This window comes from Salmo salar, chromosome ssa18, assembly GCF_905237065.1.
Source record: "Salmo salar chromosome ssa18, Ssal_v3.1, whole genome shotgun sequence".
In the NCBI taxonomy this organism is placed as follows: domain Eukaryota; kingdom Metazoa; phylum Chordata; class Actinopteri; order Salmoniformes; family Salmonidae; genus Salmo; species Salmo salar.
This window is the reverse complement of record NC_059459.1, coordinates 18,716,872-18,861,050: the sequence shown is the minus strand read 5'-3', so window position 1 is coordinate 18,861,050 and position 144,179 is coordinate 18,716,872. Positions and strand designations below refer to the sequence as shown.

The 144,179-nt window shown below is 42.0% G+C and overlaps 2 protein-coding genes across 2 annotated transcripts; one reads left to right on the top strand and one right to left on the bottom strand.

Moving 5' to 3' along the window:
* Positions 1-28,268: 28,268 nt before the first annotated feature.
* Positions 28,269-42,581, top strand: LOC106576999 (filensin). Its single transcript, XM_014154628.2, has 8 exons — positions 28,269-28,858; positions 29,536-29,596; positions 30,345-30,440; positions 37,753-37,845; positions 38,717-38,830; positions 39,883-40,103; positions 40,542-40,633; positions 41,051-42,581. Exons 1-8 carry the CDS (start codon positions 28,488-28,490, stop codon positions 41,851-41,853), a joined length of 1,851 nt encoding a protein of 616 aa, XP_014010103.2. The 5' UTR covers positions 28,269-28,487; the 3' UTR covers positions 41,854-42,581.
* A 1,117-nt stretch (positions 42,582-43,698) lies between these two features.
* On the bottom strand, positions 43,699-127,851 carry pcsk2 (proprotein convertase subtilisin/kexin type 2). The gene is made up of 12 exons (XM_014154627.2): positions 127,398-127,851; positions 123,821-123,925; positions 108,595-108,708; positions 108,054-108,162; positions 104,935-104,972; positions 93,976-94,052; positions 90,066-90,154; positions 87,675-87,850; positions 70,720-70,935; positions 68,949-69,049; positions 66,712-66,939; positions 43,699-44,902 (listed from the first exon to the last, which is right to left on the bottom strand). The coding sequence occupies exons 1-12, from the start codon at positions 127,581-127,583 to the stop codon at positions 44,416-44,418; spliced, it is 1,926 nt and encodes a 641-aa protein (XP_014010102.1). The 5' UTR covers positions 127,584-127,851; the 3' UTR covers positions 43,699-44,415.
* Between the last annotated feature and the right edge of the window lie 16,328 nt (positions 127,852-144,179).

The following is a 144,179-nucleotide window of genomic DNA, read 5'->3' as shown; positions in this document are numbered from 1 at the left end:
ACCAGTGGCACGGTGACCTCCCCTACTTGGCCTGACCCTAGCGGTCGACTATCTAGGGCGTGCACAGGGAAGGGGTGGTCCAGCTGAACCAGGGGAATCCCTAACCTCTTAGCTAACCCACGGTCCATAAAACTCCCAGCTGCACCTGAATCGACTAGCGCCTTATACTGGAAGTGAGGGGAAAAATTAGGAAAACAAACGGAGGTGTACAAGTGGTCGACAGGGGGCTCTGGGTGTGGCTGGTGCGGACTCACCTGGGGGGTCGAAGTAGTGCTCTGCCTGCCCTCCGAACTCCCGGAGGGACCTCTCCAGCACCGGTCCACAGTGTGTCCTCTGCGCCCACATCGGGTGCAGGAGAGACCCCCCTCCGGTCCTCCTCGATGCAGCACCCCCTATCTCCATGGGCTGTGGAGCGGGAGGACTGGGAGGCGGAATGAACAGGCCCCGACTGGAACGTCCCCGGGCAGCCAGCAGGTTGTTCAATCTAATGGACAAATCCACCAGTTGGTCCAGAGTGGAGGTGTTGTCCCTACAAGCCAGCTCCCGGCGGACATCCTCGCGAAGGCTGCTCCTATAGTGGTCTATCAGGGCCCGCTCGTTCCACCCCGATCCAGTGGCGAGAGTCCGGAATTCCAATGCGAAATCCTGAGCGCTCCTCGTCTCCTGTCTCAAATGGAATAGTCGCTCACCTGCCGCCCCTGCCCTCCGGGGATGATCGAAAACCACCCGGAAGCAGCGGGTGAACTCAGGGTAGTCACCCCGGGCCGAGTCTGGACCATCCCAGACCGCATTGGCCCATTCCAGGGCTCGACCCGTGAGACACGAGACGAGGACGCTCACCCTCTCTTCGTCGGAGGGAGGGGGGCGGACGGTCGCCAGGTACAGTTCTAGTTGGAGCAGGAACCCCTTGCACCCAGTGGCCGTCCCATCGAACTCCCTGGGAGGTGAAATCCGGATCCCGCCGGCACCCGCTTCAGTGGGTGTGGGTAGGGGCGCAGGGTGAGGGACCGGAGCTGGTCTGGCTGGGGAGGCACCTCTCTCCCAGCTCTCCAACCGGGCCAACACCTGATCCATGGCCGAGCCTAGGCGGTGGAGGAGGCTGGCATGTTGGGAGACCTGTTCAGCCATGGATGGCGCTTCTGCTCCTGCTGACTCCATAGGTGAAGGTGCGGGATTCTGTCAAGACTGACTTGGACTAGTGTAGAGGCGGAATCAGATGCAGGAGACAGAGGTGCTGGAGGTGAGTGTCTTTTAATAAATCGACACACACAAAAGGCCTTAAGGCACAGGGCGCTACATACAGTCTGCCTGGGAAAAACACATTCCCATAAAACACGAAAAAATATTATCACACGGCACAAAAAGCAAGGGGCGCAGCCCGTTTAATCTTCTAACAAAACTGTCAGTGAAAATGTACAAATCATGTCCCACCGTCCTGAGTGGACAATAAACAATCCTGCACAAAACCCCAACTGTAAACACACACTAAATAAGCCCCCACTAATGACAGACACAAAACAGGTGCGGAACAGACAGACAAAACCAAAAGACACAGAAACAACGATCGGTGGCAGCTAATAGGCCGGCGACGACGACCGCCGAGCGCCGCCCGACCGAGGAGGGGCGCCACTTTCGTTGGATCCTGTAACACATTAAATGTACATCAACCCTCCTTATCGATGTCTTCGACACTGTCACTCATCGTAAGGGTTAGAAAATTAAAGAAACCAAACCATGATAATTCCCTCCTTCCTAGAAAAATAAAATACACTGCTCAAAAAAATAAAGGGAACACTTAAACAACACAATGTAACTCCAAGTCAATCACACTTCTGTGAAATCAAACTGTCCACTTAGGAAGCAACACTGATTGACAATACATTTCACATGCTGTTGTGCAAATGGAATAGACAACAGTTGGAAATTATAGGCAATTAGCAAGACACCCCCAATAAAGGAGTGGTGGGGACCACAGACCACTTCTCTTTTCCTATGCTTCCTGGCTGATGTTTTGGTCACTTTTGAATGCTGGCGGTGCTTTCACTCTAGTGGTAGCATGAGACGGAGTCTACAACCCACACAAGTGGCTCAGGTAGTGCAGCTCATCCAGGATGGCACATCAATGCGAGCTGTGGCAAGAAGGTTTGCTGTGTCTGTCAGCGTAGTGTCCAGAGCATGGAGGCACTACCAGGAGACAGGCCAGTACATCAGGAGACGTGGAGGAGGCCGTAGGAGGGCAACAACCCAGCAGCAGGACCGCTACCTCCGCCTTTGTGCAAGGAGGAGCAGGAGAAGCACTGCCAGAGCCCTGCAAAATGACCTCCAGCAGGCCACAAATGTGCATGTGTCTGCTCAAACGGTCAGAAACAGACTCCATGAGGGTGGTATGAGGGCCCGACGTCCACAGGTGGGGGTTGTGCTTACAGCCCAACACCGTGCAGGACGTTTGGCATTTGCCAGAGAACACCAAGATTGGCAAATTCGCCACTGACGCCCTGGGCTCTTCACAGATGAAAGCAGGTTCACACTGAGCACGTGACAGACGTGACAGAGTCTGGAGACGCTGTGGAGAACGTTCTGCTGCCTGCAACATCCTCCAGCATGACCGGTTTGGCAGTGGGTCAGTCATGGTGTGGGGTGGCATTTCTTTAGGGGGCTGCACAGCCCTCCATGTGCTCGCCAGAGGTAGCCTGACTGCCATTAGGTACCGAGATGAGATCCTCAGACCCCTTGTGAGACCATATGCTGGTGCGGTTGGCCCTGGGTTCCTCCTAATGCAAGACAATGCTAGACCTCATGTGGCTGGAGTGTGTCAGCAGTTCCTGCAAGAGGAAGGCATTGATGCTATGGATTGGCCCGCCCGTTCCCCAGACCTGAATCCAATTGAGCACATCTGGGACATCATGTCTCGCTCCATCCACCAACGCCACGTTGCACCACAGACTGTCCAGGAGTTGGCGGATGCTTTAGTCCAGGTCTGGGAGGAGATCCCTCAGGAGACCATCCGCCACCTCATCAGGAGCATGCCCAGGCGTTGTAGGGAGGTCATACAGGCACGTGGAGGCCACACACACTACTGAGCCTCATTTTGACTTGTTTTAAGGACATTACACCAAAGTTGGATCAGCCTGTAGTGTGGTTTTCCACTTTAATTTTGAGTGTGACTCCATGGGTTGATAAAATGGATTTCCATTGATTATTTTTGTGTGATTTTGTTGTCAGCACATTCAACTATGTAAAGAAAAAAGTATTTAATAAGATTATTTATTTCATTCAGATCTAGGATGTGTTGTTTAAGTGTTCCCTTTATTTTTTTGAGCAGTATATTTGCATGTACTCTACCCTAATAATATTACTCTAGATTTTTATACCGACCTCTGCTGCACACTCATTACATTTCTATTATTTTAAGATGAACCTGTAATGTGCCAAATGTAGAAAATACATCTGCCAATTGTTAATCAATCCAAACAATTCAAATTTGAAATTCCTACTTTCCAATTTACTTACTTTCCTTTGTTACCATCACTAGTCTACATCTCTTCCCTTAAACTCAGAAAGCCCTCTACAATCTCTACTGTACTCCAACTCTGTCAGATTATACCATGTTCCATTAAGTGGAATTGACCCTGTCTAAATAAACAAACCAATAACCCCTTTCTGGTAATCTAATCATTGCAACCTGTTGCATTAATTTAGTCAAAATATAAACCTGTTGTTTAACAAAAGTTGAAGCTTCAAAAAGTTGGTGCTGTCTTATTAGCTTAATTACATCTAACGCTACGTTACCAGGTAAACATTTTTTTTCAATTATAGTCAAAATAAACATAACTTCGGTTCTCAGGGAGGCCACTTTAATTACTCTCTCTTCCTCCCTTTCCTCAATTCAATACATCTATTTTAGAATAAAACAAAATAAACCCCTAGGGTTTTCTTGAGTCGCATTGTTCTCGAAACCCCCAAATATGTTATCTCTTGTTTCGACGTTTGTACTTTACCATATAATACCTTGTGACCCTGCTCTACCACATAGTTTACTAATGTGGTGATGTTTGGTATATGAGTTCCTTTGTCTTTTCACACCAATAACCATAACACAGTCACAAAAAATCCAACCTTACCTTTTATTATCTAACCTCCATCTCAGGTGAAGTGCCAGGAACAACAAAACACTTACAATAACACCTAACAATAGTAACCCAGTGCATACCTGTTTACCTCATATAACAAAACATTTGATCAATTACATACACGTTATAATTTGAACTTCAAGTCAGATGCCCTCGCAAGTACTGAGAAAAACTTTGTCATTTCTTCAAACAATCATCTTTATTTAATATTGATTAACCTCTATGGGCTAGGTGGGACGCTTGCGTCCCACCTACTCAACAGCCAGTTGAATCCTGTGGCGCGTTATTCAAATACCTTAGAAATGCTCTTACTTAAATTTTTCTAAAATATGACTATTTTACACCATTTTAAAGATAAGACTCTCGTTAATCTAACCACACTGTCCGATTTCAAAAAGGCTTTACAACGAAAGCAAAACATTAGATTATGTCAGCAGAGTACCCAGCCAGAAATAATCAGACACCCATTTTTCAAGCTAGCATATAATGTCACATAAACCCAAACCACAGCTAAATGTAGCACTAACCTTTGATGATCTTCATCAGATGACAACCCTAGGACATTATGTTATACAATACCTGCATGTTTTGTTCAATCAAGTTCATATTTATATCAAAAACCAGCTTTTTACATTAGCATGTGACTAGCATGTGACTAGCATTCCCACCGAACACTGCCGGTGAATTTACTAAATTACTCACGATAAACGTTCACAAAAAGCATAACAATTATTTTAAGAATTATAGATACAGAACTCCTCTATGCACTCGATATGTCCGATTTTAAAATAGCTTTTCGGTGAAAGCACATTTTGCAATATTCTCAGTAGATAGCCCGGCATCACAGGGCTAGCTATTTAGACACCCAGCAAGTTTAGCACTCATCAAAGTCAGATTTACTATAAGAAAAATTGTATTACCTTTGTTGTCTTCGTCAGAATGCACTCCCAGGACTTCTACTTCAATAACAAATGTTGGTTTGGTCCAAAATAATCCATCGTTATATCCAAATAGCGGCGTTTTGTTCGTGCGTTCAAGACACTATCCTAAAGGGTAAATAAGTGTGGCGAGCAGGGCGCAATTCGTGACAAAAAAATTCTAAATATTCCATTACCGTACTTCGAAGCATGTCAACCGCTGTTTAAAATCAATTTTTATGCCATTTTTCTCATAAAAAAGCGATAATATTATTCCGACCGGGAATCTGCGTTTAGGTAAACAGACAAAGGAAAAGAAAGCATTCGGTCGACGCGGGCACACGCCTAAGCCCATAGTACTCTGAGTGGCCACTTGCCAAAAGCGATAAAGTGTTTCAGCCAGAGCCTGCCCCGATATCGTTCAGCTTTTTCCCGGGCTCTGAGAGCCTATGGAAGCCGTAGGAAGTGTCACGTTATTGCACAGATCCTGAGTCTTCAATAAAAAGAGCCAAGATGAAACACTACTTCTCAGACAGGCCACTTCCTGCTTGAAATCTTCTCAGGTTTTGGCCTGCCATATGAGTTCTGTTATACTCACATACACCATTCAAACAGTTTTAGAAACATTAGGGTGTTTTCTATCCAAAGCCAATAATTATATGCATATTCTAGTTACTGGGCAGGAGTAGTAACCAGATTAAATCGGGTACGTTTTTTATCCGGCTGTGTCAATACTATATAGCCCTAACAGGTTAATTATTGCAATAATGAGGTTGGTCGATCCCCCACCCTGAGTGTTGGACTGAGTAATCTAACCTTTACACAAATGCAGAGTACTATATATAGCTGACACTAACAATGTTCAGTCATGGTTTGTTCAAGCCCCCTCATGCAGACCAAGGATCATCATAAGCCACTCTGGGTTCATCCTGTCGTTATCTGCACGTAGGTTGTTGTCTTATCCCCACCCTGGCTGAGTTTCCCAGATGCAAGGATGATTTTGAGACAATGAGGGATTGTTCTGCTATCACTACTAAAACACATTCATGTATATGTTATGTAATGCAGTCTTTAACTCATTTGTCAGCTCAAGCCATCTCTGGTGACCATACGCCCAGAATGGCTGTAGGGAACTAGAGTGGAGCACATGAAAACACAGACACTAGTAGGACAGAAATGTCTTACTATTAGTTAAATATTAATTGTTAACCATCAATATCGAATAGATCAGTTAAATATGTCATTTTTCTATCAAACAGCTCATGAAACATGGGACCAACACTTTTAGATGTTGCATTTATATTTTTGTTCAGTAATAGATTACTTCCCTAAGTCCACTTTTTAAGCAAAGCTGTATGTTTCTGATTCCTATTGACAGCAGTGACTAAACGCTTCCATTGTCAGTTGTACAAATGGCACTAGGTTTGGGGATCTTGTCCATTCTATTATGTTGGAAAGAATAATGACATTAACTTTCATAGAGCCATGTCCATAGATTTTGGCACTGAGAATTCTTACCTTCATCTGCTACAAGCAGAATGAGCAGCCTGCTTGGCAAAGCACTTCCAAAGGCAGCCTTGAGAGAACATTTACTGTGTGATAATGTCGTGTTTCCTGTTTACAATGTTCCTTCCGGTTTTTCTCAACATGTCCTCAGCAACACATATCTGAATAGAAAAAACTGTTAACACAAGGTTGTTTCACAATATCTTTTGTATGCATTATTTTGATGACAGGTGTTATGGACCAAATATGGTCCTTCAGTAAGAATACACTTTATATTTTACAATATTACAATAGTTCATAATGTACTAGCTAGATATAGCTACGCTATCCCATGCATGACTTTGCTGTAACTTTTCTGATTCTCTGGAGGCATGGCATTGACCAAGCTGTAGAAAGCCTTAACAGCAATTTTTCTATAGTAATCCATCGTATAGAGCAGATAAACAGATGGACAGATGGCAGCTGTGGGATTTGAAGATCAATCATCATTGTCACTGTCCCCGCTTCGCTCGTCATGCTGTCTCCCTCTCTCAAACGTCAAGAGCTGCAGGCCGGCTTCTAAAATCTTATTCCTTTGGATATATCGACTTTTTAAGCTGAGAGTCAAGGAGGGAAAATAAATGGGTCTCTTTCATGTTTCATTTTAACTATAGAGTAAAGCATTATATGATTCCCTGCTTAGGTGCATCTACCTATTTTGGTCATGTTCTTGTATCGACAAAGACTGTTTTTAAGGCCTGACGCACGAAAAAGTAGCCGCTGGGTTTTTCTGTTCATTTTAACACCCTTAAAATTTACAGCTCCACTAACACAGCCAATGCCTCAGGTCAAGTCTGTTGTTAGAGCTAAGCAAGCCTGACGGGCTGTATAAACACAAGGCTCTCATTTCCACCTCAGACAGCTTTCTAATCTCAGGCAAGGCTCTGGATTTACTACCACTATTATCTAATATATATGAAGGACAAGTGTCCGGGAACCTAATCCCATTCCTCAAATGTGGACACATTATGCAAACAACATAAATTCCTTCTGAAATGAATCCTGCGGATAGTTGGTGTATTTATGGCCACTTTGAGGTTAGACATCAGTAGTGTACACAGATATACAGTATATCCAGTGTAAAAATGGCCAGACTGTGGCTCTGTGTAGCCTGTTGGCTTGGCTTTTGTTTTGTTCTGGGATGCTGATTTTGCAATGCTCTGTTAATAAGAATTTTCATTATTTTGCAATTGGCACATGTTGGGAGTGTATGCAGAGTTTGTGGGTGTGTGCACATTTGTGTGTGTGTGCGCTATGAGTGCGTCTGCAGTAACAGTGATAGTGCATTTAAAGACTATAGTGGATTGTGTGTGAGTGTCCTCTGTGAAGTCCTATTTAGTGGCTGAATGCAGGGTTGCCTGGATGAACTGAACACCTGCAGTGAGGGGAAAAAAGCATCCCCTGCTGATTTTGTATGTTTGCCCACTGACAAAGAAATTAGCAGTCTATAATTTTAATGGTAGGTTTATTTGAACAGTGAGAGACAGAAAAACAACAAAAAAAATCCTGAAAAACACATGTCAAAAATGTTATAAAATGATTTGCATTTTAATGAGGGAAAAAAGTATTTGACCCCTCTGCAAAACATGACTTACTACTTGGTGGCAAAACCCTTGTTGGCAATCACAGGGGTCAGACGTTTCTTGTAGTTGGCCAAAAGGTTTGCACACATCTCAGGAGGGATTTTGTCCCACTCCTCTTTGCAGATCTTCTCCAAGTCATTAAGATTTCGAGGCTGACGTTTGGCAACTCGAACCTTCAGCTCCCTCCACAGATTTTCTATGGGATTAAGGTCTGGAGACTGGCTAGGCCACTCCAGGACCTACATGTGCTTCTTCTTGAGCCACTCCTTTGTTGCCTTGGCCGTGTGTTTTGGGTCATTGTCATGCTGGAATACCCATCCACGACCCATTTTCAATGCCCTGGCTGAAGGAAGGAGGTTCTCACCCAAGATTTGATGGTACATGGCCCCGTCCATCGTCCCTTTGATGCGTTGAAGTTGTCGTGTCCCCTTAGCAGAAAAACACCCCCAAAGCATAATGTTTCCACTTCCATGTTTGACGGTGGGGATGGTGTTCTTGGGGTCATAGGCAGCATTCCTACTCCTCTAAACACGGCGAGTTGAGTTGATGCCAAAGAGCTCCATTTTGGTCTCATCTGACCACAAAACTTTCACCCAGTTGTCCTCTGAATCATTCAGATGTTCATTGGGAAACTTCAGACGGGCATGTATATGCGCTTTCTTGAGCAGGGGGACCTTGCGGGCGCTGCAGGATTTCAGTCCTTCACGGCGTAGTGTGTCACCAATTGTTTTCTTGGTGACTATGGTCCCAGCTGTCTTGAGATCATTGACAAGATCCTCCCGTGTAGTTCTGGGTTGATTCCTCACCGTTCTCATGATCATTGCAACTCCACGAGGTGAGATCTTGCATGGAGCCCCAGGCCGAGGGAGATTGACAGTTCTTTTGTGTTTCTTCCATTTGCGAATAATCGCACAAACTGTTGTCACCTTCTCACCAAGCTGCTTGGCGATGGTCTTGTAGCCCATTCCAGCCTTGTGTAGGTCTACAATCTTGCCCCTGACATCCTTGGAGAGCTCTTTGGTCTTGGCCATGGTGGAGAGTTTGGAATTTGATTGATTGATTGCTTTTGTGGACAGGTGTCTTTTATCCTCTTGACGGTCGCCTAGGATAGGGGCGCCACAGCGCATTTTGAAAAAAATTTGTGCCCATTTTAAACGGCCTACTACTCAAACTCAGAAGCTAGGATATGCATATAATTAATACTTGTGGATAGAAAACACCCTAAAGTTTCTAAAACTGTTTGAATGGTGTCTGTGAGTATAACAGAACTCATATGGCAGTCAAAACCCCGATACAGAACTCAACTTCATCACGTTGCCTATTAATCACACCGTGAGCTATGATTCATGGAGCACTTCCTATTGCTTCCACTAGATGTCCCCAGTCTTTACAAAGTGATTTGAGTCTCCTACTGTGAAAACTGAATGAATGAGACGCTGTGGAACGTGGTCACACGGAGAGGGCCATCACCATTATGACGCCGACGCCCCTGGTTACCCTCCCCTTTCGAAACGTTTTGAAACACAATGCAATCGTCCCCCTCGAATCTTATTGGAGCTCTGGTTAAAAAAGGCCCTAAAGATTTATGTTATACAACGTTTGACATGTTTGAACGAACCTAAATAAGAAAAAAATGCATTTTGTTGAAAGAGTAGCCCCGCGCACGTCGGCACTTTTGGTGCAGCCTTCAGAACGCGCTAACAACAACAAGCTAATGGAACATAAAGGATGAACTTTTTTGAACGAAAATACATTTGTTGTGGACCTGGGATTCCTGGAAGTGCCTAAGTTTGAAGATAATCAAAGATAAGGGATTATTGACAATAGTATACAAGACTAGATTTGATATTCGATTGTTCCAGGTATGCTACTTCCGGTTTGGAGCGAGCAGTCGCACTACGCTTCGCTCCACAGGTAATATTACACTTCACTACATTACAACGGCTTGATTTGTTTGATCTGAGCAATTCTTCTTAGCTAGCTACATAGCCGTCTTTGTATCAAAGATAATCGTGTAGTTTAGAGTAATTAGAGTAATTATCGAGGCTAGCTATCTTCGTCCTCCTAACGTAGTCAACACTGCTAGCTGCTAGCTAGCTAGTCATCACTGCTAGCTAGCCAACTTCTACCGACTAGCAGCACTGCAGAAACTATTACATTACAACGTAACGACTTGATTAGTGTGGTGTTAGTGTTAGTTAGCCAGCTACATAGTTGTCTTTGCTGTCTCTGTATCTAAGATAATTGTGTAGTATGAGTAATTATCGAGGTGAGCTAGCCAGCCGCGACGCGGCGCCAGACTTAGTCAACACACCTAGTCATCATTAACCCACTGCTAGCTAGCCAACCGTTACCGACTAGCAGCGCTGTAGATACTAATACTTTACAACGGAACGATTTGACTAGTTCAGTGTTAGCTAGCTAGCTACTTAGTTGTCTTTGTCATAGCTTGATAATTGTGTAGTTTAGTAATTACCGAGGTTAGCTAGCCAGCCATCGAGGTTAGCTAGCCAGCTATTTCCGTCCCCCGCGACGCCATTTTTCCTAACCCAGCCAACTATTACCGACGAGCAGCATTGTAGAAACTAAATACATTACAAGGAACGTCTTGATTAGTGTTATGTTAGCTAGCTAGCTACAAAGTTGCTTTGTATCATGACAAGGTGTAGTACTGAAACTATCGAGGTTACCTAGCCAGCTACACGTTCAATGTCAACAACGCAGCCACTGCTAGCTAGCCTACTCCACCAGCCAGCAGTACTGTATCATTTTCGTCATTTTAGTCAATAAGATTTTTGCAACGTAAGCTTAACTTTCTGAACATTCGAGACGTGTAGTCCACTTGTCATTCCAATCTCCTTTGCATTAGCGTAGCCTCTTCTGTAGCTTGTCTACTATGTGTCTGTCTATCCCTGTTCTCTCCCCTCTGCACAGGCCATACAAACGCTCCACACCGCGTGGCCGCTGCCACTCTAACCTGGTGGTCCCAGCGCGCACGACCCACGTGGAGTTCCAGGTCTCCGGCAGCCTCTGGAACTGCCGGTCTGCGGCCAACAAGGCTGAGTTCATCTCAGCCTATGCTACCCTCCAGTCCCTAGACTTCCTGGCGCTGACGGAAACATGGATTACCACAGATTACACTGCTACTCCTACTGCTCTCTCCTCGTCTGACTACGTATTCTCGCATACCCCTAGAGCATCGAGCCAGCGGGGTGGTGGCACTGGAATCCTCATCTCTCCCAAGTGGACATTCTCTCTTTCTCTCCTGACCCATCTGTCTATCTCCTCATTTGAATTCCATGCTGTCACAGTTACCAGCCCTTTCAAGCTTAACATCCTTATCATGTATCGCCCTCCAGGTTCCCTTGGAGAGTTCATCAATGAGCTTGACGCCTTGATAAGTTCCTTTCCTGAGGATGGCTCACCTCTCACAGTTCTGGGTGACTTTAACCTCCCCACGTCTACCTTTGACTCATTCCTCTCTGCCTCCTTCTTTCCACTCCTCTCCTCTTTTGACCTCACCCTCTCACCTTCCCCCCCTACTCACAAGGCAGGCAATACGCTTGACCTCATCTTTACTAGATGCTGTTCTTCCCCTAATCTCATTGCAACTCCCCTCCAAGTCTCCGACCACTACCTTGTATCCTTTTCCCTCTCGCTCTCATCTAACACTTCTCACTCTGCCCCTACTCGGATGGTATTGCGCCGTCCCAACCTTCGCTCTCTCTCTCCCGCTACTCTCTCCTCTTCCATCCTATCATCTCTTCCCTCTGCTCAAACCTTCTCCAACCTATCTCCTGATTCTGCCTCCTCAACCCTCCTCTCCTCCCTCTCTGCATCCTTTGATTTCCTCTGTCCCCTATCCTCCAGGCCGGCTCGGTCCTCCCCTCCTGCTCCGTGGCTCGACGACTCACTGCGAGCTCACAGAACAGGGCTCCGGGCAGCCGAGCGGAAATGGAGGAAAACTCGCCTCCCCTGCGGACCTGGCATCCTTTCACTCCCTCCTCTCTACATTTTCCTCTTCTGTCTCTGCTGCTAAAGCCACTTTCTACCACTCTAAACTCCAAGCATCTGCCTCTAACCCTAGGAAGCTCTTTGCTACCTTCTCCTCCCTCCTGAATCCTCCTCCCCCTCCCCCCTCCTCCCTCTCTGCGGATGACTTCGTCAACCATTTTGAAAAGAAGGTTGACGACATCCGATCCTCGTTTGCTAAGTCAAACGACACCGCTGGTCCTGCTCACACTGCCCTACCCTGTGCTTTGACCTCTTTCTCCCCTCTCTCTCCAGATGAAATCTCGTGTCTTGTGACGGCCGGCCGCCCAACAACCTGCCCACTTGACCCTATCCCCTCCTCTCTTCTCCAGACCATTTCCGGAGACCTTCTCCCCTACCTCACCTCGCTCATCAACTCATCCTTGACCGCTGGCTACATCCCTTCCGTCTTCAAGAGAGCGAGAGTTGCACCCCTTCTCAAAAAACCTACACTCGATCCCTCCGATGTCAACAACTACAGACCAGTATCCCTTCTTTCCTTTCTCGCCAAAACTCTTGAACGTGCCGTCCTTGGCCAGCTCTCTTGCTATCTCTCTCAGAATGACCTTCTTGATCCTAATCAGTCAGGTTTAAAGACTGGGCATTCAACTGAGACTGCTCTTCTTTGTGTCACGGAGGCTCTCCGCACTGCTAAAGCTAACTCTCTCTCCTCTGTTCTCATCCTTCTAGACCTATCTGCTGCCTTTGATACCGTGAACCATCAGATCCTCCTCTCCACCCTCTCCGAGCTGGGCATCTCCGGCGTGGCCCACGCTTGGATTGCGTCCTACCTGACAGGTCGCTCCTACCAGGTGGCGTGGCGAGAATCTGTCTCCGCACCACGTGCTCTCACCACTGGTGTCCCCCAGGGCTCTGTTCTAGGCCCACTCCTATTCTCGCTATACACCAAGTCACTTGGCTCTGTCATATCCTCACATGGTCTCTCATATCATTGCTATGCAGATGACACACAATTAATCTTCTCCTTTCCCCCTTCTGACAACCAGGTGGCGAATCGCATCTCTGCATGTCTGGCAGACATATCAGTGTGGATGACGGATCACCACCTCAAGCTGAACCTCGGCAAGACGGAGCTGCTCTTCCTCCCGGGGAAGGACTGCCCGTTCCATGATCTCGCCATCACGGTTGACAACTCCCTTGTGTCCTCCTCCCAGAGTGCTAAGAGCCTCGGCGTGACCCTGGACAACACCCTGTCGTTCTCCACTAACATCAAGGCGGTGACCCGATCCTGTAGGTTCATGCTCTACAACATTCGCAGAGCACGACCCTGCCTCACACAGGAAGCGGCGCAGGTCCTAATCCAGGCACTTGTCATCTCCCGTCTGGATTACTGCAACTCGTTGTTGGCTGGGCTCCCTGCCTGTGCCATTAAACCCCTACAACTCATCCAGAACGCCGCAGCCCGTCTGGTGTTCAACCTTCCCAAGTTCTCTCACGTCACCCCGCTCCTCCGCTCTCTCCACTGGCTTCCAGTCGAAGCTCGCATCCGCTACAAGACCATGGTGCTTGCCTACGGAGCTGTGAGGGGAACGGCACCTCCGTACCTTCAGGCTCTGATCAGGCCCTACACCCAAACAAGGGCACTGCGTTCATCCACCTCTGGCCTGCTCGCCCCCCTACCTCTGAGGAAGCACAGTTCCCGCTCAGCCCAGTCAAAACTGTTTCGCTGCTCTGGCACCCCAATGGTGGAACAAGCTCCCTCACGACGCCAGGACAGCGGAGTCAATCACCACCTTCCGGAGACACCTGAAACCCCACCTCTTTAAGGAATACCTGGGATAGGATAAAGAAATCCTTCTAACCCCCCCTTAAAAGATTTAGATGCACTATTGTAAAGTGGTTGTTCCACTGGATATTATAAGGTGAATGCACCAATTTGTAAGTCGCTCTGGATAAGAGCGTCTGCTAAATGACTTAAATGTAAATGTAAATGTTCCAAGATGGCTAGCCTATTGCTATTGCTAGCCTATTGTTCTGAGTATCGCATCCCCTTTTATCGCAAAGTGTGATTACCCAGTAAAGTTCTTTTTAAATCTGGCATTACAGGTGCTTTCAAGAGATATTCATCTATAAATCTTAGAATGACAATATTACATTTTAAAAATGTTTTCGAATAGTAATTTAGTAAATTGTAGCGCTGTTTCATCGGATGCATTTGAGGGAAAATAGTTAGTCAACGTTACGCACCGATGTAAAATGCTGTTTTTATATATAAATATGAACTTTATCGAACAAAAGAATGCATGTATTGTGTAACATGATGTCCTAGGTGTGTCATCTGATGAAGATTGTCAAAGGTTAGTGCTGCATTTAGCTGTTTTTTGGTTATTTGTGATGCATGTGGTTGGTCGGAAAATGGCTGTGGCTACTTTTACGATATACTCCTCTAACATAATCTAATGTTTTGCTTTTGCTGTAAAGCCTTTTTGAAATCGGACAACGTGGTTCGATTCAGGAGAGGTGTATCTATAAAACGATATAATTTGAAATTTTTTTTTTTTTTTTTTAATTAAATGTTGTTATGCTAATGGCGATAGGATTTTTCGCTTTTTTGCTCAATTTTTCGCTGGAGGCCGCACAGGGGTTAAACAGGTAACAAGCTGAGATTAGGAGCACTCCCTTTAAGAGTGTGCTCCTAATCTCAGCTCGTTACCTGTATAAAAGACACCTGGGAGCCAGAAATCTTTCTGATTGAGAGGGGGTCAAATACTCATTTCCCTCATTAAAATGCAAATCAATTTATAACATTTTTGACATGCGTTTTTCTGGATTTTTTTGTTGTTGTTATTCTGTCTCACTGTTCAAATAAACCTACCATTAAAATTACAGACTGATAATTTCTTTGTCAGTGGGCAAACGTACAAAATCAGCAGGGGATCAAATACTTTTTTCCCTCACTGTATCATCTCCCTCTCTAGCATGTAAGAGGTATAATGTAAGTGAGCATTTCCTTCTGAGTGCTCTGACAGGCTGAAGATGGTGAACAGAGAAGAATGAAACTCTAACAAACAGTGGCTGATGCAGCACAAACTCCAGTGGATTATGTGCTGTGCAGCCATTTTTAGTTTTGTGAAATGATGGCATGGTGTGACATTTTAGTGCCTGTTACCATTTAGTAGACTCGCGACAAGCTAAGGGGTTAGTGATGGGGTTGGGGTTCAACCACGAGCTACGGCTCTGAGCGCTGCGGGTTTAAGCCCAGTGCTAGGCACTCATTTTGAATTTTTGTTTTTCTGTTTTAACCCTATCCTGAACCTTAACCCTAACCGCAACCACCCGGAATGAATGCCTACATTTACCTTTAGCCGTATAACCAAACCTTAGGAATGTATGCCTAAACTTATGTTTCAGTTTCACTTTTGCACAGTTTGACTGACAGCTAACATGGCAATATATGCCATAAATAAAAGGACAATACACACTATATACAGTATCTGTTGCCAGCAGTTTTCTTTGGAGGTTTCGTTTGGCTGTGGAGAATTCTCTTCATAAGGTGGGAAGAGCATAATTTTGGATGACTAACCATTAGGAATGAGTCATACTGTATGCCACCGTCAGTGTTTTGTGTCTGTTATTTCATTTTTAGACAAATTATAATATACTCTTTACTCTTTCCACTTTACTTACCCAATTTAAAAACACTCTGGGAGATTTACATGTGAAAGTAGACACTTGAGAAAATGGTCAACAGCTGAATGAATCAGCACTAAAGAACTTTAGTGCCATTAAAAAACCATTCAAAGGCTAAGTGTGGCACTACAGTAGACGATCAGGTCAGAATTTTAAATGCCACGTAGCAAAAATGTCATTTGAACATTGTTTTCTCTCTTTGGAAGTTGCTGCTCTTTAGAAGGCTGTACTTCATCTTCCCTCTCAGTGCTGTTGGAATAATACTGGTGCTGTTGAGACATTTGCGACCAACTGCATTTGTCCTTGACATATCACTATGACAATAGAATACCTGATTTTTGGTTATAGGAAATTATTTTTTAATAAAAAAAAAATGTAACCAGGAAGGGCTCATTGAGATTTAAAATCTCTTTTTCAAGAGTGTCCTGGCCAAGATAGGCAGCACCAAGTCATCACAAAAATTACAGACAAACACAACATGAAAAACTACAAGTAATCTAGTAAAAACCATAGAATTCACAAGAGTATAACAAAATCAAAAACAGCAAATTGAAAACATTGATAGGTCAGGGAATCAGTCTCAAGATCATTCATCAGTGATTTAAAAATACCAATTGGGACAAGTTCTTCCAGTTTAAAAGTATTTTGTAAGGCGTTCCAAGATGATGGCGCAGAGTACATAAAAGCCTTTTACCAAATTCAGTTCGGACATTTGGAACAGTTAGCAGGATAAGGTCCAGCGAACGAAGAGAGTACCCACCACATTTCTGAACAATAAAAAAGCCCAAATAAAAAGGTAGTAAACCCAAAATGGCTTTTTAAATAAAAGTATACCAGTGACTGAGCCTACGAGTGACTAGAGAAGGCCAGCCAACCCTGGTATACAAAGTGCAGTGGTGCGTAAGGGTTTTGCAGTTTAAAATAAATCTCAAAGTGCCATGGTAAAGGGTGTCTATTGATCTCAAACACTTGAGCGGAAGCATTCATATATAAAATATCCCCATAGTCTAGTCAAGGCATAAATGTAGCTGATACTAGCCTCCTTCTGTCTTCAAAAGAAAAACAGGCCTTATTCCTAAAATAACATCCCAATTACAGCTTAAATTTTTTTGTAAGTTGTTGAATATTTTAAAGAGAGGCCGACATCAATTAAAATTCCAAGATATTTATATGAGGTTACAATCTCAATCTCATTGCCAAGACAGGTAATAATAGGTAAAAAGTTCAGAGGTCTATTTCTTGCTTTAGAAAACACCATTAGTTTAGTTTTGTCAGAATTGAGGATAAGCTTAAATTGACACACAGTATAAAAAGCAGTTTGCAAGTTCTGGAAAGCTTTTGTAAGAGACGAGGCACAACAGTAAATAACAGTATCATCAGCATAAAAATAAAGTTGCGCATTTTGGACATTTTGGTCTATATTATTTATATAAATAGTGAATAAGAGAGGACCAAGTACAGAGCCTTGGAGCCATTACAGACAGACAATTTAACAGACATGAGCCCTTCAAATTGAGTGCACTGAGTTCTATCAGACAGATAGTTAGCAAACCATGCAACTGCATGCTCCGAAAGACCTACACTTGACAATCTCTGACATAGTATAGCATGATCAACTGTATAAAAAGCCTTAGAGAGATCAAGAAAAGTGAGACACAGTGCTGTTTTTAGTCAAGGGCTTCAGTGATATCATTTAAAACCTTAATGGCTGCTGTAATTGTGCTTTGCTTCTTCCTGAAGCCCGATTGGTACATTGATAAAATAGAGTTAGTAAATAAAAACTATTTTAGCTGTTCACTCAGAAGGGTTTCAAGTATTTTCACCAGGGGTGACAGCTTTGAGGTTGGCCTATAATTATTTGAAAGAGTTGGATCTCCCCCTTTTAAAAGTGGGAGGACAAATGCTGATTTCCAGATCTTTGGAATTTCATTACATTCCAGGGTTATATTGAAAAGATATGTAAGTGGTTCAGCTATGAAATCAGCTGCCAGATTTAAAAAGCAGGGATCCAGAAGATCAGGACCTGCAGGCTTTCTCTGATCTAAGGATATCAGGGCTTTATGTACCACCTGCACTGAGAATGGCAAAAAGATAAACGTTTGACGAGCTCTCACTGGTTCAACCACACATAATTAAATTGACTTTTGGTTAAAGGAAATAATTAAATCTCCCATTCACTTTCACCCATTGAAAATAATAAATATGAGAGAGAGTGGATAGTGAGAGTAGGGACCAACAATGTGTTTGTCACGGATCTCCCCGGTATCACCGGCCTTCTAGGCGTCACTGAACTGGATTTATTACCACCAACCCCGGACTGTCTTGTCTCATTATGCACACCTGGTTCCCATTCCCCCTGATTAGTATGTTCGTATATATGTGCCCTCTGTTCCCCATTGTCCTTGTCGGTTATTGTTACCATGTCCGTTGGTCTTGTGAGTACCTGTGTTGTTGTATCGGCTTCCATGCTACATGTTATTGTGCACTTGTTTTACGGGTCTCATCCCGTGTATTATTTAGAGGTTTACTCCTCGCTCTTTTGTTTGGGTGGAGAAAATAAAACCCCCTATTAGGTATTCCTGTATGTGTCTCCTATCATTATACAGCGTGACAGAATAACCGACCTCGCTAAATGGAGACCGCAGGAAACACAGATCTGTCGACCATCGTAGAGACAGTCCAGCATCATGAGGACTGTCTTTCCAGACTCAGCAGCGCCATGGACAGCGTGCTGGCAATTATCCTGCATTTGGAGGGGAATGTGCAGTCTCTCCAGTCTCCAGCACCGATTCCGGCACCAGCCCCCACACCACTACCTGCCTCCGTCCCGTCTGAGCCGGTCCGCGGAATACCCCTGTCCCTCCCAGAGCGCTTTGACGGCGCATCAGTGAGATGCAAGGGATTCCTTCTGCAATGCAATCTGTACCTCGCTTGCTATGCCGATGTTGTCTTCGGGAGAGACAGAGTTGCCATTGTCATCTCGGCACTGACCGGACGGGCCCTGGACTGGGGTTTAGAGGTCTGGGAAACGGGCGGACCCGAGGTCGAGTTCCACGAGCGCTTCACCCTCTTCCGCTCTGTGTTTGTTCATCCTGTGGAGGGCCGAGAGGGGGGTGAGTGCCTACTACGACATCGCCAGCGATCTTGGACTGCCTCGAAGCTCACCCTGGAGTTCCGGACAATCGCGGCCTCCACCGGATGGAACGAGACGGCTCTGGTCACTGTGTTCTGCAGCGGACTGCGGGAGGAGGTACAGATGGAGTTAGCCTGCCATGATGACTACCTGTCACTTGACCAGCTCATCAGCAGTCCCGACAAAGACCTGCACGGAATCCAGAGCCCATAGCTACACCTGCTCCGTGGCCAGAGCCGAAGGAGGTGGGCTTTGCAGGTTTTCCCGAGGCAGAGCGTAGGAGAAGGGGAAATCTGGGCATCTGCTCCTATTGTGGAGAAAGGGGTCATTTCTCCCTACCTGCCCTCTATCCAGTAATAGGCGAGGCGGTGACAAGCCAGGGAATTCTCCTGCTCCAACTCAGGTAGGATGCAAGACCTCTTCTCCTTTTCTGTCAACTCAACCAGTGTTTTCCCATTAAATTGCCTGAATACCCTAGCCACTCACTCCCGTTAGTTCTGATTTGATTCTGGAGCTGCCGGGAATATTTTAGTGCACTGGCCACTGCATTACGCTATCACCACAAATAAATCTACAATAATCGAGAATTTCAATAAGCATTTTTCTACGGCTGGCCATGCTTTCCACCTGGACACCCCTACCCCGGCCAACAGTGCCGCACCCTCCACAGCAACTTGCCCAAGCGTCCCCCACTTCTCCTTCACCAAAATCCAGATAGCTGATGTACTGAAAGAATTGCAAAATCTGGACCCCTATAAATCAACTGGGCGAGACAATCTGGACCCTCTAGTTCTAAAATTATCCGCCGCAATTGTTGCAACCCCTATTGCTAGCCTGTTCAACCTCTCTTTCGTATCGTCTGAGATCCCCAAAGATTGGAAAGTTACCACGGTCAACTCCTCTTCAAAGGGGGAGACACTCTAGACCCAAACTGTTACAGACCTATATCTATCCTACCCTGCCTTTCTAAAGTCTTCGAAAGCCAAGTTAACAAACAGATCACCGACCATTTCGAAACCCACTGTACCTTCTCCGCAATGCAATTTGGTTTCCGAGCTGGTCATGGGTGCACTTTAGCCATGCTCAAGGTTCTAAACAATATCGAAACCGCCATTGATAAAAGACAGTACTGTGCAGCAGACTTCATCAACCTGGCCAAGGCTTTCAACTCTGTCAATCACAGCATTCTTATCGGCAGACTCAACAGCCTTGGTTTCTCAAATGACTGCCTCGCCTGGTTCACCAACTACTTCTCAGATAGAGTTCAGTGTGTCAAATCAGAGGGTCTGTTGTCTGGATCACTGGCAGTCTCTATGGGGGTGCCACAGGATTCAATTCTTGGCCCAACTTTTTTCTCCGTATATATCAATGATGTTGCTCTTGCTGCTGGTGATTCTCTGATCCACCTCTACGCAGACGACACCATTCTGTATACTTTTGGCCCCTCTTTGGACACTGTGTTAACTTCCATGGGCTATCAGGGTGGAAAATTCAAAAACAACAAAATGTCATAATTCAACTTTCTCAAACATACAACTATTTTACACCATTTTAAAGATAAACTTCTTGTTAATCTAACCACATTGTCCAATTTCAAAAAGGCTTTACAGCGAAAGCAAAACATTTGATTATGTTAGGAGAGTACATAGACAAAAATAATCACACAGGCATTTTCCAAGCAAGGACATGTGTCAATAAAACCCAAAACACAGCTAAATGAAGCACTAACCTTTGACGATCTTCATCAGATGACACTCCTAGGACATTATGTTACACAATACATGTATGTTTTGTTCGATAAAGTTCATATTTATATCCAAAAACAGCATTTTACATTGACGCGTGATGTTCAGAAAATGTATTCCCACCAAAACGACCGGTGAATGTGCACATCAATTTACAAAAATACTCATCTTAAACGTTGACAAAATATATTACAATTATTTTAAGAATTATAGATAGACTACCCCTGGATGCAACCGCTGTGTCAGATTTTAAAATAGCTTTACGGAGAAAGCACATTTTTCTATATTCTGAGTACATAACTCAGCCATCACGGCGAGCTATTCAGACACCTGCCAAGTTCGGCGCAACCTAAACTCAGAAATAGTATTAGAAATATTCTCTTACCTTTGCTGATCTTCGTCAGAATGCACTCCCAGGACTGCTACTTCCACAAGAAATGTTGTTTTTGTTCGAAATAATCCATATTTATGTACAAATACCTTCGTTTTGTTCGTGCGTACAGATCACTTATCCAAAGGCATAACGCGCGAGCGCGGAACGAGAGATGAAAAGTCAAAATGTTCCATTACCATATTTAGAAGCATGTCAAATGCTGTTTAAAATCAATCTTTATGGTATTTTAAACATAAAATTGCGATAATATTCCAACCGGACAATAGCATATTCATTCAAGAAGAAAAAGAAGGAGGGGTGCGCTCGCGGGACCGAGCATATCCAATCCCTTTGTTGCCAGGCAGTCCACTCAGAAACTGAGCTCCTATTATCTGCCCAGTGACAGGAAAATGCTCAAACCACTTTCTGAAGGCTTTAGACAGCCAATGGAAGCCTTAGGAAGTGCAACGTCCCCCACAGACACTGTAGTTTTGATAGAGAATCAAAAGAAGAACTACAATTCTCAGACTTTCCACTTCCTGCTTGGAATTTTCTCGCGGTTTTGCCTGCGATATGAGTTCTGTTATACTCACAGACACCATTCAAACAGTTTTAGAAACTTCAGTGTTTTTTATCCAAATCTACTAATAATATGCATATTCTAGTTTCTGGGCCAGAGTAGTAACCTGTTTAAATTGGGTACGTTTTTCATCCGGCCGTGAAAATACTGCCCCCTAGCCCAGACAGGTTAACAAAACTCCAGACGAGCTTCAATGCCATACAACACTCCTTCCGTGGCCTCCAACTGCTCTAAAATGCAAGTAAAACTAAATGCATGCTCTCCAACCGATTGCTGCCCACACCCGCCCGCCCGTCTAGCATCACTACTCTGGATGGTTCTGACTTACAATATGTGGACAACTACAAATACCTAGGTGTCTGGTTAGACTGTAAACTCTCCTTCCAGACTCACATTAAGCATCTCCAATCCAAAATTAACTCTAGAATCGGCTTTCTATTTTGCAACAAAGCCTCCTTCACTTATGCTACTAAACATACCCTCATAAAACTGACTATCCTACTGATCCTCGACTTCAGCGATGTCATATACAAAATAGCCAACAACACTCTACTCAGCAAATTGGATGCAGTCTATCACAGTGCCATCCGTTTTGTCACCAAAGCCCCATATACTACCCACCACAGCAACCTGTATGCTCTCATTGGCTGGCCCTTGCTTCATATTCGTTGCCAAACAGAGTGGCTCCAGGTCATGTATAAGTCTTTGCTAGGTAAAGCCCCGCCTTATCTCAGCTCACTGGTCACCATAGCAACACCCACAAGTAGCACGCACTCCAGCAGGTACAGTTGAAGTCAGAAGTTTATGTACACCTTAGTCAAATACATTTCAACTCAGTTTTTCACAATTCCTGACATTGAATCCTGGTAACAATTTCCTGTCTTACGTCAGTTAGGATCACCACTTTTTTTAAGAATGTGAAATGTCAGAATAATAGTAGAGAGAATGATTTATTTCAGCTTTTATTTCTTTCATCACATTCCCAGTGGGTCAGAAGTTTACATATACTCAATTAGTATTTGGTAGCATTGCCTTTAAATTGTTTAACCTCTCTGGGCTAGGCGGGACGAATTCGTCCCACCTACGCAACAGCCAGTGTAATCCAGTGGCGCGATTTTCAAATACCTTAAAAATCCTATTACTTCAATTTCTCAAACATATGACTATTTTACAGCATTTTAAAGACAAGACTCTCGTTAATCTAACCACACTGTCCGATTTCAAAAAGGCTTTACAACGAAAGCAAAACATTAGATTATGTCAGCAGAGTACCCAGCCAGAAATAATCAGACACCCATTTTTCAAGCTAGCATATAATGTCACAAAAACCCAGAAGACAGCTAAATGCAGCACTAACCTTTGATGATCTTCATCAGATGACAACCCTAGGACATTATGTTATACAATACATGCATGTTTTGTTCAATCAAGTTCATATTTATATCAAAAAACAGCTTTTTACATTAGCATGTGACGTTCAGAACTAGCAGGGAATTTACTAACAATTTACTAAATTACTCACGATAAACGTTCACAAAAAGCATAACAATTATTTGAAGAATTATAGATACAGAACTCCTCTATGCACTCGATATGTACGATTTTAAAATAGCTTTTTGGTGAAAGCACATTTTGCAATATTCTAAGTACATAGCCCAGCCATCACGGGCTAGCTATTTAGACACCCGGCAAGTTTAGCCTTCACCAAAATCAGATTTACTATAACAAAAATGTTATTACCTTTGTTGTCTTCGTCAGAATGCACTCCCAGGACTTCTACTTCAATAACAAATGTTGGTTTGGTCCCAAATAATCCATCGTTATATCCAAATAGCGGCGTTTTGTTTGTGCGTTCCAGACACTATCCGAAATGGTAAAACAGGGTTACGAGCATGGCGCAATTCGTGACAAAAAAATTCTAAATATTCCATTACCGTACTTCGAAGCATGTCAACCGCTGTTTAAAATCAATTTTTATGCAATTTATCTCGTAAAAAAGCGATAATATTCCGACCGGGAATCTCCTTTTCGGTAAACAGAGGAAAAAACAGAAAGACGGGGGCGGCCAGTGCACGTGCCTAAGCCCACTGTCCCTTGATCGGCCACTTGACAAAGGCGATAATGTGTTTCAGCCTGGGGCTGGAATAACGACATTCAGGTTTTTCCCGGGCTCTGAGAGCCTATTGGAGCCGTGGGAAGTGTCACGTTACCGCAGAGATCCTAAGTTTTGGAAAGAGATGTCAAAGAAAGCCAATAAATGGTCAGACAGGCCACTTCCTGTAAAGGAATCTCTCAGGTTTTGACCTGCCATTTGAGTTCTGTTATACTCAGAGACACCATTCAAACAGTTTTAGAAACTTTGGAGTGTTTTCTATCCAAAGCCAATAATTATATGCATATTCTAGTTACTGGGCAGGAGTAGTAACCAGATTAAATCGGGTACGTTTTTTATCCAGCCGTGTCAATACTGCCCCCTACCCCCAACAGGTTAACTTGGGTCAAACATTTCGGGTAGCCTTCCACAAGCTTCCCACAACAAGTTGGGTGAATTTTGGTCCATTCCTCCTGACAGAGCTGGTGTAACTGAGTCAGGATTGTAGGCCTCCTTGCTCGCACACACTTTTTCAGTTTGCCCACACATTTTCTATAGGATTGAGGTCAGGACTTTGTGATGGCCACTCCAATACCTTGACTTTGTTGTCCATAAGCCATTTTGCCTCAACTTTGTAAGTATGCTTGGGGTTATTGTCCATTTGGAAGACCCATTTGCAACCGAGCTTTAACTTTCTGACTGATATCTTGAGATGTTGCTTCAATATATCCACATAACTTTCCATCCTCATGATGCCATCTATTTTGTGAAGTGCACCAGTCCCATCTGCAGCAACGCACCTGTGCTTCATGGTTGGGATGGTGTTCTTCAGCTTGCAAGCCTCCCCCTTTTTCCTCCAAACATAACGATGGTCATTATGGCCAAACAGTTCTATTTTTGTTTCATCAGACCAGAGGACATTTCTCAAAAAATTACGATCTTTGTCCCCATGTGTAGTTGCAAACCGTAGTCTGGCTTTTTCATGGCAGTTTTGGAGCAGTGGCTTCTTCCTTGCTGAGCGGCCTTTCAGGATATGTCGATTTAGGACTCGTTTTACTGTGGATATAGATACTTTTGTACCTGTTTCCTCCAGCATCTTCACAAGGTCCTTTGCTGTTGTTCTGGGATTGATTTGCACTTTTCGCACCAAAGTACGTTCATCTCTAGGAGACAGAACGTGTCTCTTTCCTGAGCAGTATGACGGCTGCGGGGTCCCATGGTGTTTATACGTGCATACTATTGTTTGTACAGATGAACGTGGTACCTTCAGGCGTTTGGAAATTGCTCCAAGGATGAACCAGACTTGTGGAGGTCTACAATTTTTTTCTGAGGTCTTGGCTGATTTTCTTTTGATTTTCCCATGATGTCAAGCAAAGAGGCACTGAGTTTGAAGGTAGACCTTGAAATATATCCACAGGTACACCTCCAATTGACTCCAAGTATGTCAATTAGCCTATCAGAAGCTTCTAAAGCCATGACATAATTATCTGGAATTTTCCAAGCTGTTTGAAGGCACTGTCAACTTAGTGTATGAAAACTTCTGACCCACTGGGGTGAAATAATCTGTCTGTAACAATTGTTTGAAAAATTACTTGTGTCATGCACAAAGTAGATGTCCTAACCGACTTGCCTGTCATGATCGTCATATAAATAATTGGACCAAGGCGCAGTGTGAGTAGAGTTCCACATTTTAATAATAATAAAGATATAACGATGTGAAATACGTAGCGCACATACGCACACATACAAAACAAACAATATCCCACATCGCAGGTGGGAAAAGGAACACACTAGTCACACTCTGACCTATTACACCACAGAGATCCCCGAGGGCTGTCCTCGGTCATGGTGTGACATTGCCAAAACTATAGTTTGCTAACAAGAATTTTATGGAGTGGTTGAACAACAAATTTTAATGACTCCAACCTAAGTGTATGTACATTTCCGACTTCAACTGTATATTTCACTGGTCATCCCCAAAGCCAACTCCTCCTTTGGCCGCCTTTCCTTCCAGTTCTCTGCTGCAAGTGACTGGAACCACTTGAAATATTTTATTTTTTTTGCTCCTTTGCACCCCAGTATCTCTACTTGCTCATCTTCTGCACATCTATCACTCCAGTGTTAATGCTACATTGTAATTATTTCGCCACTATGGACTATTTATTGCCTTACCTCCCTAACCTTACTACATTTGCACACACTATATGTATAGATGTTTCGATTGTGTTATTGACTGCATGTTTGTTTATCCCATGTGTAACTCTGTGTTTGTGTCGCACTGCTTTGCTTTATCTTGGCCAGGTCGCAGTTGTTAATGAGAACTTTTTCTCAACTGGCCTACCTGGTTAAATAAATAACAAAATACCACCAACCCCAGACTGTCTTGTCTCATTACGCACACAGGGTTCCCATTCCCCCTGATTAGTATGTTTGTATATATGTTCCCTCTGCTTCCCATTGTCCTTGTCAGTTATTGTTATTGTGTCCATTGGTCTTGTACCTGTGTTGTATCGGCTTCCATGCTACGTGTTATTGTACACTTGTTTTACAGGTCTCGTCCAGTGTATTATTTAGAGGTTTACTCCTCGCTCTTTTGTTTGGGTGGAGAAAATAAAACCCCCTATTACATATTCCTGTGCTTGTCTCCTATCATTATACAGCGTGACAGTGTTATTGTAAGGTACAACAATAGGGGCCTACAGTGGACTGAACTTGGAAAATCTATAAATAACAAATTAATATATACTGAACAAAAATGTCTAAGCCATGTCTAAGCCCCTGCCCAGTCATGTGAAATACATAGATTAGGGCCTAATGAATTTATTTCAATTTACTGATTTTCTTCTATGAACTGTAACTCAAAATCTTTGAAATTGTTGAATGTTGTGTTTATATTTTTGTTCAGTAATACTAATACTAACATATCTTTTACAGAACTAGGAGCCTATGTCCAGTTCTAGCTGCCTGCACTGCATAACCATTTTTTCCTCTGAACCCCTGGCTTTTCTACGGTCAGAAGTGCTGATGTAATACATTGTGGCATGTGCTCCATTCAGCCATATATGGGCAGACAGCCCCTCTAGATCTGTCAAGTGTGACCACCCACCACACAGGACAATGCCCTAATGCACACACACACCATATTAATAAAATACACATACAATATATAAATACAATATGTGTCAACACACAAACTGACACAGCTGGGTTAGATCTTGAGGTCATGAAGTCATGTAAACGTACATAGCAGAGCACGGCTATCGCCCTGGAACAAGATGAGTCATTTATGCACTCAACCTGTGCTACTCAACCAACACTGGTCTGCTGCAATGTGAAGTGAGGTCACACATGCACACACACACACACACCACCCACCAGACACAGCTTAAATAGCATTGCTTGAGGCACAAGCATTATCAGTGTCCAGAGAGACTCCCTGAAAAAAGCTGCCGTCTGGGTTCTATTTGACATTTTTACAATTTATGTAAACATTCACTGAATTTCTGAGGTATTTCAGGTTGAGAGCTTTCCTCAAAAGGAGCAGCAACACCATCCTCATATAAACTTAGGCGAGAGAGAGAGAGCTCCTTTGGCTTTTGGTGTGTTGTTGTGAGGTGAGGGTGGATGCAACAAAAGCTCATTTGTACAGATACTAGTGTTACTGTGGCTGCTCCTGGCCTTGAATTTGCTAATTCCACAGAGGAATACACATTTTACAGTAACACCAATCCCCTTACATGAAAAAGAAGCAGGCTGTCGATTTGTGTACAGTCAATACATTCAGAATATTCAGTAGACAAGTTGAGAGCTAAACCAAACATTCCAAGATCGTCTGCAGTATCCATAAGACCAAACCCTTTGGTTCCATATGTATTTTTCTCATGCAGTTGATAAAAATGTATTTTTTTACCCCTGGGACAGTCAGTCAATTGTTGTGACTCCCATCAGTGGGATTGTAATTTCGTATAATCTTTGTGCAATTGGAAGATTTTGAATAATGTATGACTGACCAATTTCATTATTTGAGCTGGATCTTGGCCAATGCTTTCTGTGGGTTATTGTGTGTAATAATTTAATGTTTGCGGACATCTATGAATATTCAATTCACTTGTGTGATGAAGGATGTGACAGGGCTTGCCAATTTGTAACAGTTTGTATAATAACCAGTAGGAGAACAAAATAGCTCAAATCTGCTTTAGGGGTTACTAGAGTACTTTTGGCACATTAGTAATTGTCTATAGCCTGTAGCAAAAACCTGCACAGCATGCTATTTCCACTTGGTCATGTGTTAAACCTAGGCCATAGTCCAAAATTCCCTATAAATCAAACCGAGATCTAGAAAAACAGTTCATTGGAAACAATGAGGCTTCTCATAATGGTCCATTTGACACAGCAATATTCCCCCTCGCCTGTCTGCCGTTTGTTTTTGTCTTTTTGCTCGATCATCATTGGCAGAGCTTTTGTAATGTCAGCCACAAAGGCTAACAAACTCTGGAAGGCCCTATGAGCGCGGCTTGCGTGGGATCAGGCCAGCAGGAGATTTGTGGGGGTCTATTTCGCAGCCGGCAGGGGCCGGGCAGTCTTTAGTCTAGCATGAGACAGCCAAGGGTGAGCACCCGAGTTTTCACACACTAAAGGTGCTAAAGGGGAGAACGCACTCCGGGGATAACACCAACCGAGACAGCGGGAGAGCGACAACCACCACCATGCACCAGACCAGTTACAAGCACGAGGTGCGCAAGGAGAAGTATGAACGCTCCGATGTCTTCGAGGAGCCCTATGGCCCTGACGCGTCGGCGGGCGCCTCGGCCATCCAGGGCTGGGAGAGCCTGCAAGAACTCAACAACCGTTTCGCCCGCTACATCAACCGGGCACGCGTGCTGGAGCAGCGCAATGCTGTGTTCCGGAAGCAGCTAGAGACGCTGCAGCGGATGGAGGAGGCTAGTGGGCTCGAGGAGGCCTTTACCGAACAGATCGGCCTGAACCAGCAGCGCATCCGCGAGCTCTCCGCTGACCGTGCCAAGCTTGAGCGAGAGCTGAAGGACTCATGCCGCATGCTGGACGAGTTCACCAACAAGTAAGTGATGTCCGTGAGTTTGAAGGTGTGCGTGCGTGTATTTGTGTGCGTGCGTTAGTAGGACTAGTGTGTTTTTTAAAACTGATGTGTGGGTCAGAGAGAAGGAAAGTGTGGATGGGCCACCGGCTGTGAGTAAGCAGTGCAGGGGTGAGGTGCCCTTCTCAAGACCAGATGCAGAGTAAACTGTTTGTATGCTGGTGAAGGCTTCGTTTTCCCCGATAATCTGACTGTGATACATTGTCCACCTGTTGAAAGTCTGTCTTCAATAAAGGGGTTTATTGACATGGAAATGGCAGGTGCTGTGAGTTCAGTCATGGTAAGTGTCATGGATTTTTACCTTCTAACGCCAAGACAGTACTAAGAGGAATGCTGCACAAGTGGTTGTGTGCTGAAAAAGATAACAAACATCCCTTTCAAGTGTTCTCAAGGGGAGTCAGGTTGAATAAGGAAAATGAATAGTTAATAAAAACGAAAAAAATTGTGTTTTATTGTCACACAGATAGGTGCAGTGAAATGTGTTGTTTTACAGACATTGTAAAGTCAGAAAAGCCCAATAGAGAAAAGTTGATCCTCTCAATGTGCTCAATACACAAACTCATGTAAATGACAGAGCAATACAAGGTAGTCCACACATAATTCTTGAATTTATGTTTTGTGACTGTTTTTGTACTCCAAAGATACAGAAATGAATGTGAGTATCAAGAACAGCTGCGGGGTACATTGGAACAACTCAACAAGGTATGTGTGTGAGTCCTATGACAATTTCCCCCATTTAATTTAATGTAAAAAAAACCGAAATGAAACTTAGTCCCGGACAAAAAATTATTTGATGGACATTCTCCATTGGGCTTGCTTTTTAGTCCAGGACTAAGCCTAATCTGTTTGCGGGAAACCGCCTACTATGTTAAACTGTAATACACATGCTAAACTGTCATGCTGCATTATTAGCGCCCTAACCATAAAACACAATTTATGAGCAAAGTTTTCTGCATAAGCACTTTGCATGAAAGGGGCTTTGCAATGTGGAACAACAGAAAATATGTAATATATAATCTGTCTGGTTAATAATCTACAAGCTTTGTCCAGAGTGGTAGAATCATAATTATGTTGTGTAACTGCAATCCTGATAGGACTTTGGGGCTGAGAGACAAAGCTTATGAGGTCAGGACAATACAGTGAGCTGATGGAACTGAATTAAAATGTCTTATCATATCGCTGTCTTTCTGGGTTAGTGATATCAGAGGCTTTAGACATAATGGAGGAATGTACTAGTGAAGAAAAGGCTTTGTGTGGTGTTCAGATGAATAATAACCGCAGTATAATACTGTGTGAGGCTTTATGAGGAGTGGATATCTACCTATCGACTTGCCTCTCTCTCTCTCGTCTCTTTTGCTCCCATCTTCTTCGCTTCTTTTAATTTTCTCTTCCCTCTTTTATTTTCCTCTCCTCTCCACTTGTCCTTTTCTCCTCTGCTCTCCTCTCCTAGGAGGCTGACTATGCCCTGTTGAGGAACCTGGAGTTTCAGATCCAGTCCCAGTTCCTTCAGGACGACATCAACTCCACCAAAGACAGACACAGGAAGGTAAGAGGTATACAACCTACACATCATCTGCAATCTATTACAAACTTATTCTGCCTTTTATATTGTACAATCATACAATTGGCCCTGGGGGAAGTATTTTAGGTCAGTGGAGTGTACTAATCATAAAAAAAAGACTTATTGCAAAGGAAACCGGTACAGTATTTGTGTGCCTTTCAACCTGCAGATGTAGGAACTTAAATTGACCAGTCTCGCAATAGGAGTAACATAATCCTGCAGCAAAAGGATTTGATTATGAAAAATATTTGTTTTCATAGGCTACAGTAGGCTACAGTAGGCTATTAGGTGTATCTAGTCCCCCCATTTGAAGGTGTCATAACTATTTGGACAAATTCACTTATAGTGTATTAAAGTAGTCAAAAGTGTAGTATTTGGTCCCATAATCCTAGCACGTAATGACTACATCAAGCTTGCGACTCTACAAACTTGTTGGATGCATTCGCAGTTAGATTTGGTTTGGGTTTTGGATTATGTTGTGCCAAATATAAAGGAATGGTAAATAGTGTATTGTGTAATTTTGGACTCACTTTTATTGTAAATAAGAATAGAATATGTTTCTGAACACTTCTACATTCATGTGGATGCTAACATGATTTCAGATAATCATGAATGAATTGTGAATAATGATGAGTGAGAAAGTTACAGAGGTACAAAGACCATTCTGCAAAACCATGCTAGCCTCTCACCATTACCAATAACAGGGGAGGTTAGCATTTTGGGGGGTTATGATATTTATCCCTCTGTGACTTTATCACAAAGTAAAAATCCAAAATGCTGGTGTATAGAGCCAAATTAAACATTTTAGCCTCCCTGTCAAAATATGTGACTAGTTTCAGGAAACTAGGGCATATTTCGCACGTCACAACTTCACAGGAGAGCCTTCTGGAACGTGAACTTTTATGTGCCTTAATAACAAACTTGTATGCTGTAAATACGAATAAAATATCTGTAAATACGAATAAAATTGTTACATGATGAGCCTAGTTGGTTTGGCCACGGAAAAAGTCAACTGAGACAATGAGCGGGCTGGACATTCCGAGAGATGAGTTCGGATTGGTCTGCCGTGTAGCAGGCTTCTGTCTATAACATGAGCTGTTACATGAGCTGTCAGTATGTGTAGGTAATCCTTTCCAACCCATCTTTTTTTAAAGATATCACATAGTAGAACTGCACAAGGGTTGCTCTCCACTTTCTGGAGGACCGAGTTTTGAAATCAGTGGAATTAGAGTATGATAGCTAAGGAGATGGAGGAAATTCTGGTGTTTGATTGCAAATATGCAGACAGAGTCAAAAAGAGAACACACAGAAGGCTGTTGTATAAAACACCTGTTTCCGGATTACATCTTCAAACTAAGGGCAACCATGGCATCCATGACAGAGAGGGAGAAGCGTCCATCAATTTATACGGGTAAGAGAGTCTAGCTAGCTACATTTTCAGATTTTACACGTTTCTAATTTTGTCAAAGTAATTTTAATTTAAAGTTAAAGTGCAGTGTTGGCTAGCTATCTAACGTTAGCTGGCTGGCTCGCTAGCTAACCTTAAGTGTATGATCTGTGTAGTAATATTATTTGTTTCTCAGAGCCATTTGCATTGCTAGTTGTAGCCTAATGTTAGCTAGGCTAGGGGTTAGGGTTTAAGATTAGGGTTAAGGTTAGGAGTTAGGTTAAAAGGTTAGGGGAAGGGTTAGCTAACATGCTAAGTAGATGCAAAGTAGCAAAAAAGTAGTAAGTAGTTACAAATTGGCTAAAGTTGTCCATGATGAGATTCAAACATGCAACCTTTGGGATGCTAGATGTTCGCCACCTCTCCACCCCGACCAACAACCTTACTTTTGTTTTTGCCTTAAGTAACCTTCTGTCATATGTAACCATACCAAACATAACATACTGTGTCATACTAATTTAAGTGTCGTGTTTACATTTACTATGTTATGTCTAGTCTATGAAACCAGGCTGGCATTTCAGGTAAACATTTTTACATTTGAATGTGGCAGTAGTAGGATCTACAGTAGTAGGATTTTTATTCTGACTGGTGCTTTAGCGTTTGAGACAGCAAGAGAGAATGAGAACTGGAGGTTTTCAGTGAATTTAGATAAATCACAAGGATTATTGGATTTTTCTGTGATCAAATTAAGATACCACATCTGTATATTTATATATATATATATATATATATATTTTTTTTTTAACATCCGTAATGCTTTGTTTACATCCGCCAGATGGACCGTACCAATCCAATCAATAAATACTGAAACTAAATCAATGACTAGTGAATTTAACAACCCACCTCAGTGCGTTGGTGTTTACCCGGCAAACACATTTTATTTGCTTAGGCAACATACTTAACGAGGCTATTAAATGTGTAATTGCACACATATTTACTCTTAAATTCTTCCTCAGGTTAGGCCTATACTGATGCAAGTCAGGCAGAACACATCAGAGAGTCAAACAATTAGACACATTTAAAGGCTGTAATGATGAGCCCAGTGGTCTACCAAACTCTTCACACCACTGCCCTCATTTACAGAGGCTACAGAGCTGCTGGTATTGGCTAGGTCATTAACAGCCCCTTGTAAACAGACAATATTGCAACTGCCTCTTTAGCCACATACTGTACCACATTTTGCTCAACCTTTTTCTAATGGAAGTACCTTGTTGAAGTAGGTTACAGATGTCGGATCTTAACTTGATCACTCGTTTGTCACAGATCATTTTCCTGATGCATCAGGAAATTCAAATGAGCCTTGTGATTCTCTGAAAATGAGCAGTTCTTGGGATCAGGACTTGCTTTCAGAATAAGATTCTCTCTCGCTCACTCAAACGCTAGGCCTAGGTCCTATTACTGCAACATTCAAATGTACAAACATTTATCTGAAATGCAGCCATACACATTAACAACCATTGTTTTATATAGCTTAATGACACAAGCTAGATATTGGTCTCCACTAGGCTACGACATACAAATGTCATGTGTAAATTAAGGTTACGATTGAACTGTCAACATTTAGTTCAATAGTGGCCTGGGGTGGTCTAGCGGTTAGGGCTGCTGCCTTCCACGCCCACATATAGGTCTACAGTGTCTGCGTGGGTTTGATTCCGGCCCATGCCCTTCTGACACAAATAACTGATCCTGTGTGGCTCAGTTGGTAGAGCATGGCGCTTGCAATGCCAACGGCTCAGACACTAGAGGAATGTGGCAGGGTCTACAGTCAATCACAGACTACAAAAAGAAAACCAGCCCCGTCGCGGACTCCGATGTCTTGCTCCCAGACAAATGAAACACCTTCTTCTCTCGCTTTGAGGACAATACAGTGCCACCAACACGGCCCGCTACCAAAACCTGCGGACTCTCCTTCACCGCAGCCAACGTGAGTAAAACATTTAAACGTGTTAACCCTCGCAAGGCTGCCTGCCCAGACGGCATCCCTAGCCGCATCCTCAGAGCATGCGCAGACCAGCTGGCTGGGACATATTCAATCAATAACTATCCCAGTCTGCTGTTCCCACATGCTTCAAGAGGGCCACCATTGTTCCTGTTCCCAAGAAAGCTAAGGTAACTGAGCTAAACGACTATCGCCACGTAGCACTCACTTCCGTCATCATGAAGTGCTTTGAGAGACTAGTCAAGGATCATATCACCTCCACCCTACCTGACACCCTAGACCCAGTCCAATTTGCTTAACACCCAAATAGGTCCACAGACGACGCAATCGTAATCACACTGCACACTGCCCTAACCCATCTCGACAAGAGGAATACCTATGTAAGAATGCTGTTCATCGACAACAGCTCAGCATTTAACACCATAGTACCCTTCAAACTCATCATTAAGCTCGAGACCCTGGGTCTCGACCCCGCCCTGTGCAACTAGGTCCTGGACTTTCTGACGTACCGCCCCCATGTGGTGAGGGTAGGAAACAACATCTCCACCCCGCTAATCCTCAACACTGTGGCCCCCAGTGAGGGTAGGAAACAACATCTCCACCCCGCTAATCCTCAACACTGGGGCCCCCAGTGAGGGTAGGAAACAACATCTCCACCCCGCTAATCCTCAACACTGGGGCCCCCAACACAAGGGTGCGTTCTCAGCCCTCTCCTGTACTCCCTGTTCAACCATGAATGCGTGGCCATGCACGCCTCCAACTCAATCATCAAGTTTGCAGACGACACTACAGTGGTAGGCTTGATTACCAACAACAGCGAGACGGCCTACAGGGAGGAGGTGAGGGCCCTCGGAGTGTGGTGTCAGGAAAACAACCTCACACTCAACGTTAACAAAACAAAGGAGAGGGAGCAGCAGAGGGAGCACCCCCCTATCCATATCGACGGGACAGTAGTGGAGAAGGTGGAAAGATTTAAGTTCCTCGGCGTACACATCATGGACAAACTGAAATGGTCCACCCACACAGACAGCGTGGTGAAGAAGGCGCAGCAGCGCCTCTTCAACCTCAGGAGGCTAAAGAAATTTGGCTTGTCACCAAAAACACTCACAAACCTTTACAGATGCACAATCGAAAGCATCCCGTCGGGCTGTATCACCACCTGGTACGGCAACTGCTCCGCCCACAACCGCAAGGCTCTCCAGAGGGTAGTGAGGTCTGCACAACGCATCACCGGGGGCAAACTACCTGCCCTCCAAGACACCTACACCACCCGATGTCACAGAAAGGCCAACAAAAATCATCAAGGACAACAACCACCCAAGCCACTGCCTGTTCACCCCGCTACCATCCAGAAGGCGAGGTCAGTACAGGTGCATCAAAGCTGGGACCGAGAGACTGTTAAACAGCCATCACTAACACATTGAGTGGCTGCTGCCAACATACTGACTCAAATCTCTAGCCACTTTAATAATAAAAAATTGGATGTAATAAATGTATCACTAATCACTTTAAACAATGCCACTTTATATAATGTTTACATACCCTACATTACTCATCTCATATGTATATACTGTACTCTATACCATCTACTGTATCTTGCCTATGCCGTTCGGCCATCGCTCATCCATATGTACATATTCTTCTTCATTCCTTTACACTTGTGTGAATAAGGTAGTTGTTGTGAAATTGTTAGATTACTTGTTAGATATCACTGCATGGTCAGAACTAGAAGCACAAGCATTTCACTACACTTGCATTAACATCTGCTAACCATGTGTATGTGACCAATAAAATGTGATTTGTTTTGGTTGTAGATTTGATTCCCACAGGGGACCAGTATGAAAATGTATGCACTCACTACTGTAAGTCGTCTGCTAAATTATGTTAATGTAAATCCCCCTGATTTACTAGAATTAGTTTCAGATTTCAAAAATGGTAGCTGGGAAGTAAGTTGCCTTGCACAAGCCTTAGCTTGGAACAGCTCATAGGAGCAGGAGCCTGTCTCCTGTTTCTGTAGTGTGAGGCAGCTTGATGTTGTACACCCCCTGGACAGGGAACGCTAGCCTATCACAGGGCCTTACCCCCAATCTATATTAGCTACTTAATGCTGAGTGGTTCCATGTTTACAGTCTTTGGTATTACTTGGCCAGGGATTGAACTCCCAACCATGGCCAGCCCTCCATCAGGCAGGATTAGGCGGCCACTTATGGCGGCAGATTGACGAGGGCGGCATTTTCTGAGCTAAACTGACCAAGACGCACCTCCAACAAGTACAAATAAAGCCTTACAAAATTCTGTTCAAAAACAATTTCAATTTCTCTCATCCAGTGGCATATGGGCTTTTTAGGTGAGCATTGATGCTAACCTGTGATAAGCAGTGCCCACTTTATCAAAGGCAGGGGCAAAAATATTTTGCTTATCCATTCCCAGCGTGCCTCTCCAGTGTGCTGTTCTAGAGACGTAGCGCTGCGGCGTCCACCAACGTTCTGTCAGAAATATAATCTAACATACAGTACCAGTCAAAAGTTTGGATACACCTACTCATTCCAGGGTTTGTCTTTAGTTTTACTATTTTCTACATTGTTGAAACTATGAAATAAAACATATGGAATCATCTAATAACAAAAAAGTGTTAAACAAATCAAAATATGATTCATATTTTAGATTCTTCAAAGTAGCAACCATTTGCCTTGATGACAGCTTTGCACACTCTTGGCATTCTCTCAACCAGCTTCACCTGGAATGTTTTTACAACAGTCTTGAAGGAGTTCACACACTTGTTGGCTGCTTTTCCTTCACTCTGCGGTCCAACTCATCCCAAACCTATCTCAATTGGGTTTAGGTCGGGTGATTGTGGAGGCCAGATCATCTGATGCAGCTCTCCATCACTCTCCTTCTTGGTCAAATAGCCCTTAAACAGCCTGGAGGTGTGTTAGGTCATTGTCCTGTTGAAAAACAAATTATAGTCCGCTAAGTGCAAACTACATAGGATGGCGTATCGCTGCAGAATGCTGTAAGCATGAGCCGACGTCTTGGATGTTTTTTGGGGCCGTTTAACAAATGGTAGGCTTACCACATTGATGGGCATTCATAAAATGCAATTTCAGGCAACCCTGTAGGGTACAGCTCAGTAAGCACGTACCGACGCCAATGCCTTTTGGACGTCTTTTTTTGGTGCAGTCTTGACAGGCCTTGATTTCCACATCCACAGACATTGGTTTTTGATGCGGACCAAATCTGAACCAATCATAGATGTGTATGTTTGGTTCAGATTTTGTCAGGTCTGGACCAACCTTGATTTTGCCCAAACATAGATGTCTATAAATTACTTATTTTCAACTTTCATTCAGAACCCAAAATTTGCCTGATTTCAACATCAGGAAAATACGTACAATACACTATTCGAGTATAGTAGGGGTGACTTTTTTTGGTCTCACCTAGGGCGGCAGAATGGCAAGGACCGGCCCTGCTCCTAACTTTTCAATATCAGGGCGGACTCTAACCACATGGCCACTGAGTTGGTTATGGATATTGTGTACTGTACAGACCCTGGATTCCAAATACACAGTGCACACATAATACTGAGGAAAATAAAGGGATGACATACAGGGTGGGTATATTTCATAAAGTTAGGATTAGAGTACATAGACGTTGTGTACTGTACTCTAATCCCAAATATATTAAATACACCCACCCTGTATGACAGTTCCCTTTATTTTTTATAGTCCAGGATCTAATATTGTCTTGGAGAACGTCTTAAATGCAATGTTTGTGTTTTAAAGGCAACGTTTATTTTTCATTTGATACAGCAGCAGTATGTATACAAGATCATTTCAAGTAAAATATAATGTCAAATTAATCCCCTCTCCCCCCCTCATCTCCTTTATCCCCCTCCCGCCCCCTCCCTGTAGAACCTGGCAGAGATCCAGACCTACGTGAACATCCTGCACCAGATCAACCAGACAATAATCCTGGGGCCCAACGTGGCCGTGGGCATCTCTGAGGTAAGGTCACCAGGCATCTTTCTGTGTCCAGGGGAACCAGCTGAGTCAGACCAGGGGTGTCAGACCAGATAAAAATAGAGCCGTAAGGACCACCAGTGGAATCAGCTATGTGAGCTGAACTTTGTGTCTTTGACTGGAAAATGTGTTGTGATTTGTTCCAATGTGTTAACGTGTACTGACATTTCAGTGATGTCTGACTGCCTTTTATAATAAGCTTCTGTTTATTATTATGACAGTTAATCCCAGCTCTGTGTGTCATGTTGTCCCTTTATAGAAAGTATGTTGATGCTGTCAGTCTGTAAGCTGTTTGCTTGTCTGTCTATGAAGTTGCAAGTAAAGCACTGTAATCTAATGTACACCGAGTATACAAAACATGCTCTTTCCATGACAGACTGACCAGGTGAATCTAGGTGAAAGCTATGATCCCTTATTGATGTCACTTGTTAAATCCACTTCAATCAGTGTAGATGAAGGGGAGGAGACAGCTTAAAGATGTATTTTTAAGCCTAGAGACAATTGCAACTCAATTCTAGTTGAGTTGTTGTTCAATTCTACTTGTTCAGTGTGTATTATAACTGGTCTGTGGTCCCTTTGTGTGATCTCTATGTGTTATAACTGGCCTGTGGTCCCTTTGTGTGATCTCTATGTGTTATAACTGGCCTGTGGTCCCTTTGTGTGATCTCTATGTGTTATAACTGGCCTGTGGTCCCTTTGTGTGATCTCTATGTGTTATAACTGGCCTGTGGTCCCTTTGTGTGATCTCTATGTGCTATAACTGGCCTGTGGTCCTTTTGTGTGATCGCTATGTGTTATAACTGGCCTGTCTTGTCTCTGTGTGATCATTGTGTATTATAACTGTTTCTGTGTGAAGGAGCAAGACAAGCAGCTGGCCCAGAGGAGAGTTCCAGCCCTGCAAAGCCAGCTGGAGGAGTACAAGAGCGCCCTCTGCCAGCTCCAGGCACAGAAGCTGCATCTGCAGACCGAGGTAGGTTCCTGTCTCCATTACTGTGATAACTTAGCAAACATCTCACGCTCAAGTGTTTGAAAGTGTCACATTCCAAATCAACCCCTAGGCCCTACTCCCTATGCATATTAGTGAGGAAGGGAGATGAGGTAGCCACTTGACTTGAGGTAGACAATTTACATGTACCCATGGAGGACAGTACATAAATTGGTTGTAGTTGCACAGGGGCACCAGTAGGTGCCAGTCATCACCTTTAGATTAGTGAGTAAAGATGATACAAGCAACAGAGAAGCAGGAAAATACAGGTCTCTCTCTTAGAAAAAATACTAGTAAAAACTAAAAGACATAGGACAAATAAACAACTCTCAATGTCTACCTCAAACTGATCCAAATGTCCATGTGTATTTTCTCCAAAAGTTGTGAATCTATTGAATAATTTCTTAAATGAGCATCCCTTCATTTTAGTTTTGTTTTGTCCCTACCTCTGCTTTCTTCCCAAATGATGCTTTTCACTTTGTTCATTTTCTGTAGCCTGTACCTCATGACTGTTTGTGTTTCCTAGCAAAACGTTTTCAAATGGCATTCTATAACTCAGACTTTTTTAAATTGTGTGACTATAATTGCAAGAAATCTGAATATCTGAATGAAATAATTATCATTTATTTCTCTAAAAACTCTAAAAGCTCAATTTTCAATCGGAGACAGGTTGCCATGAAGGTTGAATACGTATGTGGGTTGAACACCTGTGTAGTACTACAGTTGTCACCACAACATCGTCAGAGAGTACAGTAGTCATGATGTTCTGATTTATTCTGTCTTTTTATAGTCAGACAGCTGGCATGTTAGCATAGTTCGATGACTAAGCAGGAATGACAACGATCGCTTAAATAATCAGATGGGCAAAAAATTAAGTTGAACTTTTCTATATGACATCTATTCTTGATGGTTTTTGGTTTTTTATATTCTGTTTTTGTAATTTTTTATAAGCAGTGTACAGTAGCATACCATATGATAAAATGTTTCCCACATCTATATTGAAATGATAATCCGATTTATCTCTCTCTCTGTGTCAGACGTCAGTGTTGGAGAATTCCATCAAGAGCACCCAGGAGAGCTATGACGATGAGATCCAGCTGTACAACGAGCAAATTGAGTCTCTGAGAAAGGACATTGAGGAGGCCGAGAGGTCCCTGGAGAAATACACCAACGAGTGCCGCCACCTGGCCATGTACCAGATCTCCCTGGAGAATGAGCTGGAGAGGTACAAGAGGATCATTGAGAATGAGGACAACAGGTAATTACTAACCACAACACACAGTGACCAGTGTCCTGCTACTGGATATAGGAAGCACTTCAATGTGTTGACTCTGCGAAATCTTGTAGTAGAATATTTCAGTCACATGGTGGCAGTGTTGGATATTATATTTGTGTGTTTTCCACCTCAGATTTGTTCAATCATGGTTGAATATCTCTTCAGGAGGGTTATTTATTTTTTATGTAATATTTAATCCCCTTTAATATGGCCTAATCTTTTTTTGTTTACTTTATCAATACATATTTTCTTTACAGCCTCACAATACAAAAATGGGAAAGTAATTAGAAAAAGGACAAAGGAATTTACCTCTTAGAATTACTAATATAATGTTTAGTACTAACACATACAAATACACTATCACATGCTGCTTCTGTGGTGGTGACCTAACTGATGTTTCTTCCTCATTCTCTTCCACAGGTTGAATTCAGCGATAATTGGGACTCCCATTACCTTGTTCACCACCAATTACCGCTTTACCCATACACCCACCGTGTCGAGCAGGGGCAGAGGTGAGGACATGCCACAGCTTCTTCACACTGATAGTCTCCATACATACAGAGCAGACACGTAACAACCCATCGTCATCATAGGCTATAACCACACTAGCTAGAGCCCTAATGAATACAGCTACACAGTGATGTGATTCCCACCCACTTAAAACAACAAACAATGGATCCTCCTGAGGTCTATACATGGATAATGGTGATCATGGTTAGGATGATCCAGGTTCCGCAGGAGTCCTCTCCTCCTTCGATAATGTGTTTTGAATTTTTAAAGTGTGTTTTGTCTTATATAAAGGTTCTATTCATGATCCAGGTTAGGATGATCCAGGTCCCGCGGAAGTCCTTTCCCCTTTCAATAATATTTTTAGAATGTTTAAAGAGTGTTTTGTCTCATATAAGATGTTTATTTTGTTTATCTGCCAGACATCACCCAAGCCATCCAGGACATCAGCAGTGTCAAGCCTCGCCAGAAGAACCTGGCTAAGAAGGTCATGAAGAAGAAGGAGATCAGTCCCAAAGACGTGATGGACAGTGGCCAGGACGAAAGAGTCAGTGGAGCTGAACACATGGAGGATGAGAAGCAAGGGATGGCGGCGGAGGAGGACGAGGTGAATAGGGAGAAGCAGAGTTTGCTGTACACGGGTGTGTCCCCACAGGACGTCCCAGACGGAGCTCAGATCAGCAAGGCCTTTGACACGCTCTGTAACATCGTCAGAGACCGCATGAGGAAGTACAAGAAGCCAGAGCCAATCGCTGACTTCTACACTAAGGGGCGCTATGTGCTGGTGACGGGAGACGGCAGCTACCCCCACCCCCATTTCTACACCTCCAGCCCCTCCGCTGGACACGTCTTTGTCACCATCTGTGACGGCATGGTCTCCCCTTATGACCCCTTCAGCCCATACACCCCCCCCCCCCCTGACCCCCCTCATCCACAGCCCATGCCACCCCCTTGCCCCTGTATCCCCACCCCACCTTCCGACGGAGAGGGTGGCAAGGGTGACGATAAGGGCGGAAAAGGTGGTGGGAAGGGGAAATCTAGGGACGTAGATCCTACTCCCCCCCCACAGCCCAACCCTGTCCCAGCTCCAGGTCCGGACCCCAAAGACCCCAAATTCCCCAGCAATCCCTCCGGACCCAAGGGGGGTAAAGATGACAGTCATCGCAGGGGCCTTCCTCCCATGCCCTCCCCCCGTGGCGCTAGCAGCATGCCCCTGACTCCATGAGCTATGAGAAGGTGGAGATGGTGGAGTCAGTGGAAAAGTTCTCCAAAGACCGCAAGACCAAGGGCTATGAGGAGACGGCCATGGTGGTGGAGACCATGATTGAGAAGACAAGCAAGAAGAAGCACTGAGTCTGAGGAGACTGACCTTGACCAAAAGAGCTGGACAGGCTCCTCACAAGTTCCACCTCACCTTATGCCAGCAAGAACAAACAATGAGACCAATATGAAACTCTGCTAAAGACATTCTAAAAACACTGTTCAACCGTGAATGAGACCAACTGCGAAGAGCCAGTCCTCACATAGGAAACTGCTAAAGACTCCTTCCACATTGCTGATACTGCTCCTCCATCCACTCACGCTCTCTGGCTTTGTGTTCAGCAAGAGTTAGCTGGTTCCATAATGCTGCTGTTGTTGTTTCTACCTACGCCAATACCTTATGCCTTTACTGTCTGAAAACTCAAAGTACCAACATCGAAACAACAGCACAAGCCCCCTCGTCCCCCCCCCCAAAAAAAATAAAGTGAATAAAAACATGACTTTGATGTGTGAAAAAATGGATTACATGCTACTGCCCTCATGGATGTTTGCCACCCTTCCAAATCAAACCTTGCCCCAAACCTCCACCCAAGACTTAATTTGTGCAATTGGATGCCATTGACCGCCCTCAACACAGTCTTGCTGTGTATAAAACTGCTTTAATAATAAAAAAATGATCAAGTTTCAAAAGCACAAAGCTCTACTGTCTTTGTGTTTTAATGTTAAGACCGCTGTTATGACACACTGTTGCTTTACAAACAAACGCCCCCAGTCCTTCTCATCATCTCATGTAATTACAAAAAAGATTAAACGATTCATATTATATTCTTTGAATAATAACAGCTGATGTTTCATATTTGTACTTTCTATGTACTGTATACAGTTTAAGCGCTCTTTACCTACTTTATAAAGATGATTGAAGGGTAGAGGCGATGGATGCCTCGTTTTTATCTGATCACCCTGTTTGACTTAGATACTAGAGGAATATTAATTGCAACAAAGTGAGGACGCTACACTAAGTAAACTAGTGTGATACTAGAGGAATATTAATTGCACCAAAGTGAGGACACCTAAGTAAACTAGTGTGATACTAGAGGAATATTAATTGCAACAAAGTGAGGACACTACACTAGTAAAACTATTAATTGCAAAAGTGAGACGCACACTTACTATGTATACTAGAGGAATATTAATTGCACCAAAGTGAGGACACTACACTAAGTAAGCTAGTGTAGTGTTTAGTAAACATCGGGAGTCACCCAGCCCTGAGTGAAAGGTGTTACATTGAACTCTGCAGCTACTGAAGGAAAGACATAAATGTTTAATTGAGGTGATCTGGAGGAGCAGACAGCGACCTCTGAACTCTGCATAATCCACTCTCCCTTAGAGGGTCAGACAAGAGAGAGAAAAAGAGAACGAGAGAGAGCATGTGTGTGTGTGTGTGTGTGTGCGTGTGACAGAGAAACAAAAGTAAGACAAAAAGGGGAGAGAAACAGAAGCTAATAGTGTTTTATACTATATAGTCTCTTTACACAGTGTGTGATCTAAATGTCCCTGTGCTTTGTGCTCTCAAGTTAACAGATAAGGGCTTCCCATTACCGCATAGGCTTCAGTTGACTGGCAATGACCATTGTAAGGCAAAATGACTTACCTTAAAAAGTGGAATTGGAATACAGAGGCACGTGCGCAGGTTCTGACCTCTATCTCTCTGCTGGTCTTATTTCTCATCCTTATTCAAATTACAAAAGAGACTGAAGACATGTCTGCTACCTGAATGTGCATTGCCGAGTGAGGCAAATCACTCAAGTGCTTTAACAAACAGCTGAATAGATTTATTATAGTATACTTTTTTTAGGTGCACAGGCGTCAAAATTAATCACACGTTCCTTGTCTTGTTTATATAGAAACAGTTGCTTGTCACAAAAATATAAACAGAAAGAAGTATCACTGCTCTGATTGCAAGATATTCAACTTTAAGAATGACACAGAAAATCGTTTACAGTCACAAACTGTACAACAGTTGTTTTACCAGAGATGGAGGGGCGGGTAAAAGCAAGAACACCATATAGTGAATATAGTCTGTTTATATACATTTTAGTAAAGTGTAAAAAACATAGACAGAAAGCAAGATGGGATCTTTTAGTTTTCTCTATAGAATAGATTATTTGAAGGTTACACTTTTATCATAATCGGATTACAAGAAACATCTATCGAAAGTGGAGGGCTAATATAAACACAGAAAAACAAAAAGCAGAGAAAAGGGTGGGAGGGGAGAGAAGGAGAGAAAGACAATGAGAGAGAGGAGAGAAAGGGAGGGAGGAGAGAAAGTGTGAGAGAGGGCAAGAGAGGGGGAGAGGAGAGAAAGTTATTTGGTGAGAGAAAGGGAAAGTGAGAGAAAGATATGAGAGAGGGGGAGTGAGAGAAAGATAGGAGAGATGAGAGAGGGGGAGTGAGAGAAAGAAATAGAGAGAGAGAGAGTGGCCCGGCATGCTGACCTGACCAGACGGTGTTTAGTTAGCTACGTCAGCTAGTTTTTACTCAGCAGGCTCTTCAGGCTCCTTTCCACCGCCTCGTCCAGCTCTTCCTCCAACTCCTCCTTTTTGGACATGGCTAATTTGGACTGGTAGTCACGCACTATCTGGTCTATGTAAGGTGCACTTTGTGTTCCGTGCAGCATGAGGGTCCACTCCTTCAGGACCCCCCTCTGTGGCTCGTTTCCCTGGAAGCCCACCTCCAGGACCCAGGTCCCGCGGGGGTCCTCTCCCCAGGTTTGGGTAGTCATGAAGGGCCACTTGTCGAAGCCAACCTTGGCATCGTCGTCCCGGGGCCGGCGGCTTAGTAGGATGGACTTGGTGCCCATGGGGGAGGTCATGTTGATGTTGAGGTCCCCACGGCGACTGCCATTGACAGTGATCACGGCCTGAACATGCTCCAGGTAGCGGACAAAGTTGTCCTTCCCCTGGCAGGAGTCAGTGGAGATGGCCAGGATCAGTTTGTCACCCGACTGGATCTTACTGCAGGGAGAGAGGGTTGGGGGGAGAGAGGAGAGAGAAGAATTAGGAAGGTGAAGGCAGAAGAAGAGTCAAGAGAGACCCAAAGGGAAATAAGAAAGTGATAAAAGTAGGACAACGATAAGGGGCAACAGAAAGAGAGATGGAAAGAGGGATTAACAAGACTTGTGAAAGGGAGACAGAAGACGAAAGTTCGGAAAGGGAGGGTCAGAGAATGAGAGAAACAGGGAAATGGAGAAAGGAAAAACAGGACAGAAAGAAATAGACAGGAAGATGGAGGTAGCAAAGAAAGAGGCTAATATAAAGCTGTATTAAGGAAGAGAGAGGAGAAAGAGAGAAAAATAGTAACATTATCAGTATTCTGGTCAGCTCCTTGAGAAAGCTGGTGTCCCTGTATCTAATTCAATCTGAGATTTAGCCTGCGGGTGCAGAGTATTTACCATAGCCCAGTCTGTCTAGTTCTGTCTACGCCTCCGCCCTCAAATATCCTGCTATTACCTGACCTACTTAGCATGGACCCAGTAGACCCTGATAGAGCACTGGTGGTGCCTCAAATCCTGCTCCCGCACGGCAACACAACAATGACAGAAACAACGCTTTCTTTGCCATTAAATTATTAGAATAAACCGAAGCGTGCAGGCTTTTTGGTTAGACTTAGACTAATATCTTACCATCCTGTTACCACTATCTTAGCTGGCCATCTTTATTAGAGATTGAGATTCACTTGATCTTTATTAGAGATTGAGATTCACTTGATACATAAAAATAAAGCATTTTAATGTAATTTTGATGTAATTGTATGAACTTAAATACTATAGTTAGTACCTGAAATAACTTGTGCATTTCAAAATGCTTTGAGGATGTTGTCTCAAGGACACATCACTGTTTGTGCCCAAGGCAATACCATCGACAACACCATTACCCTTGCCCAGAGAGACCGGCTGAAAAATACACCTAATATTCTAGCCCTTTTTGAATAAGCAAGAACTGTTATGAAAATGTTAATGACTAGTGTTGAATAATGAATGGAGGAGAATGAGAAAGTGTGTAGCACAGTAGAACTCCATTGAGACGCCCTGAGGCCAGCCACAGGCACTAGGACCACCATAGAAAGAACAATACTATGACATAGCCTGTCTCCTATTGCCTACCATGTAGTTCTAACAGATATTAATAAATGGATGGATAAACAATCTAGGTCCTTTTAAGAAATCTGCCAGTCATCTTCATGATATGTAATTCAGAATAATTTGTCATGTCATGAAAGCTCATGCCATTTATTCTTTCTATGCTATGTAATGTTTAGGATTAAAAAAATACTTCTGATTTATTTTCCTTTCAAATATTGAACTTGCATCCTACTTAATGTTTTTCAAAATGGACTTAGATTATTAAACAAGAAAAGGACAGAATAACATTTACATAAACTAAATGTCACTCTTTTCAACAGTTTTTTTCTCCATCTTGCCCAAAGCAACAGGCTCTACTACACAATCACTCCCACAGCATTTCACTGTTCATCCCTCCAGGATAACAAGGGCCTACAGTAGCTAGCAAGCTAGCCAACGTTAGCTTGGGTGCTTGACTGCCGTTGTAAGGCCAGAACGCTCAAATCAACCCTACTCCTCGGCCCAAATGTCCATTGTGCGCTCCGAGAGCGAAACGGTCTGAATTTACAAACTGACAACACTGAATTTATGAGTGCGCCATATTTCTATTCCATCCTAACGGAAACCCAGAGGGTTTTTCATTTTTTATGGAATAGAAACACCATAATATTAATCAAATTGTAAGTAAGTACCAGTCAAAAGTTTGGACACACCTACTCATTCCAGGATTTTTCTATATTTTTACTATTTTCTACATTGTAGAATAATAGTGAAGACATCACAACTATGAAATAACACTGGTCTCCCGCGTGCCCCGCATTCTGTAGTACAGACATGGCCTGCTCTCCCTTATGTAAGGAATTAGCTACTTTCCCATGTTTACCACAGTATGTATTGTAGACTGCACAATAGCCTAATAAACAAATAAGCACATTTTGTTAATAAAATAATTATTAAAAAAATACTCTTTCAAAATACAGATGTTGATTTAGTTATGGATCCATAACAAATTACTATAGGAATAAATATCACTGATTTAAAGAAATATTGGAACAAAGTTGTCTAATGAAAGAAAACTATTTAGAATCCTAACAATTTAGAATCCAATTTAGAAGCCTACTCCCGACCTTCACATTGTACAGTGCCATATTTTCCATTCCATCCTAACAGAAACCCTGAGGGTTTCATTTTTTGTTTTTCTCTGAATAGAAACATCATAATATTAATCAAATTAATTAAGCCAAATTTCTTAAAATCAATCCCATATACTATGTTATTTCAAAAAAAGGTTTTAAATTCTCTGGTAATACCAATACGCAATACTATCAAATGCTTCTCAAAGATGCCCTCTGGTGGTCAAACTAGCAGTAACAGAAAAAATGGCTGAAAATTAAATGACGTGCCACAGAATGCTGCGGCAGCACGCAAGGTGTGCCGCAGTATGACGCAACTTTTAAAGGAGGAACCACTATAGCAACCCAAAGTCATATTGGACCATCTAAGAATTATATTATCTTCCTTCCTATTCAACTCATGGCAGAGAGCTGGTGCAGGGAGATTGCCTTGTCCAGATTGAGGGTCCCAAGCCAAAGCCTTAGGAGCAGGGATGTTATGTTGCTATTCTCTGGTTCAGAGGCACACACAGGAACCCTGCTGACTCCCTGCTTTGTGGTGAGGCGGTGAGGGTGTTAAGAGCTCACTCGGGCAGGGGTGGACCACTGGGTAGATAGAGAGATGGGGAAGCTGAGCTGAGGAGAGGACGATGGGGGTAAAGTGGACCTAATGGCATTATTAGAGTCAGGGGCCACATCTCTGGCCCATTACAGCTCTCTCAGATTAGCACAGCACACAGAGAGAAAGAAGGAGAGAGGTATGTTCTGGGAAGCACATTGGTAGAATAATATCCTGAGCAGAGAGGTGTGCTGAGGTCTGATGGTGAGGTGGTTAAATTAGTAGTAATTTAGTGGGTCAATGGGATTCAGTACAATACACTGTCATGTGGTTTCATTGAAAACCAGATGGAGTCTGTTACGGCTCTGACCAACAATTAATGAGTTTTAACAGTGAATTAGCTGAGAGCTTTTCTTGTTTTCTGATAATTCATGATAGATTATCAACAATACCTTTAAAACTGTTTTTCATAGATGTTATCATAGATAATAATAAATACATTATATGTGTAGATTCATACATGTTTTGTATTCCAGTATACCTTTACAATAGAAATACAAATTAATTGAAAGTTAATGTTGTATGAACTCATTTAAGGCCACTATGTAATATGTAGATGCTTTGATGTAACTGTATCCTGTAGATCCATTACCCAGAATGCATTTCAGCCAGGTGGCCCAGCTGGAAAGTTAATGAGTCGAACTGTGAACCTGTCACCGGATCACATCACATCCTGAGAAAGGAGGGAAATTGTATTCTGCACTGATATGACAGTATCTATCATTGAAAAGCAGAATGTGTGTATGTGTGTGTCTGTCTGTGCATGTGTGTGCACAAGTACATCATATGTGTTGATCTGTGTGTGTCTGGGCTCATGAATGTGTGCAGAAATCAATTTGTCGCCAAAATGATTTTCCTGAACAGCAGGTGCAGCAATCTCATCAGATAATGTGTGAGAATAACGACTCCCTATGGTCATAAACCCCACCACTAGTTCTTCCCACGCCTCATCACAACAACGTCACACTTCCTCGTTGTCTCTGTGCTGCTGTGCTGTTTGTTGCGTCTTGGCTACCTGCAAACCTTTCGTTTTTTACTTTTAATAACCGTTTAATCCAAACTCTTGCATTTAACACATTTACCAACTTTTAGTTTTTTCCTCATTTCACTTTCTTTATTCAACTTTTTCACCCGAACGCTTTAGTACCTGGATACCAACAATCGATCCAGGCTACCAAGAGCTCAAATCATAAAACGCTCTCTATAGAACTATTTCCAGCATGTGAGTGTGACTACAATTGTTGGCCAGGACATGCTGTAATTGTATGTTTTGTGTCCCCCACGAGTATAGACACTGGGGACATACCCGACACAGCTGTGAGAGAGAGGCTACACCAAACGCTACCACGCAGCCAGACCGGTGCGTAGCAAGGAACAGCCGGCGACCTGCCACTGACAACCGACCTAGCATCACCTGGCCCCCTGCGCTTCTCTCTCGTTCTTCACATTCAAGGAGAGACCGACAACAACATAGTTGTGCGAGGCACAATGAAGCGCTGGTAGGAGACAGGTATTATGGCGAAGCCGGGAAATGTTTGTTCCCTTTGATTGTTGCCGTTCAGCAGTGAAAATTCCTTTGAATCTGCTGGGGACTCGCGTGTTATTAAGTGTATAATCTGCGACATGTTCGTAGTTGTCACGGGGAAAATGTATTGAACTTGAGGCATCTAAAGAAAGGATTATTACTCTTCATGAAAAAATAAAACATTTGACCAAGCGCCTTGAACTGAATAAGGATTCTATGAGACTATCGGCATCTTTAAATGCTTCCAATCAAAACATCCAAGAGGATCATAATGGGATCTTCCTGGACTATGATCAATTTCCACCACTGCACCCCTCTACTAGCTTGAACCAGAAAATGACTGCTCATTGTTCGACTCCAGGTGAGCATGAATGGATGCGTGTCGAAACCAGAAAGAAGTAGAAGAATCGTTCTCGGCGTACCTGCCTTCTTACCCCGCGTCGGGACCCTGTTAGGGCTAGGGGGCAGTATTGACACGGCTGGATAAAAAACATACCCGATTTAATCTGGTTACCACTCCTACCCAGTAACTAGAATATGCATATACTTATTACATATGGTTAGAAAACACCCTAAAGTTTCTAAAACTGTTTGAATGGTGTCTGTGAGTATAACAGAACTCAAATGGCAGGTCAAAACCTGAGAGATTCCTTTACAGGAAGTGGCCTGTCTGACCATTTCTTGAACTTCTTTTCCATCTCTATCTTTTACTAAGGATCTCTGCTCTAACGTGACACTTCCCAAGTCTTCCATAGGCTCTCAGAGCCCGGGAAAAAACAGAATGTCGTCATTCCAGCCCCAGGCTGAAACACATTATCGCCTTTCTCAAGTGGCCGATCAAGGGACTCTGGGCTTATGCGCGTGACCCAACCGCCCCCGCCTTTGTGATTTTTTTTCCTCTGTTTGCCGAAAAGGAGATTCCCTGTCGGAATACTATCGCTTTTCTACGAGAAAAATGGCGTAAAAATTGATTTTAAACAGCGGTTGACATGCTTCGAAAGTACGGTAATGGAATATTTAGAATTTTATTGTCACGAATTGCGCCATGCGCGCGACACTTCTTTACCATTTCGGATAGTGTCTGGAACGCACGAACAAAACGCCGCTATTCGGATATAACGATGGATTATTTTGGACCAAACCAACATTTGTTATTGAAGTAGCAGTCCTGGGTGTGCATTCTGACGAAGACAACAAAAGGTAATCAAACTTTTATAATAGTAAATATGATTATGGTGAGTGCTAAACTTGCCGGGTGTCTAAATAGCGAGCCCGTGATGCCTGGGCTATGTACTTAGAATATTGCAAAATGTGCTTTCACCAAAAAGCTATTTTAAAATCAGACATATCGAGTGCATAGAGGAGGTCTGTATCTATAATTCTTAAAATAATTGTTATGCTTTTTGTGAACGTTTATCGTGAGTAATTTAGTAAAATGTTAGCGAATTCCCCGGAAGTTTGCGGGGGTATGCTAGTTCTGAACGTCACATGCTAATGTAAAAAGCTGGTTTTTGATATAAATATGAACTTGATTGAACAAAACATGCATGTATTGTATAACATAATGTCCTAGGGTTGTCATCTGATGAAGATCATCAAAGGTGAGTGCTGCATTTAGCTGTCTTCTGGGTTTTGGTGACATTATATGCTGGCTTGAAAAATGGGTGTCTGATTATTTCTGGCTTGGTACTCTGCTGACATAATCTAATGTTTTGCTTTCGTTGTAAAGCCTTTTTGAAATCGGACAGTGTGGTTAGATTAACGAGAGTCTTGTCTTTAAATAGCTGTAAAATAGTCATATGTTTGAGAAATTGAAGTAATAGGATTTTTAAGGTTTTGAAAATCGCGCCACAGGCTGCAAGTGGCTGTTACGTAGGTGGGACGAATTCGTCCCGCCTAGCCCAGAGAGGTTAAGACTTTCAAATCGCTTAGAGCCCCTGTACCAGCTGTCTTCTGCCATGGACTTTGATGTTCCCTCCATGGCTGTGGATGCCCCTCTAGCTACCTCTCCCTGTCCTAGTCAATCAATTGTCTCGGCACAGCCTGGTCCACCTCGGCCCCCCTCCGCTAGGTTGTGCTCTCTTGATGCCTTTAGCTGTTATGTCCTGCACGCAGCCGGCGTCTCAGCAGCTCTCTTCTCAGATGAGTTCTGTGGCTCTGGCCTCGCAATCTGCTTCGAGACACGGCAGAGGCCGGATCATTCCAGCGATTGTGATAGAAGTTTGATGGTGAGGCATATATCTGTACCTGGGGCAAATACTTTGCGTTTTCCTTGGGAAAAAGTTCAGGATATCACCAGGTTGCTTCCCGAGGCTGTGCGTCAGTCACCCGGGTCTGATACTGTCATGGTTCATGTGGGGTTGAATGACATTATGAAGGGCAGCTCAGAACAGCTGAAGATGGATTTAAAAGAACTGATTGGGCAGCTCCTTGACACCAACAAGATGACACCGAAAGAGATGGTAGCTTCGCTTCAAGTCCTTAGGAAACTGTGCAGCATTTTGTTTTTTGTATGTATTATTTCTTACATTGTTAGCCCAGAAAACCTTAACTGTTATTACATACAGCCAGGAAGAACTTTTGGATATCAGAGAGACGTCATCTTTGCCAGCACAACCAGTACTACAACCAGGAATACGACTTTCCCAAAGCGGATCCTTTGCCTGCACCTCCCAGGGCATTTGAACTGATTCCAGAGGCCGACCCAAAACAACGCCGTTGAAGGAGGAGAGAGTGCCGGAACGTTCCTCAAGTGAGGCTTCGCATGCGCGCACACCACCCACAGCTTCCGAGTATATTACACGGTAATGTCCAGTCCCTAGTTAACCTGTCTGGGATAGGGGGCAGTATTTTCACGGCCGGATAAAAAAACATACCCGATTTAATCTGGTTACTACTCCTGCCCAGAAACTAGAATATGCATATAATTAGTAGATTTGGATAGAAAACACTCCAACGTTTCTAAAACTGTTTGAATGGTGTCTGTGAGTATAACAGAACTCATATGGCAGGCCAAAACCTGAGAAGATTCCATACAGGAAGTGCCCTGTCTGACAATTTGTTGTCCTTCTGTTGCATCTCTATCGAAAATACAGCATCTGTGCTGTAACGTGACACTTTCTAAGGCTTCCATTGGCTCTCAGAAGGCACCAGAAAGTGGAATGGGGTGTCTGCTGTCTCTGGGCGAAGAACAGCAGGAGAATTTGTTAGTGGTCAGCCTGGGGACAGTGAGACTGAGAGGCGCATTCACGAGAATTCTCCATTTTTTTTCTTTCAGCCTTTGAATGAATACAACGTCGCCCTGTTGGAATATTATCGCTTTTTTACGAGAAAAATAGCATAAAAATTGATTTTAAACAGCGTTTGACATGCTTCGAAATTCGGTAATGGAATATTTTGAAATATTTTGTCACGAAATGCGCTCGCGCGTCACCCTTCGGATAGTGACCTGAACGCACGGACAAAACGGAGCTATTTGAATATAACAATGGATTATTTGGAACCAAAACAGCATTTGTTGTTGAAGTAGAAGAACAGCAAAGGTAATCCAATTTTTCTAATAGTAATTCTGAGTTTAGGTTGTCCCAAACTTGGTGGGTGTCAAAATAGCTAGCCGTGATGGCCGGGCTATGTACTCAGAATATTGAAAAATGTGCTTTCGCCGAAAAGCTATTTTAAAATCTGACACCGCGATTGCATAAAGGAGTTCTGTATCTATAATTCTTAAAATAATTGTTATGTATTTTGGGAACGTTTATCATGAGTCATTTAGTAAATTCACCGGAAGTTTGCGGTGGGTATGCTAGTTCTGAACATCACATGCTAATGTAAAAAGCTGGTTTTTGATATAAATATGAACTTGATTGAACAACACATGCATGTATTGTATAACATAATGTCCTAGGAGTGTCATCTTATGAAGATCATCAAAGGTTAGTGCTGCATTTAGCTGTGGTTTTGGTTTTTTGACATATATGCTTGCTTTGAAAATGGCTGTGTGATTATTTTTGGCAGGGTACTCTCCTGACATAATCCAATGTTTTGCTTTCGCTGTAAAGCCTTTTTGAAATCGGACAGTGTGGTTTGATTAACAGTCTTGTCTTTAAAATGGTGTAAAATAGTCATATGTTTGAGAAATTGAAGTAATAGCATTTCTAAGGTATTTGAATAACGCGCCACGGGATTCCACTGGCTGTTACGTAGGTGGGACGAAATCGTCCCACTGGCCCTAGAGAAGTTAACAAAGCTAATCTGAGAACAAGGCTACCTAAATTCTATCAGCATATCGATTGCAGTACACGAGCGAGTAACACACTCGACCACTGCTACTCCAAATTCCGCGATGCATACAAGACCCTCCCCCTCCCTCATTTTGGCAAATGTGACCATGACTCCATCTTGTTGCTCCCCTCTTATAGGCAGAAACTAAAACAGGAAGCACCCGTACTTAAGTATATCCAATGCTGGTCTGACCAATCGGATTCCACCCTTCAAGATTGCTTCGATCACGTGGACTGGGATATGTTCCAGGTAGCCTCAGACAATAACATTGACATATACGCTGACTCGGTGAGCGAGTTTATAAGGAAGTGTATAGGAGATGTTGTACCCATTGTGACTATTAAAACATTCCCTAACCAGAAAATGTGGATTGATGGCAGCATTTGCGCAAAACTGAAAGCACGTACCACCGCATTTAATCATGACAAGGCGACTGGAAACATGAACGAATACAAACAGTGTAGTTATTCCCTCAATCAAACAAGGAAAGTGTCAGTATAGAGACAAAGTGGAGTCGCAATTCAACGGCTCAAACATGAGACGTATGTGGCAGGGTCTACAGACAATCATGGATTACAAAAAGAAAATCAGCCCCGTTGCGGACATCGACGTCTTGCTCCCAGACAAATGAAACAACTCCTTTGCACATTTTGAGGACAATACAGTGCCACCAACACAGCCCGCTACCAAAGACTGTGGGCTCTCCTCTGTGGCCGACGTGAGTAAAACACTTAAATGTGTTACCCCGCAAGGCTGCCGGCTCAGACGGCATCCCAAGCCACGTCCTCAGAGCATGCACAGACCAGCTGGCTGGTGTGTTTACGGACATATTCAATCAATCCCTATCCCAGTCTGCTGTCCCCACATGCTCAAGATGGCCACCATTGTTCCTGTTCCCAAGAAGTGTGTTGAGGATCAGTGGAGTGGAGATGTTGCAAAGGTAACTGAACTAAATTACCATTGCCCTGTAGCACTCACTTCTGTCATCATGAAGTGCTTTGAAAGGCTAGCTAAGGGTCATCTCACCTCCACCCTACCTGTTACCCTAGACCCACTCCAATTTGCTTACCGCCCCAATAGATCCACAGACGACTCAATCACCATCACACTGCACACTGCCCTAACCCATCTGGACAAGAGGAATACCTATGTAAGAATGCTGTTCATAGACTACAGCTCAGCATTTAACACCATAGTACCCTCCAAACTCAACATTAAGCTTGAGACCCTGGGTCTCAGCCCCGCCCTGTGCAACTGGGTCCTGGACTTCTGGACGGGCCGCCCCCAGGTGGTGAAGGTAGGAAACAACATCTCCACTCCACTGATCCTCAACACTGGAGCCCCATAAGGGTGCGTTCTCAGCATCCTGCATGGCCATTTACACCTCCAACTCAATCATCAAGTTTGCAGACGACACTACAGTGGTAGGTTTGATTACCAACAATGACGAGACAGCCTACAGGGAGGAGGTGAGGGCCCTCGGAGTGTGGTGTCAAGAAAATAACCTCTCACTCAATGTCAGCAAAACAAAAGAGATGATTGTGGACTTCAGGAAACAGCAAAAGGAGCACGCCCCTATCCACATCGACGGGACAGTAGTGGAGAAGGTGGAACGTTTTAAGTTCCTCGGTGTACATATCACCGGCAAACTGATATGGTCCACGCACACAGACAGTGTGGTGAAGAAGGCGCATCAGCTTCTATCTCAAGGCCATCAGATTGTTAAACAGCCACCACTAGCACAGAGAGGTGGCTGCATACCTACAGACTTGATATCATCAGCCACTTTAATAAATGGAACACTAGTCACTTTAATAATGTCACTTTAATAATGTTTACATATCTCACATTACTCATCTCATATGTATACACTGTATAGGTGTTTCCTTCATTATCTATTGCATCTTAGCCGCTCTGTCACTGCTCATCCATATATTTTATACTTATATATTCTCATCCCATTCCTTCACTAGATTGTGTGTATTAGGTTTTGTTGTGGAATTTGTTAGATATTAGGTTTTGTTGTGGAATTGTTAGACATTACCTGTTAGGTACTGCTGCACTGTCGGATCTACAGTAGAAGCAAAGCATTTCGCTACACTCGCAATAACATCTGCTAATCATGTGTATGTGACCAATAAAATTTGATTTGATTTGACAAACGCTCCATAATATCTGTCCCTCTGCCCTCCCTAAATCGTGGCAATGAATGGTTCAAAATGGTTTTAGCCCTCCATAACTGGCTACGAGACTATTGCAGCTCTGTGGGTGTAAAATTTTTGAAAATTTTGATACCTTCTGGAATCAAAGCTTGTATTATAAGGAGGATGGGATCTACCCAGATCATTTGGGTTCCTGGATCTTTTCACAGCATTATAAGGCTGCGTTGAGACAATGACTTATCAATGAAGTCCAGATAATTTAATCCCTACCATTGTGTCGCTGAGTTATCATAATGCTTCAGCAGATGTACATTATCCTAGGGACGTTGGAAGACACAATGTAAGTAACCTAATGTATGTCCCTCTTACTGCCCTGAATGCCTCTGCTGATCCTACAACTATTGTATGCAGTAATCATGTACCTATGAACCAGAGTTATACTGTTAGCACTGAGGTGGTGTGCACTACCAGGAAGTCCACTGTGTGCAGCTCACCCTGCACTAACATAAATAACCTGAGCATGTCTACCTCTGCTAAGCTTCCCAGTAAAGCAAGAAAAACAATCAAGAATCCCAGAAAAGTGTTACAAATAGCGCACATTAACATATGTAGCTTAAGAACAAGGTTCATGAAATCAATAATTTGCTAACAACAGATGACATTCATACTCTGACAGTCTCTGAAACTCACTTAGATAATACCTTTGATGCAACAGTGGTAGCAATACATGTTTATAAGATCTACAGAAAGTATAGAAATGCCAAAAGTGGAGGTGTGGCTGTTTATATTCAGAACCACATTCCTGTAAAGCTAAGAGGGGATATCATGTTAAATATTGTTGAAGTAATATGGCTACAGGTTCATCTGCCTCACCTAAAGCCCATTCTGATGGGAAGCTGCTATAGACCACCAAGTCCTAACAGTCAGTATCTGGATCAAATGTGTGAAATGCTTGATAATGTCTGTGATATTTTCTGAGTGATTTAAATATTGACTGGCTTTCATCAGGCTGCCCCCTCAAGAGAGTTTCAAACTGTAACTAGTGCCTGGAACCTGTTTCAGGTTATCAATCAACCTACCAGGGTAGTTGCAAACAGCACAGGAATTAAATCTTCAACATGTATTGATCACATCTTTACTAATTCTGCAGAAATTTGTTTGAAAGCAGTATCCAAATCCAATTGATGTACTGATCACAATATAGTAGTCATATCTATAGGAAAACCAAAGTTCCAAAGGCTGCACTTAATATAGTGTATAAGAGGTCATACAATAAGTTTTGTAGTGATTTCTATGTTGTTGATGTAAATAATATTTGTTGGTCCGTGGTGTGTAATGAGGTTCAACCAGATGCTGCACTTGAAACATTTAGGAAATTGCTTATCCCAGTTACTAATAAGCATGCACCCATGTCTGGCTGTACAACCGATTGGCAAATGTACTGCAAATTGAGAAATCATGTGAGTAAACTGAATAAAAAGAAGAATAAACTAAACTATGAAAGATAAATGACATAAGAAAGATATATGACATAAAGAATGATCGTAAAATGCTTGGAGCAACTTAAATTACATTTTGGGCAAAAAGTAAATCTCTACGCCACCATTAATTTAATCAATTGGCTCATTCATCACAAAACCCACTGATATTGACAACTACTTTAATGATTTTTTTCATTAGCAAGACTAGCAAATTTAGGCATGACATGCCAGCAAAAAACACTGACACTACATATCCAAGTATATCTGACTAAATTATGAAAGACAAGCATTGTAATTTTAAAAGTAAGTGTGGAAGAGGTGAAAAAGTTATCGTTGTCTATCACCAATGAAAAGCCACCGGTGTCTGACAACTTGGATGGAAAATTACTGAAAATAATAGCGGACGATATTGCCATTCCTATTTGCCATATCTTCAATTTAAGCCTACTAGAAAGTGTGTGCTCTCAGGCCTGGAGGGAAGTAAAAGTTCTTTCTGTACCTAAGAATAGTGAAACCCCTTTTACTGGCTCAAATAGCCAACCAATCAGCCTGTTACCAACCCTTAGTAAACTTTTGGAAAAAATGGTGTTTGACCAGATACAATGCTATTTTACAGTAAACAAGTTGACAACAAACTTTGTTATGGCTTTACACCCCCTGCTATGTTGTGGATAAAGAGTTACCTGTTTAACAGAACACGGAGGGTGTTCTTTAAGGAAATCCTCTCCAACAACATCCAGGTAGAATCAGGAATTCCCCCAGGCAGCTGTCTAGGCCCCTTACTTTTTTCAGTCTATACTAATCTTTGAGTAAAGCCTGTGTTTCTATGTATGCGGATGACTCAACACTATACATGTCAGCTACTACAGCGACTGAAATTACTGAAACACTTAACAAAGAGCTGCAGTTACTTTCAGAATGGGTGGCAAGGAATGAGTTAGTCTTAACCTTTCAAGTGTGAGTTAGAAATATCTCTAAACTATCGCTCCTGCGTGAGTTTTTTCATGCGCGTGATGTTAGAATGCTCTCACTGTTCCAAAGTGATTTTTACGCAATAGGACAGTTACCCGCACTGCCCTCAAACCCAGGCACGCTGCCTGCTAATTATCAATAGGCTATGTTTCAATTAGTCAATTTCAAATTATTTTCTAACAAGTTTTACTTTAGAACAACAGTTTGAATTGAGGTGTGTTCCGCCTCCTCGTTAATTCGCATAAAAAGTAGCCCATTTCACTCTTGCGGACAATTTACATTTGAGGCACTACTGAGCGGACAAACTTCTCTCTTCAATGAGAGCCCAAGCACTTCCCTAGTGTTTCCCCAGATCAAGTATGAAGAAATTGCAGATCTCTAGTCAGAACAGGCCTTGCACAAACATTTTCCCCCAGCACATTTTCTGACTGGTGCCCGCATTGCCTTCATGGTTGTTTGTCTTACAAATAGGACCGCACACGTCCAAAGTCCAATTAAAGTAAGTGGCTTATTTTCTGTATAGCGTGTTGTCATTTCTGCTGTAGCACACCGTATGTATGTATGGATCATAAGGTATTTACTGTTTTATTAACATGTTTTCAAGTACTGAATACAAATCATGCATTCCAATTCTTGAATAGATTGTAATGGACACATATGATGGGTGTAAAATACTTGAATGTTGTACTGATTATGATGAGCTAATGCTAAGCTATTAGCCGGCTATTTTTTGGCACCATGTTTGTTGACATCATGTTTGCTATGAAAGCGTCTGTCAGACCAAAGATGTTATAACAAGGGATAGTTCCCTTTACCTACTTATGGTGCTTTCAAGACAACTGTGAAAACGTAAAAATATTAGGTAAAATCATGACGTCAATGATCTTCAGGTCGAAAATTCGGAGCTTTAGAAAGAGGCCCGAGCTCCCGAGTTGGAATTCCAAGTTGGATGACCATTCAAAACGATTTTTTCTCAGTCGGAGCTCGTTTTTTCCAGAGTTCCCAGTTGTAACTTTGGTACCTCAGGGTTGTCAGCACAGACGTTAATTTTTATTTAGCGTATCAACTTATTGTGTTTGCCCCCCATTTATTGATAAATCCCCCATTATAGTAATATGTTACGGCCGTCATATGAAGGGGACCAAGGCGCAGCGTGTAGAGTGCTCATCATTATATATTTCAATGGAAATGAACACTAGACAAAATAACAAAATGACAGCCAACAGTTTCGTCAGGTTTACTAACTAAACAGAAAGCAACTACCCACAAAAACAAAGGGAAAAACAGGCTGCCTAAATATGGCTTCCAATCAGAGACAACAATAGACAGCTGCCTCTGATTGGAAACCATACCCGGCCAAAACATAGAAAACAAAACATAGAATGCCCACCCACCTATCACACCCTGACCTAACTAAATAGAGAAAACACAGCTCTCCTATGTCAGAGCGTGACAGTACCCCCCCCAAAAGGTGCGGACTCTCGGCCGCAAACCTGAACCTATTGGGGAGGGTCCGGGTGGGCATCTATAATTGGCGGCGGCTCTGGTTCCGGGCGTAGCACCCCCACCACCCACTGATCCCCCCGCTTCTGTGTGCCCGGAGGAACCAGACCCTGGATCATCGCCGGAGGCTTTGGAATGCCAACCGCCGCTGAAGACTCTGGGCTGAAGGCTGCTGAAGACTCTGGGCTGCAGACCGCCGTTGAAGACTCTGGGCTGCAGACCGCCGTTGAAGACTCTGGGCTGCAGACCGCCGTTGAAGACTCTGGGCTGCAGACCGCCGTTGAAGATTCTGGGCTGCAGACCGCCGCTGAAGACTCCGGGCTGCAGACCGTCGCTGGAGGCTCCGGACTGGGGAGCGTCGCTGGAGGCTCCGGACTGGGGAGCATTGCTGGAGGCTCTGGACTGGGGAGCGTCGCTGGAGGCTCCGGACTGGAGACCGTCGCTGGAGGCTCCGGACTGGGGAGCGTCGCTGGAGGCTCCAGACTGGGGAGCATCGCTGGAGGCTCCGGACTGGGGAGCGTCGCTGGAGGCTCCAGACTGGGGAGCGTCGCTGGAGGCTCTGTACTGATGAGCGTCGCTGGAGGCTCCGTACTGATGAGCGTCGCTGGAGGCTCTGGACTGAGGAGCGTCACTGGAGGCTCCTGGCTGAGGAGTGTCGCTGGAGGCTCCGTACTGGGAAGCGTCGCTGGAGGCTCCGGACTGAGGAGCGTCATTGTAGGTTGCGGACTAGGGACAGTTGTTGCAGGCTCCATGCCTTGGATCATCAATACAGGTTCCGTGCCATGGATCATCACTGGAGGCTTCGTGCCATGGATCATCTCTACAGGTGCCGGGCCATGGATTATCCCTACAGGCTCCGGGCCATGGATGATCACTAGAGGCTTCGTGCCATGGATCATCTCTACAGGCTTCGAACCATAGATTATCACTGGAGGCTTTATTCGTGAAGCTGGAACAGGTCTCACCGGACTGGGGAGACGCACTGAAGACCGAGTGCTCAAAGCAGGCACCGGCCGTACTGGGCTATGGAGGCTTACTGGAGGAAGAGTGCGAGGAGCAGGCACAGGACGTACTGGGCTATGGAGGCGCACTGGAGGTCTGGAGCTTAGGGCTGGCACACCCCGTCCTGGCTGGATGGTTATTCTCGCCCAGCAAGGGCGGAGCATTGGTACAGGACAAACTGTGCTGCGCTGGTGAATGGGGGGTACCGTGCGTAAAGCAGGCGCAGGATAACCTGGGCCGAAGAGACGCACTGGAGACCAGATACGCTGAGCCGGCGCACTTCTTCCTGGCTGACGGCCAACTCTAGCACGGCAACCGTGAGGAGCTTGTACCGAGCGCACCGGGCTGTGAGTGTGCATGGACGACACAGTGCATATCACCGCATAACACGGTGCTTGTTCAGTCACTCGCTCCCCACGGTAAGCACGAGGAGTTTGCTCAGGTCTTAAAACTGCCTTAGTCAATCTACCTGTGTGCCCCCCCAAAAAAAATGTGGCCGCTGCCTCTCGGCCTCCTGTTGCCTTCCTAGCCGTTCCTCCCAGTAGCGCCGTTCCGCCTTCGCTGCCTGTATCTCCTCCGGCGGGCGGCGATACTCTCCCGGCCTTGTCCAAGGTCCTGCCCTATCTAGGATCTCTTCCCAGGTCCAGTCAAATCGGCCCACGCTGCTTGGTCCTTTGGTGGTGTGTAGTTCTGTTATGGCCGTCATATGAAGGGGACCAAGGAGCAGCGTGTAGAGTGCTCATCATTATATATTTTAATGGAAATGAACACTAGACAAAATAACAAAATGACAGTCAACAGTTCCGTCAGGTTTACTAACTAAACAGAAAGCAACTACCCACAAAAACAAAGGGAAAAACAGGCTGCCTAAGTATGGCTTCCAATTAGAGACAACGATAGACAGCTGCCTCTGATTGGAAACCATACCCGGCCAAAACATAGAATTCCCACCCACCTATCACACCCTGACCTAACTAAACAGAGAAAACACAGCTCTCCTAGGTCAGAGCGTGACATAATATTTCCTGCATCATATCCCCCCACGATACCTTCCCCCATTTCTACCCCCCACGGACTTGAAACCCCCCCACCAAATTAAATTAACCCCCCCACAAATCACCCTAAAATGGTTTAATCCCTGTTTAGTTTCGTGCTACGGTTAGTCTAGGCAGTACGCTTGTATTTGATGTGATGATATGTGAGGTGAAAATATTGTATTTTCTTTGTGATTTTATAACAAGTACATCAACGATTTGTAATATGCTGAAAAGAGGCTAAAGTAAGTTCATATTTTTCAGGCAATGAGCGCAGCTATCTTTGACTTTGTTTATTTGCTTCTTATAGTGAATGACATTCTGGGATTAGGGAGTTTTCGCTTGTCAAATGTAAACAAACATGGCAGCCATCATAAAGATTTTATCTGCTGTTAGCTTAGCTGACACATATTTATATTGTAAACAACACTATATTAGTATCTTGTGCTCACCAGAGATGTGGTACATTGTAAACTAGTCTAGCTGTTAGGTCGCTAACTTATGTTTAGTTTTTTTGTCAGCACAACCTGTCATTTAGACTGGTTTATGGAATGAGTTTGGCTGTGGATGTGTTCTGTGTGATGCTTGGATAATGAAGTTCGCATTAATCTTTTACAATAAAAGGTCAAATTGAGGAATAAAGTTTAAGACCTTTATTTTCCATCAGTACAAAAAAATATTTAGATGCTGTTCAGACAACAATGGTGTTTAGATGCGTTTGTTGTGTCATATGTTCTGTTGCTACTGTACCAATCAAGTATTTGAGATTGTACACTGCAGGGACCACTCAACAATGATCACAAATACGTGATTGTATGCGTCAAAGGGTTAAATATTTCAAAGACTAAAAGCACTGTATCATTCACTAAACCCTAAACTTCAACTAAATATTGTGATGAATAATGTGGAAATTTAGCAAATTGAGGAGAATAAACTGCTTGGCGTAACCCTGGATTATAAACTGTCATGGTCAAAACATATTGATACAACAGTAGCTAGGATGGGGAGGAGTCTGTCTATAATAAAGCGCTGCTCTGCATTCTTAACAGCACTATCAACAAGGCAGGTTCTACAGGTCCTAGTTTTGTAGCACCTGGACTACTGTTCAGTCGTGTGGTCAGGTGCCACAAAGAGGGACTTAGCACAGCTGGCCCTTGGAGGTACACAGAGAGCTAACATTAATAATATGCATTAATAATATGTCAATATCATCCTGGTTCAAAGTGGATAGAATCCATCACTACTTATTTGTATTTGTGAGAGGTATTGACATGTTGAATGCACCGAGCTGTCTGTTTGAACTACTGGCACACAGCTCGGACACCCATGTATACCCCACAAGACATGCCACCAGAGGTCTCTTCACAGTCCCCAGGTCCCCAGAACAGACTATGGGAGGTGCACAGTAACTACATAGATCCATGACTACATGGAACTTTATTCCACATCAAGTAACACATGCAAGCAGTAAAATTAGATTAAAATAAACAGATACAAATACACCTTATGGAACAGCGGGGACTGTGAAGCAAAACATACGCACTATACACACACGTACACATGGATTTTGTGTCTTAGATATGTGGTAGTAGAGTAGGGGCCTGAGGGCACACACTTAATAAGTTGTGAAATTTGTTATAATGTTTTTAAAATTATATAACTTCCTTAATTTTGGCAGCAGCTAATGGGGATTCATAATCAATACAAATACAAATACACAGAGGAGAGGAGAATAGAGGAGAGATCGTAAAACCCAAACCCAGCCGAGCCGAGGCCACTACAACAGCAGGACTGATAATCAGAAGTTCTGGCCCATGTAGCCGGACCAAAACGCACACAGCAGTCAGTGATGTTAAGCAGTGGTGTGCGTGCGTGCATCTGTGTGTGTGATGTGATACATTCTCCATTAACAGAGGGGCTATCCAGTCCTGATGCTCTGTATAATAATTCATTCACTGTCACAATGGGGACTGCTGCACTTTGATGTAGCACTGGTACTAGATGGAGTCCTGATTGTACTGCGCCGCAGTGCTGATTCAGAAGGGTTGGGTTAAATGCGGAAGACACATTTAAGTTTAATGCATTCAGTTGTACAACTGACTAGGTACCCCCCTTTCCCTTTACCTCATATCAGCCCAAAATAACGTTCTGATCAAAGACCCTCTGCATTTCAAACGATGGCCATGCCACTGTATTTGACTCAGACAACCCACATATGAGCAGAGCACATTTCACCCACATGTCTATTCACTACAGGTGTGTGTGTGTGTGTGTGTGTGTGTGTGTGTGTGTGTGTGTGTGTGTGTGTGTGTGTGTGTGTGTGTGTGTGTGTGTGTGTGTGTGTGTGTGTGTGTGTGTGTGTGTGTGTGTGTGTGTGTGTGTGTGGGCGTGCGTGCGTGCGTGCGTGCGTGTGTGTCTATGTGTGTGAGGGCAGACTCTCTTTGTGTCATCTCTCTGTGCTTATTTAACAAAAGACTCCACTATGCAAGTAACATTTCGGGTGCATACGTAAATTCAGTCATCAATTTTTATACCATAACACAATCCATGTTGTATAGAGCGTTTCGCATGAATTCCGACTCTTTCAACTTGCAACAAAACAATCTATCATATCTAAATGGCTAAACTTTGTTTCACCCAGTCAAGTTCGGTTTCTGTGCAATCCTCAGACACTAGAAGGCAACCAAACTTTGGTTCATCATTTTACATCACGTATTGGCTACACAACACGTCTATTAGCTGACAAAGGACAGCCATCATTATGCACCAATGAGACGGGTTGTGTTCACTTGATTGACAGTCTCTTGGTTCAATGACCACCGATCATTTTGAAACATAGCTAGCTAGATTGCCAATGAGCTGGGCTTTACATGAGTATGTGATGGCCCTTTGTAGGAGTAACAGCCATTGACTTATGCACTCACTTTCTTCTACCAAGTTTTCTCAAAACGTAAAAAGTACAACATGGCTACTAAGAGTATAAACGCTGAATCGAACTTCAAGTATATACATTTGGATGAGATTATTGTAGAAATTGACCGGGAGAGCGACATGAGGAGTCCTGCGCGCAAGAAAGATTGGAAGGAGGGGGTAACCTTACTTTTTTAGATCAGTAAGTAAAATACGTTTTTGCTTGTCGTGCTAATCCATTTTTTTTAAATGGTTTCATATTCATATAAGATATTTGTATATGATTTCTATATATGAGGCATACAATATATTAGTATAGTCTATGCATCTTATTGCCTATTGATCCACATATTTCATTATAGCGATTGTGTTCCCTATACTCTATATATTATATATGTTTATAGATGTGTTGTGTATTTTTTCACCCCCTGCTAAAATAAAAAATTAAGGTTAAATAAAATAAGTAACAGTAAACTTGTGTTCTAACAGATTTTTTCAATAGTGGTAGGGAGTAAGATTACTTGTGGGAGCCAACTTCAAACAACACATTCAAGTCCATCCCCCACTCATTCAAATGTAGGAACTGGCTTCTCCAGTCTGACCCCACTGCTCTCTCTGGCTCCACACCCACCCCACCCGGCCATTTAGAGGTGTGAAGGTAAGTACCTTTTTTGTAGCGAAGCTAATGATCCATCATGTATTACATTCCTGGGAGTGTGTAAACTTAAATGTTTTATTACCATAGCATTTTTGTATGTTCTCTATAGTTATGTACCTGGGATTTTATCAGTTGACCAATTCGGCCACTTGGGTACATTTGGGCAAACTCATGAGGGACACCTGGGAGACTTGATACAAAATATTATGTAGAGCTCTCATTTTTGAATGTATCAATCTGAAACTTTGCACACACACTGCCACCTTCTTCTAGACAACATCTAAAGTAGATTCCTAGGTCAATGTATGGCCTTTCTTTTGCATTACAAAGATTATGCAAAAAACAAACAAAAAACAAGTTTACCAGGTCTAATGTGTTATATACTCCTACATTAATTTCACATTTCCACAAACTTCAAAGTGTTTCCTTTCAAATAGTATCAAGAATATGCATATCCTTGCTTCAGGGCCTGAGCTACAGGCAGTTAGATTTGGGTATGTCCTACTTCAGGAATGCTTTGCAAAAGCAGCCTCTCTACACTTTACTGAATGGCTGTCATTACAGGAGCTTAGATACACACCTTATCGGCACACACACACCAGCGACTGACTCTGCCATGACTGGGCTCCTCTGAGACACACACACACACACACACACACACACTGGTTGCCATGGCCGTCCCAACTGTGGACCACAGATTAGGAAGGAAAATGAGAGGGGTGATATTCTATTGAAAGGTCAGCATAGGAAGACGTGAGCAGTCACACTCACACACATGCACGCACACACACACACACACACACACACACACACACACACACACACACACACACACACACACACACACACACACACACACACACACTGACCTCCCCCCCAGACACACACATAGAATCCACCTTCACACCCACAGACAGCCATGATGTCCCTCCACGCCTGTTACTCGGTCTTATTGATAGGGTTGCTAGGGCAAGCTGTGCCAAGCAATGTGTTGGGGTCTAATTATAGTGTGTGTGTGTGTGTGGGTGCTTGTGAGCCTCACGCAGGGAGACACTGGAGGACATAAGTCCAAAGCTCCGGAAACGGGCTGATGCAGAGGGTACAGTAAATGAGAAAGCGAGAGGGAGGTACGGGGAGACCAAGGGCAGACACGCAGTTGTAACAGGTAGGTATAGATCATATCAATGAGGCTATCACCCCACAGCACGGACCAGATAAACCCACTGTAATCAGCATCAAAGCACTTTGTAACACACAGGCCTATTCTACAGACAGATAGAGCTAACAATTTGGGTCTAACTGCAGACGAACCACACAGTCAGGTACTGGAGCAGAGTTAGCTAAATACAAACAAACCTATCAAAACAAACTAACATCTTAGTACTAATTCTAGTTTCAGCCTGGTCGGTAATTTACTAAGTCTGAAGAGAACCCAGTCACTTACTGGACATCCTGCAATGATCCAGCCACGCAGTGAAAACGCTCAGGGACGGTCTTCCACTCCTTGGCCATCTTGACCATGCCGCCAGCGTCCAGCACACCGTAACCAAACAGGTGGTTGAACTCCAGGCCCACGCCGTTCCTCCGCCACTGGTGCACCTCGTCATGAAGCTGGTTCCTCTTGGAGGTCAGCACAGAGAGGTGCTGCATGTCCCTCCACGTCAGGTTGGGGCTGTGGGGTGAGGAGGGGAGATGGAGGGAGAGGAGAGTTATATGTGTGTACCAGGTGTATCAGGCATTAGGGTTATAATATAAGTGTTCAACACTACAGTACTTCACAGACAGGAGCAGTAGATGATAACATGTTAAAGAATCTATTCTATTCACCTTGACAAGCAAGCAAGCTATCAAAACCACCCATCTACAGCACAGCACAATACAGGAAAGTATCTGATGGAGTAGAGCGGCAGGTAACCTAGTGGTTAGAGCGTTGGACTAGTTACCGAAAGGTTGCAAGATCGAATCCCCGAGCTGACAAGGTAAAAATCTGTCGTTCTGCCTCTGAACAAGGCAGTTAACCCACTGTTCCTAGGCTGTCATTGAAAATAAGAATTTGTTCTTAATTGATTTGCCTAGTTAAATAAAGATAAAATAAATAAAATCCAGCTACATCTACTTCTAGATCACAAAGTAAGAGAAATGATCAACACATCCAATAGAAGAGACTGAATGGATTCTGGTGCATTTTGTCATAAAAGTGATGAATGGAATGAAGATCTCTTGATACACTTTGATGATAACGCCTCAGATGTGTGAACATTAAAGGGTCTGCTTTGAGACGGCTGGCAGCACGTCTCTACTGCTTATCTCTACTGTGGAACAACAGTTTTATTCTGTGGAGACTCACTGAATCCTAAAACCACACAGTCCAAGTGTGTTTGGCCAGTAAAAAGGGTCTCGGCACTCACTAACACACACCAGCTTTATACCTCTAGCCAGTGCTAGCATCCGCTGCCCCTGACACTAACATCATTATTGTGTGTTAAGCAAACAGCTTCTCTTTACACAGTCCTGGTCTGTGCCATTGGCTAATGGCATAGAGAACAAAAACACCAGCCCTTAAAATGACAAAAAGGCTGTCTGAGTTAAGAGGATTGAAAACGATTGGGGGCACTGGGTGAAACCTGTCTAGAAACCCTTGTACTTGCATCTTGTACTTGAGATAGAATGTTCAGAATATACTACTTTTATATCGTTTTTGGGAATTTATCCCAGTCTTCTGGGAGCAGCTGGAGCCTGGCCTAGCTCTGGTCTGAGGCAGGACTCCACCCTACATGCTCCCATAGTATCTAAAGTAACTATCAAGTCAAATCTATTATATTATTCAGATCAAATGTGCCATTTGACTCATTAGCATATGTTTAAAATTTTCGAGACCATAAGGACCAAATTAAGCTAAGTTTTCACATCGGCAGTGAATTCATGATGTATGAAATGAAAGACTTGTAAATGTTGCTGTTGCCACAGTGTAATCTTTGTTGAACATAATAAAACCTCAAAACAGAACGATGCATTATTAATTATGGATTTTATCATCGTCTAAATGGGCTGAGGTATTTGTCCGGTTCACCCAGCAACATCGTGACATACGCGTCCCGGCTGACTATGCTGAGAGAACACTCCACCATCATCTTACATCACCAGCTAGCGCTGAGTCGCTCTGGTTCATGTATATGGGCCATTCGGTAATTTATAAAACATGAACGTGCACTTTGGGCCAAATCTACAATAGAAACCTTGTGTTTCAGCCATGTAACGAGGTATAAAGAACACACGCCGGGCCAAATATGATTTGTATCCCTGGCACGAACACAGAGACTTAGTAATAACTGGGCAAGACAACGAACAACTTTCCCTTTTTTTCATGGAGTAGGTCTGTTGGCCTAATGGTAGCTTTGTTTAATAAGTGATTCTGTGAAGAAGGAAGATATGAAGTGTTCTGGAGAGAAGGATAGAAACGGAGGGGGGAGAGTGAGAGAGAATATGGGAGAGAAAGACAGTGAAGGGAGTAGGTCGTATGTAATGAGAGAGCCAAGGTTTCAGTCAGTGTGGAGCTGAAGTTATGAAACACATCTCATCCATGTTAAGAGAGTTAGAACAGCAGTAGCCATATTCTCCTCTGATTGTAAGACCATCAGACACTGACCAGTAATGTGCTTTTGTGTGTGTGTGTGTACATACTTGGCCTCCAATGCCAAGGCAAACACTCCGGCTGCTTCAGGAGCTGCTGCTGATGTTCCAGAGTGGCGCAGGGTGCAGTTTCCATATAGGTCTGTGGTGGCCTGGTATAACACAACCATGGAAGACTGTAATCATATCAGTGGGATAACAACATTCAATGAGAGGAGTGGAGGGGAAAGTGGAGAAGAGAAGACTTCAAAAATGCAAATTATTCAGTAAACATGTGATTCATAATGTGTAATTTAATTACAGATAATCAGAGATAATATACAATTAGTCAGAGAGAGAGAGAAGCACACGTGGGAATTCCTGTCTCTCTCAACCGTCATTGGCTTCCTGGTGAAAGTCAAAATACCAAATATGGTTCTCATATTGGAGAGAGACATCTCTTGAAAATCAATACACAGAGAGGGGGATTTATTTGTCAGAATATTCTCTATGATTGAGTAGCCTTGACTGAACACGATCAAATCACATTGTATTTATATAGTGCTTTCTTAAAAAGTTGCCTACGAATTACAGAACAACAAAACAATAGGAGAACAAGCTACCGTGGGGCAAAGTGGCAAGAGAAAACTCAAAAGAGTGAGTGAAAGGGATTAGTATGACCATCAAGGTCAGATGGTCTTTTCTCTCTCTCTCTCTCTCTCTCTCTCTCTCTCTCTCTCTCTCTCAGAGCATTTATCTAAGGCACAGATGATTCACACAATGTTCTGTGATAACTCTGCCCGGTGACACAATTCCCCAGATAAATACTGAAATAACAACAAAGCAGACAGTTGTAGCCCATATGTCTCTGCTAAGTCATTGTCCCAATCCTCTACTCTGATGACAGATATGAAACAGTCATAGGGTTGTTGAGCAACTGGCTTGTCTTCTAGACCTACAGATCATTTCAGGGACAGAGTTTGTTCTCGATATATCTTCTATGTATTCTGAAATGAACAATAACCTGAACAAATCCCAGACCACATACAATCTACAAATGGGGAACAATAGTAAAATGTACTGTGTCTAGTCTACATCTTCCTTAAAGTAAAATCCTATTTTAAACTTGTATATCCTGTTTGACAGTAAGCAGAGATGAAAAGGATTTAACAATCTCCCTCCTTCCAGTCCTCTTTTCTATGTTCTTTTATTATCCATGAAAACTAAACCATGAGGAGACATTAATCAGGGACCACTAGATTGTGAGCTGTCTATCTCAGTGCCTGATACTTCGAGGACCCCAGATGTTCTTTGTTACACTGTGTTAGAAAGAGGGATGTATAACTGATCACACATCTGCCCCCTCAATCTCCACCTGATATTTCACACCCCCAGTGAAATCACAGGCTTATAACCTCCCCTGTCTCTTCCCAGAGCTTTTCTTCTGCTGAATGGGCTGACATACATTGAAATAAGGAATAGATTGAATACCGTGTTTCCATCTCTGGGGATTGTTCAAATGAAAGAGAATAGAACAATCCCTCAATCAATCACAGAGAAAGACTGCATACAACTAAGGACAGGTATTCAGTCTTCAGTGAATAGTTAATGTCTCATAACGACACAGAACAATGGAAAGTTGGCTGAAAAGACCATATCATTATGCAACCTTGTCTTTGTAGGGTTGGATTCAGGGATAGAAATCATACAAATCTGAGCGCTAAGTGTACTCAATGTACTCAGACTGAGGATAACAATGAGATGAACTTGGTCAACCACACACACATGCTCTCTTTTTATTTTTCTCTCCCTCTGTCTTTCACACTCTTTCTCCAACACTCACCACGCCAGCTTCAGGGTTCCTCTTGCGCCCATTGCTGAAGGTGGATGCGAGGGTGGAGGAGCAGCTCTCATCGTACAGAGCCGTACGGCCATCGTTGATGGCTGAGTTGATGGAGATGGTCCACATGCTGGAGGCGTAACCGTCACAGTTACAGTCGTCATAGCTACCGCCGTCTCCAGATGCCCACACGTAGATACTGCCTTTCCCTCCTCGGCCCTACAAGACAACACATCAACTGACTTCAGGATGTGTGATAGTGGTAGAAACAGTGGTAGTGGTAGTTCGAAGCAGTACATTAGCAGTAGTGCTGTAGTAGTAAAACTAGTTACATTATTTTACAATGTTCCAACAATTATCATACAAACTGCTAATAATGATGATTACAATCATGCTATACTGAAAAAAGATAGAAACGCAACATGCAACAATTTCTAAGATTTTACTGAGTTACAATTCCTAGAAGGATATCAGTCAATAAAAAGAAATAAATGAGTCCCTAATCTATGGATTTCACATCGCTAGGCAGGGGTACACCCATGGGTGGGTTTGGGAGGACATAGGCCCACCCACTTGGGAGCCAGCCCCAGCCAATCAGAATTAGTTTTTCTCAAAGGGCTTAATTACAGACGGAAATACTCCTCGGCCCCACCTGGTCTGTGGTTGTGAGGCCGGTTGGACGTACTGCCAAATTCTCTAAAACTGACATGGTAGAGAAATTAACATTAAATTATCTGGCAACAGCTCTATTGGACATTCCTGCATTTAGCATGCCAATTGCACGCTCCCTCAAAACTGTGGCATTGGGTTGTGTGACAAAACTGCACATTTTAGAGTGGCCTTTTATTGTCCCCAGCACAAGGTGCACCTGTGAAATGATCATACTGTTTAATCAGCTTCTTGATATGCGACACCTGTCAGGTGAATGGATTATCTTGGCAAAGGAGAAATGCTCACTAACAGGGATGTAAATACATTTGTGCACAAAATTTGAGAGAAATAAACTTTTTGTGCATATGACAAAAAAATTGATATTTTATTTCCACTAATGAAACATGGGACCAACATTTTACATATTGCATTTATATTTTTGTTCAGTATAATTCAACATTGCCTGACTATCCCTACAACTGCTACTATGACTATTACCACTGTTACTATTATCAAATAATACAGCAAAAAATACAGCAAAAAATTGCAATTGCTTATTTGTTTATTTGGATCCTATTAGCTTTTAAACAAGCAGCAGCTACTCTTCCTGTTGTCCACAAAAATCACAATACATGACAAGTAACAAAATACTGACACATTGATAGACAAGAAAAGTCACACAAATTTAAAATAAAACAATATACAAACAATGAAACCAAAAAAAAGTATACAAACAATACAACTAAATCATAGTGTGTGTGTTAGAGTGTGTCTTTGTGTGCGTGTGTTTGTGTGTGTCCCCTCACAGTCCCCTCCATTCCATGAGTTGTTCTTTAATCCATTTTTTAAAGGTTATTTTGCTGTTTGCTTGAGTAATTGGAGATGGAAGGGGGTTCCATGCGATCATGACTCTACATAAAAATGTCAGTTGCTGTGAATACGTTTTGGACTTGGGGACTGTGACGAGACCCCTGGTCGCATGTCTTGTCGTGTTCTGTATGTATGGGTGTCTGGGCTGAATGTTATTTGATTATGCAGACAATCTGGAATTTTCATCACAGTATTATTTCTCATAAAAACTAAAAGAGAAGTTAATCTCTTGTCAACCCTCAACCAGAAAAGACTGGCATGCATGTTGTTGATGTTAGTTCTGTATGTGCAGTGTGAAGGAACATTTTATGTTTGTGCTTTTCTAATAACCAATTCGACTGGGTTCATGCAAGTGACTGATTGATCGTGCCTGGGAGGAATCCTCACTATCAGTATAAGCAATTTGGCAGTACGCCCAGAACGTTGCTTTGACAACGGAAAGGGATATCTCCGTTTTAAGGTCTCAGCTTTGAGAGAAGAAGCCTCGTGAGGTATTGGTCGGTCACATGCATGATCCAAATGTAAATTTTGAATGAATTATGAATAATGAATAATGTAAATCATGCATATATAACTTGTCTGTGTAAGCAGTTTATAAGACAACTAATGGGACTGTCCCGACGGAGCTCCCGACCAACGTGCAATATGGTGCATTAGGTTTGTTGGAAACTCTCCAGCTTGCTGTCAATAAAAAATTATTAATTGAATATTGACTTCAGGTGTGAAGTCCTGGTGGTCATTTCCACGACAGCAGTTAAGGGCAAGGTGTGCTGCTCTGTTTTGAGACAGTTGCAGCTTTGCTATGTCTTTCTTTGCTCTACTTGACCATATTACCGGACAGTAATTCATAGTTGTTTTTTTTCGCTTTGATACTATTTTCACAAGTATGGGGTAAAATTTCCCAACTCTTAGTACAAAACTCAAAACATCAAAAAGGCTGTTTTTTTCTAAACGTTAAGCACCTTTTCCATTGACTAAGTACAACATCACACAGTAACTTTTTTCAGCAAACCTAATCAGTGTTTCATCTAGAAATAACTTTCATATAAAGTAATTGCCTTTCACAATGCAATGCTCACAATACTTTCATATGATTCTCTTCTCATTTGTTTAAATACATTTGACTGTCACTTAATCCAACTGTGCTTAATGGTTAATCACTTAACTGTTTGGTAAACCTATAGATTTTAAACTGGTTTGTCTACTATAAATGGACATTTAGAACTACAGAAATAAAATGTGTGTTTGTAAAGTATAAACATCTAAATGACATGTATGATGTACAGCACTTTGAGATATCAGCTGATGTAAGAAGGGCTATATAAATACATTTGATTTGATTTGATATGCTAGATGATAACCATACATAATGACTACTTGTTATTGCTAATTGATTTAACATTGTGCTAAGCACAGTGGTTCATCATATAAAAGGGTGTGTGTGAACACTTGCAATGTATTTCAACATGGAGCAGGATAGACAGTAAGGGGGAGGAAGAAATCAAAGAGATCGTGGACAAGAGGCACGTCAGAGAGGTGGGCATGGGACCCATCAAACAGGTGGGCATGGGCCCCATTAAAGAGGTCAAAGAGGTGGGCATGGGCCCCATCAAAGAGTTGGGCATTGGACCCGTCAAAGAGGTGGACATCAGAGAGAGGGAGGCAGATGGCAGGGAACTGGCCACCTGGCCATCGTCGTTGACCATGTGGTAAACAAAAGCCTTACCATGGCAGAGGATGCCAGATTAGTGCACCCCAATCTGAAAAGATTAACTGTAAATTCCATCATGAGAACATTTATCCAAGAAAACTGGAAAGTCTGCAGGATATGCACTATGCTTGACCATTACATTTACGGTAAATTACATATTGTAATGCATGAAAAATCACAAAACATGTTACAGTATTCTTACAGTATGATCTATTGACAGTTTTACCCTCAGAATTGACAGAAGACCCCATGGTGGTGGCTGTGAGCTGACTGACCAGCAGGGGTGGGCAGTGGTGGAAATGGTGGGGGCCAGGAATGACATACAACTGTCCAAAATAAAGCAGGCTGCCTTTGCCAATGTGGCATCCCTCAACCTACCAACAATCGCCCACCTTTTGAAGAGTCACCAGATATCTATGAAACACATTTACCTGGTGCCTTTTGAGAGAAATAATGACTGGGTGAAACAACTGCGGGCCAAGTATGTTTAGGTAGATCATCACCGATCCTCCACCAAATTTCACAGTGGGTGCAAGACCTAGAGAGGCCTACAAGCCACAGTGTCTCGTGAAACAGTGTAGGTTCCGTCCCTCTCTTCGCCCCAACCTGGGCTCGAACCAGGGACCCTTGCACACATCAACAACTGACACCCCACGAAGCATCGTTACCCATCGCGCCACAAAAGCCGCGGCCCTTGCAACGCAAGGGGCAACCCTACTTCAAGTCTCAGAGCGAGTGACGTCACCGATTGAAACGCTATTAGCGCGCACCACCGCTAACTAACTAGCCATTTCACATCGGTTACACTCACCCCCCCTTTGACCTCCTCCTTTTCCGCAGCAACCAACGATCCGGGTCAACAGCATCAATGTCACAGTGTAGGTTACACTCGCACCCACTGTGAAATTTGGTGGAGGATCGGTGATGATCTGGGGGTGCTTCAGCACCGCTGGAATGGGGGGACGCATGAATCAAGCCACGTACAAGGTTGTCCTGGAAGAAAACTTGCTTCCTTCTGCTCTGACAATGTTCCCCAACTCTGAGGATTGGTTTTCCAGCAGGACAATGCTCCATGCCACACAGCCAGGTCAATCAAGGTGTGGGTGGAGGACCACCAGATCAAGACCCTGTCATGGCCAGTGCAATCTCCATACCTGAACCCCATTGAAAACCTCTGGAATGTGATCAAGAGGAAGATGGATGGTCACAAGCCATCAAACAAAGCCGAGCTGCTTGAATTTCTGCACCAGGAGTGGCATAAAGTCACCCAACATCAATGTGAAAGACTGGTGGAGAGCATGCCAAGACACATGAAAGCTGTGATTGAAAATCAGGGTTATTCCACCAAATATTGATTTCTGAACTCTTCCTAAGTTAAAACATTAGTATTGTGTTGTTTAAAAATGAATTTGTACTTATTTGATACAAATGAATGCGTGATAAACGTTGTGTTTTATTTTCATTAATTTAATTTCTTACATTTGATTAGCCTGTTGGGGCTACAGGTTAGCAATGAACCCCGAGTCGGGATTGCTAACAAGGCTGGAAATTCAAAACATCAAAAATCTAATAATTTCAATTTCTCAAACAATCAACTATTTTACACAATTTAAAAGAAACATCTCCTTAATCTAACCACATTGTTCGATTTTCACAAAGAGGCTTTACGGCAAAAGCATAAAGTTAGATTATGTTAGGACAGTACATAGCCACAAAAGTACAAACATCCATTTTCAATTCAAGGTCAGGCGTCACCAAAAGCAGAAACCAGCTAGAATTATGCACTAACCTTTGTCAATCTCCATCAGATGACACTCCTAGGACATTATGTTATACAATACATGCATTTTTTGTTCCATCAAGTTCATATTTATATCCAAAAACAGCATTTTACAGTAGCGTGAAATTCAGATTTTTTTCTTCTCTGAAATGCTTCCGGTGAACATAACAAAATTACTATTCGAAAACATTGGTAAATTATAATATTGTCATTCAAAGAATAATATATTATCATCTCGTAATTGCTACCGAATGGCCAGATCTCAAAATAACTTTACTGGGAAATCAAATTTTGCAATAAACGGGGTGCTATGCTAAGAACAATAAGCTATGCTATACAGTTAGCATCATCTAATATCGATAATAACATTGTAAATATCCCCTTACCTTTGATTATCTCCATCAGAAGGCACTGCCAGGAATCCCAGGTCCGGAACAAATGTGGTTTCTTTTGACAAAGTTCATAATTTATGTCCAAATAACACCAAGTAGTTAGCGTTCATTATGCTCCCACAAAACGTGGTGGGGGGGGTTGTAAAATCACGCCGAAAAGCTAAAAAAACCTAGTAAATAATCTATTTACGTTCGTTCAAACATGTCAAACTTTGTTTAGCATTAATCTTTTGGTCCATTTTTAACGTTAAACATCAGTAATATTTTCACACAACCTATCCTATGTCTTGATAAACAATTAATGACAAACTCACGCTTCTCAGATTTATGCGAGGGCGCAAAAAAATGAAATGACGACATGTCAACTTCCTTGCATTCTAATTTGCTCTCTGTTTATCATAGACGCTTCAAACAACTTTATAAAGATCGTTGACATCTAGTGGAAGCCGTAGGTGTTGCGAAATGAATCCTTTCTCACTATGGTATCTATAAAACAATGACACTAAATAGTACAGTCACAAAATTCACATTTTTTTAAATCTATTTTTCACAGGTTTTTGCCTGCAATATGAGTTTTGTTATACTTACAGACACCATTCAAACTGTTTTAGAAAATTCAGAGTGTTTTCTATCCGAATGTGTTAATAATATGCATATCCTAGCTTCTGAGTTGGTGTAGGAGGCAGTTAAAAATGGGCACATATTTTTTTCAAAATTTCTCAATACTGCCCCCGAGCCCCAACAGGCTACAGCACACCTATGTTGCAATTATATCTGAAAAATATATATACAAATTGGCATGAATGATTGTAGAAGATGTCTTCATTGACCACACTTTTGATTACCCATTATATAGATATTATGGAAATTATAGATTTTCTGTCAATTTTGTTGGGTAATGTAAGTGTATTGCCTAATGTGAAAACGGTAAAATGTACAGTACTATAGCATATTACTTTCAACATTTCTCAGGGCAATTTGAAATGTGTATCTTGCATTGTTTGCTATTTGATTAACTGGTAATTAAAACGAGAAAGATATCATTATGTTGCATTTAGATGATTAAGACAAATTTCTCATTACATTTCACAATAAAGGCATATTTTCAATCAATGGTTGTGTGGTGAGAGATGTTTACAATCCAAATGAATGCACAATGACAGGTTTTGAATGAAAGGCTGGCTGCGTTACAAGTATGACCAGTTTAAAATTTTGTAATAAGAGTTGTGAAAATGTATCACATACTTGTGAAAATAGTATCAAAGCGATTTACAAAAAAAACTAAGATGGGAGAAGACCAGAGCCTGAACAACTAGTAGTTGATTTTTGTGTAAAAAATTCAGAATATCTTTTTATGACAGTATCGCTCCCCATCTTCACAACATCTTTGTCAACATCACTTGTCCATGATAATTGACCATCCAATGTTATACCTAGGAGTTTAGCTTCCTCAACTTGCTCACTGGTCACACACTTTATGTACAACTCCAGTTGAGCTTTAGATCTTAATTAAGAGAATGTTTTGAACCAAATGCAATGCTTTTAGTTTTAAATGTATTTAAGACCAGTTTATTATTAATCACCCATTCTGATACTGACTGTAACTCCTTATTTTGAATTTCAGTGGGCTCACTGGCTTTGGGTGCTGACATGTCGAGTGTGGAATCATCTGCACACATAGTCATTCTAGCTTTGTGTAAGACCAATGGAAAATAATTTGTAAAAATAAAGAAGAGTAATGGCCCAAGGAAACTGCCCTGAGGGACACCGCACTGTACATATGTGATGTTAGAGAAACTTCCATTGAAAAACACTCTCTGGGTCCTATTGGATAAATAACTCTCCAACCATGTGATGGCAGGTGATGTAAAGCCATAGCAAGTTAGTTTTTTAATAACAATTTATGATCAATAATATCAAAGGCTGCACTGAAATCTAACAGTACAGCTCCAACTATCATCTTATTATGCATTTCTTTTAAGCAATCATCAGTCATCTAAGTCAGTGCAGTACAAGTTGAGTGACCTCTGTATGCATGCTGAAAGTCAGTAGTTAACTTGTTCTGTGAAAATAGCATTGTATTTTGCCAAACACAATCCTCTTCAGTTTACTAAGAACTGACAGCAAACTGAGTGGGTGGCTTTTAGAACCAGCAAAGGGTGCTTTCCTATTTTTAGGCAGTGGATTTACTTTAGCTTCCTTCCATGCCTGTGGACACACACACTCCTTTAGGCTTCAGTTAAACAAATAGCAAATAGGGGTGGCAAGACAGTCTGCTACCATTCTCAATAGTTTCCCATCAAGGTTGTCTATACCTGGTGGCTTATCATTATTGATGGATAACAATAGTTTTTCCACCTCTTCCATACTAACGTGACCATATTCAAAACAGTAATCCTTCTTTTCATTAGTAGATCTTTTATACAAAAATATGATGATCAATGTTGTCATCTCACTTCTGAGTTTTTCCACTTTATTAGTGAAATAGTGATTGAAATGATTGGCAACATAAATAACCCATCAACTTCAATGAATGATAGAGATGAACTGGGTTTTCTGCAGTTGATATAATTTAAAGTAATCCAAAGTATTTTTTCATTGTGTTTTTTGTAATTTATCTTTGATTGGTAATATAAATAATTTAAATGATTGTTAAGTTTAGTCACAACATTTCTCAATTTACAGTATGTTGAGCAGCCTGACTAGTTTGCCACCTCTTTTGCATTTTTCTTTAAGCAGTTCTCACAGTTAGTGCAGGTGCATGCTTGTCAACAATTGGTATGAATCATTTTACAAATACTTCCAGTGCTAAATTTATATTCACTTCCTCATACACATCATACCAACAAACTTTACATTTTCATCAAAATAAACCTGAGTAAACATTTTGTATGATCTCTTATAAATTACTTTAGGCCCAACCTTTGGCACTTTGGCTTTTCTTGTTATTTCCACAATGTAATGGTCACTACAGCCAATGGAAATGTATTTTGCTTTGGAGCAAAGCGCTGCAGCGTTAGTGAAGATATCAATACAAGTGGATGTCACAGATCCAACACTATTGGTATGCTCTCTAATTGGTTGAGTGATAACCTGGGTCATATTACAGCTTCCTCTTGGGTCACAGTTACAAGCTTCCTGTTGAGAGAACAGCTAGTTGCTAACCAGTCAGTGTTCAGGTCACCCAGGAAATAGACGTCTCTGTTAACATCACACACATTATCAAGCATTGCACACATACAGGTTTATCCAAATACTGACTGTTAGCACTTTGTGGCCTATATCAGCACCCCCCAAAAAAGAGGCTTTAGATGTAAACTTGCGACCACAACACTTCAACAACATTTGACATGAGATCTTCGCTAAGTTCACAGGAATAAGGCTCTGAACATATACAGCAACACCTCCCCCATAGGCATTCCTTTCTGTAGATCTTATATCCTTGTATTGCTACTGCTGTATCATCAAGGGAATGATTTAAGTGAGTTTCAGAGATGGCAAGTTTATTAATGTTGATGTTAACAAGTTAATGCTTTCATTAACATTATTTCTAAGGCTACATATATTAATATGGGCTATTCTTATCCCTTTCCTTGGTAGTTTATCAGCAATAGATATAAATTGGAGACAACATAAATAAATGTCTGTGTGTGATGTTAGGCTGAAACTACTGACCCTGAGGCTCTCTCATTTCTCCCAGGCATTTGGGAGGGAAGGTGGACAATGAGCCTGTCATAGCGGATGTAAGCAATGTTCTCTTGCTCTCTGGCAGCTTTCATAGTTGGGTTAAGTTATTTCCGCCTCTGGATGATCAGATTTGATGGTTTTTATACCAAGACCTGTAGCTACCTTGTCAGAGAGACATCCATAACGGTATCATGTAGAGAAACACCAGTGTCAAGCTTTTCGTTTGTAGTTTATTTTCCTCAAGCTCTAATACCTGAAACATCTTTGTGTTATGATAGCTCTCATCCTCTGTTGCTGACAATCAGTTACATAAAGAACGCGAGAAAGAGGAGGTGGGAGTTTGAAGAGTCGTGCAGAGGAAAGATGTTACAGAGGGAAAAATATGCATGTTGGAGAGTGAAAGAAAGACAGTATTTTATTCACTCCAGCAACAGTACAGATAAAGTGTATTTTAGTGCTAGTGTCACAAACCAACCAAAACAAATCTCAGGTTTAATCAAAGCACTATAATTGTTTACTCATTAGCTCTAGCTGTTGAGCTAATAATGTGGAGAGTTGTGGGAGGGAGCCATTCCTGGTTGTACAAACAAATACCAGAGCTGTATCCCACTGGGCAAAAACTGGTTGAATCAACATTGTTTCAACTTAATTTGTCAACGTATTGTGACGTGGAATTTATGTTGAAATACATTGGATTTGAAAAAAGGGTAGCATTTCTATCACCGGATTATGTCATTATGGTAACCAAATGTCAACATACACAAACCTTAAATAAAATATGTTGCATTTGTTCCTTTAAAACAACGTCAGATCTTCAACATTATATCCACTATCAGAAAAGAAAAAAAAACAATACAGTTGAAGTCGGAAGTTTACATACACCTTAGCCAAATACATTTCAACTCAGTTTCACAATTCCTGACATTTAATCCTCGTAAAAATTCCCTGTCTTAGGTCAGTTAGGATCACCACTTTATTTTAAGAATGTGAAATGTCAGAATAATAGTAGAGAAAATTATTTATTTCAGCTTTTATTGCTTTCATCACATTCCCAGTGGGTCAGAAGTTTACATGCACTCAATTAGTATTTGGTAGCATTGCCTTTAAATTGTTTAACTTGGTCAAACATTTCGGGTAACCTTCCACAAGCTTCCCACAATAAGTTGGGTGAATTTTGGCCCATTCCTCCTGACAGAGCTGGTGTAACTGAGTCAGGTTTGTAGGGTTCCTTGCTCGCGCACACACTTTTTCAGTTCTGCCCACAAATGTTCTATGGGATTGAGGTCAGGGCTTTGTGATGGCCACTCCAATACCTTGACTTTGTTGTCCTTAAGCCATTTTATCACAACTTCGGAAGTATGCTTGGGGTCATTGTTCATTTGGAAGAACCATTTGCGACCAAGCTTTAACTTCCTGACTGATGTGTTGAGATGTTGCTTTAATATATCCACATAATTTTCCTTCCTCCAAAAATATTGATATTTTTGTACCTGTTTCCTCCAGCATGTTCACAAGGTCCTTTGCTGTTGTTCTGGGATTGATTTGCACTTTTCACACCAAAGTACGTTCATCTCTAGGAGACAGAGCGGTATGACGGCTGCGTTTGTCCCATGGTGTTTATACTTGCGTACTATTGTTTGTACAGATGAATGTGGTACCTTCAGGTGTTTAGAAATTGCTCCCAAGGATGAACCAGACTTGTGGAGGTCTACAATTTTCTTTCTGAAGTCTTGGCTGATTTCTTTTGATTTTCCCATGATTCAAGCAAAGAGACACTGAGTTTGAAGGTAGGCCTTGAAATACATGAAATTATGTCAATTAGCCTATCAGAAGCTTCTAAAGCCATGACATCATTCTCTGGAATTTTCCAAGCTGTTTGAAGGTACAGTCAACTTAGTGTATGTAAACTTCTTACCCACTGGAATTGTGATACAGTGAATTATAAGTGAAATAATCTGTCTGTAAACAATTAATGGAAAAATTACTTGTGCCATGCACAAAGTAGATGTCCTAACCGACTTGCCAAAACTAGTTGGTTAACAAGAAATGTGTGGAGTTTTAATGACTCCAACCTAAGTGTATGTAAACTTCCGACTTCAACTGTATATAGGCTGGGCATCACCTCCTACTGGACAATGTGCTATCAATGTGTGTGAGAATAATTGTAGAGTGATCTCCACTTAAAAACGAAATACGTTTACTGTTGCTATCAAAGTCATTCCAAAGGGTAGGTTTAAAAGAGCAAATTACATCTGACCACACCCTATCAGTCATACAGTATATCATCAATGATTTTATTTTAGACTACAGTATATAACATTTGCAAAGTCATCAACAGATATTGTTTCAATTCATCCTGAAAAGCTGAAATGTCTTGAGGCAATAAGTATTCAACCCCTTTGTTATGGCAAACCTAAATAAGTTCAGGAGTAAAAATGGGCTTAACATGTCACATAAGTTGCATGGACTCACTCTGTGTATAATAATACTGTTTAACATGAATTTTGAATGACTACCTCAGCGCTGTATCCCACACATACAATAATCTGTATGGTCCCTCAGTCGAGCAGTGTATTTCAAACACAAATTACCCCGCAAAGACCCGGGAGGTTTTCCAATACCTCGCAAAGATCAGCACCTTTTGGTAGATGGGTAAAAAAAGCAGACATTGAATATTCCTTTGAGCATGGTGAAGTTATTCATTAAACTTTGGATGTTGTATCAATACACACAGTCACTACAAAGATACAGGCGTCCTTCCTAACTCAGTTGCCGGGGAGGAAGGAAATCATCTGGGATTCCACCATGAGGCCAATGGTTACTTTAAAACAGTTACAGAGTTTAATGGCTGTGATAGGAGAAAACTGATGATGGAACAACAACATTGTTATTACTCCACAATACTAACCTAATTGACAGAGTGACGAGAAGGAAGCCAGTACAGAATAAAAATATTCTAAAACAATGCATGCTGTTTGCAAAAAGGCAATAAAGAAATACTGCATAGGTGGCAGGGTCTACAGACAATCATGGGTTACATAGGGCAACCCAGCCACGTCGCGGACACTGACGTCTTGCTCCCAGACAAGCTAAACACCTTCTGTGGGCTCTCATTCTCCGTGGCCGACGTGAGTATGATGTTTACGAGTGTTAACCCTTGCAAGGCTGCAGGCCCAGACGGAATCTCTAGCCATGTTCTCAGAGCATGCACAGACCAGCTGGCTGGAGTGTTTACAGACATATTCTACCTATCCCAGTCTGCTGTCCCCACTTGCTTCAAGATGTCCACCATTGTTCCTGTAGCCAAGAAAGCAAAGGTAACTGAACTAAATTACCATTGCCCTGTAGCACTCACTTCTGTCATCATGAAGTGCTTTGAAAGGCTAGCTAAGGATCATATCACCTCCACCGTACCTGACACCCTTGACCCATTTCAATTTACTTACCGCCCCAATAGATCCAAAGACGATGCAATCGCCATCGCATTGCACACTGCTCTCTCCCATCTGGACAATAGGAATACCTATGTAAGAATGCTGTTACATTTACATTTTACATTTACATTTACATATGCTGTTCATTGACTATAGCTCAGCCTTAAACACCATAGTACCCTCCAAGCTAATCATTAAGCTTGGGGCCCTGGGTCTGAACCCTGCCCTGTGCAACTGGGTCCTGGACTTCCAGACGGGCCGCCCCCAGGTGGTGAAGGTAGGAAACAACACCTCCACCACACACATCCGCAACACAGGGGTCCCACAAGGGTGGTGCTCAGCCCCCCTGTACTCCCTGTTCACCCACGCACGCCTCCAACTCAATCATCAAGTTTCAGACGGAACAGTAGTAGGCCTGACGAGACAGCAACAATGACGAGACAGCATACAGGGAGGAGGCGAGGGCCCTGGCGGAGCGGTGCCAGGAAAATACCCTCTCACTCAAAGTCAACAAAACGAAGGAGCTGATAGTGGACTTGAGGAGACAGCAGAGGGAGCAAGCCCTTATCGACATCGACGGGACTGCATTGGAAAAGGTGAAAAGCTTCAAGTTCCTCTGCGTACATATCACTGATAATCTGAAATTGTCCACAACACAGACAGTGTGGTGAAGAAGGCGCAACAGATGCACAATTAAGAGCATCCTGTCGGGCTGTAGCATTGCCTGGTAAGGCAACTACACCTTCCGCAGCCGCAGAGCTCTCCAGAGGGTAATGCGGTCTGCCCAACTCATCAACGGGGGCACACTGTCTGCCCTCCAGGACACCTACAGCACCCAATGTCACAGGAAGGCCAAAAAGATCATCAAGGACATCAACCACCCGAGCCACTGCCTGTTCACCCCACTATCATCCAGAAGGCGAGGTCAGTGCAGGTGCATCAAAGATGGGACAGAGAGGCTGAAAAACAGCTTCTATCTCAAGGCCATCAGACTGTTAAATAGCCATCACTAGCCGGCTACCACCCGGTTACTCATCCTTGCACCATAGAGTCTGCTGACCTATGTACATAGACATGGAATCACTGGTCACTTTAATAATGGAACACTAGACACTTTAATAAATGTTTACATACTGTTTTATACATTTCATATGTATATACTGTATTCTACTGTATTTTAGTCAAGGCCACGCCGACATTGCTCGTCCTAATATTTATACAGTGTATTTCTTAATTCCATTATTTTACTTTTAGATTTGTGTGTATTGTTGGGAATTGTTAGATACTACTGCACTGTTGGATCTAGGAACACAAGCATTTTGCTACAACCACAATAACATCTGCTAAATATGTGTACTGTATGTGACCAATAGAATTTGACTTGATTTAATGTCATTGATCAACGTCTCAACCAAATATTACCCAATTATCCAGGTTGAAATTATGTGGTGTGCCCAGTCGGATACTATTAGTTCTCTTGATTGCTATCCTTTTCTCCTCTCCTTACATGTATGGCCACTGAGCTCACACGAGTGGATACAGAGAGATAATGTGATGGAAAAGCCACCGAGCTCATAGGAGTTGATACAGAGAGGCAATGTGGCGGAAAAGCCACTGAGCTTGACCCTCAGCATCAAAGCCAGGGTCAGTTCCATTTCCGGTTAATGCAATTGAATATGGAATTTGTCCATGGGTGTAAAATTACAAATCTAATTGAGCCCTGTTGAACCCAATCCCAATCTAATCCGAATTAGCATACTGGTTGGTAATTTCAGTAATGGGTTGAGAAAGGGGCTAAGAAAAGGGAACTTAGTGTTCCAAGAGGGCAATGTCTGTTTTCAATCATAAGGTATTGCATTGTATTATATTGTTCCAAACCATCTTATTTTTTCTCTCTCTCTATTATAGTGACTCTCTTCTCGACCATAACAATCAATCAGATACGATACAGATACACCATGTGAATTGAAGAAGAGCAAACAACATATCCGGATCATAAAACAGTTTTGGGATGACAAACTGGCTTTCACTGGGCACACTATGTCATTTCAACATGGATAATTGGGTAATATTTGGTTGAGACGTTTATCAATGAGATTACAACCTAGACTCACCCACTCAAAAAGACAGCCAAAGTTAGTTGAATTTCCAGTGTGTATCACTATGCTTTCAACCATCTAAATGTACAACCAAATTCCAGATATTTTGTTTATTTGTACAACAGATGAGAATGTTATCACTGTGCTTCATCTAATAGAAGAACCAAATGACCTGGATTGCAGTTGAGATTACATTAAAAGTGCATGGTTCAAATGACCAAGGCTGTTCAAGATTCTGCACATATTATTACAGCAATTGTGAAGATCCACAGACCTGTGACGATCTTTGTATGCTATCCTTATCATGCACGCTTTATATGATTACATAAAAAGAAATGTATTGTTACAGTAACCACTGAGTTAGTCCTCAAAAGAATAGGACTAAATCAAATTAAAATCAAACTTTAAATTCCTTTTAAAATAAAGTTAGATTTGATTTAGTCCTACTCCTTAACTTGGATTTTTGGTTGAGGTGGAGATGTGAATCTAATGATTAATTTTTGACAAACTGGAATTAAAGCCAGGCTAATTATTGGCACAGATGATTAATTTTTGACAAACTGGAATTAAAGCCAGGCTAATTATTGGCACAGATGGAATTTTCTAAGCAGAAGATACAAATCCTTCAAATGTTTATATTTGGTTGCGTTGACAACAACACACAATTCAACATCACTAAATATTATCACATTTTAAATGTAATCCAGAGCTTGAAACCTTAGACCTATTGTATTGTCTATTTTTAGTTGAATTCTGGGTTGAATTGAAGTGATTTCTGTTGATGACTTTACAAACGCTAGAGGACTAAATAGCATCATTGACTTATGAGTGATAAAGTACGGTCACATTTCATTTGCTCTGTTAAACCTACCCTTTGTAATGGCTTCGAAAGCAACAGTGATTCTATTTTTTTTTTTTTTAAGTGGAGATTTCTCAACATTCATTCTCACGATAGTACATTGGTAATAGTCAGTAACAAATATCATAGATAAGCAAGGTTGGGCTTGGTTAAAACCTTGGATGGGAGACCAAAGGGTAGATGTTGATAGATCTAGTAGGAGGTGCTGCCAAGCCTATAGTTTATTTTCTGAATGAGATATAATTTAGAAAATCTGGTTTAAAGGTACAAATTCAACAAATGTTGTAAAAGGTTTGTCTGTGTTGACATTTGGTTACCATAATGACATAATCCTGTGGTTTAAATTTCATCCTCGGAACAACAGTTTACGGTGATTACTTTTTCAAATCCAATGTACAGTATTTCCACTTAGATTCCACATCACAATATGTTGACAAATTACGTTGAAACAATGTTGATTCAACCAGTTTGTGCCCAGTTGGGTGATATGAAACACTTAGTATCCCACTCCAGTTGAAGATTTAGCACCAGAGGTGTCTGCATCTCAAAACCCTTCTGTTTATTTGTGGAGGATCTAGGTTCACCAGAGTTATGTACGTGTCCCTCTCTCCACATCTATTCCTCCCTTTCCATTTACATTGCAAAGTGCTGTTTGAAATACGGTGAGATCACATATGTGCACGGCTTCTGTCTCCGGCGCTCCAACAAGCACTCTCATATATCTAGCGCCGTCCCGGAACATTCCGTGTGATTTGTTTCCATTATCCACGTCAATTTGCAAAACGAAGCCGCCTCGCTCAAGATGCAAACTAAGTGACTCGTTTAGAGTGAAGTGATTGGACCAGGGTGGGGGTGACAAGTGTTCCCTAACTGTTGAAGAGAATTGAGGAAACATGCATGGCTGTTCAATGGAAAAAATGCTAATTGAATGATTCTCATCTTGGGTTGATGGAAAATAAGGTACTTTTTTTGTTGTTTTACAATGTGCACCCTGCCTAACCTACGTAATGGTGTATATATTGTGTGTGTATATATATATATATATATATATATATATATATATATATTAGAAGGCTGAGTGAAATACTGCTTGATTAGTTGTGCTTATCTTAGCCAGGCTTAGAACACATTTTGCACCTATTCAGCAACGCTGCTTGAGATCTGGTCAAAGCAGACCAGACCACCCCTCTGCATGTGGTATTATGATTAATCAAGCAGCTAATTGCCACTGGCACAGGCAGTATGCTAAATAACAGTGTGTTCCAGGGTGTCTCTGAAAGTGTCTAACAGCAAGGCTGTTCTTGTGTAAAGCTGTTCTTTTTCCTATTTTGTGACTTGAGTCTCATGTACTGTGTGCCTCTTCAAAGAACCCAGTTATCTGAGTAAGACAAGTACTCTACAACCCTGCTATCCCCAGTCAGACCAGTGTTTTTGTGTTTGTGTTTGTGTGTGTGTGCATGTGCGTGTGTGAGTACCTTGTTGACTCCGTCAGCCATGGCCTGCAGAGTGAGCTCTCGGGGTCCGTCTACAGTCTTGCCGTCATCGGTGGGCCCCCAACTGGCACTGTAGATGTCAATGACCTGGGGCATGTGGCTGATGGACGATGCCTCGATGATGTCCGTCATGAAGGGTTGGTCTAGCATGCGGATACCTGGGGGAGGAGGAGAACAGAGAGTGTAAGGTACACACTATTACAATTCTAAGCCACTTTTGACTGAATATCCCCAGCTAGCACATTTGGTTCCTGTTTTTGATTTCAAACTGGTTATGGGAACAAACCATACGTTTCCTGACTGGCAAATCTGAATGTTTTTTTAAACGTTCTGAGAATGTTTCTTTTTAGTTTGCTGGGAGGTTCTGAGAATGTTTATTATGGTTCCTTGAAAGTCTTCCTGGGAGGTTTTATTAACACTCTTTGAATGGAAATTATAGGTTATCAACATTGAAATGAAATGTAACCATGTTTGACCTTTTAGGAAACGTAATGAAATATATATTTTTTTTAAATCCAAAAATGTGCTGAAAATGCACCAAAGCCAAGCAACTATCCTGCACCATTCCCACAAAGTTGTTGGAAGGTTGTATGCAATATAACCATATGACAACCACACTCTCATCAAGCTCTAAGTAACATATGCTTCTCAGAAAGTTATGTGCTAGCTGGGAATCTTGTTTATGGCTTGACTATAATAATTATAATAACTAACATAGCTAACATAAATAGCATTCCTCTCTGTTTGAGCCAGGTGTTTGAGTAGGATAAGTTAGCTAGCTGCATTAACTAGCTAAGTAAGTGAAAGTGAAAAAAAATACAACAAACTATAGCTCTCTCTCTGTCTCTGTCTCTCTCTCTGCGGCTTCTCCTACATTTTTTTAAAATAAATACATTTGTTAAAAAATGACCAACTATTGTCTTTCCCTCTCTTTGAGTCAACTACTCCCACATTTTATGCACTGCAGTGCTAGCTAGCTGTAGCTTATGCTTTCAGTACTAGATTCATTCTCTGATCCTTTGATTGAGTGGACAACATGTCAGTTCTGATAGGTTGGCGGACGTCCTCCGGAAGTCGTCATAATTACTGTAAGTCTATGGAAGGGGGAGAGAACCAGGAGCCTCCTAGGTGTTGTATTGCAGATCTATTGCAGATCTTCATTGCAAAACAGTGTGTTTTAATTACATATTTGGTGACGTGAATATATTTAGTATAGTTTTATCTATTTTTATTTTTATGAAATTCACTGAGTAATTCCTCCTCTGAGGAGCCTTCACTGTACAAAACGTATTCAGCCACACTTGATGAATCTATTTGGAGGAAAAGTGATGTTAACATAATGAAATCTCCAAAACAATACATTTTAACATCAAAGCCTTCATAAGGGCGCTTTCCTTTCTCCTTTCAACCTTTATGGAAATGTAGGGATTCAAGGTTAAATTAACAACATATTGATGAAGTTGTCTCTCCACTGGAAATTGTAATTCCACACAAAGCAAAGTGTTGCCAGTTTGTAGATACACTAGACGACAAACTGAACTGATGCCAGGTTTCTGGACAATAGAGGACAAATCAAATCATGAAAAGTTATTTTATTGTACTCTATAGAGCCAAATCATAGGGTGAACTCAATAAGCAGAGGAAGCATGGAATTGTCTCTATCGATGTTGTAGTCATTTTGATTCCGCCTGCAGACATGTATTCCCATTGTTAGAGCAGTAAGTCCAGTATCTTGTCAGTATATACACTGATTGTACAAAACATTAAGGACACCTGCTCTTTCCATGGCATAGACTGACCAGGTGAATCCAGGTGAAAGCTATGATCCCTTATTGATGTCACTTGTTAAATCCACTTCAATCAGTATAGATGAAAATTGAGACATTGATTGTGTATGTGTGCCATTCAGAAGGTGGTATGGTAGTAGGTGCAAGGCTTGACACAACTGTGGGAAGTTAACAGGGGCCAGCATCCCTGTGCAACGCTTTCGACACCTTGTAGAGTCCATGTCCCGACGAATTGAGGCTGTTCTGAGGGCAAAAGGGGAAGGTGCAACTCAATATTAGGAAGGTGTTCCTAATGTTTGGTATCCTCAGTGTAGATAATCTTTGATCACTGTCACCAGCTATCACTAGCTACAAGGGCGGAAAAAATGGCTATGTAGCCAACTTGATTCTTCTTACATCTACTACTAAAGTTAAAAAGCATTGGATAGGTGTGAACGGGAGAAAGTTTCCTTCCACCCTATGTTTTGCACCGGTCTCGGTTATTATGACTGCCACTTTTACAAGTTTTCAAAAATGACTGTGATCACTAGTACTTTTACATCCAAGCCAGCTGTTACTTACCACAGTATTAGAGTAGTCTACATACCTGCCACCTTAGAGTTGTAGGCCACTCCCACTCCACAGATGTTGTTGTTGGCTGCTGCAGACACCTCACCAGCACACCTTGTTCCATGACTACACACAGAAACACAGATAGATTGGGGAACGGGCTAAGGTTGGAAAACATATTGGGAATCAATGTATTAGGTCAATGTAACAGGTCTTTAACCACCTGTTGTAGACTTTGTGACTTCTCTGTGAACCTATTATGTCTATCAGGAATAGGATTACCGGTTGGAAGACGGGCCATGGCATTTTGGGGCACAAATCAATAAGAATTAGAATGAGGAATCAGTCCATTGCGCCACCTGGATAACATTAGCTTCAACAATTCCTACCACATTCATTCGAAAGAAGATTAAGAAATTGGTAGAATCTCAGATTTGCATTAACATCTGATGGTAGGTTGAGGAGATGGCATTTTAAAAGGTCATACGAAGACAAACTTGCGTTGTGTGTGTGCGCACATGCCTATGTGTCTGTGTGTGTGTGTTTGTGTGTGTGGGGGCTTCCCACAGGGTAGCTGCAGTGAGCCCTCTCGGCTTTCCCAGCATGCTTTGCCACAGAAAGTCTGCTATTTATAACAAACAGCTAATTAGCCACTGAGTCCTGCACTGCACTAATTCAGCAGCGGCGACGCTTCACCACACACACACACACACACACATATATGTGTGGCGAAGAGAGGAGAGCAGTGAGGTTGGATGGTGTTCTCTATGTTTAATCGTCTAGTCCTTGAGGTGCCCTCGGCAGCAGTGGGTCATGAAGTCTGAGTTGGTGATGGGAGAAAGATACAGCGCTATCGGACATGAGGTCGCCCCTGTGAGCACTGCAGACAGGAGAGAGTGGACAAATGCCAATCTAGCCACCGTATCTCTGTGTATCTCTCATACCTGTAGAAGATCTCACAGAGTGCATTGTCTAGGTAGATTTACATCACTGGAATGAAAAGCAAGGTTGCCTACTCATCCAAATAAACAGTGCATTTAAACTGTGTCTAAATACTCTACAGATAACAAGCTATCAAACTAAGTTAATCCATCATTTATCAGCCAATCTTCACTTCCACTCATACAGATATGCAGGAATAAATTGCAACAGACAATATCTTCTAACCCACAGTACCTACCTCCCATGATATATCTACTTAATAACTAGTCTGGGTGGAATATGTTGTGGACTACCGTAATGCAGCAGCTATGAGTGCCCAAAGATATTAATGACTAGAGCTACGTGGCGAGATTCTTTTATATATATTTTTTTATTTCACCTTTATTTATCGAGGTAGGCCAGTTGAGAACAAGTTCTCATATCTACTGCGACCTGGCCAAGATAAAGCAAAGCAGTGCGACAAAAATCACAACACAGAGTTACACATGGAATAAACAAACGTACAGTCAATAACACAATAGAAAAATCTGTATACAGTGTGTGCAAATGAAGTAAGGAGGTAAGGCAATAAATAGGCCAATAGTGGCGAAGTAATTACAATTTATTACAATTTACACTGGAGTGATAGATGTGCAGATGAGGATGTGCAAGTACAAAAACTGGTGTGCAAAAGAGCAGAAAAACAACGGATGAGGTGGGTAGTTGGTTGGATGGGCTATTTACAGATGGGCTGTGTACAGCTGCAGCAATCGGTAAGCTGCTCTGACAGCTGACGCTTAAAGTTAGTGAGGGAGATACAAGTCTCCAACTTCAGTGATTTTTGCAATTCGTTCCAGTCATTGGCAGCAGAGAACTGGAATGAAAGGCGGCCAAAGGAGGTGTTGGCTTTGGGGATGACGAGTGGAATATACCTGCTGGAGCGCGTGCTATGGGTGGGTGTTGCTATGGTGACCAGTGAGCTGAGATAAGGCGGAGCTATACCTAGCAAAGACTTATAGATGACCTGGAGCCAGTGGGTTTGGCGACGAATATGTAGCAAGGACCAGCCAACGAGAGCATACAGGTCGCTGTGGTGGGTAGTATATGGGGCTTTGGTGACAAAACGGATGGTACTGTGATAGACTGCATCCAATTTGCTGAGTAGAGTGTTGGAGGCTAATTTGTAAATGACATCGCCGAAGTCAAGGATCGGTAGGATAGTCAGTTTTACGAGGGTAAGTTTGGCAGCAGGAGTTAAGGAGGCTTTGTTGCGAAATAGGAAGCCGATTCTAGATTTAATTTTGGATTGGAGATGCTTAATGTGAGTCTGGAAGGATAGTTTACAGTCTAACTAGACACCTAGGTATTTGTAGTTGTCCACATATTCTAAGTCAGAACTGTCCAGAGTAGTGATGCTAGTCGGGCGGGCGGGTGCAGGCAGCGATCGGTTGAAGAGCATGGATTTAATTTTACTAGCATTTAAGAGCAGTTGGAGGCCACGGTAGGAGTGTTGTATGGCGCTGAAGCTCGTTTGGAGGTTTGTTAACACAGTGTCCAAAGAAGGGCCAGATGTATACAGAATGGTGTCGTCTGCGTAGAGGTGGATCAAAGAATCACCCCGCAGCAAGAGCGACATCATTGATTTATTCAGAGAAAAGAGTCAACCTGAGAATTGAACCCTGTGGCACCCCCATAGAGACTGCCAGAGGTCCGGACAACAGGCCCTCCGATTTGACACACTGAACTTTATCTGAGAAGTAGTTAGTGAACCAGGCGAGGCAGTCATTGGAGAAACCAAGGCTGTTGAGAGTCTGCCGATAAGAATATGGTGATTGACAGAGTCGAAAGCATTGGCCAGGTCGATGAAGTCTGCTGCATAGTACTGTCTTTTATTGATGCCGGTTATGATATCGTTTAGGACCTTGAGTGTGGCTGAGATGCACCCGTGACCAGCTTGGAAACCAGATTGCATAGCGAAGAAGGTACGGTGGAATTCGAAATGGTCGGTGGTCTGTTTCTTCACTTGGCTTTCAAAGACTTTAGAAAGGCAGGGTAGGATGGATATAAGTCTGTAACAGTTTGGGTCTAGAGTGTCTCCCCTTTGAAGAGGGGGATGACCGTGGCCGCTTTCCAATCTTTAGGAATCTCAGACAATACGAAAAAGAGGTTGAACAGACTAGTAATAGGGGTTGCAGCAATGGCGGCGGATAATTTTAGGAAGAGAGGGTCCAGATTGTCTAGCCCAGCTGATTTGTAGGGATCCAGATTTTGCAGCTCTTTCAGAACATCAGATGTCTGGATTTGGGTGAAGGAGAAGCTGGGGGGGGTTTCGACCAGTTGTTGCGGGGTTGCAGAGCTGTTGGCCGGGGTTGGGGTAGCCAGGTAGAAAGCATGGCCAGCCGTAGAGAAATGCTTATTGAAATTCGCGATTATCATGGATTTATCAGTGGTGACAGTGTTTCCTAGTCTCAGTGCAGTGAGCAGCTGGGAGGAGGCACCTTTATTCTCCATGGACTTTACAGTGTCCCAAAACCTTTTGGAATTTGTGCTGCAGGATGCAAATTTCTGTTTGAAAACGCTAGCCTTGCTTTCCTAACTGACTGTGTGTATTGGTTCCTGACTTCCCTGAAAAGTTGCATATCGCGGAGACTATTCGATGCTAGTGCAGTACACCACAGGGTGTTTTTGTGCTGTTTAAGGGCAGCACAAAATCAATACAGACAAGGGGACTTGCTATACCATGGCCAAGCCAAGGAGAACAGAGTTTATAACACACTAAGCTCTGCCTCACTCCTCTGCCTCACACCTCTGCCTCACTCCTCTGCAAACAAACATTCATGCATGCCCACACACGTATACACACACACACACACACACACACACACACACACACACACACACACACACACACACACACACACACACACACACACACACACACACAGTAATAAAACTATAACTGTGTGATGAATTCTTATGGGGCAGATTACTTTAGAGGGGCGAGCGGCTGGCCAGCTGGTTTTTACCTGTTAAACCAGTCGTCAGTGTAGCGGGGGTATGGGTACGGGTCATTGCTGCTGAAGTCATAGCTGGCCTCGGCGTTCTGAAAAGACCGAACACAAAAACTGTTTAATCAGACAGGCTACATGACACAACAGGAAGAAGAGAGAGTGGCAGAAACCAAGAAGGCAACGGTAACACAAAACTACAGAGCGTCCAATAGAGGTGCAGTGACCTTCTCAAATCTAGTCTTGTCTTGTCCAGACCCAACCTAGACTGCTGTGATGTGCCACTTTACTAACAACTCAACTGATGTTCTTGTTGTTGCTGCCTCTGTATATAGGGTGTGGTTCACTGTGTTGTGACGTTTCAGATTCTTCTATTCATTTTCCTCTCAGTTACGCAACATATGTGAGTAAAACGCTTTTCTGGACAACACTGAGTCCAATTGTTCTTAACCTGGCAGAATAATTAAAGGTTGATTGCTTCGAGAATTTTCATGTAGAATGTCCTCATGCAAAAACATGCTATAATGAAGACCTTTCAGTCTGATGGAAGCATGTCACATGGAACAGATTAATACGAAGAAAATATCAAAAACGCGCACTCGCACAAACACACACACACACACACACAGTACTAATATGATGGTAATGCATGGTCACAGCAGGGAACAGTGGCTGAGACACTGACACACCAATTATTCCCGCCATTTAATTCCACGTGGCCAAAAGTAATAGGAGCGGAATTAACAGCGGAAAAGCAGGAGAAAACAGATGCATTAGAAGCACATCTGTCGGAGAGTCATCAATCCATGCTGCATAATCAGCAAATGGCCTGCCCTGCAGCCACACTCACTCACATAGGCACGCACACACAAACAAATCTACAGATCCACCAACCATTACAGGAATCGCTATCCATTATTTATTGTCTCTCTCTCTTTACACCCCCTCCCTCTTTTCTATACCACTTGCTTCCCTCTGAGATTGCCATTTCAGAAGCTATCTTGAAAAGATGTCTCTCTCAAACTTTGTTGCCTGAAAGCCACTCTGTTTTTCATTTTCCTCTTCCTATTTTTCCACTCTTCTCACCCCAAAACAATCAACTAGTCACCTTCAAGTCTCTTCCCACTGGGCAAAAACTGGTTGAATCAATGCTGTTTTCACGTCATTTCAACAACAAAAAATATAAGCTGATCAAAATCAAATAGACAAATGTGTCACATGCCCCAAATACAACTGGTGTCGACTTTACCATGAAATGCTTGCTTATGAGCCCTTCCCAACAAATAGTAAAATAGTAACACTGGGAGTACCAGTACCAGATCAATGTGTGGGGGTACGAGGTATTTGAGGTAGATATGTACATAAAGTCATGGTAAAGTGGCTAGGCATCAGGATAGATAATAATAAGAGTAAGAAGAAAGAACAGAGTAGCAGCAGCATATGATGAGTGTACAATTGTGTGGAGATGTGTGTCGGTTGTGTCGGTATTTGTGTGTGTTATGTGTGTGCTTATGTGCGTATGTACAGTATGTAGGATATGTGAATGTGTGTGGGTTTTGTGTCAGTGTAGTGTGTGTGTGTGTACAGTATATACAGTACTGTATAGTCTTGTGAGTGTGCATAGAGTCAGTGCAAGATATTGTCAATGCAGATAGTCCGTGTAACCATTTAATTAACTATTTAGCAGTCTTATGGCTTGGGGTAGAAGCTGTTTCGAAGCCTGTTCGTCCGAGATCTGATGCTTTGGCGGACGGTAGCAGATTTAACTGTCTAGGCTTGGGTGGCTGAAGTCTTCGGCAATTCTTCGGGCCTTCCTCTGACACTGCCTGATAGAGGTCCTGGATGGCAGGGAGCTCGGCCCCAGTGATGTCCTGGGTAACGCTTTGCGGTCGAGGGCAGTGCATTTGCCATACCAATCAGTGATGCAGCCAGTCAAGATTCTCATGATGGTGCAGCTGTAGAACCTTCTGAGGATCCGAGGGCCAATTTCAGCCTGCTGAGGGGGAAAAGGTGCTGCTCTTTACAACTGTGCGGGTGTGTGAGGACCATGTTAAGTCCGTAGTGATGTGGACGCCAAGGAACTTGAAGCTCTTAACCCGTTCCACTACAGCCCCATCGATGTGGATGGGGGCGTTCTCTCCTCTTTTTCCTGTAGTCCACGATCAGCTCCTTGGTCTTACAGACGATGAGGGAGAGGTTGTTGTCATGGAACCACATTGCCAAGTCTCTGACCACCACCCTGTAGGCAAGGGGTTCCCAAACTTTTTTAGTCCACGACCCCATTTTGATATCTGAAAATTCTAGTGACCGCAACCATGTGAAAACCATTATGTAATTAACAACCAATGTTTACTTTTTTAATGTGGGGCTATGACAGTCAATTAAAAATGTGTCTGACATAATGTCTCTGTCGCGTTCAAAACAACTGGAAACTGGGAACTCCGAAATCTCTGACTTCCGACTTCAGTGCGTTCAAGACAACTGGAACTTGGAAAAAAACTAGCTCCGACTGGGAAAAATCGTTTTGAACAGTCATCCAACTCCAAGTCGGGAACTCGGGCCTCTTTCTAAAGCTCAGACTTTCTGACCTGAAGATCACTGATGTCATGATTTTACCTAGTATTTTTCTGAGTTTCCAGTTGTCTTGAAAGCATCATTATCTCACCACCACTAATGAGATGGGTGTGCTTGATGCATGTCACGTCAGAGCTTCTCAAAGTCAGGGGCCGTGATCAACAGTGTGCATCTCATCTCTGCTGTCACATCCAGCCTGGTTTGATATTTGGTTTTAATGCAGACAAGAGCAGTGCTGATTCCAGCTTCACACAGATATGAGCTGGTGAAGGATACAATACGTTTTAATGTTCTGAGGGAGATGGCAGGGTATTATTCCCTTTGAGTCAGGAACCAAAACAGCTCGAAAGGCCCCACTTGACTCGACAGATCGAAAGGCCCCACCGCACCCCTGAAGGTGGCCTACCCTCACCACCTGGGGCCCGCCCGTGAGGAAGTCCAGGATCCAGTTGCAGATAGAGGTGTTCAGTCCCAGGGTCCTGAGCTTGGTAATGAGCTTGGAGGGGACTATGGTGTTGAATGCTGAGCTGTAGTCTATGAACAGCATTCTCACATAGTTATTTCCCCTCTTGTCCAGGTGGGAGAGGGCAGTGTGAAGTGCAATTGCGATGGTGTCATCTGTGGATCTGTGGGGGCGGTATGCAAATTGGAGTGGGTCCAGGGTGTCTAGGAGGATGGTGTTGATGTGTTTCTTGACCAGCCTTTTAAAGCACTTCTTATTACAGATGTGCGTGCTACAGGGCTATAGTAATTTAGGCAGGTTACCTTACCTTGGAGTTCTTGGGAACAGGGACAATGGTGGTCAGCTTGAAACATGTTGGGATTACAGACTAGGACAAGGAGAGATTGATGATGTTAAAGACACCGTGCTTCTACACCTGCATTGCTTGCTGTTTGGGGTTTTAGGCTGGGTTTCTGTACAGCACTTTGAGATATCAGCTGATGTAAGAAGGGCTATATAAATACATTTGATTTGATGATGTTGAATCAACATGGAAAACTGAGTCATCAATGTTAGGGAATTTCATATTTTTTTCATCCAACTTTTAACCTAAATCCAATGACATGGTGACAGATTTTGTTGATTTCCCATTGAATTCACATTAGGTGACAACTCAACCAAATCAAAACTAAATGTTGAAATGATGTTTGTGCCCAGTGGGTTGTCACTGTGTTCCCCTGTTTTTATGTTAGACAGTCTCTCTCTCTCTCTCTCTCTTTCCACTCCTGTCTCTCTCATCTTCCTCTCTCCTTCAGCTCAGTCACATTCAAAATCCCCTGTCGTTCTAATCACCATTTCCCTTAATTTCTCTACTTGTAGCTTGTCTGTCCGAATGGCATTTATGACTCGTGGAGTTTTTACAGAGCAGTGTGCCCGGTCACCAGAGACACGAGGGAGATGGCGGTGAAAGTGTGGTGGTGATCATTAGAAGTATAGAGCTGAACCCATCAGATCATTTACCGGGTGGACTGGCTAGATCAGACCTTAGCAAGATACCAGCTGACATTTCCCAGCGAGGATATAGGGATGACTCAGTGAGGGACAAAGAGATACCAAAACACTGCACCCTGCTGCTCTGCTGTATCAGCAGAGTGGAGCAGGTAACTAGGTGGTAACAAGGTGAAGAGAATTACTTCCAGCACCGTGGCTGTAGTGTGAGTAAGATTGTCTGGAGGGGTTGATACCTCTGTATCAGTGGAGGCTGGTGGGAGGCGCTATAGGAGGAAGGTCTCATTGTAATGGCTGGAATGGAATAAATGGAAACGTTTGGTTTTCATATGTTTGATGTGTTTAATACCGTTCCATTTATTCCATCCCGGCCATTACAAAGAGCCTGTCCTCCTATAGCTTCCTTCCATCAGCCTCCTCTGCTCTGTATACAGAGAGGGTTGTGGCTGAAGGTTGGTGTTAGGACAAAAAGTTACTGATGTTAAATCAAATCAAACTTTGTCACATGCGCTGAATACAACAAGTGTAGACCTTACCGTGAAATGCTTACTTACAAGCCCTTAACCAACAATGCAGTTCAAGAAGAGTTAAGAAAATATTTACCAAGTAGACTAAAGTAAAAAATAATAACAAAAAGTAACACAATAAGAATAACAATATGAGGCAATATACAGGGAGCACCGGTACAGAGTCAGTGTGCGGGGGTACAGGTTAGTTGAGGTAATTTGTACATGTAGGTAGGGGTGAAGTGATTATGCATAGATAATAAACAGTGAGTAGCAGCAGTGTACAAAAGGGAGGGGTGGGGGGGTCAATGTAAATTGTCCGGTGGCGATTTTAATAATTGTTCAGCAGTCTTATGGCTTGGGGGTAGAAGCTGTTGAGGAGCCTTTTGGTCCTAGACTTAGGGCTCCGGTACCAATTGCCGTGCGGTAGCAGAGAAAACAGTCTATAACTTGTGTGACTGGAGTCTCTGTCAATTTTATGGGCTTTCCTCTGACACCGCCTATTATGTAGGTCCTGGATGGCAGGAAGCTTGGCCTCAGTGATGTACAGGGCCATTCACACTACCCTCTGTAGCGCCTTACAGTCAGATGCCGAGCAGTTGCCATACCAGGCAGTGATGCAACCGGTCATTATGCCCTCGATGGTGCAGCTGTAGAACCTTTTGAGGATCTGGGGACCAATGCCAAATCTTTTCCATGCCAAATCTTTTCTCCTTAGGGGGAAAAGGTTTTGTCGTGCCCTCTTCACGACTGTCTTGGTATGTTTGGATCATGATAGTTCGTTGGTGATGTGGACACCATGGAACTTGAAACTCTCGACCTGCAGCCCAGTCAATGTAAATGGGGGCCTGTTCGGCCCGCCTTATCCTGTAGTCCACAATCAGCTCCTTTGTCTTGCTCACATTGAGGGAGAGGTTGTTGTCCTGGCACCACACTGCCAGTTCTCTGACCTCCTCCCTATAGGCCGTCTCATCATTGTCGGTGATCAGGCCTACCACTGTTGTGTCGTCAGCAAACTTAATGATGGTGTTGGAGTCGTGTTTGGCCACGCAGTCATGGGTGAACAGGGAGTACAGGAGGGGACTAAGTACACACCCCTGAGGGGCCCCAGTGTGACGGATCAGCGTGACAGAAGTGTTGTTGCCTACTCTTACCATTTGGGGGCGGCCCGCCAGGAAGTCCAGGATCCAGTTGCAAAGGGAGGTGTTTAGTCCCAGAGTCCTTAGCTTAGTGATGAGCTTCGTGGGCACTATGGTGTTGAACGCTGAGATGTAGTCAATGAACATCATTCTCACATAGGTGTTCCTTTTGAGTATACGTCACCTACAAAATGTACCGATCATTCAATATAATACAAATACTTGGTGGGTGTATTCAAACCACTCACAAAAAGTCCCTACTTAGGACAGGCAGAACTTAATGTGCTCGTGCCGGCTTCCGCTGGATTTCTTAAAACGCTACATACGGGAGATTACATGTGTGTTAAAACTTGATTGCAACCGAAACTTGACTGCAACCACCCACAATAATAAACAAGGAGATCAGTTGATCTCTCGCTGTTACTGTGTCAAGTGATTATGATACTAGACAGCTGCGTCTAGGTTCTCTACTCCTGCCCACAATGAAATATCAACCTATCAGGAGTATTTTAAACTGTAAAAAAAAAGTATACTTATTCGAGTATAAGAATATAGAAGGAGTAGGCCTATATTTCGTTCAAATGTTTCGCCTTAAATGACCAAATAATATGAGTGCTGTTTGAAATAACTTTATTAGACAACATTTTCTTTGTATAAAATAGATGATATAGACCTAACTCATCATGACTGACTTGATTTAACACACATTTCAAATATGGACAGCCCGTTTATACTATTCAACAACAACTTTATTTTTAAAGACAAGATATAATTAATGGATTACATAAATAAGAAAAAATAATTTAATAGGAAAAAAGAAATTATAATAAGAATAGGCAACACCAAAAACTAGTGCAACTGAGATCAGCTGTGTGGGTGATTTTTCCACGTATTGATGGTTTAACGAGAGATTACCTTGTGTTAGTACACTGGCCAATGTTCGTCGCAATAGGCCCCTTATATTATATAAGGTCAAAGCCCTGCTTAGATTTTCAATCCCCTGCTGTATTGAATATTACCACATCCTCAAATTAACGATGCACTAGAAATGCTCTCATGCATCTCTGAGAGTACCACTTATGATATTCTCATTATGAACAAAGGAAGGTTGTTTGATATATTGGCCCAAAGCTTTTGAATATCGAGTGTCCTTATATACCAGTTTGGAAACACATACTGTGAAATTTGTTGTAGATTAATTTACATCAATAGCCTACTAATTGATATTCTAAGTGTGAATAAAAAGAGTTCTCCCTGGTTCCTTATTAAACTCAGACGTCATGAGTATCTTTACCACGCCATCTTCGTCATGAAGTACTTTCCAATAAAAGAGACTCAGAATCCCTTAACAACCTAATAAAATACAGGCACACGCACACTAAAACACACACTGTACGAGATGAACCCTTGTGATTATGTGACATCACCGGGCGTTGGCATGGTAATTTCCCTTGGAGGAAAGAAAGTAATCCTTGAACAATATAAAGACACAACATCCAATAATAACGCAGTAACAACATCCCAATGCAACATCCCAGTGCAGATAGGGGCACTGACAAACCTCCAGCTTGCTAGAGACTTCCCAAAGACCAGATAGGAGCAAAAATTACATTGTCAAAAGTCCTTCAGATGGTAACATTGATAACTGCTTTAAGTTAGTTACATTATCAAGAGTAGGATGTCTGTCTGAACGATGCATAAGAGACGCTAAACAAAACTGTCCCGGCTTTACCTGACATCTGCTACCCTTTGATAATGGCATCATATTATAATGATGACTACGGCACCGTAGAAGAGTCCATACACACACACACACGCACCTACACACACTTGTACATACAGTGCATTCGTAAAGTATTCAGACCACGTTACTTTTTCCACATTATGTTACGTTGCAGCCTTAATTCTAAAACGGCTTAAAAATGTTTCCTCATTTCTCATCAATCTACACACAACATCCCATAATGACAAAGCAAAAACAGGTTTATAGAAATGCTTGCAACTGTACTAAAAATTAAAAACTGAAATATCACATTTACATAAGCATTCAGACCCTTTACTCAGTACTTTGTTGAAGCACCTTTGGCAGTGACTACAGCCTAGAGTCTTCTTGGGAATGATGCTACAAGCTTGGAACACCTGTATATGGGGAGTTTCTCCCATTGTTCTCTGCAGATCCTCTCAAGCTCTGTCAGGTTGGATTGGGAGCATCGCTGCACAGCTATTTTCAGGTCTCTCCAGAGATGTTCGATCGGGTTCAAGTCCGGGCTCTGGCTCTGCCACTCAAGGACATTCAGGGACTTGTCCCGAAGCCACTCCTAGGTTGTTTTGGCTGTGTGCTTAGGGTTGTTGTCCTGTTGGAAGGTGAACCGTTGTCCCAGTCTGAGGTCCTAAGTGCTCTGGAGCAGGTTTTCATTAAGGATCTCACTGTACTTTGCTTCATTCATCTTTACCTCGATCCTGACTAGTCTCCCAGTCCCTGTCACTGAAAAACATCCCCACAGCTGTCCTGCCCTGACCATAGAGAGCCTTTTTATTCTCGATTTTGGTTAGGTCGGGGTGTGAATATGGGGGGGGGGGGGTTCTATGTAGGTGTTTTATTTCTATGTTGGCCTGGTATGGTTCCTAATCAGAGGCAGCTGTTTATCGTTCTCTCTGATTGGGGATTATATTTAGGCAGCCATTTCCCCACTGTGTTTTGTGGGATCTTGTTTTGAGTTAGTGCATGTAGCACCTCTTATGTTATGGTTAGTTGATTGTTTCCTTTTTGTTTTTTGGTAAGTTTCACTAAATAAAATATGTGGAACTCAGAGCGCCTTGGTCAGTCTCTCCACACAACCGTGACAACAGCATGATGCTGCCACCACCATGCTTCAATGTAGGGATGGTGCCAGGATTCCTCCAGATGTGAAGCTTGGCATTCAGGCCAAAGAGTTCAATCTTGGGATCATCAGACCAGAAAATCTTGTTTCTCATGGTCTGAGAGTCCTTTAGGTGCCTTTTGGCAAACTCCAAGTGGGCTGTCATGTGCCTTTTACTGAGGAGTGGCTTCCGTCTGGACAAAGGCCTGATTGGTAGAGTACTGCAGAGATGGTTGTCCTTCTGGAAAGTTCTCCCATTTCCACAGAGGAACTCTGGAGCTCTGTCAGAGTGACCATCGGGTTCTTGGTCACTTCCCTGACCAAGGCCCTTCTCTCCCGATTGCTCAGTTTGGCTGGGTGGCCAGCTCTAGGAAGTGTCTTGGTGGTTCCAAACTTCTTCCATTTAAGAATAATGGTGGACACTGTGTTCTTGGGGACCTTCAATGCAGCAGTATTTTTTCCCCAGATCTGTGCCTCAACACAATCCTGTCTCGGAGCTCTACGGACAATTCCTTATACCTCATGGCTTGGTTTTTGCTCTGACACGCACTGTCAACTGTGGGACCTTATATAGACAGTTGTGTGCCTTTCCAAATCATGTCCAATCAATTGAATTTACCACAGGTGGACTCCAATCAAGTTGTAGACACATGTCAAGGATGATAAATGGAAACAGGATGTACCTGAGCTCAATTTCGAATGTCTTAGCAAAGGGTCCAAATAACCTTTTACTTCTTATTTCTGTTTTAAATTTTGATAAATGTGCAAAAATGTCAAAAAAACTGTTTTTGCTTCATCATTATGGGGCAGTGTGTAGATTGATGAGGGGGAAAAAATATTTGATACATTTTAGAATAAGGCTGTAACATAACAAAATGTGGAAAAAGGGAAGTGGTCTGAATACTTTCCAAATGCACTGTATAATCGTGCGCTCTTGCACATACTAATGCAGACCAATCAATAGTGGCTGATTGCAGTGTTTGTAGTCTTCTGGAAAATAGGAATACATAAACCAACAACAGCTTCGGCCCTGGAAGAGAGTGAAGATGCACTAAATGAGTTTATCAGCCTCCTACACACACACACACACACACACACACACACACACACACCACACACCCACACACCCCCCCCACAGGAAGTGTATAGCACTAAGTCAGTTTTAGATCGTTACACAGCGTGATCCATCAGCCCAGTAGACCATGCATGTCCTGCATCATCCTGACTGCCACGCTCACAACAGGCTATTTTTGGGGTAAGACTCATCCCCGTTAACAGGCAAGAAACATACACACACACACACACACACACACACACACACACACACACACACACACACACACACACACACACACACACACACACACACACACACACACACACACACACACACACACACACACACAGGCATCACGCAGGAACCACAGAGCTTATGTCAAAAAGCTGAACAGAACTGCACACAGTATCAAGTTTCCTTGCCAATCTTAAAATAATTCCCCTTTTTCCAATATCCTCAGACTGAAAGGAAATAGTTTGCATTTAATCATCTCTCTCTCTCCCTCGCTCTCACTCTCTCCCTCTTCTGCCGTCTCATCTTTCACCTTCTCTGAAGCTCTGAAATCTTTCCAAGATGAGAGGAAAGAGAAGAGAGGAGAAGCAGAGATGAAGGGATGGAGGAAAAGCACTGTGTGTATGTGTGTGTGTGTTTGTGTGTGTCTAATTGCATCCCACAGCAGAGATGCAGCATAGCCTTTCAGTACTGTTCATTACTGTGTCTCTATGAGAGAACATATTACTGGATGGTGCTGTGTTACAAAAGACATGACTGGTTTCCTGTATCAGTATTGGGCACCCTGCTGTAAACGCTTCTGTCAGATCCGATAACATTCACAACTCTCACTATCAGTCAAAACAACAGCCATTTCATAATTTTAGCAGTTGGCCATTTCTGTTTAACACTGAACACTGAGCTTATTGAGTACATAGTCTGTAGATGTTCACTAGTACTGCAGTGTTAATAGTTATATAATATATTTTGTAATGTGAGTTCCTTACTTTTACTCCTTAGTATTTTCCCTGTTTCTGGCCAGCATTGAGGTGTTATTATCAGTATTCTGGAGTTGGAATATCACAATATGCGGTGCTAGCTACCCTGGCATTATCTGTACCAGTGACAGATCGGCCTGCCATCCCGCCTGCCACAGTGCTGTACGCATTAACATTAAACAGCTTGGCTGGCCGGATGCCTGTCTCCCCGTCCTCCAAGGATTCAAGGAGACTTGCCAACCATGAAGGAAACTTGGAATACACCTGCCACTGGCACCGCCACTGGCACTCAACAACAAACCTGTGACAAGTGCCATTTCAAGGCCTGATTCATGTCATAACAGCAATACAGGGAATTAAAGGAGAGGATTGTGAAATGAGAACAAAGATTATGCACTTACGTAGTTTGATGCAAGATCTGGGTGGAGATAGTCGATCCCTGAAACATAATTTCAACATAAATTAGTGAGATAATGCTATACATTTTTCCTCAAAGGAATTTAGGTCTTGAGGGGAGATTTTGACCTTTATAAGATCTCAATCAATAAATGGTCACTTATTTTACGTTGTGCTTATTACATTCTAAAGTGGAGCTGGTCGGTACTTGTACATGTCATTTATTCAAAAGGTATTTAGTTCATTAAACATGTGTAGATACCTTGTAGTCATGAACTATAATTAACCACATTAATAAGTGGATGACTAATACCTTTAAATCTGTATTTATAATTGACACATACTGTGTAGTGGCCACCAACTGTTATGAATGGCTACCAACTCTGGTCCTGAATAGTGACAGGCAGTGGTGGAAAAAGTACCCAAATATCATACTTTACAAACACAGTATTTGTGTTTAGTGAGTCCGCCAGATCAGAGGCAGTAGGGATGACAACGCGTTATATTGATAGGTGCGTGAATTGGACCATATTGCTGTCCAGTCAGAGCATGCAAAATGTAAGAAGTACTTTTTGTTGGCAGGGAAATTTACGGAGTAAAATGTACACTGCTCAAAAAAATAAAGGGAACACTTAAACAACACAATGTAACTCCAAGTCAATCACACTTCTGTGAAATCAAACTGTCCACTTAGGAAGCAACACTGATTGACAATAAATTTCACATGCTGTTGTGCAAATGGAATAGACAACAGGTGGAAATTATAGGCAATTAGCAAGACACCCCCAATAAAGGAGTGGTTCTGCAGGTGGAGACCACAGACCACTTCTCAGTTCCTATGCTTCCTGGCTGATGTTTTGGTCACTTTTGAATGCTGGCGGTGCTTTCACTCTAGTGGTAGCATGAGACGGAGTCTACAACCCACACAAGTGGCTCAGGTAGTGCAGCTCATCCAGGATGGCACATCAATGCGAGCTGTGGCAAGAAGGTTTGCTGTGTCTGTCAGCGTAGTGTCCAGAGCATGGAGGCGCTACCAGGAGACAGGCCAGTACATCAGGAGACGTGGAGGAGGCCGTAGGAGGGCAACAACCCAGCAGCAGGACCGCTACCTCCGCCTTTGTGCAAGAAGGAGCAGGAGAAGCACTGCCAGAGCCCTGCAAAATGACCTCCAGCAGGCCACAAATGTGCATGTGTCTGCTCAAACGGTCAGAAACAGACTCCATGAGGGTGGTATGAGGGCCCGACGTCCACAGGTGGGGGTTGTGCTTACAGCCCAACACCGTGCAGGACGTTTGGCATTTGCCAGAGAACACCAAGATTGGCAAATTCACCACTGGCGCCCTGTGCTCTTCACAGATGAAAGCAGGTTCACACTGAGCATGTGACAGACGTGACAGAGTCTGGAGACACCGTGGAGAACGTTCTGCTGCCTGCAACATCCTCCAGCATGACCGGTTTGGCGGTGGGTCAGTCATGGTGTGGGGTGGCATTTCTTTGGGGGGCCACACAGCCCTCCATGTGCTCGCCAGAGGTAGCTTGACTGCCATTAGGTACCGAGATGAGATCCTCAGACCCCTTGTGAGACCATATGCTGGTGCGGTTGGCCCTGGGTTCCTCCTAATGCAAGACAATGCTAGACCTCATGTGGCTGGAGTGTGTCAGCAGTTCCTGCAAGAGGAAGGCATTGATGCTATGGACTGGCCCGCCAGTTCCCCAGACCTGAATCCAATTGAGCACATCTGGGACATCATGTCTCGCTCCATCCACCAACGCCACGTTGCACCACAGACTGTCCAGGAGTTGGCGGATGCTTTAGTCCAGGTCTGGGAGGAGATCCCTCAGGAGACCATCCGCCACGTCATCAGGAGCATGCCCAGGCGTTGTAGGGAGGTCATACAGGCACGTGGAGGCCACACACTACTGAGCCTCATTTTGACTTGTTTTAAGGACATTACATCAAAGTTGGATCAGCCTGTAGTGTGGTTTTCCACTTTAATTTTGAGTGTGACTCCAAATCCAGACCTCCATGCGTTGATAAATTGGATTTCCATTGATTATTTTTGTGTGATTTTGTTGTCAGCACATTCAACTATGTAAAGAAAAAAGTATTTAATAAGATTATTTCTTTCATTCAGATCTAGGATGTGTTGTTTAAGTCTTCCCTTTATTTTTTTGAGCAGTATATTTTGTGACGTAGTGGAGTAAAAGTAAAAGTTTTTAAAAATATAAATAGTTAAATAAGGTACAGATAGATAAAAATTACTTAAGTAGTACTTGAAGGTTTTTTTACTTAGTTCCTTAACACCACTGGCTACAGGGTATAAAGTAGGGGTATCAAACACACAGCCCCTGCAGGTGGTATGACAAAAAAAAGACCTCAATCTACTGTACATTTAAATTATTAAAACCAAATTGAAACTGTGTATAAATAATAGTGGATCTACATTATACAGTCTCTTCACTCTGTCCAGCTTACTAACAGTCACCTGAATGAAAGCTAAACAGTCAGAGAGAATCGAAAAATCCCCCCCAAAAACATGGATAGCTGACTTTTTGTTAATTGCAAATTTTGGCAGTGAGGAAATATAACACATTTTCAGAGTGGCCCTCTGCAAAAATCACTGAAGTTGGAGACTTATATCTCCCTCACTAACTTTAAGCATCAGCTGTCAGAGCAACTTACCAATCTCTGCAACTGTACACAGCCTATCTGTAAATAACCCATCCAACTGCCTACCCCATCCCCATATTTGTTTTTGTTTTTCTGCTCTTTTGCACACCAGTATTTCTACTTACACATCCTCATCTGCACATCTATCACTCCAGTGTTAATTGCAAAATTGTAATTACTTCGCCACTATTGGCCTATTTATTGCCTTACCTCCTTACTTCATTTGCACACACTGTATACAGATTTTTCTATTGTGTTATTGACTGTACGTTTGTTTATCCCATGTGTAACTCTGTGTTGTTGTTTTTGTCGCACTGCTTTGCTTTATCTTGGCCAGGTCGCAGTTGTTAATGAGAACTTGTTCTCAACTGGCCTACCTGGTTAAATAAAGGTGAAATAAAAAAATAAAAAAAATAAAAAAAGATCAACCGTAAGGGCTATACTGGTACCTACCATCGTCCATGATGGCTATGGTGATGCCTCTCCCGGTGTAGCCCAGTCCCCAAGCCTCAGCCACATTGAGGTCCAGTCCGGGGGTCCCATCAGCCTGGCCCGTGTTGATCTAATCAGTCACACAAACAATATGGAGACAGGCCGTGATGCAGGACACCCAGCCGAGCGGCCATTAGATAATTAGTCAACATGGAGGAAGATAGGGGTAAGGAAGGGGGGAGGAAGAGATGAGGTGTGGAGGATGGGAGGGAGGGGGAGTAAATGTCACGGATATGGCACTTAGCTGGGATCCTACTGCGGAGCGTTTAATCTGACAAGTGGAACAAAGGAAGGCACGTTGGCCCCGGCGGAAAGGAAAGTCACGCTTGCCAGTCTAGGGTAAACACTGGGGGAGGAGGCTGACATAAACAGGGAGATGAGATGGTGTGGGCAATATTGACTAATGAGAAGACTTCATCTCCATAGGAGGAGCAGCAGTGAATATGTCTGTGATCAGTGGTCAGTGAGTAAACAAGTATAACAGAGGCTGATGACTACTCACCAGATACCACTGTTTGCTGAATAGGGGGTCGGTAATTTTGACGTCAATTTCGTTGATGCTTCTGTAGCCTCGCTTCTGTCGGCCGAAGCCCTCCTGGTCCAACACATTCTTTACCTGAGAAAGGAAATGCAAATATTACACCATGAGCATTTATATTCAGAGTAATCTGAATCAATATAGTCAAAATGTATAATTACAACGTACTGCATGTGTATATGGTAACTATACAAGAAACCCACTCATAAACACTTTACCTATAAGTAATTTGCATAACTGTGCGAAGTGTACATTGGAGGGAACTACTTTTAATTTGTTTGAACTTAACATCCATTCAAAGGGAATATTAGCTAAGCTGACATATGAAATTGTTTTAAGAAGGTCATACTATAGATTATTTAGCTATTTGATTTTGTATTTTAGGACCCAACAAAATATACAGTACCAGCCAAAGGTTTTGACACACCTACTCATTCAAGGGTTTTTCTTTATTTTTACTATTTTCTACATTGTAGAATAATATTGAAAACATCACAATGATTAAATAACACATATGGAATCATGGAGGAACCAAAACATTGTTAAACAAATCCAAATATATTTTAGATTTTAGATTCTTTAAAGTATCCACCCTTTGCCTTGATGACAGCTTTGCACACGCTTGGCATTATCTCAACCAGTTTCACCTGGAATGCTTTTCCAACAGTTTTGAAGGAGATCTCACATATGCTGAGCAGTTGTTGGCTGCTTTTCCTTCACTCTGCAGTCCAACTAATCACAAACCATCTCAATTGGGTTGAGGTCAGGTGATTGTGGAGGCCAGGTCATCTGATGCAGCACTCCATCACTCTCCTTCCTGAACAAATAGCCCTTACACAGCCTGGAGGAGTGTTGGGTAATTGTCCTGTTGAAAAACAAATTATAGTCCCACTAAGCGCAAGCCAGATTTGATGGCGTATCGCTGCAGAATACTGTGGTAGCCATGCTGTTTAAGTGTGCCTTGAATTCTAAGTAAATCAATGACAGTGTCACCAGCAAAGCAACCCCACACCATCACACCTCCTCCTCCATGCTTCACTGTGGGAACCAGACATCTGGAGATCATCCGTTCATCTAGTCTGCATCTCACAAAGACACAGCGATTGGAACCAAACATCTCAAATTTGGACTCATCAGACCAAAGGACAGATTTGTAATGTTCATTGCTCGTGCTTCTTGTCCCAAGCAAGTCTCTTATTATTATTGGTGTCCTTTAGTAGTGGTTTCTTTGCAGCAATTCGATCATGAAGGCCTGATTCACACAGTCTCCTCTGAACAGTTGATGTTGAGATGTGTCTGTTACTTGAACTCTGTTAAGCATTTATTTGGGCTCAATTTCTGAGGCAGGTAACTCTAATGATCTTATCCTCTGCAGCAGAGGTATCTCTTGGTCTTCCTTTCCTGCGGGGGTCCTCATGAGAGCCAGTTTCATCATAGCGCTTGATGGTTTTTGCGACTGCACTTGAAGAAACTATAAAAGCTCTTGAAATGTTCCAGATTGACTGACCTTCATGTCTTAAAGTAATGATGTTCTGTCGTTTCTCTTGGATTATTTGAGCTGTTCTTGCCAATTAGGGCTATCTGATTAGCTCAAACGCATTAAGAAGGAAAGAAATTACACAAATGAACTTTTAACAAGGCCATCTGTTAATTGAAATGCATTCCAGGTGACTACCTCATGAAGCTGGTTGAGAGAATACCAAGAATGTGTAAAGCTGTCATCAAGGGAAAGGGTGGATACTTTGAAGAATCTCAAATATTAATTTGTTTCACACTTTTCTGGTTGCTACATGATTCCATATGTGTTTGTTCATAGTTTTGATGTCTTCACTATTATTCTACAATGCGCAAAATTGTAAAAATTAAGAAAAACCCTGGAATGAGTAGGTGGGTCCAAACCTTTGACTGGTACAGTATATACAATTTTTTTAATTAAATATAGATTTTGGCCTTTACCACTAAAGCCCATAGAAACGCATTGAATAATACATTCATAAATGGCAAAAAGGACAGTCAAAAAATACATCATAAGGAACAAGGTTTTGAAGTGCCTGTCCTAAATCCAAGAGATATACAGTATATTTTTTAAACATATTTAATTAACCCCTTTGTTTGGGTAGGCACAAAACAAGCTTTATTTTTTTGTTATGTAACTTAGATTGACGCGGTGCAGCAATCGACTCCAGGGGGTTAACATGATTTTTGAATGACTACCTCATCTCTGTACCCCATACATACAATTATCTGTAAGGTCCCTCAGTCGAGCAGTGTATTTCAAACATAGATTAAACCACAAAGATCAGGGAGGTTTTCCAACTGCGTCACTCCAATCAAATCCTCGCAAAGAAGGGCACCTATTGGGAGACACTTAAAAAAAAAATAATAATAATAACCTGACATTGAATATCCCTTTGAGCAAGACAAAGTTAATAATTCGATTTTGGAATGCTGTATCAGTGCACCCCGTTTCTACAAAGATACAGGTGTTCTTTCTAACTCAGTTGCCCGGAGAGCAGAAAACCACTCAGGGATATCACAATGAGGACAATGGTGACTGTAAAACAGCTACAGAGTTTAATGGCTGTGATACGAGAATACTGAGGATGGATCAACAACATTGTAGTTACTCCACAATACTAAAGTAAATGACAGAGTGAAAATGAAGGAAGCCTGTATAGAATTAAAAAAAACATTTAAAAAAATGCATCCTGTTTGCAGTAAGGCACTAAAGTAGAACTGCAAAGAATGTGGTAAAGAAATTAATGTTACAGCATGTCCTGAATACAAAGTGTTATGTTTGGTGCAAATCCAACACAACACATCACTGAGTACCACATATTTTCAACCATAGTGGTGGCTGCATCATGTTATGGGTATGCATATCTTCGGCAAGGACTAGGGAGTTTATTAAGATAAAAAGAAACGGAATATATCTAAGCACAGGCAAAATCCTTGAGGAAAACCTGGTTCAGTCTGCTTTCCAACAGACACTGGGAGACAAATCCACCTTTCAGCAGGACAATACCCTAAAACACAAGGCCAAATATACACTGGAGTTGCTTACCAAGACGACATTGAATGTCCCTGAGTGGCCTTGTTAGAGTGTTGACTTAAATCGGCCTGAAAATCTATGGCAAGACTTGAAAATGGCCATCTAGCAATGATCAATAAACAACTTGACAGAGCTTGAAGAATTGTTAAAAGAATAATGTGCAAATATTGAACAATCCAGGTCTGAAAAGCTCTTAGAGACTTACCCAGAAAGACTCACAGCTGTTACCACTACTAAAGGTGATCTGACATGTATTGATGTGAATACTTATTTAAATGAAATGTTTCAGTATTTACTTTTCAATAGATTAGGAACATTTTCTAAAAACAAGTTTTCACTTTGTCAGTATTGGATATATTTTTGTTTAATCCATTTTGATTTCAGGCTGTAACAGAACAAAGTGTGGAATAAGTCTAGGGGCATGAATACTTTCTGAAGTCACTGTACATTCATAATGCCCTACCCCGTCCACCTGTGTCTCTAGTGTAGGGATGGAGGGCGGCGTCACATAAATCAACAGGCTAATTCTATTTGTCTCAGTCTGAATCATCTGAATCATACATGCCGTGCAGCTGGGTCCCTACAGTACCATACACACACACACACACACACACACACACACACACACACACACACACACACACACACACACACACACACACACACACACACACACACACACACACACACACACACACGGGAATTTGAAAGAGACTGTTTCAGAGGGTGCCCTAGCAGACAAAATAACTCCCCAATTAGCCTGACAAAGTCCTTGTGTTTGTTCCCATCATCAAAGACACTTTGACTAAAGAGCTTATTTACTGCTGCAACAGGGACAATTTTGCAAAAACAGGATCAACAACAGAGGGTGTTTTTCTTCTCATGATTTCATAAAGATTTACAATGGTGTTTCTAAAGGAGTGGTTTGTTAATATCTGGGTTATATGGTCTGATCTAATCAAGATAAACTAACTGTGGGCACAAACGGTATTCAAGATGAAAGGAAGACATTAATGATCCAGTGAGGGGGCAGTGTGTTTCGCTGGAGGCAATGTAACTTAAGCCTATTTAGTATAAAAGCTAGAATCCTTAATTGAAACAATAACAAAGGGCCATCTTGCCTCTGTTTTGGTAAGAAGCTGCGGGATGGGCCTGGAGAACTGTAACCACTCTCAAATTCATAGACAGAGCTATGGATTCAATGACCGACCATCCATGGTATCAAAAGTATAGTTTTAACCATGTTTTGAGGCAATACAGTCAATGTTCAGATTTACATTGTTTACAAACATTGCAGTAAAAAAAGCGTTGTGTTTTGATGGGTACGACAGTTGAACTAAGCTCATGAGGCATTTAGAAGTTATATTCTTCAAGAACCAATGGTATACTAAATTAATTTATACGTCCAAAAATGGATGTAGCAACTAAGGATTCTAGCTTTAAGTCCAAAAATCCCATTAGGAAATAATTGAACAGTCAAGCATAAAAAGCAGGTATCTCCACATTGGCAAATGTATTAAAATCTACATGCTTTGTCTATCAATTACTGTACAGCAAAATGCACAATATAATATAAAGCTCAAGTTAATAAAATGGAGTCTGAAAATATCATAACCAATATTGCTACATGAAATTGTGACCTGGCTGAATATTATATTAGACATCATCTAATGGATCAAAGCCTTGAATCCTCTCACTCTCCCTGTCATTCTGTCATTCGACTCTGAGGCAGTTAAACTAAGGTAAAGGTATAGCAATGAAAGATGACTCAGACAGTGTCCACAGCCAAATCAAGTGCCTGTACAGTAATGCTTTATATTCTCTCTACAGCTGGGGCTACAGCCTCATTTCCAGACTGGAGTAGGGCTCTCTATCTGGAAGTTATTAGGGAGAGTAAAGGACCTTGCTCTACTTGTCACCAGCTGCTCAAGGACACTAATTTAGTTGGAACTCCTTGCTCAGAATGACTGGTAAAGTACACGGTGCTGTCTTAAGATGAGCTCTATAAATGTACCTCTCTCCAGCTAATAGCTCATCCTCAGATGGAATTTACATTATTTTGCATAATGTCAAGGTAAGTTTCCATCACGGCACTACTATTGAATTTCAAAATCTTTCAACTCCCTTTACAGACTTAAAAATATAACAACTTGCAGCTAATCGCTCAATTTGGCCAAATAGCAATTCAACCACAGCTAGGTTACTTATCACACTGATGTTAAGTTCATAATATTGAGTCAATTCAACCACAGCTAGGTTACTTATCACACTGATGTTAAGTTCATAATATTGAGTCAATTCAACCACCGCTAGGTTACTTATCACACAGATGTTAAGTTCATAATATTGAGTCAATTCAACCACTGCTAGGTTACTTATCACACTTATGTTAAAACCTCTCTGGGGTATGTGGGACGCTAGCGTCCCACCCGCGGGACACACTATTCAACAGCCAGTGAAATAGCAGGGCGGCAAATTCAAAACAACAAAAATCTCATAATTCAAATTTCTCAAACATACAACTATTATATCCCATTTTAAAGATACACTTCTCGTTAATCCAACCACATTGTCTGATTTCAAAAAGGCTTTACGGTGAAAGCATAACATTACATTATGTTAGGACAGCGCCGAGACAAGAAAAACCACACAGCCATTTTCCAAGCAAGATATACAGCTAAAATGAATCACTAACCTTTGATGAGCTTCATCAGATGGCACTCATAGGACTTCATGTTACACAATACATGTATGTTTCACTCGATAAAGTTCATATTTATATCCAAAAAACACATTTTACATTGGTGTGTAATGAAATGTGAAATGTTTTGCCTCCCAAAACTTCTGGTGAATGAGCACATCAATTTACAGAAATACTCATCATAAACGTTGATAAAATATTCAACAGTTATTCAAAGAATTATAGATGCCCTTCTCCTTAATACAACCGCTGTGTCAGATTTCAAAAAAGCTTTACGGCGAAAGCAAATTTTGCAATAATCTGAGTACAGCGCTCAGATATCAAAACAAGCCATACAGATACCCGCCATTTTGGAGTCAACAGAAATGACAAAAATGACATTATAAATATTCACTTACCTTTGATGATCTTCATCAGAATGCACTCCAAGGAATACCAGTTCCACAATAAATGTTTGTTTTGTTCGATAAAGTCCATCATTTATGTCTAAATACCTCCTTTTTGTTTGCGCGTTTAGTCCACTACTCCAAATGCAGGAAGTCCGCGCAAAATGTCACGACGAAAAGTCAAAAAAGTTATATTTACGTTCGTAGAAACATGTCAAACAATATATAGCATCAATCTTTAGGATGTTTTTATCATAAATCTTCAGTAATATTACAACCGGACAATTCCAATGTCTTCAAAAAAGAAAAGGAACACAGCTAACTCTCATGTGAGCGTGCACCTCTGAGCTCATGTCATTTTCTCACTCATCTACTTCCAGGAGCTCTTATTCTCTCCCCATTCACAGTAGAAGCATGAAACAACGTTCTAAAGACTGTTGACATCTAGTGGAAGCCTTAGGAAGTGCAAAATGAACCTTAAGTCACTGTATACTGTATAGGCAATCACTTGAAAAACTACAAACCTCAGATTTCCACACTTCCTGGTTGGATTTTTCTCAGGTTTTTGCCTGCCATATGAGTTCTGTTATACTCACAGACATCATTCAAACCGTTTTAGAAACTTCAGAGTGTTTTCCATCCAAATCTACTACTAATATGCATATCCTACCTTCTGAGCCTGAGTAGTAGGCAGTTTAATTTGGGCACGCCTTTCATCCGGACGTCAAAATACTGCCCCCTACCCTAGAGAAGTTAAGTTCATAATATTGAGTCAATATTTTATTTTCAACTGCATGCTTGTTGAATAGAGTCAGATATGCAATGAAAGAAAGTCCTTCCTGAGCTTACTCATGATGGAGAGCTTACCGCTCTCCATCATGTGCAAACACACATGATGGAGAGCGGACTAGGCATTGTCCGATGTGTTTTACCACCATAGATAAGGGATCAGCCGTTAAGCATGCTCTTTACAAGGCTAGAGGACACTTATTGTTGGCTTTAAAATGGACCAAACCCATAAAACACATCTCTTCTTTCACTGCCTAAGTACCTGTGACAGATAGAGCAGTCCGTTTGGACCCCTGACAATCCTATGTTACAGATAGATGCGAGCAAAACGTTTTGCATTTTGTCACAAAATAATTTTCAGAATCAGAGCATTGTGTTTTCTATCCTGTATACCTTTTCCTTTTGCTAAACTGTCCAACATAGATGGAAAATGGACTAATGTGCACTATATAGCCATTTAATGGAGCCACATAGAACATCTATACCTGGTGACGTAAAAAGGAACGTAAAAGAACCATCCATCTTCCTTCATCTCTCTCCCTCTCTCCTTCCATCGCCTATCTCCATCCATCTTCCTCCCTCCCTCACCCCCCTCCCTCCATCTTCCTTCCTCCTTCCTCCCTCCATACCCCTCCATCCGTCCCCTCCATTATATGACTAACACTGGTGTTTCCCCTCGAGACAGCCCTCGACCCAGTGTCTCATGTCGCCCACTCACATCATCAGAAGGAGCCCGCGCACAATCACCCTCCCCGCGCTCTACTACCCACCTGCTCTCTGCCTGCTCCCTGTTTCTGCCTGCCTACTAGAAGCACCACCAAGCAAGGCTTCAAACGCCACCTCATTTCAAAGGGCTGAGCTGTCCTCCATCTTTCTCTCCCTCCCTCTCTCTCTAAATCATCTCTATTTCAGAGCACCAAGATACAGCACATTTAGATGGATTAATTCCCTTCCAACATGGTACTGTCTTAACAACGGAGTGGATTTTTAGATGTAATGACAAAATTTAGATTTCCACCTAAATAGATATACCCAAAAGTAACTGCTATTCATGTGTAATTACATGATTCTGACATGCCAAAACATGGTATATCTGGAAAGAACTCATCTGGGAGATTATGAGGAAATTATCAGACGATAGATAGGCATTACATAGTTCAGAATACACAAGATCAAGCACACACAAAATAACAGTTTTTTAATTTTGAAAGTAATCTTTCATTGACAAGCTATAAGTGAATTATTGATCTCCAGAACTGGAAACACATCAGATGGCTTCCACAACATGTGAATAACATCAGAAAAAAATAGGATTGATAGACCTAACAACTAGAAATGGGAAGATGTTTTAGTAAGTGGTGTCAGGTGTGGTTACGGGACTATTCCAGGTGTCCCTAAACCTCTCCAAAGTGGCATATATGTAAATTAGATAATTCCAGTGCTATTACATATTTGTAATCCCTAAATGCTATTTGTTCAGTATAAGAACACCATATCAACCTCACTCAAATTGTGGTGGTGTTATGGGGTATCCAGGGTACATTCAAGTGTCCTTTCAACCTCTCCAAAGTGTCCGAATGTGGTAATTGCACTGTTGTGCACACTGGATGTGCCAAAAAGTTATTGTTAACTATAAAAATTGAATTTCTGCAACACCAACGTCTCTCAAACATTGTAGGGGTGTCGGAGGACATACAGGGGATATCCAAGTGTTTTCATCATATTTTTCATGTGCAAAGATATAGTCACTCGGTGGACATTCGATGTTGCCATTAAGTCATACATAATCAGATAACATTGACAATAGGCTAGATTTGTTCCTACTAACCTAAGGATTCATTTCATACCCCCCATACAGCTATAGCTCAAACACAGACCAAATCGAACATTACCTTGTAAGATGTTTGACTCTCTGGGCTGGTGATGAATAACGGTAGGTCACAGGCAGACAAAAAAGACATCCACATGATCTGTGGAGTCCCGGCATTCGGTGTGAATCAACGTATTCCGTGTTTATTTAGTTTAATGTTTTAATAGTGTTTAAATAATGCTTTATTCATCTCATATGTATATAGAGTACCAGTCCAAATTTTGGACACACCAAGTCATTCCAAGGTTTTTCTTTATTTTTACTATTTTCTATGTTGTAGGATAATAGTAAAGACATCAAAACTATGAAATAACACATATGGAATCATGTAGTAACCAAATAAGTGTTAAACAAATTAATATTTGAGATTCTTCAAAGTAGCCACCCTTTGCATTGATGACAGCTTTGCACATTCTTGGCCTTTTCTCAACCAGCTCCATGAGGTAGTCACCTGGAATGCATTTCAATTAACAGCCTTGTTAAAAGTACATTTGTGGAATTTATTTTCTTCTTAATGCGTTTGAGCCAATCAGTTGTGTTGTGACAAGGTAGGGGTGGTATACAGAAGATAGCCCTATTTTGAAAAAGACCAAGTCCATATTATGGCAAGAACAGCTCAAATAATCAAAGAGAAATGACAGTCCATCATTACATTAAAACATGAAGGTCAGTCAATACAGAACATTTCAAGAACTTTGAAAGTTTCTTCAAGTGCAGTCGCAAAAACCATTAAGATCTACGATGAAAATGGCTCTCATGAGGACCACAACAGGAAAGGAAGTCCCAGAGTTATCTCTGCTGCAGAGGATAAGTTCATTAGTTACCGGCCTCAGAAATGCCATGCCAAATAAATGCTTCAAAGAGTTCAGGTAACAGAAACATCTCAACATCAACAGTTCAGAGGAGACTGTGTGAATTATTGCTAATAAACCACAACTAAAGGACACCAATAAGAAGAAGAGACTTGATTGGGCCAAGAAACACAAGCAATGGACATTAGACCGGTGGAAATCTGTCCTTTGTTCTTTGTTCTCTTCTTTGTTCTTGGTCTGATGAGTCCAAATTTGAGATTTTTGGTTCCAACCGCCGTGTCTTTGTGAGACGCAGAGTAGGTGAACGGATGATCTCTGCATGTCTGGTTCCCACCGTGAAGCTTGGAGGATGAGGTGTGATGGTGTGGGGGTGCTTTGCTGGTGATAGTGTCAGTGATTTATTTAGAATTCAAGGCACACTTAAACAGCATGGCTACCACAGAATTCTGCAGCGATACGCCATCCCATCTGGTTTGCGCTTAGTGGGACTATCATTTGTTTTTCAACAGGACAATGACCCAACACACTTCCAGGCTGTGTAAGGGCTATTTGACCAAGAAGGAGAGGGTTGGAGTGCTGCATCAGATGACCTGGCCTCCACAATCACCCGACCTCAACTCAAGTGAGGGGGTTTGGGATCAGTTTGACTGCAGAGTGAAGGAAAAGCAGCCAACAAGTGCTCAGCATATGTAGGAACTCCTTCAAGACTGTTGGAAAAGAATTCCAGGTGAAGCTGGTTGAGAGAATGCCAAGAGTGTGCAAAGCTGTCATCAAGGCAAAGGGTGGATACTTTTAAGAATCTCAGGTATAAAATATATTTGGATTTGTTTAACATTTTTTGGGTTACTACATGATTCCATATGTGTTATTTCATAGTTTTGATGTCTTCAAAAGAAAATCCCTTGAATGAGTATGTGTCCAAACTTTTGAATGGTACTGTATGTATATACTGTATTCTATCCTACTGTACTTTAGTCAATGCCATTCCGACATTGCTCGATCTAATGTTTCTATCTTTCTTAATTCCATTCTTTTACTTTTAGATTTGTGCGTATTATTGTGAATCATTTTTAGATACTACTTTACTGTTAGATACTACTGCACTGTTGGAGCTAGGAAACCAAGCATTTCGCTACACATCTGCTAAATATATGTATGTGACCAATACAATTTGATTTGATTTGATGTATGCTTTACAATCCTAACCGGAATGTAGGTAGCAGCCATTTTGAAATGAGGTCATCGGCTCAGCCTGCTCTTATACATTCGTATACCCATATATAGTAAGTTATACCAAAGATTTTAAGGCACAAATCAATAGCCAAGACACTTTGCTTTCCGCAGACACCCTGCTTTTGCAGATCGTTCTCATACCAGACTGAAATGAATAAAAAAAATCAAATAGGGTACTTTACATTTAAGAGGATAAAGTACAAAGATAGAGCACTTTTTATATTCATGGTCAGAAATGTAGCCCTATGGATTATAACTGAAATGTCATGTTCCTCAGGTGGAACAAATGAGAGGTTTATACCAAGACATGAATGAACAGGGAAGAGGGATAATGTCAAAATGAAGACACAAGCAGACATGTGTCACAGACCTGTCTGTAGTTAGCTTGAGGAAGGAGTAGCCCTTAACCACAGATCTAGGTTAACATTGTCCTACCCCCAATCCTAATCATTTCTATTAGAGGGATGGGAAAATATCTGATCCTGTATCAGTGGTTAGGGAAAACTCAGAGATAACAGAGCTGTGTGTATAAACCAACCTCCACTTTTTACCTGAGGACATAAACAGAATCTAATCAATACTCTACTTCAGTCAATAGGGCCATTAGACAATCTGTTGGTTTTCTAAGGAACCTGTAAGATCATGATTACTCCTAATGTCTTCGTAAATGTATTTTCAGAGGCTCATAAATTCAACAAAATTGCACCTTCTTAGGTATCCATTTTTTATAATTCAGAATAACAACTAGAACCTAAAATAATTGTATGTGGTCTTCCCTAGCACAAGAGTGGCAAAAGGGAAAGTTATAGAAAATTGCTTTCAAAGTAATCGAAGGGGATTCTTTCTGGGTCATCCTCCACAATACAACCCATTGTCCTAGGAGAAACACTCAAAGCACAACAGGAGAACAAGGTAGTAATACTTTAAAAGAGACAGAGGCAGCAACAATGTGCAGATAAACTCTCCCACCATTTCAGAACCACAGAAAGCTGAAATCCATAACTACAGGACTACATATGAGCATGTCAAGCAGAGAGCATCCTAGATGTAGAGCTTACGGGTTTTACACTATATTTCCGCCCTGCGGGAATCAAATTAACATAATAAAAAAATCCCATATACATCTGTCAGTTTAACCTCTACAGGATCGGTGTGTCCTCACGGGACAGTTGAGCTAACGTAGGCTAATGTGATTAGCATGAGGTTGTAAGTAAGATGAACATTTCCCAGGACATAGACATATCTGATATGGGCAGAAAGCTTAAATTCTTAATTTAACTGCACTGTCCAATTTACAGTAGCTATTACAGTGAAAGAAAACCATAGTATTGTTTGAGGAGAGTGCACAATTATGAACTTGAAAATGTATTAATAAACCAATTAGGTACATTTGAGCAATCTTGATACAACATTTTGAACAGATATGCAATGGTTCATTGGATGAGTCTAAAACTTTGCATATATACTGCTGCCATCTAATGGACAAAATAATACATTAGGGCCTTTCTCTTGCATTTAAAATATGATAGTACAACAACAACAAAAACACATGTTTTTTTCTTTGTATTATCTTTTACCAGATTCATTGTATTATATTCTCCTACATTAACCTGTCTGGGAACGTGGCCCACCATAGTCAACAGCCAGTGGAATCGCATCGCGCGAAATACAAATACCTCTATATGCTATAACTTAAATTTCTCAAACATATGACTATTTTACACCATTTTATAGATACACCTCTCCTGAATCGAACCACGTTGTCCGATTTCAAAAAGGCTTTACAGCAAAAGCAAAACATTAGATTATGTTAGGAGAGTACCCTGCCAAAAAAAATCACACTGCCATTTTCAAAGCAACTAGCATGCATCACAAATACCCAAAACACAGCTAAATGCAGCACTAACCTTTGACAATCTTCATCAGATGACACTCCTAGGATATCATGTTACACAATACATGCATTTTTTGTTCGATAAAGTTCATATTTATATATAAAAACAGCATTTTACATCGACGCGTGACGTTCAGAAAATATTTTCCCTCAAATGCTTCCGGTGAATCAGCGCTACAATTTACAAAATTACTATTCGAAAACATTGTTAAAATGTAATATTGTCATTCAAAGAATTATAGATTAACATCTCATGAATGCAACCACATTGCCAGATTTAAAAATAACTTTACTGGGAAATCACACTTTGCAATAAACGACGTGGTATGCTCAGAAAAATAGGCTAGGCGATACATGTTAGCGCCATCTTGGAACCATCTAAAATCAAATATACTATTGTAAATATTCCCTTACCTTTGATTATCTTCATCAGAAGGCACTTCCAGGCATCCCAGGTCCACAACAAATGTAGTTTTGTTCGAAAAAGTTAATAATTTATGTCCCAATAGTTCCTTCTTGTTAGCGCGTTCCGAAGGCTACTCATAATGTACTGAAGCGCTCGGGACTTTTCGTCACGAATGTGCAAAAAATATATATTTATGTTTGTTCAAACATGTCAAACATTGTATAACATAAATCTTTAGGGCCTTTTTCAACCAGAGCTTCAATAATATTCAAGGCGGACGATTGCATTGTCTTACTAAATGTTTCAGAACAAAAGGGTTCCCATGGGCACCCGCGTCATAGTAGTAATGGCCCTCCCCCTGTGACCAACTTCCCAAGCCTCTCTTTGGGTCAGTTTCTACCATAGAAGACTCAAACCACTTTGTAAAGACTGTTGACATCTAGTGGAAGCCTTAGGAAGTGCTAAATGATTAATAAGTCCCTGTGTGTTTCAATGGCAAAGGCTTGAAAGTGATTCCACACATCAGATTTCCACTTCCTGTTAGGATTTGTCTCAGGGTTTTGACTGCCATATGAGTTCTGTTATACTCACAGACACCATTCAAACAGTTTTAGAAACTTTAGAGTGTTTTCTATCCAAATCTACTAATTATATGCATATTCTAGTTACTGGGCAGGAGTAGTAACCAGATTAAATCGGGTACGCTTTTTATCCAGCCGTGCAAATACTGCCCCCTATCCCCAACAGGTTTTAATGTCACATTTCCACAAACTTCAAAGTGTTTCCTTTCAAACGGTATCAAGAATATGCATATCCTTGTTTCAGGTCCTGAGCTACAGACAGTTAGATTTGGGTATGTCATTTTAGGTGAAAAAAAAAGAAGAATAAAAAGGGGCGGATCCTTAAGAGGTTGCACTTCCGCATCTGGTGTGAAAGATGACAGAGCTAGAGCGGTGATTGTCAGACCATAAGATATCCCAAAAATCGGTCTTCTCACAAAATCGTCTGTAGCGTCCTAACAGTTTGGCCTAACTATTATGGAAAGATGAAACTCTCTATGACCCCCACAAGTGTCTGAAGCTGCTTGGTTTGTTTCTCAAGCGTTCCCGGAAGTCTTGCGATGTTGTGCCTCTGGGTTTAGAAACTCTGTGGTTAGATTTGGGTCATCTTCGACAAAATTGCTTTCACCCATAAACATAGAAATTTCATGCGATATAAAGATGGAAAATTGTCATGCTATCTTCCTGATAAAAGCATTCCATTCATGAAGAAGTATTGATATTCTGCTCTTCTTTTACATTTCTAAATGAAATCTGCAGTAGTTTTGAGGTCATTACCATATGCTTGGTATAACCTACTTTTGGTGCCTATTTTCTGTAGGCATTATATATCCAAGTCAGTAACCAGGGGCTGTCTATGCCTTTTTCACCTTTATATCTATGTGAATAAATGCGGCTAGATTGAAACATGAGATGAAACATGAAACATGAGATTAAAAAGAAGTGCATTATGTTTAAGTGTTATATTTAATTTAAGAACTGAATTAATACTTTCCTCGTGGCACGGGCTGGATGGTATAAATACTGTGTAGCTTTCTGAAGTGATTATGTATGCTACTATAAGAAATCACATGGACTTCAGCACTAAACACACAAATGGCATGACTAACATCGGTTTTAATCATAGCTTGTTACAGCCCAAGCCTCTCCTAATCATCATATTCATACTGCACAAGAATGAGTGATTTAAAAAATAACACTGTATGCAAAGACAAGATAATACCTTTGATAGATAAACTTGTTAGGGGCTGGGTATGTCCCTTGAGGAGCTAGCCTCAAATTGTAATAATTTTTTCGGAGTGGCGGGGGAACTGGGCCCGTTTCCATGGGAACCTGGGTGTCTGTGTGTGTGCGTGTGTGCGTGTGTGTGTGTGTGTGTGTGTGTGTGTGTGTGTGTGTGTGTGTGTGTGTGTGTGTGTGTGTGTGTGTGTGTGTGTGTGTGTGTGTGTGTGTGTGTGTGTGTGAGCGTGTGTGTGTGTTTTACTTACCCTGCGGTCTTTCTCCAGACGCTGTCTGTGGCGAAGGCTGCGTTTGCTCCTCCTCTGAGGGGTGTCCTGGGGGTAGAAGTGAAAAAGGCCCTCTCCAAAGGGAAGCTGGGAAAGAGAGAGAATAATGGCGTGGGAGAAGGAAAGAAAGGGAAGGTTTGAGTGAGAAAGTGTTGGAGAGAGAAGGAAGGTAGAGAGTGGGAGAAGAAAGAGATGAAGTGATGGAAAGAAAAATGGGGGAATGAGAGAGAGTGGTTGATGGAGGCACAGAGAATGATGGAGGAAGGAGACAGGTGAGAGAGGAAAGATTGTATATATATATATATATAGAAAGTAATGGAGTGAATGACAGAATGGAAAGAGGGGAGAGAGAGAGATAGAAAGAGAGAGAGAGAGAGAGAGAGAGAGAGAGAGAGAGAGAATCACTCCATTCTGTGGAATCACAGGGTCTATTTTAAGAAAGTGTGCACTGCTGGAATGAACTACAATAAATCACAGAGGGAAGAAATGAGATGCATGGTACGAGCAGTGCCTAAGGCTCCCTAGTCAGATTAAAGACCTCCATACGCTGTAATAAAGGCTGGGGTGCCAGGTCACAGTTTTCAATGAAACCCAGTCTAATGTGTCTGTCTGATCTATGTGAATCAGTATGTTTATGCAGCTATGGTAATGTATGGTTACCAGGGTCCACTGCACGCAGCCATCGTACAATACAGTAAGACTGGCAGTAAATAGCCGATGTGACAGGATGTTCAAGAGTAAATCCTGGCTTCCCTTTTCACAGGATGTTATGTACAGTAAATGCCGGTGATTCAAAGTAAACATTAGGGAATTGGCTTAATGTGTGTGTGTCACTGCACAGATATTGTTTATTGGTGTGTGTGCTATGGAGACAAACATAGCTGGAGATTACATAATCTAGAGAAGGTGTATGTGTGAAGCAGTGGTAAGAGTGGATGGAGGGGGATAGCCTACTGTATGGAAGTGTCTACAAGGAGAAAGACTAGCAAGCAGACACTTTCAGAAACCAGTTAGAGATTCTGCCATTAAACCTCCGTCAAAACAACACACATTCAGTATCTAATCATGCCTGTCAAACTACACATAAAATCTTCAGTAGCCAAGAGGGACATGCCATTATTTTGAATGCCGAAGTGAAAATCTTAATTCACAAAACCACAATAACCTCGATTTTTATGCTTCGCCTCAGTGCCTTGCTCCCCAGCCAATTGCACCCACGCTCTTATTCTGACATCTGACAAGGCCGTTCAGTCAGGGGGATCATTTTTCCTGTTGAGACATCAATGGCTGCTTAAGGTGTTTGATGTGTGATGACAAGGTCTGCATTCACTGGGCTGTTTAAGAGCATTGGGCCAGTAACCGAATTGCTCCTGTAAGTCGCTCTGGATAAGAGTGTCTGCTAAATTACTAAAATTATAATTATAAACTGCCATGTCTGAAGACAAAGTATTCTGCTGGTTTCTGATCAAATTGTTTTCTACATTTAGAATTCAGTGAATTGATTTATGATCAAGTGTATGAAGAGTATCCAGACTTTATAAACTGACTCTTATTTAAATAATCTTGCTGACCCGGAAAATGCTCAGTCTAAGTGTATGGAACAAACACACAAATGCAGTGTAGGCCTACTTGACACCTTGGCATGTATTCCAAAACAAAGCACCAGTGCACAAGCAATTGAACATGCGTGTGCAATATAAGCTCAATGAATGGGCTCAAGGATAAGAACTTACTCAGGCTTTCACATAGCAAGTGAAAGGATCTTCTGTGGTCACACGTTATTTGGATAGTCCGGACTTTCCATAAGTAGATGCTCTACAGATGGTCATACTGTCAACAAACTATATTTTGATAAGCAACTGCTTGCTAAGGTTACGGTTAGGGTTAGGTTTAGAATAAGGTTAAAGGCTAAGGTTAGGGTAAGGGTTAAGTTTAGGGTTAGGATGAGGGTTAAGGTTAGGGTTAGTAGAAAGTTAGTTGAAATGTTACAGATAGTCTGTAAAGCATCTACAGATAGACTATCCCAAAAAAGTGTTACATATTCTGTTAGCAGGTTTGCATGTGTGAGAACATAGTGACCTGATCAGAATCCTTATATTTATTCCTTAGATTATATCCGTATGTTTTTTCAACCCTGAAGAAGGCACTCTGTGCTGATACGTTGGTTAGATGTACCCATTAAATTGTTGGGAGCATATTCAGAGTGTGACATTTTTTTTTTTTTTTAATAGTTTACCCTCCGTTAGTCAGTACCTCTACAACATTTTTTGGGTGTGTGTCAGCTCAGGTAGCCTAGAGTGTTGGGCCCATAACCAAAAGGTTGCTGGTTAGAATCCCGGAGCCAAAAAGGTGGATAAATCTGACTTTCTGCCCTTGAACAAGGCAGTTAACTTCCAACAACTGCTCCCTGGGTGCCGATGACGTCGATTAAGGCAGCCCCCCGCACCTCTCTGATGGGGTGGTCTAAATGCGGAAGACACATTTCAGTTAAATGAATTCAGTTGTGCAACTGACCTGTTTCACCCTCTACCACCACTGTGATTATTATTATTTGACCCAGTTGGCCATCTATGAACGTTTGAACATCTTGGCCATGTACTGTTATAATCTCCACCCGGCACAGCCAGAAGAGGCCACCCCTCAGAGCCTGGTTCCTCTCTAGGTTTCTTCCTAGGTTCTGGCCTTTCTAGGGAGTTTTTCCTAGCCACTGTGCTTCTACATCTGCATTGCTTGCTGTTTGGGGTTTTAGGCTGGGTTTCTGTATAGCACTTTGTGACATCAGCTGATGTAAAAGGGCATTATAAATACATTTGATTGATTGATTGATTGATTGATTGATTGATTGATTGATTATAGTGTTTGACAGAGACCTATATTTATGAACTGACAACAGCTATATTTTTAGGCTGAGGCTATAGGTCATCAACTAACTAAATTAGTTTTCAATGATGTCTTGAGTGGGCAGAGTCCTCAAGGATGATCCCAGTGTAACTGATGTTAGGCTGCTATTAGCCTGCCCTAATTCACATAATCTATTCAGGCCACATTTATCATTTCCAAAATTACTGGGGACCAAGAAATGTACTGGCAATGTGGTGGCAGTTTAGGAACAAATGTAACTGTTTGACAGTTTCAGTGATAGCATTCGAAGAAAATGTTAGAATATAGCAGAAATTTAGGATGACGACATATTGATGTATCGAATATGAAGATTAGGCGACATAAACAGAGATATTATGTAACAAAATAAATGATCGAGATCAACTTAATTGACGGTCGTGTGAAAAACAAAACAAATAGGCCTAGGCATATTTCAAATAATATGCTATATATTAAAAACATGTAACTGAAGTCAAAACAAGTATTTATGTTTGAAAAATAATAGCCCAATAATATTTATAATATTCTAGGCCATTTAGAAGAAAAAAAATAACAATGGGAATATTATTTTTTTCAAGGGTAGTTTAGCGACAAAAACTGGGCATGTTCATCAATGAAAATCGAATAAGGCTACATGATGCTAATTTCCTGCACATAATAGCCTAACGTTACGACTTACCTTCCTGGAGCTTTGAAACCCGTGCTCCGTTGCAAGTTGGTGCGCTTCATCGTGTGCGCCTTCATGCAATTGAACCAAGAGATGATTTGTAAAGATCCCTTCCTCCGTGGCTTGTGTTGCATGAACCAGCGAGTTTAGTAATATCAATCCAACTGCTGTCCCATATCTGAGAGATCCGAGCATCATGGCTTGTATCAGGGTGCCTGTCGGAGTGAATTCTTCGGGCGGGATGCTCCTCTGAAGAGATGTCTGAATCAGACCTTTTGGGGATACATCTCCTCGGCTGCTGAGGGCTAGTGGAAGTTGGACCGTCCTTCGGGTTTTAGCGTCTCTTTGCTGTGTGGGCGATGCTACGAGACCAGTCGACGGGTGGTTGTGTTTCAGACCAAACCTGCATCCTCAGCTCTCTCCTTCTTCATCTATCATTTATCAGCTCCTCCGTTCAGGTCCTCTCCGCGTGACGTTCCACCAATCGGCGCCGGCGGGTGTGTCTCCCTCCTCTCTTCCTCTCTCAGCTCTAGCGAGTCTTAGTGGAGAGGAGTAGGACACTTTCAGGACACTGGAGAATTCCTTCTCTGGTCAGATTTGGTGGTGAATACCTAAGTAGGAAAAGCCTGGTAGGAAATCCCTGAATAGAAACACCTACAGCAACTAGTTCTACATGGTCCTCCTTAAATAACTTTGTGTATGATTCCTTGCTTTATTAGACCCCTGGTGTGCAGAAAATTACACCAGTGTCCAAGTACAGTGCCAGGCATAAATATTGGCTGCATTTGAGTCATTTAGCAGATGCTCTTATCCAGAGCGACTTACAGCTGCAATTACAGTTAAAGTGCTTTGCTCAAGGGCACATCGACAGGTTTTTCTCTTAGTTGGCACTGGGATTTGAATCAGTGACATTTCGGTTACTATCCCAACACTCTTAACTGCTAGGCTACTATCCCAACACTCTTAACTGCTAGGCCAGCCCATATAGACTTTGTAGCCTTGGTTATAAAAAAGGTAGTGCCTCAATTATTTGTCTTATGCACAAGGATGTAGACTGTAGCCTATACTTGAATGGACAACATATTTTACTGCAATATGGTGAAGGGCTGTGGTCTCTATGTGAGCAGCTGGTTCTTAGAAACAGGGGAACATGACAGCTTCTCCTGCAGCTGAGCACCAGACAGGGAGGAATGAAAATGTTGGAACAGAGAAGAGAAGACTGTAATGAGAAGCAAAAGGAAACAAAGAAAAAAAATATGATCAAATTTGTTTTTTTTTAAATACATAGCCCATCTGGTATCAACGTTCTTTGTAGATATCTGTGGAAGGTCGTGTGGAGGAGATTTGTGAATGTGTGTTTGGGATTGGGCTCCCAGATACAGACTGATATTTCCCTTTCTCTCTGCTTGCTGTGTGATGGGTCCCAGGCTATATCTTCTGCTGTGTGATGGGTCCCATGCTATATCTTCTGCTGTGTGATGGATCCCATGCTATATCTTCTGCTGTGTGATGGGTCCCAGGCTATATCTTCTGCTGTGTGATGGGTCCCAGGCTATATCTTCTGCTGTGTGATGGGTCCCAGGCTATATCTTCTGCTGTGTGATGGGTCCCAGGCTATATCTTCTGCTGTGTGATGGGTCCCAGGCTATATATTCTGCTGTGTGATGGGTCCCAGGCTATATCTTCTGCTGTGTGATGGGTCCCAGGCTATATCTTCTGCTGTGTGATGGGTCCCAGGCTATATCTTCTGCTGTGTGATGGGTCCCAGGCTATATCTTCTGCTGTGTGATATGAACCACAACTGGCCATTCGGCTCTCTAAAGTGGGCATTGATTGTAGGTCTGGACCCAAAACAAACCAGGGTACAGGACTTTGAGTCCATAACACAATACCATGTAGACGATTCATTGCAATGACAAGATGATGTGAATCATCTAAAACCAGCCATGAAAATGTGGTTGTTTTCATTACATGTCATTGGAAGGACACTTGTCAGTCGATAGAGCATATCAGGTCTTTGACTCTTTATAGGGCAGACAAAATGGTGCTCTTTTGGCCTTGCATTGGAATCAACAGTAGAATGGAGACAATGTAAGGAGCTTGCAACATCACAACAAACGGTCAAAGCAATCTTTTCACCATATCTTGCACATTATTCCAGAGCTGTGTTGTGCACGACATGCCGTAGATCAACGACATCCCACACTGCTTTATAATTGGCCACATCTCACAATGTGACTGCCCCTGGAAAAGTCGATTTTCTCAAAGAGAGAGCATTATCTGCTGAGCATGTTTGGGGATATTTGGAGTTGAGCGCACGCTGAATGGCGATTGCTTTTCATGCTCTGCAAGCTTACTCGATGATTACTTCTCTCATTACAATTCGCAGACACAATCTTAAATAAGGACAAGCCGAAATGTGTGTCATGATTCTCAATTGAATGATTCCATGATATCTGTAGCAGTATTTCTCTCAGGTACATTGGCCTCATCCCAAAGGTGTAGGCTATCTGAGAATCAATACAGAGGAAACCAGACATGTGTCATCTTGGACTGCTATAATCGTATTTCTTTGACTTTCTATTACATCATCACACAGGTGTTCTATCGATCACTTAAAGTAGATAACATTAGAAAGCAACATATCACATAAAGGTTGGCATGATGGATCCTGAAAAGGAATACCTATGCAGTATTGTCCTAGACAGAGACCGGCCTGATATCATCATAGAGAAAGAAGTAGATCCTACTAATTATTATCATTTTTTTATGTACAGTATAGGATCTTCTCCGTTAATCAGTGTTTCCATCATCCCTGCAGACTCCCTCCCACACACCTGCCTTTTTACATTGGTGAAACAATGATTTATTTAGCCAGACAAGATAAGCCTCCTTACTTCTTCCTGCTGAAAAGAAACCCCTGCTTGGTTTCCTCATTGATTGATGCTCACTTCCATTTTGATTGGCACATCCTCTGGTACTATTGGTCACACTAGGCACACCAGGCAGCTGCAAACCAGTGTTGACAAACCTGCCAGGGAGAGTACAGTACATTCTGTTTTGTAGGTCTGAAATAGCAACTCTTTGACTCTTTTGTCTCACAAAATGTCAGTCTATTTCTCATTAAAAGACTGAATCGATGAATGAAATCCCTTAATCCATTCATTAAAAAAGCTATTTGATTATAATGACAACAATACAGTGTTCAATTAACATTGCAGCGGGGTGTTCATTCATGTCTAATCAAGGTGGAGATAAGACGTCATCCCCATGGATGCAAAGCCTCAGTCACATAACACATGACAGCCTAGTTCTCTCATCTTTCTCAAATATTTTCTCATGCCACCTCTGGAAATACATTTGTTTCTGAGGATGACTTAAGTATACCATGACCTCTTCTCTAGGTAGAACAAATGGCTTTTCTCTTACTGTGTGTGATGGTTACATATACTATAATGGCTTGATTCAATCCATTGCGCTGAAGAGCTGCACTACAGCGCGATAGAAATGTAAAGGCAATGTTTCAATCGCACTATAATACTGAACTTCAGCTCTACGGATTGAATCGTGCCCTAAGTTTCAAAAGGCTATCGTTTTTCAGAGACCAGCTGAGCTGGGGGGCTAATGCAGCCTTCCCCAGAGAACTCAGTCCTGTGAATAAACTCACCACCTCAAAGAGACGTTTTATACAACTACGAGACTTCATTAGGGTGACTCTCAAGGGACAATGGAACCTACCTAAGATGTCACCTATTGAACAACTCTGCCATGCAGACCAACCACTGTTCAAGACCATTTCCCGTGTTTACAATGCTCTTATGTCAGTACTAACACTGCCTGAGCTAGATAAACCCCAACTTAGATGGGAAAAAGATCTGGGTATTGATCTTGATGAGGGTCTATGGAGTGACCTATGCAGGGATGGTGTTACATCCACATTGAACTCCAGATACAGACTGATCCAGTTTAATTTCCTCCATCAGCTCTATATCACCCCATCTAGACTGCACAAGTTCAACCCTGATATCTCCTCCCTATGTTTTAGATGTGGCTCAGATGAAGGAACATTCCTCCATTCCACTTGGCAGTGTTCAAAACTACATGGTTTCTGGCAGGGGGTATGCGATACCATATCCTCAATTCACGGGGTTGCATTCCCTTTAGACCCGGAGGTCTGTCTACTGGGTAACTATACTAACACCAATCTTAGGCAAAGTCATACTATAAAGCTAACAGAAATATTGCTAGCGATTGCCAAGAAATGTATTGCCTTGAAATGGAAATCGGATTCCTTCCTGCCAGTTGCAATGTGGCTATCGGAAGTTAATAGTTGTATCCCACTGGAGAAAATCACTTACTGCTTGAGGAATAAGTTAAAGACATTTTACAGAATTTGGCAACCTTTTATTGACTATATGGAGAATCTCCCCTCACATCACATTGATTGAGTCTCTATATAATTCTTATATAATGTTTCAAACGTAATGTATAATATGTAGCTTACGGCAGGTGACCATATGATTCAATGTCTCATTATTATAATTTTTTATTTTACTCTTTATTATGACTTATGTATCATGTATGTTTTTTATGTATTATGTATGTCCGTATATATAATTTTTTTTTTTTATTACGCTCGTCTGTTACCGTCACTTTGTCATTTGTTGTCTAACATATTTTCACTTTTGTTTTGAATGTTCTTAATTGGAAAATGCAAAATAAAATATATATTTTTTAAAGAGACGTTTTATGCATACTGAAGCGTGCATAAAACATGCCAACGATGTCGTCATAGAGAAGATAATGCAGAACATATAATGCTATCTAATGACTGAGTCATCACCTTTTTACTGTTCCATTAGAGAGCATTGTATGAACATTGCAAGGTTATAACCCTAGCCTATTATCTGGGTGTAGCCTCAACACGGCCCATTCCAAAAAGATCATACAACTTGTATGAGGTCATTGAAATGCATGGCTTCCCTCACAACAACACTTCAGATGCTAGCTCTGTGGCATGGCTGTATTTGGTGTGTGTGTGTGTGTGTGTGTGTGTGTGTGTGTGTGTGTGTGTGTGTGTGTGTGTGTGTGTGTGTGTGTGTGTGTGTTTGTGTGTGTGTGTGTGTGTGTACGTGCGTCTGTGGTGTGGGGGGGGGAGTCTCACCCTGGCAATCCTGGCCTAAGATCGTAAGGAAGAGCAGAGCCCCAGACCTGCACCACACACACACACACACACACACACACACACACACACACACACACACACACACACACACACACACACACACACACACACACAGTACACACACTACACACACACCAAAACCCCTGCTGTTGTTTTCATAACTAGAACCCTCCAGGTTTGACCTTTCAGACAGACTATAGATCATTTTTAAAAGGTCAATCTGTAATTGGTACACACATTCATTTTTTTGAAGGAGCAATCTACAATTGGTACACACATTTTTTGACTTTTAAATTAATGATATTGTTACAGTCATAGGTCACACATGTTCATGTGTGCTATCTGTGTACTGTTTCCTGTCTGGGGGAGTTGTTATCCGACTGAATGAAGGTAAAATTATGCTCGCATTGCAGTGCATGATGGTGGAGAATGTCCCTTTGTGCTAGAGTTACAGCACCTGCCTGTAGAAGTGAGGGTATATAATAAACCAGAGATTTGTGTCAGTATACTACATTGCCGTGTGATATTGCGCCTCCTGTGAGTATTAGTTGTCATCTAAATGGGATGCTTGCTGTAGCCGACATAACGCTCTAGTAAAACCACAACAATATATACCCATTGACTCGTGAAGAATATAACTTATAAATGCCTCCGTTCAACTGCTGTAACCCATCAGCACCCCAAATATGAGCTTTACTCCATATTTTGTTAACAATGCAATTGTAAACAAACCATATATAGCCTCAAAACATGGTTGAAACTATAATTTTTATTTCATGTATGGTCAGTCCTCAAATATTTAGCTTCGTCTTTGAATTTGACAGCAGTTACATTTCTCCAGTTCCATCCCTCAGTGTTTTAGCAAAATACTAGTGGGTTGGACACTTATTGTTTGAACTGCAGACTGCCACTTTTTTATATATATGTACATATTTATTTCACCTTTGTTTAACCAGGTAATCCAGTTGAGAACAAGTTCTCATTTACAGCTGCGACCAGGCCAAGATAAAGCAAAGCAGTGCGACAAAAACAACAACACAGAGTTACACATGGGATAAACAAACGTACAGTCAAAAACACAATAGGTAAATCTGTATACAGTGTGTGCAAATGAAGCAAGGCGGTAAGGCAATAAATAGGCCAATAGTGGCGATGTAATTACAATTTAGCAATTTACACTGGAGTGATATATGTGCAGATGAGGATGTGCAAGTAGAAATACTGGTGTGCAAAAGAGCAGAAAAACAAAAACAAAATATGGGGATGAGGTAGATAGTTGGTTGGTTGGATGGGCTATTTACAGCGATCGGTAAGTTGTTCTGACAGCTGACGCTTAAAGTTAGTGAGGGAGATATGTCTCCAACTTCAGTGATTTTTGCAATTCCTTCCAGTCATTGGCAGCAGAGAACTGGAAGCAAAGGCGGCCAAAGGAGGTGTTGGCTTTGGGGATGATGAGTGAAATATACCTACTGGAGCACGTGCTACGGGTGGGTGTTGCTATGGTGACCAGTGAGCTGAGATAAGGCAGAGCTTCACCTAGCAAATACTTATTTATGACCTGGAGCCAGTGGGTTTGGCGACAAATATGTAGCGAGGACCAGCCAACGAGAGCATACAGGTCATAGTGATGGGTAGTATATGGGGCTTTGCTGACAAAATGGATGGCACTGTGATAGACTGCATCCAATTTGCTGAGTAGAGTGTTATTTTGTAAATGGCATCGCCAAAGTCAAGGATCGGTAGGACAGTCAGTTTTACGAGGGTATATTTGGCAGCATTAGTGAAGGAGGCTTTGTTGCGAAATAGGAAGCAGATTCTAGATTTAACTTTGGATTGGAGATGCTTAATGTGAGTGTGGAAGGAGAGTTTACAATCTAGCCAGACACCTAGGTATTTGTAGTTGTCCACATATTCTAGGTCAGAACTGTCCAGAGTAGTGATGCTAGTCGGGCGGGCGGGTGTGGGCAGCGATCGGTCGAAGAGCATGCATTTCATTTTACTAGCATTTAAGAGCAGTTGGAGGCCACGGAAGGAGTGTTGTATGGTGCTGAAGCTCGGTTGGAGGTTTCTTAACACAGTGTCCGAAGAAGGGACAGTTGTATACAGAATGGTGTCGTCTGCGTAGAGGTGGATCAAAGAATCACCCGCAGCAAGAGCGACATCATTGATATATACAGAGAAAAGAGTTGGCACGAGAATTGAACCCTGTGGCACCCCATAGAGACTGCCAGAGGTCCGGACAACAGGCCCTCCGATTTGACACACTGAACTCTATCTCAGAAGTAGTTAGTGCAACAGGGGAGGTAGTCATTAAAGAAACCAAGGCTGTTGAGTCTGCCGATAAGAATACGGTAATTGACAGAGTCGAAAGCATTGGCCAGGTCGATGAAGACGGCTGCACAGTACTGTCTTTTGTTGATAGCTGTTATTATATCATTTAGGACCTTGAGTGTGGCTGAGATGCACCCGTGACCAGCTCGGAAACCAAATTGCATAGCGGAGAATGTACGGTGGAATTCGAAATGGTCGGTGGTCTGTTTCTTCACTTGGCTTTCAAAGACTTTAGAAAGGCAGGGCAGGATGGATATAGGTCTGTAACAGTTTGGGTCTAGAGTGTCTCCCCCTTTGAAGAGGGGGATGACCACGGCCGCTTTCCAATCTTTAGGAATCTCAGACGATACGAAAGAGAGGTTGAACAGACTAGTAATAGGGGTTGCAACAATGGCGGCAGATAGTTTTAGGAAGAGAGGGTCCAGATTTTCTAGCCCAGCTGATTTGTAGGGATCCAGATTTTGCAGCTCTTTCAGAACATCAGATGTCTGGATTTGGGTGAAGGAGAAGTGGGGGGGGGGCTTGGGTCAGTTGCTGCGGGGGGTGCAGAGCTGTTGGCCAGGGTTGGGGTAGCCAGGTGGAAAGTATGACCAGCCGTAGAGAAATTCTTATTGAAATTCTGGATTATCTAGAATTAAGTTTGAATGGGTGATTTAAAATGATTCAACAAAGGAAAAAGCAGACATTACTCCATCAAACACTTAAAATATTGTTTCAATATCACAAATAACTCTCAAATGTTACCTGTCTATCTACAAGGTGTCACTAAGACTTCCCCAAAGGATATATATTTTAAATGGGAGTTTACCAATAGCTTCTGCACCCCATATTATGAGTTTTCTGCTTTTCATACAGACATGACTGACTGCTGTTTGAAATCATATTGAAAAGAACCTAACACACCAAAGAGAAGTTAAAATAATCCAACTGTTTCATTTCTGTTGCCGGAAAAACCATGAATAACCCTCCAAAAATTAAAGTACCCAGATGAAAGTGCATTATGACTGTCAGCTAGAGAGGAGGCATAAACAAAGATGAACAAAAAACAATGGGAGTTCAGTTGCTCCTAGTTGCTAAGCTTTCACTGTGTGAACTGCTCTTTGTGTCTGTCGGGTAGTGAGGCAGACGAGGGGGCGTTAGGGTAGAGGGGATAATCATGGGTATCACACCTGCATTGATATCTAGACCACAAGTGCCACAGGAAGGGCACATTCCGATGGTGTTTTGCTCTCTCACTCTGTCTCGCTCTCTTTCTCTCCCTCGGAAACCACTGCCTCAGACTCTGTGAGATTGGATATCTGATGTTTGCGGTGGTTTGTGGACATAGGGAAAAGTCAGAGATTTCAATACACGTCTTGAGGGTGGGACGGTACGCCCCTCAGATTGCATCTGAGAATGACATAGTCATTAACTACTACAGTATCCTGGAGCAACAACAGAACAGGAGCCTTTAGATCAGTGGTCACCTCATTCAACTAAATCAAAAAGACCTCGATTAACTGATTGCCAGCCTGCAGCTCTCCAAGTTCTTTTTTATTTATTTATTTTATTTTTTATTTTTTTAGGGGTGAATCAGCTTTAATATTTTAGATTGATTGTGGCTTCTGTTGATGTAATCGTCTGCGTCATTTTCAATCCCCTATATATATATATTTTTGTCAATATATTATATAACATATATTTTTGTTATATATTTTCCTTCTTTATTATTTTCCCCTAACCCTACCACCCCACCCTTAATTGGAATAAACTAATGGACATCAATTCTTAGGTTTAGATTTCCAGCCTATACATACTACACACACTGACAGTGTATTTTATATTAGTATTTTATATTAGTATATTATATATTACCTTTTGTTTGTTTTTAGTCCCAGCCTTCAGCTACCCTCAACCCCTCCCAGCTATCTCTGAAGACCATACAGTTTTGATTTCTAGCTGTCATATATTGTTCCACTGTGCTGTGATGTTTCACAAAAGTTCTGAACCTTTCTATTCCCATAGTTTCTACAGATTGTAAATTAAAGATAAAAACCTTTGCTAAGAGTATTATTATAATATTGATCGATTGACAGTGACTTATCAAATCACCCAGCAGTGCTATTGCAGAGTTAGCTCCAAGTAAATGTTGCTATTCTTCAGCCATTCCTGAACCTGCGACCAAAAACAAGCTACATATGGGCAGTACCAAAATAAGTGATCTGATGATTCTGTCTCTTCGCAGCAAAATCTGCAGAGCTGGGATGGTTATATCCCCCATATATATAATTTTGTATAATAATTGAAATTGAAAAAACTCTACGTTTTGAATCCGGTGTCGTTGTAATATTTATTGTATTTCAAAAGTTATATTGAATTGTGGTTTGGTTTTCAATATCAATCAACAATAAATATCCAAGCAGAAGACACTCCTTCTAATGTTGATGTTTACATTTATATCCCCCATATATATATATATATATATATATATATATATATATTTTGTATAATAATTGAAATTGAAAAAACTCTATGTTTTGAATCCAGCGTCGTTTTGTGTATCAGTTCATAACCCATGTGCCATGAAATCGGTACATCAAAAATCTCATCCCAACTATTATGCCAATTGTATGGTGGAGCTGTCCATTTTTGGGTCCTTAAATGAAACTGTTAACTGCATGTGTGACATATCTCCACCAGTCTTATTTAGGATATAATTTAGAAAGATTATACCGTTTAAAAAAAAACACATTCATTATCAATTGGTATATTTGAGTTTAACCATAATATTTGTTGTCATATTTGTTCTGTTTTTTTTCTGGTGGTTTCAACTGAAATTGTAAACAGCTTTCTATCGCTTGTTTTAAAAGTAGCAATATTTTGAAGATTATATCATTTTCAAATAACCCGAAAGTCAGAGGATGTAATCTGAATGAAGGGAAAAATTCTGTTTATTTCCGTCTATGATCAAAAATGAACACTAATAGTGGGAAAGTTCACATCAGCCTCTGTTTAGTGGTATGTGTCAGCACACATCACTGTTTGATAGCATCACAACAACGTTTTTTTTAAAAAGCACATCTTTTGTTATTCCAAGAATACCTGTGTTGTTGTCAGGGTTAGCTGCCTCTTAACACAGTGTGTTGGCTAATCACAGCCCACTGGAATAAACGTTGTTTCAACGTAATTTGTCAACATATTGTGACCTGGAATCTAAATGGAAAATACATTTTATTTGAAAAAACTTTTGTTGTGAGGGTGAAATTTCAACCACAGAATTATGCCATCATGGTAACCAAATGTAAATATCGACAAACCTTGTATAATATATGTTAAGAATTTGTACCTTTAAACAACGTCAGATCTTCAATGTTATATCCACTATCAGAAAAAAAACTGTGAGCTGAGCAGCACCTCCTACTGGATAATTGATCTCTTCAGTTACCCTTTGGTCTCCCATCCAGGGTTTTAACCAAGCCCAGCTCTGCTTAGCTATGATATTACCCACTAGTGACAGGTATTAATTCAACGTTTATTCCACATTGGTTCAATGTAATTTCATTGAATGATGTGGAAACCATGTCAATTCAACCAGTATGTGCCCAGTGGGTTGTCACTGACTATTACCAATGTGCTAGCGTGAGGATTATTGTTGAGAGATCGCCACTTTAAAAGTAAATAGATTCGCTCACTGTTGCTATCGAAATCATTCCGAAGGGTAGGTAACAGAGAAAATGAAATGTGACTTCCAGACTTGGAATTGTATCAACTCGCCGCCCAAGGCTTTTACTTGTGACATATAGTTAAATACACTAAAGAGGAACAATGGGTATTTAATGAAGATGCGCATGATCATCCCCAGAATGTTTTCATGTGTCTATTTTCAAAGGATAAAGCTAAGAACATGAATAACTTCATAGTTAAGAACACTATAACAACATGGAAGAAAATCCAACATATTGTACAAGTACCAATATCACTCCCTAAACATAACCCTATGGAACAATCCTTGGATAGCTTTTCCGAATTCACCCATAATTTTGGTAATAGGAAATTAATTTATTTCCATGAGAGCATTAATAAGCCATTTTGGATTGACCAATGTAGATATTTTCAAAATACATGCAACTTAAAGAAATAGGAAAAAGCTACTTAAAAGTGTTATATCCCGAAATGTCAATTTGAAATCTTTCGGACATCAGAGCAATCTTAAAGGAATCCTATTTGAGTCAGAAAAGGATATTAATATGATAGGTAAGCTATACAAAATCTTGCAGAGAGCCTATTCAACTGACTATCTCTTAGAAACAAGTGCGTGGGCAACAGAGAGAAACAAAATGGAGGAGTTTGAGGCCATATGGCAGATAATAATGCGGGCACTAGAGATGTGAGCATGTGGGTCTGGGCAGGTGTGATGTTAATATTTGTGTGATGTTGTCGTTTGTATGTTATGTGTTGTAAAAAAAACGTATAAAAATAATCTTATCAAAAATAAAGAAATGTGACCATACCTTATCACTCATATATAATCAATTATGCTATTTAGGCCTATATAGCATTTGCAAAGTCATCAACAGCTATTGTTTCACTTCAATCCTGAATTCAACAAAAAATAGGCAAACATAGGCAATACAATAGGCCTAGGGTTTCAAGCTTTGGTTGATTTAAATGTAAATATCAACATTAGAAGGAGTGTCTTCTGCTTGGATATTTATTGTTGATTGATATTGAAAACCAAACACAATTCAATATAACTTTTGAAATACAATAAATAGCATATTAACTTGTCAAAAAGGTACCAAATGATATGTTGGTCTCACATCTCCAACTCAACCAAAAAGTTAAATAATGGGATAAAGCCATTGCCTCAGACAGAACTATCTAAGCAGTAGATACCTTTTTCAGTTATTTTTTTATTTCACCTTTATTTAACCAGGTAGGCCAGTTGAGAACAAGTTCTTATTTACAACTGCGACCTGGCCAAGATAAAGCAAAGCAGTTCGACACATACAACAACACAGAGTTACATATGGAATAAACAAATATACAGTCAATAATACAGTAGAAAAAGTCTGTATACGGTGTGTGCAAATGAGGTAGGATAAGGGAGGTAAGGCAATAAATAGGCCATGGTGGGGAAGTAATTACAATATAGCAATTTGACACTGGAATGGTAGATGTGCAGAAGATGAATGTTCAAGTAGAGATACTGGGGTGCAAAGGAGCAAGATAAATAAATAAATACAGTATGGGGATGAGGTAGTTGGATGAGCTATTTACAGATGGGCTATGTACAGGTGCAGTGATCTGTGAGCTGCTTTGACAGCTGGTGCTTAAAGCTAGTGAGGGAGATATGAGTCTCCAGCTTCAGTGATGTTTGCAGTTCGTTCCAGTCATTGCCAGCAGAGAACTGGAAGGAAAGGCGGGGCTTTACCTTCCAGAGACTTGTAGATGACCTGGAGCCAGTGGGTTTGGCGGCGAGTATGAAGCGAGGGCCAGCCAATGAGAGCGTACAGGTTGCAGTGATGGGTAGTATATGGGGCTTTGGTGACAAGACGGATGGCACTGTGATAGACTGCATCCAATTTGTTGAGTAGAGTGTTGGAGGCTATTTTGTAAATGTCATCGCCAAAGTCGAGGATCGGTAGGATGGTCAGTTTTACGAGGGTATGTTTGGCAGCATGAGTGAAGGATGCTTTGTTGTGACCTATCCTTTAAAACGTTGATATTTGGCTGTGTTGTCAACCAAACACAATTCAATATTACTAAATAACCTGAAGTTAAGCCTATCTTACAAACTAATGTTCAACCCTACAATGAGCAACACATCCATGGCCACATTTTGAAGTTACTGTAACTATACATGTGTTATTATGTACTCATATAAAGCATGAATGTTCAAGATAGCATGCATAGGTCATCACAGTTCACAACTGTTGTAATAATCTGTGCAGAATCTCAAACAGCATTGATCAATTAGACCATGTATACTGAACAAAAATATAAACACAACATGCAACAATTTCAAAGATTTTACTGAGTTACAGTTCATATTAGGAAATCAGTCAATTAAAATAACTTCATTAGCTTCACATGACTGGGCAGGGGTGCAGCCATGACTAGGCCCACCCACTTGGGAGCAAGTCCCAACCAAACAGAATTATTTTTTTCTCCACGAAAGTGCTTTATTACAGACATAAATACTCCTCACTAACAGCTCACTAACAGGGATGTAAACAAATTTGTGCACAACATTTGTGAGAAATAAGCTTTTTGTGCTTAAGGAAAATGTTGGGATTTTTTATTTCAGCTCATGAAACATTTTACATGTTGCGTTTATGTTTTTGTTCAGTGTACTTTTGTAATCTTAACTGCAATCCAGGTCATTTGTCTCTGCTATTATATGAAGTGCATTGAAAACACATTAGACAGTTTTATAAATAAAAACAATATATGACATTGTAGTCCCATTTTAACTTTGCTGTGCTTTAAAATGGAACCCAGTTAGGCACTGAACAAGAATAAATTGAACCCATCACTCACTCTCTCTCTGACTGTTTCTCTCTTTGTTCTTCCCCTCCCTTTTCTCACTCTCTCTTTTTATCTTAATTCTTCTTATTCTCTCTTTCCACCTCTCTCTCTCCCTTATTCGAAAACGTAGTTGTTGTGCTATCATGTGAGTGCTATTCATATTCCTCACTGCAGGTCAGAGACAGACTGAGGGCCGGGACATTCCTTTGTCCAGCGGGTGATTCGCTGGTTTGTTGTCATAGCCCGCTGGGACTTAATTTGTGATGTTCACCTCTACTGTGATTTTTTTCATTGCCTTAGTGTGAGGATTGAACAGACATGTCTTGTTACTGTATTCACAATGAAGTTCATTCTGCTGAAGACCTCTGACTCTTACCATAAAGCAGAAATCTAGTCAATGTCGGTCTAAAACCCTTTGTTACCAAATCTGTTTGTGAATTATTTTTTCAATATATCATGTACTATTTCCCATAAACGTCAAAACACGTATATTTTTGCAACAAAAATACTAATATTTTGCTGTTTTTACAGGTATATTAATAATGGGTGTTGAATGTAATTGTGATACCATAGGAGTACAATACTGTGTAAATGGGCTTTGTATACACTGAGTGTACAAAAATGTTACAATAATTGCTCTTTCCATGACATTAACTGACCAGGTGAATCCAAGTGATCCCTTATTGATGTCACCTGTTAAATCCACTTCAAACAGTGTATATTAAGGGGAGGAGACAGGTTAAAGAAGGTTTTTTAAAGCCTTGAGACAATTGAGACATGGATTGTGTACGTGTGAAACAAAATATTTAAGTGCCTTTGAATGAGGTATGGTAGAAGGTGCAAAGCACAATGGTTTGAGTGTGTAAAGAACTGCAACGCTACTGGATTTTTCATGCTGAACATTTTCCTGTGTGTATCAAGAATGGTCCACCACCCACAGGACATCCATCCATTTTCACACAACTGTGGGAAGCAATGGAGTCAACATGGGCAAGTATCCCTGTGGAACGCTTTTGACACCTTGTAGAGTCCATGCCCTGACAAATTGAGACTATTCTCAGGGCAAACGAGGGGGTAGAACTCAATATTTGGGAGGTGTTCCTAATTTTTTGTACACTCAGTGTATATGAGGCACCTGACATGCCTCTAACTGTTGCCTTATTTTCGCCAACGGGAAGCAAGATCAACTCTCTGACTTCTGTTTTCCTTTCTGGGAGTGAAAAAACTCCACTGCATTGGTTTCTTCATTCTATCCTGCCTTCCTATGAATCAGTGTAAATGAAACGTAAACTGGCTCTTGCCATGCCAAGGCTTAGCATCAATATAGCCCTGCGTCTGGAACGAAAACCTCCGTCTCACAAACAATTTCCATTATTAATGATCTCCAGCAAACAACCGCCAACGCATCCCAGCAGCAGTGCTGTTCTCACCTAACCTCTCTCCCCCGACAGAGAGAGGGAGACAAAGAATGAGAGAGTTCGAGAGAGACAGAGAGAGAGGCAAAGAGAGAGAGAGTAAGAGATATAGAGAGGTAGACAAAGAAATACAAGTGAGAGAGATGGAGAGGGAGAAATGGAGAGGTTTGAGTAGGAAGAAAGGAGATATAGCGAGAAAGATGGAGCTAGGAGGAAGACAGGAGAGACAGGAGAGAGTGTGGAGGAGGGAGAGAAAAGATAAATAGAGGAAGTTAGGAAGAAGACAGGTGGTGGCAAAAAAAAGACAAGAGACAGAGATATAATCCAGCCATTGTTATTCCACACACACTCTCAGTGCGAATCTAGGATAATTGGAAAGGGAGAAACAAGCGGGAGAGGTGAATACGTTGTGTCCCTTAATGAATTAACTTCCTCTGAAAAAAACTTGACATGCAAATCAAGAGAGGGAATGAATCAGTCATCCCACTGGGCACACACACTGGTTGAATCAACGTTGTTTCCACGTCAATGAAATGACGTGGAATAGACATTGAATTGACATCTGTGCCCAGTGGGATCTGGAGAGAGAGAGCGATTAGACAGAGAGCGATAAAGAAGAGACCGTGGGAGAAAGACAGTAGGCAGAGATAAAGAAGAGAAACAGAGAGGCAGAGAAGGCAGCGATAAAGAAGAGAGAGAAATGGGAAGAATGACAGTAAAGATAAAATAAAATAACTTTTGCTAGACAATTAAAGACAGTTCATCGTCAGATTTGATTAACTTTGGCTGATTCACTGTGACTTGAGTGTACCTTCAAGAGGAAGCCTCATGTAACCTCATATAGACAGACAGATGATGTACTGAATCTGTGTGGAGAGGCATCCATAAAGCCTACAGTGTTTGACAGAGGATCCCTTGTCACCAACCTTGTTTGGGCAGTAATGCTCTATATCCTTGGCATTCATTTATAATCAATGTCTATCATATTATTCAATCACTATTTAAGCATTGTAAAATGACCGTGGAAGTTGTTGCTACCCATTGTCATCAGACAGGGAGTTCGTCTGGGTTATTAGTGGTCTGTTTTAATTGCCATTACCGGTGGAGAATACCCAGTGCCCCTGCTTGCCAAGCTCCTCAGAGTCAGAATACCAAGCCCAGCTCTAATTAGCCAAATATTTTTCTAATTTACTCTATGAGCTGGATGAGGTCCTATGATACTGAACGCACCCATTCCAGCACCTGCCTAGTTAACACATAGATCAACCACACATATCCTAGCCCTTATGGCCAATTACCAGACGAGCTGAAAGGTGCCATAATGTGTAGCCTTCCTGTATGCATGTGACTTCC

Bases quoted from the DNA above. Each gene is read 5' to 3' on its own strand.
- LOC106576999 (XM_014154628.2), top strand. From the start codon at position 28,488: ATGCACCAGACCAGTTACAAGCACGAGGTGCGCAAGGAGAAGTATGAA. The intron at 28,859-29,535 runs GTAAGTGATGTC...TGTACTCCAAAG, and splicing joins CTGGACGAGTTCACCAACAA to ATACAGAAATGAATGTGAGT. The intron at 40,634-41,050 runs GTGAGGACATGC...TTTATCTGCCAG, and splicing joins CGTGTCGAGCAGGGGCAGAG to ACATCACCCAAGCCATCCAG.
- pcsk2 (XM_014154627.2), bottom strand. From the start codon at position 127,583: ATGATGCTCGGATCTCTCAGATATGGGACAGCAGTTGGATTGATATTA. The intron at 104,973-108,053 runs GTAGGTACCAGT...ATTATGTTTCAG, and splicing joins CATAGCCATCATGGACGATG to GGATCGACTATCTCCACCCA. The intron at 66,940-68,948 runs GTATGTACACAC...CTCACCCCACAG, and splicing joins GCCTTGGCATTGGAGGCCAA to CCCCAACCTGACGTGGAGGG.